Source organism: Monodelphis domestica, chromosome 2 (genome assembly GCF_027887165.1).
Source record: "Monodelphis domestica isolate mMonDom1 chromosome 2, mMonDom1.pri, whole genome shotgun sequence".
NCBI lineage: Eukaryota > Metazoa > Chordata > Mammalia > Didelphimorphia > Didelphidae > Monodelphis > Monodelphis domestica.
In genome coordinates, this window is record NC_077228.1 from 185,373,557 (window position 1) to 185,488,342 (window position 114,786).

The 114,786-nt window shown below is 41.4% G+C and overlaps 1 protein-coding gene across 5 annotated transcripts; it reads right to left on the reverse strand.

The window, feature by feature from the left end:
* Nucleotides 1-21,091: 21,091 nt before the first annotated feature.
* On the reverse strand, nucleotides 21,092-97,718 carry HLF (HLF transcription factor, PAR bZIP family member). 5 transcript variants are annotated; one of them, XM_001363488.4, is made up of 4 exons: nucleotides 97,061-97,718; nucleotides 94,687-95,019; nucleotides 31,934-32,154; nucleotides 21,092-25,744 (listed from the first exon to the last, which is right to left on the reverse strand). In XM_001363488.4, the coding sequence occupies exons 1-4, from the start codon at nucleotides 97,173-97,175 to the stop codon at nucleotides 25,529-25,531; spliced, it is 885 nt and encodes a 294-aa protein (XP_001363525.1). In that variant the 5' UTR covers nucleotides 97,176-97,718; the 3' UTR covers nucleotides 21,092-25,528. The 5 variants fall into 5 exon arrangements, with proteins under 5 accessions (XP_001363525.1, XP_007481909.1, XP_007481910.1 ...); XM_007481847.3 differs by having other exon boundaries at nucleotides 21,092-25,747; XM_007481848.3 differs by lacking the exon at nucleotides 97,061-97,718 and adding an exon at nucleotides 96,698-97,023 and having other exon boundaries at nucleotides 21,092-25,747.
* Nucleotides 97,719-114,786: the final 17,068 nt, after the last annotated feature.

Below are 114,786 nucleotides of genomic sequence, written 5' to 3' on the forward strand. Positions count from 1 at the left end.
AATAGAATATTCTCTGAAACCATCCCCTCCATTATTTCTTATAGCACAACTTTTAGAAAACTTAACCACATTAATATACCATAACTTGTTCATTCTCCAATTTATGGAAACTTCCTCAGATTCTCTGCCAACTCAAAAAGATACATATTTGTACATTTGTATTTAGGACCAATTTTTCTCTTCCCCTTTTCCTTCTACTTCATTGTTAAGTTAAATGTACTTCTGAACCTAATTGCATGTGTCTGTACTCTTCCTTTAAGGTTCAATCAACTCTTCCCCCTTCATTTGTAGAAATATCTGCTTCTCCACTTTAATAAGATAATTTTCCCTAATCTTCCTTTCCCTTTGTTTCCACTTCCTCTTCTTTCCATTCTTCTCTTAAGATTATTAAGACATAACAGAACCACCTCAGATGATAATAGAGTTCAGAGGGGACATTTGTATATCATCTCCCCATATTTGAATGTAGGCAGTTTATTCTTGTTTTGTCCCTTATCTTTCATTCACATTTGTCTTTTTCTCTTCCTTCCTATATTTCAATGCAATCCTCGCCTTCATTGGGAATCCTTGGAAGTTCTCTATTGACATTCAAGGTTCATTTTTTCCCCTCTAAATATTATATTCAGTTTTGCTTAAGTTATTCTTGGCTGTAAGTCCATATGCTTGGGCTAAGTAGTAGTGGCTGCTAAAGTCACATGTAATCTTGACAGGATCATTGGTGTTTGAATTCGTTGTTTCTGGCTGCTTGCATGATAATAACAATTTTTAAGATTTACCAAGGACCTCTTTTCTTATAGGGATACAGAACATTTTAACTTATTGGGTCTCTTAAAAAAGTTTTTGTTTTAAATTTTGTTTTTCTTTTTCCCCTCTTTTTAAATTACCTTTTGATGATTCTCTTGAGTTCTGTGCTTGGACATCAAATTTTCTGTTCAGGTCTGGTCTTTTCTTTACAAATGCTTGAAATTCTTCTATTTTGTTGAATGACCATACTTTCCCCCATAAGAATATAGTCAGTTTTGCTGGGTAGTTGATTCTTGGTTGTAGACCTAGTTCCCTTGCTTTCCAGAATATCATAATCCATGCCTTTCAGGTAGATGCAGCCAGATCCTGTGTTAGCCTCACTGTGGTTCCATAGTATCTGAATGACTTCTTCTTAGCAGGATGTAATATTTTTTCCTTGGTCTGATAGTTCTTGAATTTGGCTATAACATTCCTGGGTGTTGTCAGTTGGGGATTAAGTACAGGAGGTGATCTGTGAATTCTTTCAATCTCCACTTTTTCCCTCTTGTTCTAGAATATTGGGGCAGTTTTCTTGGATAATTTCCTGTAGTATGATGTCCAAGCTTTTTTCTTTTGTCATGGTTTTCCGATAGACCAATGATTCTTAAGTTGTCTTTCCTGGAACGATTTTCTAAATCTTCTGTTTTGTGAATGAGTTGCTTCATATTTTCCTCAATTTTTTCATTCTTTTGATTTTGTTTTATAGTGTCCTGCTGCCTTGTGAGGTCACTTGATTCTAGCTGTTATATTCTTGTTCTTAAAGACTGGATTTCATCCCTGGCTTTTTGGTAATCCTTCTCCTTCTGGTCTGATTTTCTTTGGAGGTCATCTTTCATCCTCTTTCCCTCATCTTTCATCTCCTTTGCCTCATCTTTCATCTTTTTTGTCTTGTCTTTCATCTCCTTTGCCTCATTTTCAATCTGGTTGATTTTGGCTTTCAAGACACTATTTTCTTGTTTTAGTACAAGTGCCTCTGTTGCCAGATGACTTATCTTAATTTTTAAGTTTTTTTTCCAGTTGTCTTCATCCTCTCTTGTTTTTTTTTTTAAATCCTTACCTTTTGTTTTGGAGTCAATACTGTGTATTGGCTCCACGACAGAAGAGTGGTAAGGGCTAAGCAGTGGGGGTCAAGTGACTTGCCCAGGGACACATAGCTGGAAAGTGTCTGAGGTCAGATTTGAACCTAGGGCCTCCCATCTCTAGGCCCAACTCTCAATCCACTGAGCTACCCAGCTGCTCCCCTTAATTGTGTTTTGAATTATATTTTGAGTTCTTCCAGAGACTGTATCCAATTCACTTGATTTTCTGTTTTGTTGCCCCGTTTTCCCTCATCCTTCTCTGTTCTGTTTGCTCTTTGTTCATTGCCTGTATAGAAGCTGTCGATTCTTATTTCTTTTTTCTTTTTCAGTTGTTTTCTCGTATTTACCCCTTCTTTACTCCCTGCAGTTGCCCTAGATCTTGCTCCTCTCTTTTTGTGGTTTTTGGCTTTTATTTCCACTTTCACCCTTGGAGTTTTGTCAGTAAATCTCTCAGTGCAGTCTGTGGGGGAGGGGTTTTGGAGCTTGAGTTTCCCTGACCTCTGAAGGCTTTGATAGGATTAAGTCTGGCTGGGTTGCTGGATGTGCCCTGAGGCCAAAACCTTGGGAAAGGGGGGGGGGCAATATGGAGTATCTGCAGCTGCAACTATGCCTCCCACTCTGAGCTCTGCATTTCTCCTCTATCTGTTTCCCCACTGCCTGTGTTGGACACTCTGAGCCTGGAACAGCTTTGTCCACAAGGTACTCCCTCCAGACCCGCGCCTTTGCCTTCCCAGAGATTCCAGCTGCTGCTGAAGGTTGAGCACTCTAGGCATGGGAGGGGTCCTGGGACCTTCCTTCTTCCTTCCCCTTAAACCTGAATGTTCTTGATTCCTGGCTTTGGGAGGTGTAACTTTTAAGTTGAGTCCAGCAGGAGGGTTCCTTGGCTTTGTCTTGTTGTTAGGTTTGATTTTTAGTCCCCTGGGAGTATTTACTTTGTAATCAATAAGGGTTTTCAGAGGTCTGAACATTTGCTGCCTCTATGCCGCCATCTTGACTCCGCCTCCCACAAGACTATTTTTAAAAATTTATGGCACATAATCTGAACTGGATTCTCACAGGACAATCCTTCTACATCTCTTGTGTAAACTCACTATCCCATTCTCCATAGTGGCTCTCCTAAACCTTTTCATCTCTCCCAAAACCTCTTATGGCTTCCCATACACCCACCCTTTCAGTTAAGAACCTTGCCTCATATTTTATGGAGAAACAATAAAAAAAAAAAAGGAGGCCATTGGGCTATGTATGAGCTTCTTCTCTTCCCCTCTATTTCTACTTCTTCCCCTCTATGTCATCTCATACCACTCAGAGGTATGCCACTAACTCCTCCCACTATTTCTCATCATCTGCCATCATCTCCTCCTTCACTGCTGTCTCACGTGAAAAGATAGCTTTATTCCTTACCGAGGCTAAGCCCTCTACTCACACAAGCAATCCCATTCCATCCCATCTCCTCCAAAGTATCACCTTATGTCATTCTCACTCTGATCTCTTCTTCTTCACTGGTTCCTTCACTGTGACCTGCAAACATGTCCATGCCTTCCCCATCCTCAAAAAAATTCTCTCTTGATCTTTTAATCCTCACAATCACCTTCTATCTTTGTTCTTTCTCGCTAACTGCCTTGAAAAGGCCATCATCTACAACAGGTGACTCCACTTTCTCTCTTCCCATCTATAATACAGCTTCCAATCTTATCATTCCCACAGAAAATACTTTTTCTAAAGTTGCCAGCAATTTCTCAATTGCCAAATCCAATGGCTCTTTCCCTCAATCTTTATTCTCCTCAATCTTTCTGCATCCTTTGACACTGTTGATCATTCTCATCTCCTTGATGTTCTCTTTGCTCTAAGTCTTCAAGACACTACTTGCTCCTGGTTCTCCTCTTCCCTCTCTCTCCAGTCTTTTCCAGTCTCCTTTGCTGGATTGTTATCCAGACCACAACTTCTAGCCATAGGTGATCCACAGAGTTCTTCTAGGCTCTCATCTCTTCTTCCTTTATTTATCACTTCCCTGGGTGTTCTCATCAGCTCCCATGGATTTAATTACCATCTCTATTTTGATGAGATAGGAAAATGTCTCTGCTAACCTCCAATCTCACATCTCCATTTGTCTTTTAGACATCTAGAATTAGAGATGTAGGATTCATCTTAAACTCCATATGTCAAAAACTGGACTCATTATTTTCCCCTAGACCTATCCATGCCAACTTCTCTGTTACTACTGAGAGCAGCACTATCCTTCTAGTCCCTCAGGCTCATAACCTAGATGCCATCTTTCCCCATATCCAATCTGTCAGTGTCGCTTTTTTTTAAATGATTAAAAAATTAGGTATTTAATTGGACATCGTTTTAAAGCAAATGATCATTTGTTTCCCCTTTTAACCTTGGTTGTATTGGTTTTGTTTGCACAAACAATTTTGAATTTACTATATTAAAAATGACCTATGTTATATCTCACAATGTTATCTATTTCTTATTTGGTCATAAATTTTTCCCTTATCAATAATATCTTCTCTCCTCTGACACTACCACTACTCTGGTGAAAACCCTCATCACTTCATGTCTATAACTACTGCAATAATTTGCTGGTGCAAGTCTCTCCTTATTCCAAACCATGCTCTATTCAGCCACCAAAATGGTTTTCCTAAAGCCATGTCACTCCCCAACTCAATAAACTTGAGTAGCTACCTATTGCTTCCAGGATCAAATACAAAATCCTCTATTTGGTACCCAAGATCCCTCTCTACTTCCTACACCTTTTCAGTCTTCTTAAAACTTTATCCTGCCATATGGTCTTCAATTCAGTGACAATTGTCTTCTTGCTGTTCCATGGGCAAGCCACTCTATTTTGTAGCTCTGGGCATTTTTTTTGTTGTGCGCCCCCCCCCTCCCACTCCCTGGAATGCTCTCACTCCTCATCTCTGCCTCCAGGCTTCTCTTTAAGTCTCAACCAAGATCCCCTCTTGTACAGAATGCCTCCCCTAACTGCTCTCAATTCTAGTGCCTTCCCATGGTTATTTCCTATTACCTGGAAATGGCTTGTTCCTGCCTATTTGTTTGCATTTTGTCTCTTTCATTAGATTACAAACTCCTCATGGACAGGACTGGTCTTTTGCCTCTTTTTGTATCCCCAACACTTGGCACAAGTGCCTGGAACATAGTAGGCACTAATCAAATATTTATTAATTGACTGATTGGACAGGCAATGGGGCATCATTGAAAATAGGGCACAGGCTAGAGTCAGGAGACCCAGGTTCTAGTTCAGTCTCTTCCACCAACTAGCTATGTGACTGTGATCAAGTTATTTCACTTCCTTAAGTCTCATTTCCTCCTCTTTAAAATGAGTAGGTTACATTAGAAGATCTCTAAGGTTTTTTTTCTACAATTCTATGGAATTATTTCATTCCAGCTCTATAGAAAGAAGGCTATTTTAATCATTAGTGTTAATGAACTGAGTTGCTTCCAAAAATAATGAGTTTTCCATTACTGGAAGTATTGAAGCAGATGCTGGATTTGTTAGAGATAATTTAAATAATTTGGGGGGGGATGATATAAAATGGATTCCTGCATTAGCTGGAAGGCTGGTTAGAGGAGCTCTAAGATCCCTTTGAATCATAAATTTCTGACCCAATGAGACCAGGTTTTTTGTTGTTGTTGGGTTTTTTAAAGACAGCATTGAGAGCTAATTGTGGAGCTAAGACTTGGGTTCAAGTCCTGCCTTGAATACATCAAGGCTATATGACACTAGGCAAGCCATTTCATGTTTTATTCCTCTAGATAATTCCCTAAGATTACAAGTTATGGAGAAAGTGCCAATTTATACTGAGAAAGGGAGTTTCTTCTTTCAGGAGTTCCCTATGCCAAAGAAATCATAGGTCCAATGCCTATTCCCATCCAATCTTTGAAAATTTTTTTATTCTACTTGTTTATTTTTTTAAACTCTTGCTTTCTGTCTTAGAAGCAATACTAAACATCAGTACCAAGATAGACGAACAGTAAAGGTTAGGTATTTGGGGTTAAGTGACTTGTCCAGTGTCCCACAGCTAGGAAATGTGTGAGGCCAAATTTGAACTTGGGTTCTCTGGTCTCCAGACCTGACTGTCCTACCTAGCTGCGCGCCCATTCCAGCTTTTTATGTGTCTATAGCTGATTCTTGTTACTGCAAAAGAACTTTCCCACCAGTGATGCATCTATTAAAATGAAACAACACAAGGAACATTTTGAAATGATTCACCAAATGATGAAGGAACTCATGGAGGAATGATCTTTAGAGCAGTCCACTGTTCATATCTCTGCTACAAAGGAATGCAAGACGGAGAATTAAGAAGCCACGGTAAGCTATGATAATAGCACTGGTAACTCCCATTTACACAGTGGCTCAACGCTTTCTTTCCAGTTATGAAGTAGATAAAGCAAATATTAATGTCACCATTTTATAGATGAGGAGTGATAGACAATTCTCTATTGTCATGGACAAAAGATATGCTCTCCCTTTCTTGTTCCACACTCAAAATTTTCCTACCTAAAGAGGATCTGAGAAGAGAGGGCCCCCTCTGTGCCACAAAGAAGCATCAGAGAAGGTCTTTGGTGTAGAATGGAAACCAAAACAGCTATTAAAAACGACAAGTAATGTGTGATGTCAGCAAATGGGAATGGATGTGTGGATTTTTTCCTTGATTATTCTTTTTTTTTTGGTTTGTTACATTAAACTTCCCATGTAACACCCTCTTTCCTTTCCCCCTTCCCCTATACTAGAGAAGGCATCATTTGACTAAAAATAGATATATAAATAAAACTATGCCTTGTTTATTTCCATTTATCAATTCTTTCTCTGGAGATGGGCATATATACATGTATACAAGTCATTCTTCAAGCAATATTTCTGTTGTTGTATGTAACTTGGTCTTGCTTGTTTCACTATTCAGAATTTTATGTAGGTTCATCCATGTTTTTATAAATTAACCTACTCACCATTTCTTATGATGCAGTAATATGGACTGATTTTAAATGAAAGAAACAGAATTCAAGACAGTACATACGCAACGATTATAACTGAAAATATACTAGCATTGATCAAGAGAGAACTGGAAGGAACACATATATTGTTCACTTGGTTCTTTTGGGACAATATTTCCCAAAGTCATAATATTTCTTCTCCGAGTCAATCTTTCATTTTTGGATGCAGCTATGAAAATAGTAAGGAGGCGCACTATGATAGAGTGGATAAAGAGTTGGCCTCTGAGTAAGAAAGAACTCAGTTCAAGTCCTGTCCTTGACACACACTGGTCAGATACTTAGCTTATCAGCCTTCTAGGGAATGAATTCCCTAAGAATTAGCAAGTGCCAACCTGCTGCTGTTGGAGGAGAAAATTAAGCCATGTGGGAGTTCTCTTTGCCAATAAAATCAACCTATCAAGACAATGGTCTAAGAAGTTCCAACACATAATTTGAGAACAGAATTGGCAGAACACCATGATTCTTCATATAGTTAAAGTATTCCAAATTCAATTTGGAAACATATGCTTGTGTTTGGGACATACTTTCTGTGCTAATTTGGGCCATCCCTTAAATAGAATTGTGGTCATTACCTAAACGGTGTCTTAAAACCCACCAATAGCTGTAGGTATTTACATAATGAGACTCTGTCTCTTCAAATAAACAACGAATCTACTGTAACACAGAACTCATCAATGCAATATTTACCGACTTTCTATTTTGAGGAAAGAGCTGTGTTAGGCACTCCAAGGGGATATAAGGAGTTAACAGATAATAGTTAATAGTTTGGGGCATTCCATTCCCCTTAAGGAGGGAAATCCTGTACATCTATCCTCCCCCATTCAAAAATAGAAATACAGTGGCTTGAAGGCCACCATGCTTTTGATTCTTTGAAGAATCCTTCTGAGTGGGAAAGAACCCATATAAGAGTACAGATTAAAAGCTGGGAGGGGGCTTTAGAGGCTATCTCATCCAACCCAGGAGGAAACTCAGAGAGTTTCCAGAGAGGTGAAATGACTTGTCCACAGTCATAGAAGTAATAAGTGAAAGAGCTGGAAGTTCAACCCAGGAACCCTGACTTCAAATCCAGTGGACTTTCCATTTGACCCGCACTGCCATCTTCCACCATGGCCATACCCATTCAGTATTTAAGTAAGTGTACATTGTGGGGTAGGCTCTACCCTCATTGATCTATCCTCTACATAGCTACAAAAATAAATTTCCTTAAACCCTTACTTTCTGTGTTAGTAACAACTTTAAGACCGAAGGTCAAGGCAAATGGAAGGTAAGTGACTTGCCCAGGGTCACACAGCTAGTAGGGTCTGAGGCTAGGTTTGAACCCAGGTCCTCCTGACTCCAGGTCTGGGGCTCTTATCCACTGAGCCACATAGCTGCCCCATTTGCCAAAATAAGTTTCCTAATGAATTCAAAAGCCCTGAATGGTTCCTTATCGCCTCTGGGTTAGAAAGCCGGTTTCAGAATCAGAAAACCTGTAAATAGTGAGGACATGAAATTCAGTTGGACAATTTTTCAGATTCATAAATGTTTTCTGAATCGATCTTTCATGAGGAACATAATTAAGAGAATGGGGAGAGATGCTATAGGGAACTGGTCTCAATCAGGTAAAAGGGGGCTTAATATGTCATCTCTGACATATACAGACCCTAGGCAAGTCACTCATCTCAGGTGTGTAGGAAACTTTTTTTAAATTTTATAATATTTAATTTTATCATTTCCAAGTATTATTCGTTAAAGACAAAGATAATTTTGTTTCCCCCCCCCCACCCCCCGTAGCCGACGCATGATTCCACTGGGTATTACATGTGTTCTTGATTCGAACACATTGCTATGTTGTTAATATTTGCATTAGGGTTTCCTTTAGAGTCTCTCCTCTGTCATGTCCCCTCAACCACTGTAGTCAGGCAGTTGCTTTTCCTCGGTGTTTCCACTCCCACAGTTTATCCTCTGCTTATGAATGCTGTTTTTTCTGCTGGATCCCTGCAGATTGTTCAGGGACATTACACCACTACTAATGGAGAAGTCCATTACGTTCGATTATACCACAGTGTATTAGTCTCTGTGCACAATGTTCTCCTGGTTCTGCTCCTTTCGCTCTGCATCAATTCCTGGAGGTTGTTCCAGTCTCCATGGAATTCCTCCACTTTATTATTCCTTTTAGCACAATAGTATTCCATCACCAACATATACCACAATGTGTTCAGCCATTCCCCAATTGATGGGCATCCCCTTGTTTTCCAGTTTTTGGCCACCACAAAGAGCGCAGCTATGAATATTCTTGTACAAGTCTTTTTGTCCATTATCTCTTTGGAGTACAGACCCAGCAGTGCTATAGCTGGATCAAAGGGTAGATATTCTTTTGTCGCCCTTTGGGCATAGTTCCAAATTGCCCTCCAGAATGGTTGGATCAGTTCACAACTCCACCAGCAATGAATTAATGTCCCTACTTTGCCACATCCCCTCCAGCATTCATTACTTTCCTTTGCTATCATGTTAGTCAATCTGCTTGATGTGAGGTGATACCTCAGAGTTGTTTTGATTTGCATCTCTCTGATTATAAGAGATTTAGAACACTTCTTCATGTGCTTGTTAATAGTTTTGATTTCTTTATCTGAGAACTGCCTATCCATATCCCTTGCCCATTTATCAATTGGAGAATGGCTTGATTTTTTGTACAATTGATTAGTTCTTTATAAATTTGAGTAATTAAACCTTTGTCAGAGGTTTTTATGAAGATTGTTTCCCAATTTGTTGCTACCCTTCTGATTTTGGTTACATTGGTTTTGTTTGTACAAAAACTTTTTAATTTGATGTATTCCAGATTATTTATTTTGCATTTTGTGATTCTTTCTATGTCTTGCTTGGTTTTAAAGTCTTTGCCCTCCCAAAGGTCTAACATGTATACTATTCTGTGTTTACCCAATTAACTTATGGTTTCCTTCTTTATGTTTAAGTCATTCACCCATTTTGAATTTATCTTGGTGTAGGGTGTGAGGTGTTGATCCAAACCTAATCTCTCCCACACTGTCTTCCAGTTTTCCCAGGAGTTTTTATCGAATAGTGGATTTTTGTCCCAAAAGCTGGGATCTTTGGGTTTATCTTACACTGTCTTGCTAAGGTCACTTTCCCCCAGTCTATTCCACTGATCTTCCTTTCTGTCTCTTAGCCAGTACCAAATTGTTTTGATGACTGCTGCTTTGTAATATAGTTTAAGGTCTGAGACTGCAAGGCCCCCATCATATCTGTTTTTTTTTCATTATTTCTCTGGATATCCTTGATCTTTTGTTATTCCAGATGAATTTTGTTATGGTTTTTTCTTAATCAGCAAATAAATATTTTGGGAGTTCAATGGGTATGGCACTAAATAGATAAATAAGTTTGGGTAGGATGGTCATTTTTATTATATTGGCTCGTCCTATCCATGAGCAGTTAATGTTTTTCCAATTGTTCAAGTCTACTTTTAGTTATGTGGAGAATGTTTTGTAGTTGTGTTCATATAGTTCCTGTGTTTGTCTCGGGAGATAGATTCCTAAGTATTTTATTTTGTCTAAGGTGGTTTTGAATGGGATTTCTCTTTCTAGTTCTTGCTGCTGAGCTGTGTTGGAGATATATAGAAAAGCTGATGACTTATGTGGATTTATTTTGTATCCTGCAACTTTGCTAAAGTTGTTGATTATTTCAATTAGCTTTTTGGTTGAATCTCTAGGATTCTTTAAGTAGACCATCATGTCATCTGCAAAGAGTGATAACTTGGTCTCCTCCTTGCCTATTCTGATGCCTTCAATTTCTTTTTCTTCTCTAATTGCTACTGCTAGTGTTTCTAGTACAATGTCAAATAGTAGAGGTGATAATGGGCATCCTTGTTTCACTCCTGATCTTATTGGGAATGCATCTAGTTTATCCCCATTGCAGATGATATTACCTGATGGTTTTAGATATATACTGTTTATTATTTTTAGGAATGACCCTTCTATTCCTATGCTTTCTAGTGTTTTTAATAGGAATGAGTGTTGTATTTTATCAAAGGCTTTTTCTGCGTCTATTGAGATAATCATGTGGTTCTTGCTGGTTTGCTTGTTGATGTGGTCAATGTAAACCTTAAAATTTCTTAGACTTATGAATGTTGGAAATTTCACCATTGGGAAATTTCATACTTGGAAAAAAATTCCTACTGATAGTAAGAACTCTATTGGAATGTGAAACCCCTTGGCATGGGAGGATCCTTCTCCTCCCTACTTAAGACTACTTTAGGACAGAAACCTTTTGCTAAACAATGGAAAGGGTTTTGACCTATGCTTAAGCATAGAACAGGAAGTTCTTTGAGTCATGATTGATTTTAGAATTGATACAATAGAGATACTTGGAATGACAGAACCAGGTCTTGGAAAATACAATCTCCACCCTACTTAGAGTAACAGGATTTAGAAAGGGCTGCAGCAAAGATCAAGATTTAATTATTTGAGAATATGACCTTAAACAGACATGTGCAAAGCCACAGACCTCTGGGCGGTCCTGGGTTAAACTAGAGCCACCATTGGCACAGGGGAGACATCGACAGTGATTCGTAGATGTGAGAACTGAGGGGAGGGAACTTAGATGGTTTCCTTAAAGATAGTGGGGTCTGAGGAGAGAGGGGGAGAGTTTTTTTGCTCTGGGAGGTTTTGCTCTGAGCGAGGTGGCTCTGAAGGAGGACTGAGGAGGTTGCTCTGTTGGAGGACCAGGAGAGAAGGCTGGCTCTGAAGGAGGAGAATTCTCTGGAAACATTTCTTGAAAGGAGGCTCTCTTGAAGGTGGAGCCTGAGGTTGGCATGAGAAGCCTTACCTAGAGAGATCTTGGGTGAGTGATAAAACCAACTTACTGATTTATTCATTCTTATTCCTTTCTTACTTTCTCTCTTTTTCTATTGATTAATCAGTGTATTATAAATTAAATTTCTCTATAAAACCCAGTTGACTTGGGCATATTCATAAATTGGGAATATATTCCCTGGCGACCATCTTATATTTATATAAAACCAAGACACAGAAAACATATTTCAGTGGTCATAATTGATATATATATATTTCCCTTGCTCCCAAACATTTTAATTATCACAGTTTATGGCTCCCACTCTCTTATCTACAACTAATTAACACTCAAAACTATTTTAGATCTAACATCAATTATGTGGATGGTTTTCCTAATATTGAACCAGCCCTGCATCCCTGGTATAAATCCTACTTGCGCATGGTGGATGACCCTTCTGATCACTTGCTGGAGTCTTTTTGCTAGTATCCTATTTAAGATTTTTGCATCTATATTCATTAGGGAGATTGGTCTATAGTTTTCTTTCTATGTTTTTGACCTGCCTGGTTTTGGAATCAGTACCATGTTTGTGTCATAAAAGGAGTTTGGTAGAACTCCCTCTTTGCTTATTATGTCAAATAGTTTGTATAGTTTTGGGATTAACTGTTCTCTGAATGTTTGATAGAATTCACTGGTGAATCCATCAGGCCCTGGGGATTTTTTCTTAGGAAGTTCTTTGATGGCTTGTTGGATTTCATTTTCTGATATGGGATTATTTAAGAATTCTATTTCTTCTTGTTAGTCTAGGCAGTTTGTATTTTTGTATATATTCATCCATATCACCTAAATTGGTGTATTTATTGCCATATAATTGGGCAAAGTAATTTTTAATGATTGCCTTAATTTCCTCTTCATCGGAGGTGATGTCCCCCTTTTCATCTTTGATGCTGTTAATTTGCTTTTCTTCCTTCCTTTTTTTAATTAGATTGACCAGTACTTTGTCTATTTTGTTTGTTTTTTCAAAGTACCAGCTTCTTGTCTTATTTATTAAATCAATAGTTCTATACCTTTTGATTTTATTAATTTCTCCCTTAATTTTTAGGATTTCTAGTTTGGTTTTCTGCTGGGGGGTTTTAATTTGATCATTTTTGAGTTTTTTTTATTTGCATTTCCAATTGATTGATCTCTGCTCTCCCTAGTTTGTTGATACTCAGGGATATGAATTTACCTCTGATTACCACTTTGGCTGCATCCCAAAAGGTTTGAAAGGATGTCTCGCCATTGTCGTTTTCCTCGATGAAATTGTTAATTGTTTCTATGATTTCTTCTCTAACTAAACGATTTTGGAGTATCACATTGTTTAATTTCCAATTAGTTTTTGATTTGGTTTTCCATGTACCATTACTGAACATTATTTTTATTGCCTTGTGATCTGAAAAGGCTGCATTTATTATTTCTGCTTTTCTGCACTTGTGTGCCATATTTCTGTGACCTAATGTATGGTCAATCTTTGTGAATGTGCCATGTGGTGCTGAGAAGAAGGTGTGTATTCCTTTTTATCCCTATTTATTTTTCTCCATATGTCTATTAATTCTAATTTTTCTAAGATTTCATTCACTTCTTTTACCTCTTTCGTATTTATTTTTTGATTTGATTTATCTAAATTTGATAATGGTTGGTTCAAGTCTCCCACTAATATGGTTTTACTGTCTATTTCTTCCTTCAATTCTCCTAGTTTCTCCATTAGAAATTTGGGTGCTATATTATTTGGTGCATACATGTTGATTAGTGATATTTCCTCATTATCTAAAGTCCCTTTTAACAAAATATAATTACCTTCCCTATCCCTTTTGATCAGGTCTATTTTTGCTTTGGCTTTATCAGATATCATGATTACCACTCCTGCCTTCTGTCAGTTGAAGCCCAGAAGGTCTTACTCCATCCTTTAATTCTGACTTTGTGGGTATCAACCCGCCTCATATGTGTTTCTTGAAGACAACATATGGTAGGGTTTTGGGTTCTAATCCATTCTGCTATTCATCTATGTTTTATGGGTGAGTTCATCCCATTCACGTTCAAAGTTATGACTGTCATTTGTGGATTCCCTGGCATTATGATATCCTTTCCTAATTCTAACCTTTTCTTCTTCAGCTCTACCTTTTAGTCCAGTGATTTACTTTAAATCAGTCCCCCTTGTCCCCTCCCTTGATATGTTTCCTTTTTTAGTCCCTCCCTTTTTTGTTCCCTCCCCTCCCCCCTCTCTTTCCCTCCCCTTTTGTTTTCCCTCCCCCCTCCCTCCCTTGGTTTTCCCTTCTCCCTACCCTTGTTGGGTAAGATAGAATTCAAGATCCCAATGGATCTGGGTGTTTTTCCTTCTCAGAGTTGATTTCCCTGAGATTAAGGTTTAAGTAAAAACTCTCTTCCTCTCCTTCTTATAGGAGTTTCCTTCCCCTCCCCTTCCCATGTGAATCTTTGTGTGAGAAAGATTATTCTATTTGGTCTTTCTTTTCCCCCTATTTACACATTACATTTTCCCCACATGTTAGTATACATAGATTGATATAAATGTAGTCCTTATAGAAGAGAGTTTGAGTAAAAGAAGAAGATAACATTTTTCTCCTTTTCCCTTTCCTTCATATTTACCTTTTCAGGTATTCCATGCTCTTTGTTTTTTGGTGTCGAACTTTCCACAGAGCTCTGGTCTTTTCTTTGCAAAAACTTGGAAATCTTCTATTTTGTTGAATCCCCATACTTTCCCTTGGAAGTATATAGTCAGTTTTGCTGGATAGCTGATTCTTGGTTGAAGACCCAGCTCTCTTGCCTTTCTGAAGATCATGTTCCATGCCTTAGGATCATTCAGAGTAGAAATTGCAAGGTCTTGTGTGACCCTGATTGGTATTCCTTTATATCTAAATTGTCTTTTTCTGGCTTCTTGTAGGATTTTTGCTTTTGTTTGAGAGCTTTGGAATTTGGCAATTACATTCCTGGGAGTTGTCTTTTGGGGGTTTAGTGTAGAGGGTGTTCTGTGAGCTCTGTCAGTGGCTGTATTGCCCCCTTGTTCTAGAATCTCTGGGCAATTTTCTTTGATTATCTCTTGTATTATGATGTCGAGTTTGCTGTTTATTTCTGGCTTTTCTGGTTTTACTGTCTATTTCTTCCTTCAATTCTCCTAGTTTCTCCATTAGAAATTTGGGTGCTATATTATTTGGTGCATACATGTAATTATTCTTAAATTATCTCTTCTCCCTCTATTTTCCAAATTTGTCACCTTGTCAGTGAGATATTTTATGTTCTCTTCTAATTTCTTGGTCTTTTGGCTTTGCTTTATTAGTTCTTGCTTTAAAGCCTGGTTTTCCTTTTCAGTTTGGTCAAACTGGTTTTGCAGATGCGTGAATTTCTTTTGCATTATTTCCCATTTTTCCTCCCAGAAGGCTTCCATCTTTTTTATCATTTCTGATTCATATTCTTCATGGGTTTGTGGAGAGTTTCCATTTCCTTTGGAAGGTTTTGGAGCATTTGCTTGTGTTTCCTCTTCTATCTCCTCTGTGTTTTGTATTTTTGCTCCATAAAATGTGTCCAAAGTCACCCCCTTCTTCTTGGTTTTTTTTTTTTTTTGAATTTTGGGTTTTTTGTGCTTCTGTGGAGTTTGCCATCTCTATCTGAGTGGGAGGATTAGCTTTTCTTATCTCTGTCTGGCATTCAGAGGTTTTAGCCCTAGGCAGATTGTCCTTTCTATGGCTTGGCCCTTGTTTCTGTGCCTCAGCGGCTTCCTGGAGCTCTGAGGGCTGGTGATAGGATTAACCTCAGACTGAGTATGCCCTCAGGCATGGACCTTCAGTGAGACTCAGATGGAAAGATCTGGTCAGGGGGCTACAGGCTCCTCCTGTCTCTCTCTGTTTCCCTGCTGTCTGGGTGCCCCCTCGACTGGGTCAGGTTGTTTTCAGGATTCGGCCTTCAGCTCCGAGGCCCTTTTGCCAGCCCTGAGGGTTACTGTTGTTTCAGAAGACCCTGCACTCTGAGGGGGGAGGTGCCGTGGCTTCCTGGAGCTCTGAGGGCTGGTGATAGGATTAACCTCAGACTGAGTATGCCCTCAGGCAGCGACCTTCAGTGAGACCCAGATGGAAGGTTCTGGTCAGGGGGCTACAGGCTCCCCCCGTCTCTCTCTGCCTCCCTGATGTCTGGGTGCCCCCACGACTGTCTCAGGTCGTTTTCAGGGGGCGGCCCTCAGAACAGCCGGCTCCCGAGGCCCCCCTGCCTGCCCTGAGGTTCCTGCTGCTGCCTCGGACTCAGCACTCTGGGTTGGGTGAGATGGGTCCTGGGACCTTCCCTTTGCCTTCCCCTTAGATCTGAGTGATCTTGGGCTCCGACTCTTGGGGGGCCATACCTTTTGATCCAGGTCCAGGGGGAGTGTCTCCGGGGTCTATTCTGCTGTTTGTTTTGGATTTCAATGCCCTAGGAGCATTCCGTTTGAGATCGGTAAGGAGGGGTTTCTGGAGCTCTGAACTTTAGCTTTCTCTAAGCTGCCATCTTGACTGGAAGTCGGAAACTCTTTTTAAGAAGATGAGGTGTTGGGGCAGCCAGGTAGCACAACAGATAGAACACCAGGCCTGGAAATGGGGAAGATCTGGGTTCAAATTCCATCCCCCAATATTCCCTCTCCTGCCTCCATAAATTCATGCAAATTGCCTAGAATGAACTCCTTCCCTATCTCAACTTCTTCAACTCTCTCTTCTTTTCTTATGGCACAGCTTGATCTTTTTTTCTTCTTTCTGTATCTCTTGGTTTTTCCTCTCTCTCTCTCTCCCCCTCTCTTCCAACCAAAGTATTACTCCATATCTATCTCCATACATATTGTATTTCCCCACCTCCATCCCCTTGTCCAGCAGAGCAAGGCAACCTGTTGAGCTGCCACTGTGGGTGCTGTAGCTCCTGCCTCTCCAGCAATCATTGCTGACGACCCCGAAGGGAAATTCTCACCATCAAATCCTTGGATTCATCAAGTGGTTTAGCATTAAAAATCAATATAAATTTATCAGAGGAAATATTACAGAATTTGCATTACTCCCTGCCGTACTGCTACACTCTAAGAAATATGGGACTTTTCCATCTGACTTGTAACTAAAAACTGTTCTCCCTTAGAAAGTGAGCTCCTAGAGGGAAATGACTCTTTTCTATTTGTATACGCCACACTTAGCCCAGTGCTTTGCATGGAGAAAATGCTTAATAAATGCTTTATTTATTCTTGTTAAATTATATATATTTATTAAATTCATTAATTTGTTTATTCATTCATTCATTCAAACTTGGAAACTCCAATGAGCAAAGTCCTAGTTATCACATACACTTTGCCCACCTTCCTTGCTTCTTTAGCTTCCAGGGATGGGCATTCATGGTAGGATGCAATGGATGAGATTTAGGCAAAACACCTGGGAAATGGATCTTAGAAAAGTTGAAGTTTTATTTCAAACTCAAATCTCTAGAATCTGGAGTTCTGAGCTCAGAAAGGTGGATTTTTTTCCAGCTCCTCTTCTTTTTATGCATTTTTTCCCTTAGTAGGTGTATTATGCATGTATGTTTAGGTTTCTGTATACACCTAAGCAGGGAGTGAGGGAGAAACAGGGAAAGAAAGAGAAGTGAAGGAGAGGAAAGGAGAGACACAGGGAGACAAAGACAGGGTGAGAGGGAAAGAGGGAAGGAGGAAGGGAGAAAAAGGAAGAGACAAAGACAGACATAAAGAGAGAGGGAGGGGAGGAGGAAGGGAGAGAAAAAGGGAGAGACAGACAGAGACAATGAGAGAGAGAGGGAGGGAAGGAGGGAGAGGGAAGAAGGGAGAGAAAGAGAGAGACAGAGAACAAGACAGAGAGGGAGGGAGGGAAGGAGGGAGGCAGAGAAAGGGGGGAAAAGGGATTGAGACACAGAAAGACAAAGACAGAGAGGGAGAGGGAGGGAGGGAAGAGGCAGGGAGAGAAAGGGAGAGAGAGACAAAGACAGAGGGGAGAAGAGGGAAAGAAAAAAGGAGCGAGAGGAAGGAGAGAGGTGGGAGGCAAGGAGAGAGAAAGAGAAGGAGGGAAGGAAGGAGAGACAGGCAGAGAGACAGGGAGAGGGAGTAAAACAGGGAGGGAGGGAAGTAAGAGAGAGGCGGGAGGAAGCAGGAGACAGAGATAGAGATTGCAAGAAATTATCTATATATTTTATCAAGAGATCATTTTCCAAGCTCAAAGGGATAATTTCCTGACTTCTTCCCTGCAGCCCCTGGCTAAAATTTTAAGGCTTCTCAAAAACAGGAGAGGCTCTTCAGTCACAATGTTTTTCAAGAGATGAAATGAATTTGCTGACAGAAGAGAAGGGAGCTTTCTATATGGTCCTTCAGGGATCTGAGGTTTTCTTTCTTTTCTTTTTTAATGTATAGGACAAAGACATTCAACCCCAGAGAGCAAGTGATAAGGCTACTCACAGTGTGGGAGGTACAGGAAAGCAGACAAGAGGCTCCAGAGAAGACAGTGGTGCCTTGCAGGCAAGAACTCACCAGGGGATAACTAACTCTAGCTTTTTACACAGGCATTTAATAGCTTTCCAAAGAGAAAATGACTTTTTTTCTTTGCCCAACCTCCAGAGAAAGGGATGAGTGCTAGGTTTGAGTTCTGGCTTTGCCATTTACAACCCAGTGTGAATCTTAAAACTGCTCAAACTCTACCTTAAAACATTTGGTTAAGGCTATTCCCATTTAAACAATGGAAATACTTGATCAGGAATGTATTGAGAACTTAAGTACTCCACCCATATTTAGGCATACCTTAAGGGGAAGATAAAGTTGTAAAACTCCTTACTGAACAATGAAAAAGTCCCCAACCCATACTTATAGTGAGGCAAAAGCCCTCATAATCTAGGTCTATTTTTAGATCTAATACAAAAGGGCGCTAAGTGCCTATGAAGGTCAAATTAATCACTAAAAGGGCAAGCTTAGCAAAAGAGATGTGAATTACTCAGAAAGTTTTAGTCTACCCAGAGAAGGTGATAACAAGATGTGAATTAAGAATGGTCAGTCCTTTGGAAAAACGTCTACTGTGACTGGTAGACATGAAAACTTAGGGGAGGTGACATAGGAGAAAATTCTCTTTAAAAGGAGCTGCCTGAACTAGTTCAAGAAGAGAGTTCAGATCAGATGAGCTCAGGAGCTGAACTGGAGGGTCTCTCTGAACACTAGACTAGAGTTTTCCCTAGGTCCTAGCCTTCCTATTATCTCCTCTTACTCTCTCTCCCTTTCCTTAATTCCTTCATTTATATTAATTAAAATCTCCATAAAACCCAGCTGACTTGGTATATTTCATATTTGGGAATTTTTCCCATGGTGACCACTTTTGATATTAAATCAAGACATTAAAAATTATCTTTATGCTTTTGGCAATTCAAAGTCGTGAACCCATATTTTTGCAGTCACAGTTTATGGCAACCACTCTTTTGTCTGTAACACCAGGTGAGGTGAGACAAGTCCCAATCCCTCTCTAGGCCTCAGTGTCTTCATCAATAAAAATTAGGAAGTGGGACTAGATGACCTATATCCAAGATATCTTTCAGCTTTAAAGCCTACGAAAGTTGAGCAAATAATAGGCTCACCTTAATTCAACACTTTCTCCTCCAAACTAGCATTTATTGTTTGGAGCAGTCCAAAGCAGCCTGGGAAGAAGGTTGTTTTCGGGGGGGGGGGGGGGGGGGATCTGGATTCTAATTTCTCAAGTAACCTCAATTTAAAAAAAAAGCCTCAGTCTAAATTGGGAACTACCACCCAAATAGATGCTCAGACACCTTACTTTCTGGAAGGATACCTAGCTTTGGGCCTACAACAGCTATTCCCTGAGGTTAAGCTCACCTCCTTCCAAGAATATCTAGGCAAAACTCTTAAGCTTGGGTGGGAAGGAACAAAAGAGTCACAGAATCATAGACTTGGACCCAGAAAGGAGCTCAGGCTTCATTAAGTTCAATCTCCTCTCATTTTATAGATGAGGCAACTTAAGTAGAGAAATTATTAAATGAGAAGATTGAGAGGTCAGAGAGGCAGGAGATCTGTGAGGTGGACTCATGTTCTCTGAACTTGTAATTAAAAAACACTTTTTTTTAACCCTTCCTTTCTGTCCTAGTAACAACTCTAAGGCAGAAGGGTTAGGCAAATGCAGTTAAGTGACTTGCCCAGAGTCACACAGCTAAGAAGTATTGGAGGCCACATTTGCACCCAGGTCCTTTTGTCTCCAAACCTGACTCTATCCCTAGAGCCACCCAGCTGCTGCTGTCTTCCTATTGAACCAATTTCCTTTTTACCTGAATCCTGTATTAACTGAAAAGTTGTACTAACACCACCCAAAAAGCCAACCACCTTGGAAGGACTGTGTCTTGGGAAAGACTGACAGTAATACAATGACTGGGAATTTTCCCAGTTGGCTCCATGTGGTAGCTGCGATCATTTGTCTCCCTTGTCTTGTTTAAAGACTTATTCTAATATAAATACTCTAGTAGTTATGATTTATTTTTCAGAATGACACCTGTTTCCATCAGAATACCTGAAGGCCAGGGTGAATCAGGCTCTTCACATGAGATTTTGTTCAATAATGTGTGCCTTCTTCATTGGTTTCCCAGTCTGTTAAATGGGAGGCCTCATTCTGTATTTCCTTAAATCCCCTTCCTAATACGGGGTCCAGTTAGCTGCCTTGGCAATAGAACCACTGGGTGAGTTAAGACTGGCTCTTTCTGTAGAAATTCTACTCATTATCATGGAAAGGATGCTGAAAGGCCATTTCATCCATCTCCATCTTTAAGCACCGTCCTACATTCTGCATTTTTCCTACCCTATCCCATCTCCTAAATTCATTCTAAACATCTGTCAGGTCTTAGGGAAAGAATAGGGATCAGAAAAGGGACAAGACCTATAATATCATCAATATAGGGGGTTTCCAAGTGAAGAAATTCTCTCTGCCAACAGAGAATGGCACTTTATTTGAAATTTAGTCTTAGAAAGTTGCCTAGAAGAGGGTGGGTATGTGCTTAGTGGATTGAGAGCCAAGCCTTGAGAAGGAAGGTCCTGGGTTCAAATATGGTCTTACATACTTCCTAGCTGGGTGAACCTGGGCAAGTCACTTAACCCAAGATGCCTAGCCCTTACTGCTCTTCTGCCTTGGAACTGATACACAATATCGATTCCAAGTTGGAAAGTAAGGATTATTATAAAATAATAACAACAATGATAAAAAGGTGTCAGGGAGGAACTAGAACCCATATCTTTCTGGGGCTAAGGCCAGTTTTCCACCTATATTTCACACTGTCTCTCATTTGGTGAAGAAAATGCTTAGAAAAATCTCAACGTTCTCTTTAAGTAGGCGTTATAATTATTATGAAAGGGCACGAAGTGAGTTTTAATCCCTGGCAGACCAAAGTACAGATACATGGAGAAGACAAATGTTCAAAGTTTATTAAACATTAAGAATTAACAGACAAAAGTTTGGGTTGAACAACATATATGATGCAATCCTGTATCATGACGCACAATTTTCAGCAGATCGCCTAGGTGAATGCAAGTTTTTTTTAACAGATACAATCTTGTGGTGTTCCCCAAAATTACAATGGTTGTTCACTGGATAAAGTTTGGTCTGGTGGTCTCAAATGAAAGGTCCCAGTGTCCTTAAGTATCACAAAAGAAGAAATGTAAAAGAACAAAAGGGCACTCATCTTACCAGTCAAATATAAGCCACCAAGCCTACGGCAAGACTTGTTTCTGTTGACTTTCAATTCACTCCCAGTTGCAGAGAGAAGAACTTAGCAGGGACCTCAGGCTTTATGGAAATGTAGGAGTGGAAAAGTCATAGTGGGGAGGTGGCAAGATTCAAGGAAGAGAGTGAGGACCACTTGAGAGCTGGCCACTTAGCCTGGACTCAGTCCTGCCATCACCCAGTTGAAGTCTTAGATCTCTGATGCTGGGTTCTCCCTGTACGGGGGGCAAAATCCCACCTCTTATGGTATTGCCTAATAAGCAATAATGTTATCCCTCTCATAAATAATATTTAAAGTACACTACAGCCTTGAAGGAAGAAGTATTTCCTCCACCAATGCAGATTTTAATCCATCCAAACCCTGGAAGACTGATGAGATCCACAGTAAAAGTTCTTACTTGAGGGAATTCCTATTATTCTGCACTGTTAGCTCCATTCATAGTTGATCTATCTCTATCTGGTCATGGGCCAAAAGAAGCCACAGAAATAGAATGAAGAGTATTTACTTGTTGAAGGAATTTATTGTTATCCATCAACATCCCTTAGTGAGAGAGTGGGCTGCTTAACTTGATCTGGCTGATGATAAACTTTTGAGACTTCTCTGCAAGTCTAGTCAAAAAGAATTGTCAAATGTGGATGCCAGCAAGTTTCTAGTTTATAAACTCCTGTTTCAAGTTTCAACTCAATTCCTATGGAGGTGATGTGATCTTTGAAATCCACTTTTAATGGCAATTAATCCCTGGAAGGTGTTTATAATGATGGATGAAAGTGACAATGTGACTTTTATAATAGAACAATGTTCAATCAACATTATTCTAAGGGTGACTGGACTGAATTTCTCTCTCTTGTTTGTTCCAGATCTCACCAAGTCAAAGCATGAGATTACTTCCACTTCAATGACCAGAACTATTAACCTTCCTGGTATGACTAGCTCAAGTGTGTGGGGGGCAAGCAGGTGAAGGGAAAGGGGGGAGGGGGAAGGGGGGAGCAAGAAGAGAGAGGAGAGACAGAAGAATGAGAAAGAGAGAGGTAAAGAGAGGAAAGAAAAGGGGGGAGAGAGAGAGAGAGGGAGGGAAGGAGAGAGAGGGAGGGAAGGGGAGAGGGGGAGGGAAGGGGGGGGAGAGAGAGAGAGAGAGTGAGAGAGAGAGAGAGAGAGAGAGAGAGAGAGAGAGAGAGAGAGAGAGAGAGAGAGAGAGAGAGCGCAACAGATATAAGGCACCTGTGCAGACTCAGAAGTATTTAACTTGTAAAGACGAGGTAGCTGCTTTAAACCTCTCCTGGCACACAACAGAAAGAATGTGGTGGGTTATTTTTTTTTCCTTTTCCACAGAAAACATCTGTGATGTTCATTCCTTACAAACAAGCCCATTCCAAGAAAGATCAATGTTGTTTGCTCAGCTGCCTTTTTATACTTGATGAGCTAGGATGGTCCAAAATGCAATCCACCAACACTTTTCCACTTGCAAGATATAATTTCTGTCACTGACTTCACAACTGTTAATTATGGCTATTTAAATGTACCCATATCATTAAGAATATGTCAATTACCAATTCCACTGCAATTAACCACTGCCTCCAAAAAATCCAAGTTCATAATCATTTGAGTTTGAACTGATATCCTATCTCATTCCAGTCTACCTTTGGGAAGCCAACTTTTCAATGCTAGCTGACATGGATTTCCACTCTACCCCCTTACCCATCTCCCTCTATGAGTTGTTGTTAGGGGACAGAGTTAATGCCAGTTTATCAGTTTTGCCACATTCACAAAGATGCTACTAACAGACTTTACTAAAGGGCTGATAGTGAGGACTGGGTACTCTGGAGTCAGGAAATTAGAAAATCTCATTGAAGAAAAGAAATATTTAATCTAGAACAAAATGCTCCATCTTTTTTTTTTAGTAACATTGCAGTCTGTTGACATAATATACTCCAGTGAAACAAGGAACAATCTTTGTTAAAGGAGAAACATCTAGCGAATTACGGACCAAACACTTAGCACCAATATTCACCCCACATTTCAACACCGTATTTGAGACTTGTGTCTGCAAAAGGGAGCATGGGGCTGTTCCAAAGACTTGCAGCAGGAAACCCATCCTAGCAATATGTCATTCTAGAGTGAACATGAAAATTTTGTGGCAGATGCTTTTCCTAAAAAATACTGTTATCGTTCAATAAATATTTGACTAAAATCCATTTTGTGCTTCTGGGTGATTTTGACTGACTTACTTTTTAAGTCCTAAAAGAAAATACGAAAGTTCCTTATGTATTTATAAGCATGAAGCATTGTGGCAAGTCTCAGTACTGTCATAAAATTTTCTTTTACAGCAGAAAACATGCTGATGTGTCAGTGATTGGCTTGAAATAGTAAAGATTTCAAAAACCCCAAAGCATTCCTTCTCTGTACAATAATGGTGAATATATATATATATATATATCTTTGCTATATAATTTTAAAACATGGAATAACTTTTTTTCCTTTTCTCTTTGCTATATATAATATATGTCTTTCAAAATACATGGTCAGTATTTGTATTTGAAAAATACTGTACAAAAAAAACCTTCCTATAATTACTCTGTATAAACATTAAACAATTTTTTTTAATAATTTCCCCTTTTGGTCTAGAGTAAACATTCAAATCGATTGGATTAACCACAGTTTATGACAACATCATCCCCTTCTGAGATACACCAGTGTCTTTACATTCATTTTTTTTTTCAGAAGTCCACTTTATAACAGAACTTACATCCAAAAGCAAACAGCAATAAAGCAATAAAGGAAATTCCAGAATCATTATTATTTCACGAATAATTTCAAGACAACACCAGGGTAGAGAAGAAAAAGGGGCAGGGCTTTAAAAAACATCTAATTTACTAACTTAATTAAAATCATTTTTAGAAACAGCAAGAGTTTTCACAAAAAATATATATGTATATATATTTTACAAAAGTGAAAAAAAATCTGAAAGCAGTGAACTATGTTCTGGATATCTGTCATCTTCAACTAGGACAAGGGGAGAAAAATGCCAAATGAAATTTGGGGTGGGGGCAGGGTGCAACACAATTAAACTCCTTTTGGTGTCAAAAGCTGATGAGAGTGAGACTTGTTATTTGGCTCTGGTATCAATGAATAGCCCATCTTCTCATAGACCCAGCATCTTCCTCTGCCTCTCCTATCTGGGGATGTTCTGGGCATGCTCAAAATGCATCACTTTCTTTTTTTTTTCTTTTTTCTTTTTTTAAGACAATGAAACTCTCAGGTAGGGAATGATCCTACGTCCACTAGTAAGACTCAGGCAGCATGCTCTAGCATACAACAAGGTTATTGCTTTAGGTACAGACAGTGCAAAAAACACTCTGTGTTTCCCTAGTAATGGTGCTCTTACATAGCTGGGGCTTGGAGACTTGAAAGGAAACTTAGCAGATAGGATAAGTAAATATGGGGGCCCTAATGAATCTAAACAACACTTGAGATCTGTAGACAAGTATCACCAGAATTTAAAAAGATGAGGAAAGCAATCTCTAAATTAATATTTCTGCAGTGTAGCACTAAGTTATTCTGTGCACCTTATTAGCATGTTAACGTTTGATTAAACATAAACAATAGCTTGTACTCTTAAAAACTGAGATCTACTTTTTTTTTTTTAAACTGGGATCATTCTGTCTAAATCCAAGGAAAAGGGTCAAAAGAGTAATAAAGGACTTAAGCAGCACTGACTGGGGGGCTGAGAGGGTCAGGATGCAGGAGACAAAGGAGAGAGAGAATAGCCACCATCGTTCTCAATAGTCCAAGTAAAAATGTGGCACTTTTTAAAAAAAACTAAATGAAAAGTCAGAGGTGAAAGGAGAGGGGGATAAGGAAGGTGCTTCATAAAAATGGAAAATGCACCTGTACTTATTCTCCCACCTTGGTGCATACAATGTATGTGCCCGTGAGTGCACACAGACACACACACATCACATACATACAAATACACACACGTACACACACGCACACACAAGTCAGTTTTTGTCGATGCTTCTAGTAAAGTGCTGATGACAGCAAGGTTGGTTTGGATGTGATGTTATCAAACAGGAAACTGTCCATCTATTCAAATGCCAACCCATAAAAATGCCATCCTACAGGGGGCCGTGCCTGGCCTCATACTTGGCAAGTATGTTCTTGCATTTACCCAACTCCTTCCGCAAGTCAGCCACCTCCTGACGGAGGGCCGAGTTCTCTTTCTCCAGGAATGATGCCCGTATGGCAATCTGATTCTCCTTCAGCCTCCGGGCGTCTCGGGAGCGCTTGGCAGCCATGTTGTTCTTTCTACGTCTTGCCCAGTATTTGTCGTCCTGCTCATTAGTTGCAGAAAGAAAAGAAACAAGATATTAGATTTCAGCAAAACTCCAGGACACTCAGATACCACACTAAGGACAGCCTGGTCATTCTTCTTAGACTCCCTCCTGTGAACCTGCAGGAATTTTTAGGCCCTCAGGCATTCTCTGGTCCCACCCTTACACTGAGCTCTAAAGAGGAATTTTTGAGCCCCAGACAGTACCACAAACCACACTTGGGAACAAAGGGCCAAAGGGTGCCCTCTGGTGGAAGGGCAAGTAAGGGCTGGGAGGGAGCATTTAGTCCTGTTGGTGCCCTCAGGCAAAACACCAGTGGTGTCACCCTAGTAATGGCTCTGCCCTTACCTTCTGAAGGCTTTCTTCCTCTCTAGTGTTTCCCTCCTAGAAGATTATTGTTCCTCCTTCAGACTCATGGAAAGACTGGGCATTCACCCATCAGGTAAGGGGCACAGTCCAAGCAAGAAAAAGTTCATCACATAGATTTTTTTTTAATATACCAGCCCTGTGATTTCATTGAGGAACTCTCCAGAGAAAAATTTCCTCTACGAATGCAGCAACCTTTCTTTTTATTTTTAATTAATTAAATGTTTTGGGGCTATACATGTGTCATCATGCAAAACATATTTCCATATTATTCATTTTTGTAAGCAAATAATCTTATAAAACCAAAACCCCAAATCATATATCCAGATAAACAAGTGATACATCATATGCTTCCATCTGCATTTCTACTCCAGCAGTTCTTTCTCTGGAGGTGGAGAGCATTCTTTTTCCTAAGTCCCTCAGAATTGTCCTGGATTGCTGATAGTAAGCAAAGTCTATCACATTTATCAGCAACCTTTCTAAAAAACTTTTATAATCTCAGAGGCTTTAAGGGGTTAAAAGACTTACCCACGATCACTAGTATGTCTCACACACACACATACACACACACAAATATAAGTCAGCTTTTATTGATGCTTCTGGTAAAATGCTGATGACATTCTCTATGTATATATGCATGAATGAATATATGTATGCATTATTGGTACGTAGTCCTAATTCTATATATAATTTCTGTCTCTGTCCAAATCTGTGTGTGTATATTTCTAACTATCTACATTCAGTATAGCATTAAATATCATTGACAAATTACAAAAGTGAATTATTTTCTCATGGATAATCAGGAATTGACGACATAATCTCTCCACTAGGGAATTTAGAGACATACACTATTATTGCATGTTTCTGTGAGATACAGGAGGGGCCGGGAATATTTAAGGAATGGGCCAAACCGAGTCCCAAGGAGATGAACTTTCCATATTCTTCACTCAAATTCTTATCCCGAGGTTCCTTTTCCTGTCCCCAACATTTCTCTCTGTCTCTCTCTCTCTTTCACACACACACACACACACACACACACACACACAGGGGGAGAGGGAGGGAGGAAGGGGGAGGAGAGAGAGACAGAGAGAGAAGGGGGAGACAGACAGACAGAGACAGAGACAGAGACAGAGAGGGAGGAAAGGGAGAGAAATAGAGGAGAAAGAGAGAGAGACAGAGAGAAAGATTTCGTATGTTCCTGACAGTCCTTTCTTATAGACCTTATTTAACCTGGTTGATACTTAGATCCTCATTGATGGTTGATAGGAAAGCAATCCTACTTTCCATCAAACAAAAAATAAAAGAAAATCCTCTTAGGAAAAACACCCCCCACCTAGATCTTGCTTTAGAACTCCCCATGTAGGTCCCCCGCTTCTCAAAATCAGCTTTAGGCAATTCATTTATGAAGCCACCTGAGCCCCATCCCTCTTTATTTTAACAAATTGCAGAAACAAATCTCTTAATCCCAGACTGAAAGGGGCAAAGCTGATGTCTGCAGTCACGTGCCATCCAGGAAGCCCTGAGGGACCTAATCTTCTTATTCTTCCCCAGAACCCTAAGGGTCATGGTGGATGCATGTGATTATGTCTGAGGGGCCGGAATTATCTCCTAGGCCTGCTCCCAGTACTTTGAGATCTGTTTTTCATGGCCAAAGCCTTGGAGGGAAATAGAATTATTACTGAGGAGCTGGCATGCTATTAAAAACCACTGCTGTAGTAGCTGGCAGCAGACTAGAGGGCTGGCCTGAAGTCAAGAAGACCTTTACCAGCTGGGGAACTCTGGGCAAGTGAAATTAGCCTCTGTTTGCCTCCGTTTCCTCAACTATAAAATGGGTACAATAACAGCATCCACCTCACAAGGTTGCTGTGGGTGCCCAATGAGAGTATATTTGTAATTAAATCTTAGCACAGTGCCTGGCAAATAGTAGGTGCTTACTAAATGCTTATTCCTTTCATACTGGTCCCTACAGAGACACCCATTCTATGTGGTCCTGGCTCTCACTCCTGCCCATCATCCCAGGTGTCATCACCATGAAGATGCTCACAAAGAAAGGGGGGTTAAAACTTCCCTGAGGTGGTCATGCAGTCCAGGCAGAAGATGAAGAAGAGGGCAGGTCAGGCACATTTGCAGCCTCCATCCCAGGCCCACGACAGAGAGGGACAGCTGTCACAAAGTTCTTTCTTCTCTGCCCACCTCCCTGTCTGAGTTCCTTAATGAATCTGCACATTCTATCCTCCTCCCCCAGCAAATCTCTACGGCTCAGGCGTCCCCCCACCAGCCCTGCCTTCTCCCAAAATGCTGCAACGTTCCAAAATTACCTTCGTGCCTCCCACCCTCAAGTCGAAGTACTCATTCCCTTCTCTGCCTTAGTCTACTTTAATCAGCTTGCTTTCTGAACCAAGAGAACTGACAGAATGCTCTTCAGCTTCTTAACTTTCTCAACAGTCTTTCCTCATTAATCCTCTTAGTTTTCTAATTGGTAGAAATTCAGCAGCCTTAAATTAAACTATCCTGCAGCTGAGTGCCTCTGGATGAATCACTTCCTTTTTCTGGGCCAGTTTCCTTCCATAAAATGGGGATTTTTCGGATTAGATGGTTTCTAGGGTCTCTTCTAAATTTTGAAACAAAGATTCTGATGCATTCCAACCATTCCTAGGCTGTCCCATAGAGAAAGGGGGGGAGGAAGTGGGAGTGGGAATAGAAACATGGCTAGAGGCAGCTAGATGGCTCAGTGGACAGAGCAGCAAGCTTGAAAATGAGAGAAGCTGGGCTCAAATCTGATCTCAGATACTTTGGCGCTCTGGGCAAGTCACTGATCCATCCCCAAGGGTCTAGCCCTCACCCCTCTGCTGGCTTAGAACTGATGTTCAATATTGATTCTAAGGTACAAGGTAGGGTTAGTTCTTTAAAATAAATAAATAATAGAAATACGGCTCTATCTGGGGAGGGGAGGCAAAAGAACAAGGCTGAGGCAACACATCAAAGTTTCTCTGCTCCCTTCCATTTCCATACTTCTTTCCCCTGTCATGTCTCTGAGCTTCCTCCTCTCTCAGGGTTAAGTACTTGTCTTACTGCCCAAAGTTCTCTTAGAGGGCACCCTCTTCCTTCAGGGATCCATCCTCTACAATGCTTGCTACCATCCCCTCCACCCCCACCCGCCATCACAATTCTTGGGATTCAGTTAGTGAACTGCAGTTTTCTCACCTCCAAAAAGCAGAGCATGTTAGATGGTTATCCTCAAGATTCTTCCCCAGCTCTAACATTCCAGTTATGGGATGAAACGGATTCATATGGAAAGAGTCTCCTCTCTGACTACATCCCTGGGATGTTTGCTCATAAACCCAAATGGATTCATAACCAGTAGAACATTGATAGGTACAATAACCATGGAGGAATTATTTTGGGTTTTGGACTCATTAATGAGAAGACAAAATCTTTCTTTCACAATTCCCATCTCAATTTACTCTCTGAAGGGGTTAGAGGGAAACCGGCCCACAAATTCTCCTTCCTGGGGTTCCCCATTTTCATCTTTACTTCTCAACACTCTATTGGTAATGGTCCTAACCTGCCTCAGCAGTGGTTTCTATAGCATGCCCCTCGATGTTAATTCCATTTTCCCCAGGGCTCTGAGCATGAAAAGTAGATTTCAGAGTACTGGGTGCAGGCCTAGGGATAATTTGGGGCCCTCTTACACAACCACATTCATGACCGTTGCGGGTGGAATGGAATCTCCTTGTTTATTACAGAGGGTTAACATATATCTCATCCAAAACCAAGCTTGATCGGGTATCCTAGAGGTTGCTCTATCCTGACTCCTGCAGCCTTGAGGCCCATGGGAAGGAGTAAAATGGTGAGACTTCTTGGCTTCTTTGGTCCTCGTAAGTTAGAAACAAATCTTCAAAAGCTTCACCACTCAAAAATCCATTGTACCATACTATTTCCCCCTCCCCACCATGATTTTAAAAGTGTGGGGTTTTCAGACTTTATAAAAGTACTAATAATTAGTTATTTCTATTAGGTACTTGCCACTTATGCCTAATCCTCACCAATTTAAATTATAATTATGCATCTATTAATTGATTTTATTCTACATTTTATCCAGTTACATTTGCTATTGTTCATATACATTCAGCATTTCATAGTTTTTTGCTAACACTGCTCTACTATTTTCTTTTTCATTTACAAAAATTGTCAGAAGCAATTTGTTTTTGAGGGGGAAGGGATATAATACTATGTGATCAGGAATCATTTTACTACCAAGAGTATTTGGAATCTTTGACTATTACATCCTTTACCTACGGAGACATTTGGGTCTTGGGAACCCTCAGGCTTTTCCCCAGGAGTGAAACAACCCCATTTAGCAGCACTTTGGGAAACTTTCAAATGTCTTGGAAAGCTGTATTAGATGGGCTTCCCAGCTTAAGTGCAATGGATACAGTCCTGAAATATAGGTAGAATTTAGGTAATAAGGAAATAAATCAGGGAAGAGCAACCAATTGGAAGAAAGTATACTACCATCTTGAATATCAGTCCCAAATGGACTGTAAGCTACTTGAGAGCAGGGACTGCATATTATCCTTGCTTCTTACTGCCCAGAACAATGACTTGTACTTTTGACCCTGAGTAACTATTTACTAGGAAAAAAAACCCCATCAATAGATAAATGTATGAATGACTACAAATTTCCAGCCTATGTAACCATCATTTTCCTCAGCTTCTTAAAAGTCAATTTGATCAAGAAGCTGGGGCTTGGGTTATATTTTGCTGTTTTTCTATCCTGTCTTAAGGGTAGCAGATTCTGCTTTCTCTATCCCTTTAAAATCTAGTTTTCAACTTGAGATTTACGATGGAACCAAGACTCAACACGACCTTATAACTGAAGTTGTTGCCAGGAATTTAAATTGGACTGTTACAGGAGTTAATACTGTTATTTCATCCCTACTCCTTACTCCCCCTGAGATCATTCTAGAAACTGAAGGTGGGAAGTATTAGCATAAATCAGTTAAAGAAAGCTCGCATTCCCCCTTATTCCAACAAAAGAGTTTTCTACTTTGTGTACCATATTTGGGATTGGGTGAATAGGAGGGAGGAGGAGGGGGCAGAGAGTTATTTCTACATACATCACTGGATCTGAGATCTCATCGCAATAGTCATTTTCCCCAACAGCACAGTAGATTACATCCCATCCATGCCTTTTCATCCTACGGTACTCTTGTCCATATCCTCCAGAAACCCTCTAAGAGGATATATCCACTCAACATGGTAAGAGCACTCCTCCAGACCTTCTGACCACGAATGGCAGTCAAACCCCAACACTTATCTCTTGCTCTCACTCCATGATCAGCCTACCAGTAAACATTAGCTTAACTATCAGGTGTCTTAGAGTAACCCGAATTGTAAGTAAAATGTCTGATTTCAAACACTAAATAATTGAAAAAGTTCTTTTTATTTGGCTTTATAATATATAATATATATTCCAGGAACAGATGTACATTCCCTATTCTATTTTTATTTGGCAAAGCAGAGATAAGCCAACCTGGGCTTAAGCATTCCTCCAGGATAAACTAAAAAGTGATAACCAGAAGCTATTTTCTGCTAAGGGCTTCAAAACTCTTAAAATGTTACTGATTCTCCTAATTTTTCTGTGAAATACAGAGTCAGGAAGGTGGGAAATTGAGACACAATGAGATGAAGTAATTTTCCCTCTTCCCAAAGGAAGAACAATCAAAAATCCATCTCTCTTAGCCACAAGATGCCATCCCTTTCCTCGGGTAAACCCTTTGAGTTTTCCTCTCTCAAGCCTAGTTACCAGTTCCAATTTACCTTCAGATCTTCAGGGATGAAGACTTTGCGAGCTTTCTTTATCATGGGCTGTGGCTTGAGCTCCTCCTCTGAGAACTTGCGTTTTCGAGGGTCAAACATTTCCTGGCCAGGGATGCTGGACAGAGCCAAGTCAGCTGGGTCCGGTTCATAACCCACGGGGACCTGGATGGTCTCAGGGTCAATGGGACTTGGCGTGTTGCGGTTTGTGGATAATATCTGACCTGTAATGACATAGGAGTTTTGAAACAGAAATACCCAAGGAGTTCCCCAAAGGTAATAGCAGCCCATTTTTCCAGGAGAAAGCAAAACTTAAAACAATCATCTCTTTTATTTCCATGCTCTGACATCTGCTCTTTTACCTGTCCAATATTATTCTTGTTAAAAAAAAAAAAGGGTAGTAGAGTTAAAAAAAAAATCCATACCTTCTATCTTACAATGAATAAATACTGTGAATTGGTTCCAAGGCAGAAAAGTGGTAAGGGCTAGGCAATGGGGATTAAGTGACTTGTCCTGGGTCATGCAGCTTGGAAGTATCTGAGGCTTCATTTGAACCCAAGACCTCCTGTCTCTAGGCCTGGCTTTCAATCCACTGAGCCACCCAGCTGCCTCCAAGGCTAATAAAATTTTGACTATTTTAATGATTTTAAAACCAGAGTCCACAAAAGAAAGGTAACCTGTTAAGCTTCACACAGTAGGTCTAATCATTTTTGTGTGGGGACAGAAATTTAAGATTCATAAACATTGACCAATAATTCCATGAGGCAGCTGGGGGGACAAGAGCATAGAGGGCTAGAACTGGATTCAAGAAGCCCTGAGGTCTGGGGGGACAGCTAGGTAGCTCAGTGAAAAGAGAGTCAGGCCCAGAGATAAGAAGTCTTGGGTTTAAATCTCAACTCAGACACTTCCTAGCTATGTGACCCTGGGCAAGTCACTTAACTCCCATTGCCTAGGCCTTGCTGCTCTTCTGCCTTGGAACCAAATACACAGTAAGGTAAGAGTAGATATTTTCTTTAAGACCTGAGTTCAAATTTGGAATCAGCCCACATAAGTCACTTAATGTATCTGCCTGTTTCCTCATCTGTAAAATGGGGATAAGAGTATCTACCTCCCAGAGTTATTGTGAAGCTCAAATGAGATAATATTTGTAAAGTTACTTGCTTAGTGCCTGCTACTTAACAAATCGTTATTCCCTCCCCCTAAATTAGACAGTGCCTATATTATCTCAATTTTGCAGGAGCGGAAACTGAAATTCAGAGTGTGACTCCATCCAGGCTCAAACTACTAGTAAATGTTAAAGCCAGGCCTGAAAACCAGATGTGTTCTGGCTCTCAGCCCATGATGTACACGGGGTTTGTAACCTCAGGGCCTGTGAGTGTTTTAAAAACATGGTGACAAGTATATATATCAACAGAATGCGTTAATTTTATTTCAGCTTCTTAAAAATGTGATTCTGAGAAGAGATACCTAGGCTTTCCTCAGCTGCCACAGAGGTCCATTACACAAAAAGACCAGACTTGTGTCGTCTCACCAATGCAGTCAATGGATTTCCTGCTAAAAATACACCCCAGACTTCCAGGGCTCTCCCCGACCCTATAGCAAGAATGTCACAGAAGGGCTTGGCGGAAGTTGCTGCTTAGGAACAAAAAGGGGTGTCCGCGGAGCTTTTGGTCCTGGCTTCAGATTTTACAAGCTGCTGCTTTCAAATCCAAAACATCAATGGGGAGGGGCTGGGCGGCTAAAATCACCTCACGCCTACTCCTTGCCGCTGCCAAGGTGTAGGAAAACAGAGATTCATTCCGGTTTCTCCAAAGCGTGTCCCGGACAGAAGCAGAAAGTCCACGGGGTTCAAGCTGGCCCCAGAAACTCTGAGTGGGATGGATCTATGGGGAAATGGAGGGGTGGGGGGTGAGTCTGCAAAGTCAAGGTCTCCAAATGATCTTTCAGAGTCTCCTTAGGTTCTGGATCCTTGTAGACAAAAGGGAGGAACTGGGCCCAGGAGGTCCTGTGGAGCAAAGGGCAGGGCTTCAGGGAGAGAGAAGCTCCCACCTTACCAACTGGAGAACACACACCGGGTAGGATCTTGTGTTTCTTGACTGGAGCAAGTGAAAGGTGTTTGAATGTACTCCCAAACCTAATCTACTCAATGGAAACTGCCTCTCCTTTAGCCTGTGAGGAGGTTCAACAGGTGGCAAGGAAGTGGCTGGACTTATCTGCTCACTGCCTCAGTTTCCTTATCTGTCAAATGAGCCGAAGAAGGAAATGGCAAACCACTTCAGTATCTTTACCAGGAAAATTCCAAATAAGGTCACAAAGAGGCGGGCATGACTGAACAACAACAAAAATACTAGCATTATTACTGTTATGATGATGATTACACTCAACTTTTTATCCTCCTCCAGGAAGTCCTTGATTAGGCAATCAACAAGCATTTATTTATATATATATGTCTAGAATTTAAGAGTATCCCATAGGGCCAAACTTCATCAATTATATGCATTTTTTTCATTCATAAGGCAAAGAAAATAGAGATAGTCGGATGAGAATTTTTATTTCAAAGTAATCTGCTTTTAATTTATACTTAAAATACATTTGCACAGAGAAGAGAAATTATAGTAATTAAAAAAATATATATACATCAATTAACATCTAGTCCTTCTCGGCATCAGGCCCTAACTGGGTGCCCAGCATTGGCCTAAGCTCTAGAATAGAAAAGACCATCCCTACTCATAAGGGAATCACATTCTGGTGGGAGAGACAATGGCAAGAAACTGTCAGTACAAGATGTATATACAGGGCAATCAGAAAAAGATTGCAGGGGGAAGTCATGGTACGGAAGGCAGGATTTTAAAGTGAATCTTGAAGGAAGTCAAGGAAGCCAGGAGTTGAGAGGAGGGCGTTCCAGGTATGGGGTCCAGCTAATAAAAAGTACTGATTCAGGAGATGGCACTTTGGAATATATGGAGGGGAGTCTAATATTACTATCCTAGAAGGATAGAAAAGGCCCTGATTGTGAAGAGCTTTAAAAACTAAACAAAAGGCTTTAAATTTGATCCTGGAGGTACTGGGTCTTCCCTAGCCAGAGAGCTGGGTCTCACTGCCTCAAAGGGGTTAATCCAGGAGTCTGCATGGAGTAGGTGGTCCAGGAGTGCTGGCCACTGCCAATGGCCCTTCGGCCAACAATGTTCTGTAACAGTAGCAGCTGGCACATAGAGAACGCTTTAAGGTTCAACAAGCACTTTGCTCATTTGATCTTAACAGCAACCCTGGGAAATAGGTGCCATTACTATCCCCATTTTACAACTGAGAACACTGAGGCAGACAGAGGTTAAGTGATCTGCCAAGGGTTGTATAACTAGCATGTATGTGAGGTGGGATTTGAACTCCAGCCTAACTCTGTGTCCAGCACTCCATCTACTGTGCTGCCTAGATGCCTTTGCATTTCAGCCCAATGCAGGGGGGAGGGGGTCTAAGAACTCTCTGATTTAATGCCATGCAGTTCTACCACCCCTACAGGCTGACTGGTGATAAGGTGTCTGAACCACAGATTAGACAGTAAGGTGGCCTGCTCAGGACCCCTAGAATCTTGCCCATGCTCTGTGGAAGATGAAATTTGCACTTGCCAAACATCCCACTAAGCCTTCTCTGCAAACACTGAACATTTGCATTATAACTTCCAAGAAGGAGCCCAGCCAAGCAGGCAGATTTTTGCTCTCAGAGATGCAAATGAGGTCTTACCGGCCTCCCTCCTTCTGCATGCCACATTTGCTAATTAATTATGAGGGACTCGCTTTCAAAAAAACATAAAAAAAATAAAAAAACCAAACCAAAACATGTGCTCTGGTGTTTTCTCTGGTTTGAATTAGAATTGGGTTCTGCAGAGAATTAAGATTGAGAGGGGAGATGAGGACAAAAGCCATTCTTTGCCTCTTCTTCTTAAAAGGGTCCTGATGACTGAGACTTCCAGGAAGGGCTGGGGAGGATCTGGGAGGGATAAAAAAGGTGGATCAAAGGGGACCAAAGAAAGCTGGAAAGACATCAGTTCTCCCCAAAGCTGGCTTTCCCTTCTGTCACAGGACTGGACGTGTTAATTTCAAAGAAGAGTGCTGAAAACTGTATGCTTCCTGTTATGCATGAATTTTAAAAGGAATTTTGCAGCTCATATCCCATTAGCTGGTTGACTAATGTTTTATCAATGACCGGCAAGCCAAGTCAATTGTGCCCATGTTGACAGAGACTGATAATTTATTGACTTACAGCTGTAGCAAGGCAATAAATTATACTTTAGTTTACTACTTATTCTCCATAGCTAATTGTTTCCCTGAGCCCCAGCTTGGGACATATCTCTCATTAGTTAAAAAAGCAAAACATTAGTTTGGGACTCAGATCCAATCTAGGCTGCTGATAAAGTGAAAAAGAACATTTGGGGGTCTGGGAGTCAGGAGATCTGAGCTCTCCTAGAGATGGAGCTCTACTCTCTGTACTTGAATTCGGAGCACCTGGCATACAGCACACACTTAATATTTAATGGTTGGTTGATTCTAGTTTGAGCTTTGCTCCTAATTAGTTGTGTGACCTTGACCATGTCACCTAACCTGAGTTTTATTACTTTATCTCCTCTAAAACAAGGGAATTGACCAAAATGACTTTCCAAAATGTCTTCTAGTACTGTCATATTACTAACTTACCTCTATCTTTAATGGTCATTAATCACTACCAAATAATTCAGTTGGAGGCTGACCCAAAGAACTAATAATTAAGGAATAATGCTTATGGCGAGCTGGAGGGCTTCCTTTTAAGCCTTGAAGGGACTCTGAAAATCTCGTCCTTAGAATTATATATTTAGAACTGGAGGAGATCTTGGAGGTTGTAGAGTCCAATTCCCAAATCCTTCATTTTGCAGATGAGTGGATGGAAAATCCCCAAGAGGTGAATGATTTGTCTAAGGTTGCACAATAAGTGATAGAGCAAGGATTCAAACTCAAGTCTTCTGACTCCAAAATCTAATTTCTTTCCACTGTACTATGAGCTGGTCTTACCACCCCTTTCTTCAGTCAGGCTCCTAGGGTACCCCCAAAGGAAGACAGATTCTCAAGTCATGGAAGCTACTTAGATTTAGGCAGTGACCCCATTCAGCTTTGTGTCCAGAAATTTCTTCAGGATTTATACCTTTATCCCAATCTACAGAAATTTCCCAGACATCAAAATCAAAAGCCTCTTATAGTATAGACAGGACCTTGATTTTGTGTAACACTTCAAATTTCAAGAAAAGTCTCCTTTTTAAAAAGCTTTGTAAAATGAACGTCTTTCACAGAATGAGTATCTTTTGCAAAATGAATATCACATCATATTCCCCAAGTTTTGTTTTGGAAAATACGGTTACCCAGTCCATGCTCTTTCATTACCAGCCACCCAAAATAACTGAATTTTAAGTTCACCCCAAGGGTAACAGAGAGGTACATGATGGTTATGAACAGGCAGCAATCTACAAACAAGGAATCGCAAAAGAGAAGTAGAATCAAAGACTTGTTATTGTTTAATTGTTTCAGTTGGTTTCGACTCCGTGATCCTGTTTGAGGTTTTCTTGGCAGAGATGCTTGAAGTCGCTTGCCATTTCCTTTTTCCAGCTCATTTTACAGATGAGGGAACTGAGGCAAACAGGGGGAGGTGACATGCCCATGATCACATGGCTCAAGTGTCTGAGGCCAGATTTGAACTCAGGAAAGATGAGTCTTCCAGGCGCTCTATCCACTGTGCAACCTAACTGCCTCAGAATCAAGGATGTCACCCAAAAATAGAGCAGCGAGAAAGAAACTGGGCTGTTTAATGTGGTTAGAGAGAGGTCCAACTTCTAGAAGGACTACCCATGTGCTCCATCTGATGTCAAGAGAAAATAAGGGCAGATCTCAGTGCTTCAGGCTGAACTCATGAGAAGCCAAGGGCAAGAAGCCTACTCGGGATGGGCAGGCATGGAAGGGCTGTGACCTGCAGCCCTGGAAAGAATGCTCCCATTAAAAAGATCACAAATCCATCTGTGTAATTTCTTATTATGCTGCAGCATTAAAAGCAGGTAGCCGCAACAAGCCGACCAACCAGGCTCCTATTTATTTCTTGCGCATTAACTTGATTAGTGAGTCTCTTTATCTTTGCAGTAGTAATAAGCTCACTTCCCTAGAGACAATCTATTTAGCAGGAAACTCCTTCCCTGACAACCACAGAGCCTTCATTTTTTTTTTCTTTAATTCTCTGGTTTCACAAGAGGACATACAGGGCTGTTGAGAAGATACGTAAATATTTTCCTTTAAATCAGGGGTTTTGACCTGAGGTATGTGAAGTTTCCTTTCAAAAACTATTTTGGTGACTATTTTAATATAATTGGTTTCCTCTATGTAGGTAGACACATAGTGTGTAGATATGTATATAGATACACTGTATATAGATACATATATATAGAAAAATCCCAAGTATCAAATTTTATGCATTTAAACACTTCATTCTGAGGAGAGCTTCAAAGACATCACAAGACTTCTGAAAGTCTCCATGACTCAGTGACATTAAAGAAAGGCTAGGAAATTCTGCAAATTTGAAGCCTCCTTCCTTCCCCTCCTCTACCTGTCTGTCCCCAATTCTCACCAGCTCCTGTATAGTATATTCATTAATTCTTATATATTATATTTTATGGTGAAATGGAAAAAGTGAATTAGGATCAGAGAACCCAAGTTCAAATCTTGCTGTGTCTTTGTGTATCACTCAATTTCTCTATGAGTCTGCTTACATAACTCTCAAAATGGCAGCAAAGGAAGGGGTGTGCTAGATGTATCTAAAGTCCCTTCCATTGTTTTTGACATTCTCCCTCCCTCCCTTCCACCTCTCACAAGGGGCTCATGAACCAGTCCTCCAGGCCTCTCTGGCTCGCCGGGGATGTTCCCCTCCAAGAAAGAGCGTGAGCTGAATTTAGAGAAAGGTTTAGTGGAGGATTAAATTTGGGAACGGCTCCTTCTGGACAACATCTGGGTATCTGGGAGTCGTTCTAACTCATTTCAAGCCTCTGCGGTCCAACACAGTTAGGAAATGTTCTTCAACAAGAAGGGGGAAAGATCTCTGTTCAGGTGTGAGCGGCGTGCAGTCAGTCATCCAATAAGCATTATTCAATCACCTGCTAGGACCCAGGACTGTGCTAAGTACAGTCTGACGGAGGACACGAGAAACAAACGAGCTACCGATGAGACGAATTGGAGATGGTTAACAAGGAGAAGGTACTAGCATTGAAGGAGATCAGGAAAAGTATGCATCGCAGGTGCTCATGAAATCTTCACGGAATGAAAATACAGACGTCCAGTGTAATGGCTACAACACCTACAGATTCTGATCCACATACTGACTAGTAAGACCCTAACCAAGTCACGTAACATGTCGGGGTCTCAGTTTCCTCTTGTAAAATGAAGGGATTGGACTTGGTGACCTTTGAGTTTCCTTCCAACTCAGGGTCCCCGGGGGCAGCTGGGTAGCTCAGTGGATTGAGAGTCAGGCCTAGAGATGGGAGACCCTGGGTTCAAATCTGACCTCAGATACTTCCCAGCTGTGTGACCCTGGTCAAGTCACTTGACCCCCATTGCCTTACCACTCTTCTGCCTTGGAACCAATACACAGTATTGACTCCAAGACGGAAGGTAAGGGTATAAAAAAGAAAAAGAAAGGGTCCCCCAGGAGGTAAGTTGAATAAACAAATCATTAGTTTGTGAAGCAAACGTCCAAACTAGATAGCTGCTATAGTGGAATGAATGCCTGAAGATCTGGGCCACAATGAACTCACTGTGTGCCCTTGAGTAAATCACTTAACCCTTCTGAGGCAGGTTTTAAAGTCAACCCAGACTCTATCAGTTATTTTCCATGCTCCCCTTTGCCTGGGATCAAGTTGCCAGCACAAATACAAGCAAAGGTGTGAGGTTAGAAATTTAGCTCAAGGCGTGAAATGTAAACACTCACTATGAAGCATATGTCTGTCACTATTTGTAATAGGTAACTAGGCTACTCATAGGCACATGGGAACATTCAGTGAAAAAAGAAGAAAAAAACAAACAACTCTCAAATTCAGAGCTTTACTGAATAACGCCAGGGTCCTCAACCCACTGACTGCCAGTAACCAGCCTAGCAAGCCTTCCCTAACACAGGGACAGCTCTAAGGGAATTCATGCAGAAAGGTCCCAGCTTATGCTCCCCTCCCTAAGGGCACCCCACACAGCCCCTGGAGAGCCAGGGAACCACGGAGCAGGGAGGGAGCTCCTATGCCTGCATCTTCATCCTCCTTCGCAGTGAGGGGCAGGAAGAGTCCTCACAGAAGCCAGGAGAGACAGAGGGTAACAAAGAATAAATGTCAGCTCTCTCCATCTTATCTCTCATTCATCCCCCCCACCTTTTTCTTTCTCTCTTTCTCTCCCTCACCCTCTTCTTTTCTTTCTCCCTCTCTCTCCTTATCCTTATCCCTTTCCCCCCCAAATCACCTCATCTCACAAGTGGAAGGTACTTCAGAGATCACATAGCCATCTGGGGAAAAAGCACTGAACAGAGCAAAACATGCCCTCAGAAGAAGTGGGTTCAAGTTCAGCTGGGTCAAAGTACTACTATGATCTTGGGCAAGTCATTAGCACCTCTTAGTTATGTGAGGAAGAAGCACTGAACAGAGCAAAGCATGTCCTCAGACGAAATGGGTTCAATGAATCATGCATCTTTGGAAAACCTATGTGTATATTTGGTATTGGAATAAAATAAAGAAAAACAAAAACAAAATAAACATTAGATGATATTAAAAAAAGAAGAAGAAATAGATTCAAATCCAGCTTGGCCAAGTATTACTATGACCTTGGGTAAGTCATTAATACCTCTTTAGCCATCTGGGACAGAAGCACCCTCAGAAGAAATGGATTCGAATCCAGTTTGCCCAAATACTACTATGATCTTGGGCAAGTACTAATACCTTTTAGTTTCATCTGTAAAAGAGGGAATTGAACTCAATTGCCTTTAAGACATCTCACAGCTCTAGATCTAAATTTCTATGATCTTCATCTCCATCTCTCACTTCCTCAATGATTGCAATAAAACCAAAGTTCATGACTATAATCCTCACTGAGGGTAAATCATATCCTCTTTACTTTTGAATTTCCCACAACACCAAGGACAGTACCCTAAATTATATAGTTATCATGTATATAGTATTTTGAGGTTGGCAAAAGGTTTTTACTTCATTTGATCCTTGCAACAATCCTGGAAGGGGTTTTTATTATAATCCCCCATTTTACAGATGAAGACCCTGAGGCTGAGAGAGGTTTTAGTGACTCGTCTATCCAGTGACATATACTGGTTAATTGTCTGAGGTAGCAATGTGTTCTAACCACTATGTCATCTAGTCAGCTCAGATTTTTAATAAATATCTTCGGAATGAATTCTAATATCCTGGCTGATGGAGGCTTCTAATTAATAGCTAGGCTTCATTGACCTTAAGCATTTAAAAAATAAACATATTGATGGATCAAAAGAAGCTTCTCATCAGGAAAAGGATGCGGGACCCTTCACCAGAGTATTTGACATGCAGCAATAGAAGAATTTAGAAGCTGACTTTACAGGCTGGATGACACAGGATAGAGGTATGTTCTCAAACCCCCAAATTACAGTAATTAAAAGTTAGGCGGAAGAAATGCATTTGGTCCACTGCTGCTTGCTCTGTTCCCAGCAGCTCCTCCTCCTCTCCCTTGTCACGCTCTGCCATCTGTCATTCATCTGCACCTCTCCGTGGCGTCAGACTCCAAGGGGAGGCTCACTGTCCAGGTATGCCCCAGTGGTACCCAGCACGAGACACTGGCCCCGAGATACAACAGCGCTCTGTGTGGCCTGCTACCGGACTGGAGTTAATGGTGTGTGTGTGTGTGTGTGTGTGTGTGCACGCGCGTGTGTGTGTGTGCGCACACTGCTTCTGCCAATGAGCCCAGCCAGAATTCTATCTCTCTGCACTCCAAGGCAGAACTGAGCTACCTTCTATAAAAGAATCAGCCATGGAGTCCGAGGTGAGGAGCTGGGGAAGGAATGGAGGGAAATGAGAACGGCCCAGAAGCTCACTCTATATAAGGAGATGGGACAGTTGCTCAGGCTCCCCAGCTAGCCAGCCTCCTCCTGTGGTCTAAAAGCTGTTGTTCAATCGTTTTCAGTCGTGTCTGACCCTTCATGACCCCCACGAAGGGGTTTTGGGGCTTTCTTGGCAAAGACACTAGGATGGTTTGCCATTTCCTTCTCTGGCTCATTTTACGGATGAGGAAACTGAGGCAAAGAGGTGAAGTGACTTGCCCAGGGTCACATGGGAGTCTGAGAGCGGGTATGATGGCCACAAGGCACTCTGCTTCGGCCATCCCTGATGGCAACAGAGGTCGGCAGGCCTAAGGCATTGCGGGGAGTGAGGCCAGCCAGGGAGGAAAGCCACAGTGCCAGGTGCCAAGGCCAGGAGGAAGTGTATTTCAGAGCTGGTGACACTGGCACATTGGAGTGGGGAAGCAGGAGGATAGCCAGTGAGGAATAACAGGAGCACTGTCTCACGTCGCTCCCCCAGCCACACGTACCCCTCCTCTGCTTCCGCTTCCACCTTGGCTCATTCCTGATGTCCTTTTCTATTCAACTGGACGACAAAGCTAATATCCACCAAGAACAAGCAGCCTACTGTTGGAGACAGCAAGGTGGGAAGAGGTGAGGCCCACTGGAATTAACACTGATCTTAAAGGCAGAAGACTTATCCCAGGCCAGGCTTGTAAAACTAATTGTGCTACCCTGGACAACTCACTTAACCCTCAAGATCTGGGTTTCCTTATCTGTAAAAAATGAGGAAAATCACACTTACAACCACCTACCTCAGAACTGCTATGAACAAAGTGTTTTGTAAATTTAAGGCATTAAAAATTATGAATAATCTCTTCCAGGACTGCCACAAGGACACATGAAAAAATATAGAAATCCATCCCCCAGCACCAAAGGACAACTTCCCTTTTGCATCTTAAGAGGGGGAAGCTGTGTCTAAAGCTTCCAGATATCTTACCAGCTTCATTTTAGGGCCCCTGTCCATGGATGCTCAGAAACCATCTCAGACCAGAAAGGAAGATGGCATTCCTGGAGGGTACACAAACTCTGGAGGGCAGAGGAGGACTCTGCAGGCCCCAAACCAAGCTCTGAGAAGGGCTGCTATTTATATAAATGACATCCTGCATTGAAACCGTGCATTCTTCCTTTTCAAGGTACATTTATTCCTATGATCTCATTTTATTCTCTCATCCAAAATATAGGGTAAGTAGGGCAGATAAAATCACCCTCACTTTACATGGGGAAACTGAGACCTAACAGGTTCTTTTGTTTATTCCCTTAGAAATGAGTTTTTTAAGTACTTGGAATCTATCTTTCACACGTTCTGTGACTTTATTTTACAAGACACATGAGATAAAAATGACTGTGTCCAAGTTAAGGTAATATTTGTAGATAAATGCATATTCCCTCTCTTCCCCACCTCCTCTCTTTCCCCTTCAGGGAGTTTATTAGTGACAGAGAGGGAACTAGAAAAACTCCAGCTCCAAATTCCTTTTTCCATATACCAAATTACCTCCTAAGAGAAGATGGAGAAGAAACAAAGAAACTGAGGCAAGCGGGGGAAGCGATTTGTCCAGGGGTCACACCATTAGTGTCATTTTTAGACTCTTTTGTGGATCAGATTCTGTTCTCCCTTGAAAGACTTCCCAGAAAAATGACACATGACACCTTTTCACTTCCTCTGTGGTCCTACCACCTGGATGACCCTCTCTCTTCCATCTCCACTCCTTTGCAAAGGCTGTCTCCCATTAATGGAACATGTGTGGAAAAGTGAACATTACACTATGATGGGACTACAGCATCAAAGCTGAGATACCCTGACATTGTGAAAACACAAGGTCCACGTTTAGATGTATGTTCATGAAAGGCAGAAGCAAATTCTTTTTTTTTTTTAAACTATATTTACTGCCTAGACTAGCACCATCCAGACACCATGAAAACTATTAATAAAGAGTGTCCTCACCATCATCACGGCTAGAATTTATATAAAAACTTTTAAGTTTTGCAAAGCTCTTCACAAATATATGCCCCTTTGATTCTCATTACCACCCTGGGAGGTAGATGCTATTCTTACTCCCATTTTACAGCTGAGGAAGCTGAAGCAGATGGAGGTTAAGTGACTTGCCTAGGATTCAATAGCTAAGTTAAATGTGTAAGGCTGGATTTAAACTCCTCTTCCTGACTATCCAGCATGCCATCCACTGTGCCACCTACCTTTTATTACAGCTTCAAATTCCTCTAAGACATTTGGACACTGTATTATTCCGTAACTTGTTTGGGGCTTTTTTAAAAAGTGCTTAATTTGCAACTTAAGTCAGTTGTCAAAAGAATTGATTTTACTCATCTCCACCACCCTGGCTGATGCCCCATCTTCTCTCCCCTGAACTATTTATTACCATATATATATATATATATTTTAAAGCATTTTAACTGGTCTCCACAATTAATACTCCACACAGTGCCCAAAATGATATCACTAAAGCTCAATTATGGCCATGCTGTTCCCCTCTTCACAAGGATCCCAAGGGTTCCCTATTGCCTGGAGGATCAAATACAAACCCCTCTGTTTGGCATTTTGCTGTTGCCACTGAGTCATTTTTCAATCATGTCTTACTCTTCGTGACCTCCTTTGGGGTTTTCTTGGGTTTGCTGTTTCCTTCTCTGGCTCATCTTACAAATGAGAAAACTGAGGCAAACAGTTTGCAAACAGACAAACTGAAGGGACCTGCCCAGGGTCGGACAGCTAGGTAATATCGTTTTTAGAGCCTTTCATATCAGGCTCCAGTCTACCTTACTAAACTTCCCAGAAAAATGCCACATTTCTCCCTTTCACACACTGAATAACTTTTACCATACTGATGACCCTTTCTCTATCTTATATCTCCTAGCCTTTGCACAGGCCGTCTCCCATACTTGGAAAATAACCCCTTCCTCACCTATAACTCTTAGAATTTCTTTGCTGTCGCTCACTCATTTCAGTCATGCTTGACTCTCTGTGCCCCATTTGAGGTTTTCTTGGCAAAGACACTGGTTTGCTATTTCCTCCGCCAGCTCACTTCACAGATGAGGAAACTGAGGCAAAGTGACTTTTCCAGGGTCACCCAGCTAGTGTCTGCTATTATTTTATTCAACTATTATTATTATATTCAGTTATTGTATCAGCTATTCATAATTGGTATGTACTTAGCTCTCTAATGTTTGTAAAAGTTTTTATGTGCTCTTAAGGTTTTACATATTCTATTTTTATTTCAACCTCCAATTAATCCTATAAGGGTAGTGCTACAGGTGTTATCATCCCATTTTACAGATGAAAAAACTGAGGCTGAAGGAGGTTAAATGACTTGTGTATAGGTAAAGCAACTAGTGAGTGTCTGTGGCAGAATCTGAACCCAGATGTTCCTTACCCTAACTTCCATGCTCTGTGTGCCTAGAAATACAGCCTCTCATTGATGTTAAATTCCAAACCAGGAACAAACTGTACACATGTTCCTTCCTCAAGCCCCACCCTGCCCCTCACCCATTAATCATAAAAGGGAAACCAGAGTTTCCTTTGATTTCTAGATTGCCCAAACATGAAGCTGAAATATAAGTTTTTCTAAGGTCCCTTAGGGAGGCCAATAAATATTCCCTCTCCTGTGCAAATCTCCCCCAAAGAGGACCTGAGGCTTCCAGCCATTCCTGGTCATTCTTGGATAGCAAACTTCAGCCTCTTGAACTCCTCTGCTATCTGTTCTTGGCTTACCCTCCTCCCACACACACCACTGTATGAAACTGAATTCCTCACCTTTTCCCCCCAAATCAGATACTTTCCTTCAAATTCAAAACCATGGCATCACCCCCTCTCTCTTTTCCCCATCTCTTGTCAGGTTTATGGAAAAAGGAGTTTGGAAGAGGAAATCAGGAAGATTGCTAGTTTCACTCTGCAACAAACTCCATGAAGGGAAAAGAAAGGAAGTGGAGAGGGAGAAAATAAGCATTTATAGAGCACCTACTGTGTGCCAGGTGCTAGCATTTTCTACAAATATTATCTCAGTTGACCTTGTACACAGTCATTTCTAGGGCAGCGAGGCAGCAGTGAATAGAGCCCTAGGTTTAGTCAGGCAGCCTCATCTTCGCGAGTTCAAATCTAGCCTCAGCCACTTAGTAGCTATGTGACTGAAGAGGTCACTTGCCCTTTTGTCTGTTTCCTCATCTGTAAAATGAGCTGGAGAAAGAAATAGCAAACTACTCCAGTAGCTTTGCAAAGAAAACTCCAAATGAGAGCACAGAGAGTTGGACTTGCCTAGAAAATGGCTGAACAGTTTATGCCTCTTGGGGCCTCGTATACCTTATAAAAAGATGATACTGAGGGGCAACTAAATGGCACGGTAGAAAGAGCACCATGCCTGCAGTTAGGAGGACCTGGTTTCAAATCTGGCCTCCACTTCCTAGCTGTATGAGTTATTACTAAGACAGAAAGAGAGGATTTAAAAAAAAAAAGTAAAATCAGAAGATTGGATTGGATCGGGGTTTTATAACCCGGAGGCTGTGAGTTTGTTTTTAAAAATAGTCTGAATGCTATATTTCAACATAATTGAATTTTGGGGTTATCCTTTGACTTTTATTTTATGCATTTAAAAACATGATTCTACAGCTTTGTGACCCTGGGCAAGTCACTTAACCCCCATTGCCTAGCCCTTACTGCTCTGCTGCCTTAAAACCAATACACAATATTGATTCTAAGCCGCAAGGTAAGGGTTTTTTAAAAAATTAATCTGTTAATAAAAATAAATACATTATTCTAAGAAAGATTCCACAGGTTTTACCAGAAATCTTCAGGGGCCCACGACACACCTAAAAAGGTTAAGAACCCTGAGATTAGATCACCCATAAAGTTCCTTCTTGCTCTTAACATTCTATAAGTCATGTGAGCTTTTCTTTCACAATGTTTCTCATGTACTCTCTCCCTTTCTATTCTTGTTGCCACCCTGCTCTAGGCCCCCACCACCAGATGCCTGGACGATTACAATAGCCTTCTGCCTCCCCTGCCTCCAATCCATCTGGCACACAGCTGCCAGATTACTTAAATACACGGCAAATTTGTGATTTTGTTAGAGTGAGGGAACTTCTGGTGTGGGTGTTCCTTCTACCACCAATGTGGACTAATATAACTTTGTAAATAAGTCAAAATTTGGGAGTTAGTTGCCTGAGACATGAGAAGAGATCAAGTGATTTGCCTAGGATCATCTAGTTAAGTGAGGGAGGTAAGGTTTGAACTCTGGTCTTCCTGATGCCAACCCTGGAACTCAATCCACTGCCAGCAACATCAGATTAATTTTTCTAAAATGATAAAGGACCTCTAGAGGTCAGAGATGAAGAATGAAGCTCCTCCTTTTACAGACTAAGATCACAGATTTAGAATGGGAAAGGGCTTTAGGGATCAACAACTCTCCTCTCATTTTATAGATGAAGAAATAAAGATCAGATGACTTTTCCAAGGTCACTCAGATGCTTTCTATATGTCACCCCACAGTTGGAAAACCTTCAGTGGTTCTCTGTAAAGTCTACCTTCCTTAGTCTCACCTTCAAGCCTTCTACCATCTAGGCCATCTTTTCTCCTGGGGGACACCAGCCAAAATACTCTATTGTTTCCCAAATACATCATGTGAGATTGGCCCAGATGGTGGAAAAGGAACATCCCACTTTCTCCCCTGTGACTAGTCTGATAAAGACTAAGTTCCTGGACTTCAATAATCTCTAAATCCTCTCCTATTATTTACCATCAATATTCAAATGACATTTGATCTTGGCAGACAATATTCTCTTACATAGAATGTAAGCTCCTCAAGGGAAAGTTCCTTGTATTATGCCTCTGTATCTTCCAAGATAATGATGATAATAATAACTGATGTTTACAAAGCATCTATTAAGTGCCAGGCACTATACTAAATGCTTTACAAAAAGAATACCATTTTATCCTTACAACAACCCTGGGAAGTAGGTGTTATTATTCTCCCCTTTTTATAGATGAGGAAACTAAGTGCCTCGCCCAGAGGTACTCAGATACTAAGTGTCTGAGGCTGGATTTGAACTCAGATCTTCTTTTCTCTCAGACCTAGTGCTCCCTATCCACTGCCCAGCACAATGCTATTGTGTCTCCCATTCTTTTGGTATCCAGGTTTTATTACATGTCTCAGTTTTGACGCTAATGCACATCTCAGGAAGGCACAAGTTTTTGAGGTTTTTTCCTCCAATAATTGGCTTGGGTTCTATCTAGCACCCACCATTGCCATTAGTTAAGGAAGAGGCTTTGCAATCTGTAAAGCCTATCAATACCAGCCATCAGCAACAGGAGTCATACCCTCTCCTCTAGCCTGCTTCCCAGCTTGTGATTGATGAGAGAGAGGCATTTGGAAGCCGGCCTCCAGCCTAGCCCATGCAGGATAACAGTGTTTCTCTGGAGAAACTAACTAACTGGTCCCTGGTGCATTCGTATCCTTCACCTCAGCCTCTTTAGCACAATGCTCCAACAGAAGGGGTGAGCCCACACCTCCCAACTACCCTCATTCTCACCCTTCCTCCCTGCATGCCAGGGATGCCGCCAACTGAATTTTGATAGGAAGGTTGTTTTTTTTTTCTTTCCAAAAAGGGCAGAATAATACCAAGTTTATTTACTTTAGTCTGCACATATGACCCTTATCACCCTTTATAATAACCTCTTATAAAAGAAAAAGAATGGGAGACATACTCTGCTAAAAACAGCAAACACATACATACACACACAAAAGAAAAGCCCTACCACATCACCAAGGTGGCACTTTGGACAACATTGGTTTGGGGATTTGCAACTTCCCCCAACCCTCACCTTATCTCCCTCCCACCTCCCTTGCTTCATCCCTCCCAAACAAACCTCAGAAAGTTACTTTACAGAGAGTCCAGAAATTGATGGAAAGCATGCCTGGCCAAGCAAAAGATCTTTTTTTCAGTTGGAAAGAGGTCTGTATTATCTGCATTTCTAACTCTCCAAATAAAACTAAGCCTAAGGACTATTTGTATTTCCTCCTCCTCCCTCTATTGTAGCTATAGAAATATAAGTTGTGATCTGATGTGTTTTCTCAGTTTTCTTTCTTGACTTCTTTCCCTTACAATGATTTGAAGAATGAGGCAGAATTCTGGCTCTGCTGTGTGGCGCTGGTCCAGTTAATTATCTTATCCTCTCTGAGTCTCAGTTTCTTCCTTTGTAAAATGAGGGGGCTGGACTAATTGCCTGATAATGTCCCTCTCATCTCTAAATTATGTGTGATCTTCTTGTTTAGTTATTTTAGTCATTTCTGATCTTTTATAACCCCATTTGGGATTTTCTTGGCAGAAATACTGCAGTGGCCTATCATTTCCTTCTCCAGCTCATTTTTACAGATAAGGAAACTGAGGCAAACAGGGTTATAAGACTTGCCCAGGGTGACCTAGCTAGTAAGTGTCTGCAGCTGGATTTCTATTCAAGAAGACAAATGTTCCCGACTCCAGGCCTACTGCACCACTTAGCTGTCCATGTGTGATATAGCAGCAGCTCCAAAAGGAGGAGACAACTGGACATGTAGCCCTTGCCAACTTTTTTTATGAAAAATATGCATATTCCATTTCCCTGGTTTAGCCTAAAGATGCCGTATTTAAACTCTTCAAAGTTCTATCTCTAACTGTAGCAAGCTTATTCTGCCCAACCTCAAAACATCCTCATAGGGTGGATTGAAAGGGGCTGCAGTTCTTTCCAAGGCTATTCTGGAGTTTCATGAGTTTCTCTAAGTTCCTTCAAAGCTAAAATAGTTTTCAAGAATGAGAATTAGTTTTTCTTCAAAGGTCTGGCCTCACTAACCTCAGAGACACTCATTCTTAGAAGGCAGGCCACCAGTGATGCCTCACTTAGTAGCAAAAACACCTCTACTGACCACTTGCTGAGATGGAGAGAAGGGATGATCTGTATCAGTGAAGGGGCTGTGCCCCCTGAGGAAATCTTGGGTAAAATCAACATGAATAACTGCCATTTAAATGGCACTTTAAGTTTTACAATGCCTGCTAGCACCTCACAAAACCCCAATGGGGCAAATATTTTAAGTATTAATGTTCCTATTTTGTTGATAAAAAAAAGAATCTTTAACATACATATATATCTATCCTTATTATTAGCTCATCCAAAACCCACATTCCTCTGATAATTTCCCCATTTGTCCATCTCTACACGCCCATTCTTTTCTGTTCTCTTTTAATGAGGTTCCTCAGCTTCTAGAAAGGGAGATGTTTCTTAGGGCAGGGGGTGTTAACCTCGAGTTCATGAACTTCTGTTTAGTGATGGTGGTTAATATTTTGATCAATATATTTCAATATAACTGGCTTCCTTGGTAATCTCGTGTTATTTTATTTTATGCATTTGTGAACATTATTCTGAGAAGTGGCCTATAGGCCTCACCAGAAACAAACAATCCAGGACTAAATTGTATACATTTTCTTTTGCCCGGGCTTTCATAAAACTTAACAAGAAGGGCAGCTAGGTGGCACAATGGATAGAGTACCAAGCCTGCAGTTGGAAAGACCTGGGTTCAAATTTGGCCTCAGACATTTCCTAGTCATGTAGACCTGGACAAGCCACTTAACCCCACTTGTGTAGCCCTTGCCACTTTTCTGCCTTAGAATTGATACAAAGACAGAAGGCAAAGGGTTTTTAAGAAAAATAAAAGTAAAACTTAAAGAGAAACCAGGGTTTTTCTTGCTCTAATATATAAAATGAAATAGAAGTCTGTCTAAGTTTCTTAGGGAAGCCAAGAAATATTCTCTCTCCTGTGTAAATCTCCCCCAAATAATACCAAAGGCTTTCAGCTTAATATTCCCTATAGTTCTTAGGCAACAAACTTCCCAATGAGCCTGAAACTCCTGTGTCATCTCTCAGCCTGTTGACATCCCAAATTCATCATATTTAATAATGAACGCCTGGTCTGTTTCCCCAAACCAGCTCCCCTCCCTCAAGTTCAAAACAATAATAATATTAGTAAAGCAGTTTGCGAATCCTAAGGCACCAGATAAATGTTATCATTTATTATTATTGTACCTTCAGCTTCCTTATCTCAATGGAATGTGTGTGGGAGATGGAGAGGGAAAAACGAAGGGGGAAAAAGGAGAGTGAGAGAGTAGGAGGAAAACATTCAGTGTGTGTGTGTACATGGCACAGTTTACAATCAGAGATGTAGATATCTTGGAAAAATACAGCATCCTTGCTATCAAAAGATAGTAACAAACAAAGGGGCATTTTTTGTCTCCATTAGTAGTTTTTTACTTTATTTTATTTTATTTGGTATAATTTATTTTTTTAGCAATTATATGTAATAAATTTCTACACATTTTCCTAAGTTATAAGATCGTCCATTAGTAATTTAATGGTAATACTTAAAATGCTGTTGCTAGGCAATTGCAGACACTTAGGGAGCACACACTATTAAGATTATGGAATTCTGTGTGCCCATGCAAAACAGGGACACTCCCCCTCCAGCAAAAGTCAGTTTAGTGCCACAGGGTAACTTATTCCTCAACCAAAAAGGGAAGTAATGGGGACGAACACTTAATAAGCGCCTACTAAGTGCCAGGCATTGTGCCCAGTGCTTTATAATATTGCTATTTGATCATTTGATCGTCATGACCACTGGCAGGTAGATATTTTGTTATGTTGTATTATTATCATTCTCTAACTGAGAAAACTGAGGCAGATAGAGGTAAAGTGATTTGTCTGTGGTCACACAACTATTATGTGTCTGAAGCTAGATTTGAACTCAGGTTTTTCTGATTCCAGGTCCAGGGCTCTATCCACTGAGTTACCTAGCTGCCTCAAACATAAACAAATACACACATATCTACATACACACACACACACACACACACACACACACACACATCAAAGCAAATAGTTGGCAGAGTAAGAAGAAGTAAATACTCCTTTCAAAGTCAGTTTAAATCTAGCCTCAGACACTTGTTAGTTGTCTGACCCTGGGCAAGTCACTTAACATGTTTGCTCATTTTCCACACCTGAAAATGAGGATAATAATACCACCTAGATTGGAGGGTTGTCATGTAGATCAAATGAGGTAACAACTGTAAAATGCTTAGCCAGGTGCCTAACAAATAATAAGTGTGATATAAATGTTAGCCGCCATCATTATTCTTTTCATTATTATTTTAAAAGTTGCCTAACCTCTGGCTCTGTAACCCAGGGTAAGTCCCTTAATATCTTTTAACCTCAGTTTCTTTAACTGTAAAACAAGGGAAAAAATAATAGAACCTCCTTCACGGGGTTATTGCATAAAATGAGAAAACATACGTAAAGTGTTTTGGAAGCCTTGAAGCCAGTAAGAGGTGAGTTCAAGTCCAGCCTCTGACATATATACTGATTGTATAGCTGTGTTACAATTTGCAAGGTATGGAACTTCTTAGTGACCTAAGCAACTTTCTAGAACTATAAGTTTCAACTGTGTCACCAATCTACATTTGTAAAGGGAGATTTCCATACTGATACAATTATACCCTCCCCCAAAATTATGTGTGTATGTGGGTACATTCTATTTAAACACATAATTTTCATTTTAGGCCCTGCATTCTATTCACTATTTTACCTATCAGCTCTATTTATCTGTCATCTATCCATCTAACTAACCATTTGTCTGTCCATCCATTCATCCAGCCATCTGTCGTCCTTCTGTCCATTCATGCATCTATCTATCCACCATTTGTTACACTCATCCTTCCATGTATTTATCATCCAACCATCTATGCATCTATCCATCTATCTATCCAGCTGTCTATCTATCTACCCATCCAGCCTTCCATCCATCTAGTCTTTCTATCTAGCCATCTAACTGTCCATACATCTATCATCTAATTATCCATGCATCTAACACTTATCCATCCATTTATCTATCTATCCATCCATCCATATACCCATCTGTCTATCCACCCATCCATCCTTCCATCCACCCATCCATCCGTCTTTCTATCTATTCCTCCATCTATCTATCTGTCTGCCTATCTGTCCATCCATCTACCTATCCATCTGTCTATCTCATCCATCCACCTATCATTTACCTTACCTAAGAAGAACCTGAGATCCAGGGAGGTTGGTTGACTTGCCCGAGCTTACAGAAGTAATAAAGACCAGGAACTAAGAGGTCCTTAAACTCAAGAAGGCTACAGCTCAAATCCCGCCTTAGATATGTCTTGGGTTGTATGTCCCTGGCAAGCCACATAACTTTTCTCAGCCTCAATTTTCCCATTTGTAAAATGGAGGTTATAACTGCACCTACCTCATTGGGTTGTGAGGATAAAATGAGTTATTATACACAGAGTATCTGCCAGCCTTACAGTCCTACATGCTAGTTGTTGTTATTATTATTATTATTAAATACCTATATAAATACCAGCTATTGTTATTATTGGACAGCTAGTCTGTTAGCATTAACTGCTGCCATAGGGAAAATTCCTACTTGGTGTTGATTCTGGGTAGAAATCTACATAGGGCAAGAAACAGCCTTTGGCTACTTCTCTGGCACAACTAGCAGTCTGTGTGCCTCTTGGGTAAACAGAAACTAGACACTATGTAATTAGCAAACACTTCTGTAGGTTCTTTAACGTTTCTGCATATTTCTTCATTAGCTTTTCAACACCTGTGCTTAAAAACCTGTGAACATGCTGGTATGCTCCCTCCCACCAGGGTACTTCATTGGGAGGAAAATCTTGGCAGGCCGCATAAACTAAGAAAAAATCATTTCATACCTGGGCTTAAAATCCTTGATATCTTCTGTTCAAATAAGCATTTAGAATTTTAAAATTCCAGGAACCTAACTCTTAAATCCTTTAAGAGAAATCTATTTCCAACTCATTCAACTCAACGAACCTCCCTTCAGTGCCTATGGTATGCAGGGCTAGTCCTATGAATTTGAGGCAACCAGAGAAAAATCTTTCTGGCTGGAGAAAATGCAGGCTCTCGCTGCCAAAGGCAAGAAGATGCTCTGCAGAAATGTGATTTCTTTTTTTCCCTCAGCAGCAACAGAGTGGGCAGGGAGGCAGGGGAGGGATAAGGAAGATAAGCTTGCAAAGAAAAGAGAACGAGAACCTTTGGGAAACTTTCAGTAGCAGAATATGAGGGCCAAAAACAAGAGGAATAATTTCTTAGGCTGAGGCCCTCAGAGGGAGAGGAGCTGCTGCTGTCTTTATCCCTTCCCAGATGTTTTTAAGTTGGGCTATCTCAGCAAGGGAAAAAGGCTGAATTTGCAGGTAAACACAACTATGAAGGAAACTCAAAGGGCTTTAATAATGAAAACTAGAGAACTATGTACAAGGGCTGCAACAAGTATCAAAGACTTATGTTTTTGTTTTTTTTTAAGACCATAAAGGGAAAGAAAGGCAAAGGTTGTCCCAATCCCAAGGCCACAGCAGAGATTCAACTCTATATTCAGTAGCAGTACATCCTAACTGTAGGTCAAGTACCTGAGAGAGAGGGACTTGTGACTTTAAATCCTTGAAGTGGGAAGCATGGTGGGGGAAGAGTCAGTCTGGTTTGAGAAAGGTAGGCACGGTTTAGGAAAAGCAGACATGATGATGGAGAGCCAGCCTGGTTTGGGGAAGACAGGCTCAGTAAGGGCAAGGCGGGTCTGAGGAGGAAGAAGCAGTATGATAGGAGAGAAGCAGTTTGGAAGAGCCCACCCCTGAAGACCTGAGTTCAAATCTATACTCTCTTACCATCTAGCCATATGACAAAGGGGCAAGTTACTGAGTCTCGCCTGCTGGAAGGAAATTTCTTCACAAATTACAAAAATGGAAAATAAACATTAACTATTAATACTTCTCCTAATATATTAGACCAGAGGTTCTGATCTTTTTATAGTATCATTGACCTCTGGCAGTCTGGTCAAGTTGACAAGTCCATAAACAGTTATTAAGCACTTACTATATGTGCCAGGCACTGTGCTAAGCTTTGGAGATACAAAGGGGGATACAAAGATAGTCTCTATCTTTAGGAAATTCACCTTCTAATGGGGGTGATAACATGCAAACCACTATGTACCAACAAGATATATACTACAGGGTAAATAGGAGGTAAACACAGAGGGGAGACACCAACATTAAGGAGGACCAGGAAAGACTTCTTGCAGAAGGTGAGATTTTAGCTAAATTATTATTTCCATTTTACAAATGAGGAAATTCAGGCCGACAGAGGTTATTGACTTAACATACACATAATTAAACTCAGTTCAAGTCCTATACTCTATCCACTGGGCACTTGATCTATCTCTCTGTCTGTCCATCCTTCCATCCATCTATCCATGATCTATTTATTTTAACTCTCTCCAGAGACAGCCTGGTATAAATACATAAAATAAAATATATGAGATTTCAAATGAGGAAATTCAGGCAGAGGTCATACAACTTAAGATAAACATAATTAAATTTAAGTCTTTCTTATTTCAAATTCTGCACTCTATCCACTATGCCATCTATCTATCTATCTATCTATCTATCTATCTATCTATCTATCTATCTATCTATCCATCCAGCCATCTGTCATCTATTTTATCTGTCTCCAGAGATAGCATGGCATAAATGTATAAAATAAACTATGTGGAATAACAAATGAAAATCAATGATACTGAAATATAATGATCAATTTTTTTTAAAAAGATCACAAACCCTCAAGTTAAGAACTCTTATTTTATATTATTCCACTTCAGATGGGGAAGCTATGATATTAGTCTTCAGTTAGCTTTGCCCCATCAATTCTAGTCCTAATATAGCATTTTTTTTTATCACTGGAGAGAATTCCATCATAAAGTATGCAGTCTAGGCAGAAGACACTTTAGAGTGGAATTGGACTGGCCTTGGTTTTCCTAGAAACATGCAATAAATCACTTGATCTATTCATATAAAAATTAAGAAAGTTTTTTTTTGAGAGGTGTTAGCAATTTTCACTATGTTCAAATCTCACCCTCTACCCACTCTGTTTCCAGGCATCTGCTTTTGTTTACTCATTTCTTTATCTTAACCAGAAATCTATCCCACAGAGGCAGCTGGCAAACAGCTGGATGAGGAATTAGCCCTTTCTGCTCCCAAACCTTTGGCCGGAAGAACGGGACATTGGGAGAGTACAGGGGCAGAGGGTGGTGATTGCTTATCCCTGAAAAAGAGATGTGGGTTTTTTACCTTATATTCCCGCTACTGCTGATTTTCATCAAGTGGGCGTGTTGCCATGGTAACTGTCACATCACATCAATTATGCCACCTCTAACCTACAAGCCTGTCTTCTTTAACCAAACTACCCTAGAGACATATGCATTGCTTCTCTGGGGATGTTAAATGGGTAGTTTTTCCCCCCTCAATATACAAGTCAAGCCTCAATTATCCACATAGGGTTCTTCCCTTTAATGGATTATCTGTGGCACTGTAACATATCTATTTTCTTTTTAATCGCAGGTTTGTTTCCATCACCCACCCCACTCCCATCCTAACCAGAGCTTACACAGTGCCAGGAACATAGTAAAGTGTTTAATAAATAGATGTTGACTGCACGTCATCATCGCAATCACCATCCCCTGCCAAAAGTTGGGATATGCTCGAGAAATATAACTTCAATTTTAGTATCAGTTCCAGAAAAACCTAATTTGGAAGATAAAGCTGTTGCCCTTAAAAAAATATATCATATTAACACAGACCAAAGATCAAACATAAAATAGCTTCATATTCTCTCACTCTGGATTACTGCCTGCATTATAGTTTCCTCTCATTAAGAAGGATCTATGAAGATTGGGAGATAGAAGGGCTTGGGGTGTTACAGTTCCTGGAGTCACGCAGGGTCAGATATGACTGAACAACAACAGGAATATGAGACGTCTAATTGACTTGCCCAGAGTCAAACAGCTAATAATGATCAGAACTGGGATTTGAACACAGGCCCATGATGTCACGTTGCCCAGTATTCCCAGTTGACCTCCCATTCAATTACTAAATGAGCCATAGTATAAGAGACCAGACATGAACTAAAGTAAGCAGGAGGCCTTCAAGGACTAAGAGATTACGTCAGGAGGGAGAGTCAAGAGTTAATGGGATGTGCCATGTGTCTGACTCAAAAATGTCAAGACCTAGAAAACATGCTCCCAAGGAAATAGACTGGTATGCAGGGTAATAACTCTGATCCTTGCTTTCATTCACTTTATACTTATTTTTACCAACTTTAGGACAGTGTAAGAGTTGGGGAGGGGAAGAGGAGAAGAGGGTAAATCTAGAAAAAAATAAGAGAAATACAGCCTCATGGTAGCAGCAGGAAATTATATATGGGGGAAAGAACTTGATTGGGAGTCATTTGAATATCCTAGGTTCAAGTGCTGCCTTGGTCATTGACTGTCATCCAAATAATTCTCTTTGAACACCTTCTCTCTCTCCCTCCCCCGCCCTTTGTCTCTGTCTCTCTCTCTGTCTGTCTCTCCATCTCTTTCTCTCTGTCTGTCTCTGTCTCTCTCTCGGTATTCTCTGTCTCTCCCCCTCCCTTTCCCTTTCCCTCTCCTATCAGAACCCAAGCTCCCTGAGTAGAAATCACTTCATTCTTTGTATTTCTGTCTCCAGTGCCCAGCCCTGGCCCTGCAGTATGATAGTGGTTGGTAGCTGTTAAATAAATGCTTGCTGACTGGCTGGATGGGATTGGGGCAGAATGATCTTTAGGTTCTTTTCTGGCTCTCTAATCTCTCCCACAAGGGTGAGCTTCCTAAGAGGGAAGGAATTACATTTGTTGCCTTCTGACAAGGCAACCTCACATCTGGTCCCCACTTGGAGAACACAGGCCAGACACATCTCCTCACCCTCACACGCAAATCTATTTTGGCACATCCATTCTGGGATGCCGATCCCCTTCTTCAACAGCTCTCCACGCAGGAGAAAACTCCCTTCTGCGGATGCTATGTGGAGAGAACAATTTGTCCCTCTTCAGGATTGCTGCCATCTCTTTAAAGAGGATACGGGGGAAGGGACAGACTATATTGTTGAGTTTCCCCGGCTTCCTTCAAGACTAGCTCAAATCCCACCTTCTGTAGGACGTCTTTCCTTGTCCTCCAAGCTGCTAATGTCATCAACTTCTTTCAGACTGCCTTCATATATTTCTCTCTCTCTCTCTCTCTCTCTCTCTCTCTCTCTCTCTCTCTCTCTCTCTCTCTCTCTCTCTCTCTCTCTCTCTCTCTCTCTCTCTCTCTCTCTCCTTCCCTCCCTCTCTCTCTCCTCCTTCTCTCTCTCTCTCTCTCTCTCTTTTTTATCTTCTGTCTTAGGAACAGAAAACTGGCAAGAACTAGGCAAATTGATTTAAGTGACTTGACCAGGGACACACAGCTAAGAAGTATCTGAAGTTGCATTTGAATTTAGGTCCTCATGATTCCATGCCTGGCTGTCTATCTACCTTAGCTGCCCCCACCTTCATATATTCAAAGCACAAAATATACATATACATATATTTATATATACACATCCTATATATATGTGTACATATATTTCTCTAACTAACTATATATAAATATATATATATATATATATATAAATTATTTGCAATTTTCTTTCCCATTAGAATATATACTCCTTGAGGATAAGGACTATTTGTGTCTTTCTTTGTATTGCCAGTCAATAACAATTCCTGCTAATGGTTCCAGGCACTATAATGAGGCTACAGAGAAAGGTGGAAGACATCCTTGCTCTCAAGCTAGAACAAATAAGTGCTTAATAAACGCTTGCTGAGGGGGCACCTGGGTAGCTCAGTGGTTTGAGAGCCAGGACTAGAGGTCCAGGGAGGTCCTGGATTCAAATCTAGATCCAGACACTTCCTAGCTGTGTGACCCTGGGCAAGTCCCTTAACCCCCATTGCCTTGCCTTTACCACTCTTCTGTCTTGGAAACAATATACAGTATTGATTCTAAGATAGAAGGTAGAGCTAATAAATAAATAAATAAACAAACAAATAAACAAATAAATGAATGAATGAATAAATAAATAAATAAATAAAATAAAAAATCCTTGCTGACTAGAATGAGGGTAGAGTAGAGGCAAGTGCTAGGTCTCTATCTGGAATATTCATACATTACTGTCCTTTTTTTTTTTCCTGAAGATTCTTTGGTTTTTCCCAAGGATACCTAAAGGAAGAACTCCCTACTGCCAAGGAGAACACTTTACTTCACACATCTCCAGATTGTATTGGGACAGATCAGTGAAGAAGTCAACTTTCTAGGACTTGGCAGAGGCACATCACACAACAGAAAGTTTCCTAGATTTGATTCAGAGGACCCAAGTTCAAATCTTCAATCTGCTACTTACTACCTCTGGCCTTAGGCAAGTGATTTCACTTCTCAAGGACTCAGTACCTTTTCTGTAAAATAAAGTGAGTCAAACTAGATGAGAAATTATTAATCTTGAATCCATCAACCTGTTCTGTTTTTTAATATATTTTGAGAGTGCATTTCAACATAAGAGTTTCCTCTGTAATTCCACACATTTAAATCATTTACATAATAGATGTATATGAAATAGAATACAATAAAATAAAAAACAAAAATATTCCATGATGGCTTCACCAGACTGCCAAAAGAGTTACCAGAGATTCAGATTAAGAACATTTTGCCTACATTTTTTAATAAAACCCTTACCTTCCATCTTGGAATTAATACTGTGTATTGGTTCTAAGGCAGAAGAGTGGCAAGGGCTAGGCAATGGGGGTTAAGTGACTTGCCCAGGGTCACCCAGCTAGGAAGTGTCTGAGGTCACATTTGAATCCAGGACCTCCCGTCTCCAGGTCTGGCTCTCAATTCCCTGAGCCACCCAGCTGTGGCCCCTCCCCCCCAACCCCCAATATCCTTTATGATCCTTCCAGACCTATCCAAAGAGAACAGGATTGCCACTGGCTTTTTTTTTTTCTCTGAGGCTGGACTGGCTTCAAGGAATTAAGTATAAGACCCAATGATACTGACTCTCTACTGCCTCAAATTCAATTTCTCAATTCAACAAGTCTATATTAAGGTCGTTCTGTTGATGTCCCGAGTCTCTTCTGATAACTATGGGTATCCTCCAGTTTCACTTCATTGGCAAGGTCAGAACAGAAGGCCCTCCAAATTCTAAGGACCCAGGAAGGCAGGAAATTAAATTTTAAATTAAGGTCCTAATGCTCACTTTTAAAATGAGCCCTGCACTTTAAATACAACTCTTTTCTCCCTGCTCTTTACAGAACAGATCCCTGAGGCATTCAGTAGAGACACTTTCTGCCAACCGGATCTAGCCCATGGACTCTGGTCTCTGGCTTTTTTTCCCCTTTTCATCACCGCTCTCAGCACTTAATGTCCCTTGTTTGTCTGCTACTAATCTGTGCTTATTGATATGGGACTCGGTAAGTGGTGCTTTAGCTGGGGTGGACGCAATGGTTTTCTCTAACTAACAATATTGCAAATTTCCCAGCGGCAGAGGCCAGACCATCTATTTCTCTGGTATCTGCTCACAGCCCTTACTTAGCGGGGTACTCAGGACACATGGACCATCATGACTCCAGGAAGGGAAGAGTTCTGAAAACGCGCTCTCTTTAGGGCTCACAGATAGATAGCCTTTGGCCCTCAGACCAGACAAGCTGACACAAAATGTTGAGGATACCTCTGGAAGGCTTAATTTAAGCCTGACTCAGTAGTCCTTTGGCAAGCTAACTTCATGCTGAACCAAACCTTGAGGCTGTTATGTCACTTTTTTTTTAGGCTAGGTTTTTTTTTCCTTGAATGCTGGATGGTGAGAAGAGTTTTCCCTCCAGGTTTTCTAAGGAGCATTCCATTCCCATTCCCTAATCACAAGAGACCCATCTCACAAAGCATAACTAAAAAGGAATGCACAGCACCGGTGAACTCAGCTGGTTTTAGCAATTCCTTTTCTTTTAATTTCTTTAAAGAAAAAACGAAGGTCCCCCCACTTCCCATCCCCCCCCCAGTCAATGAGTGGTAGATGGATAATTTCAGTTGGTACAGGAAATTCTAGGTGAGGGAGCCCTCTCTACCAATGTAGAGCCATCTTCTGTGCAAATCAGAATCTTTGAGTCCAGAGAACTATGAGGTTAAGGGGGCTTGCCCAGGGCCACAAGCCAAGGCTGAGTTAGAGGCAAGATTTGAGCCCAAGCCTAGCCCCATGGGGTGGGGAGTGCTGCCTCAGACTCCATCCAGGCACTCAAAGCCAGAACTGATGACCAGCTAGACCCCACCGCTGAGTTCATCCATAAGCCAACAGTCCAGCAGTTCCCAGGGGATTTTTCTTCTTTAAGGATTGAATCTTTGAATTTAAGGATTGAATCTTATCTAAAGATAAGAATCTTTAAGGATTCAAAAGTTTATTTATTTACCCAATATTAACTCATTTACCCAATATTAACTCAAAAAAACTGAGTAGGTAGCTGGCATAATGTGCTGAGCCTGGAGTCAGGAAGACTCATCTTCCTGAGTTCAAATCCAGCCTCAAACAGGTCCTAGCTATGTGACTCTAGACAAGTCCCTTCACCCTGCTGGCTTCAGTTTCCTCATCTCTAAAATGAGACAGAGAAGGAAATGGGAAACCACTTCAGTGTCTCTGCCAAGAAAAAATGGGTCATGACTGAAATGGCTGAAGAGCAAACTTAACAAAAGGTCATTAGGGTTTGCCTCAAGAGTATGCAGACCAAAACCAGAACAGACACTCGGCAGATCTCGATTTCCATCTCCTGCCCCAGAGCCTTCCCCACCACCTGCCAATTCTAAGGCAGGGAACTCCCATGCCCAGCCTTCCCAAGAGGAGCCAGAATACTCTGAGCCTTCTACTCCTTCCTTCCTCCTATGGGATTGGCATCCCGACGTCTCCCCTGGCAGCTCCATTCATATGTGTGTGTGTATGTGCATGCACATCACCTCCCCAACTCCCTGGACTGTATCACCAGAGTGCCCCCATGCAGTAAAGTCTTTCATGTGTGCCTTTTCGTTCATTCCCAGCTCCGAGGACGGCTCTCGATCCATGTACCGCATTGCCTTTCATCATTCCATGGAACAAACATAAAAGTGATGCAAGCCGACAGTGTCACACAATAGCTGGCATTGATACAGCACACTGGAAGGTTCCTAAGAGACCCTGTAGCAGTGGCTACAAAGCCAGGGCCAGAATGATGTTCTGTGGGTTCAAGTCCCACCTCTGCCAAATAGTGGCTGTGAGACCAAGCACATGACTTGACTTCTTGGGGTCTCAGGCAACTCTTTGTAAGAGGAATTGGACTCAACCTGTCAGAAAGAAGAGAGAAGCACTACAAAATCTGCTTCTCTCTTCCTCTTACACCTTAAATGGCAGGAATGGTGCCCAAGTGTCCTTGGACAAGTCACTGTTTTTGCTTTCAGAAAATGAGGAGGTTGGACGAGCTGGCATCTAAGGAACCCCTCGGCTTTAAATTTATGATCCTTTCTCCCCATGTGTCACATTCACATTAGAGAATATTTGCCTTTTAGGAAAACCTGGTAGGACTTACATGAACTGATGCAAAGTGAACCAGGAGATCACTGTACCCAGCAACAGCAATACCGTAAAGATGATGAACTGTGAAAGGCTTAGCTGCTCTGATCAATACAATGATCCAAAGCAATTCCAAAAGACTCTTGATGAAAAATGCTTTCCACCTCTGGAGAGAGAATTGAGGAACTCTAAGGACAGATTGAAGCATACTTTTTCATTATTTATTTATTTTTGTGCTTTCTTTTTCTTGGGGGGTGGAGGTGTTTTGTGCTTTCTTTTGCAACATAGCTAATACGGAAATATGTTTTGCATGGCTTCACACGTATAACTGATATATTGCTTGCCTTCTTAAGGGGTAGGGGAAGAGTGAGAGGGAGAGAATTTGTGAATAAAAATTTTTTTAAATGAAAGTTAAACATTTTTTTAAAAAGAGAGAATACTTCCTAGGCAAAGGATTCCAAAGAGTTCTTCTAACAAGGTGACAAGAAGATAATTGTTTTCCTTAGTGCCATGTTTCACCAACCCCCCTTTAATTAAGTACTTAATAGATCAATTAAAAACCTGTTGGAATACTTTTAAAAATTCTTGCCATTGATCTGGGAACATCTATAGGCTATAACTCCTGCAATCCAATCATGTTACCATCATTGAAAGACAGAAAATTTGACATTAATTGTTTGCTTTATTTTTAAACACCTTCAAAACACTTCAGGAGATATTTCATTCTATTATTAAGGCACCAATCAGAAAATACTAAAAACACATTAGAATGGCTGAAAAACAAAGGGCACAGGAATAATACAGAACAATAGAATGGAAACTGGCTCCTGAGGCAGAGAAACTGGGTTCAGGTTCTATTTCTGACATATACCAACCAGGTCAGCTTGGGCAAGTCACTTTTCTTTCCTGGGCTTCAGTTTCCTCATCTGTAAAACTGAGGCTACTGAAGTCCTTTTCAGATTTAGATTTGTGATTCTATAAACTAAGGAACACATCATAGAGGAATAAAATCATGTGCCTGGATGTCTGTCCACACAGGCTGCTTATACTTCTGGCTCAATTCTGGATGAGGCTAGCATGGAGTCTCAGGTATCCTTTCTTTTACCATTCATCACCTTGTACAAAAAAGATCTGCTCCCAGCATGCACAGAGGTGTCACCTTCAAATGGTACGGGGAGGAAAAGTTGTTGGGGTTTTTTCCCCTCTGTTTTAAGCAAATATCCTTAAATGTTAGGATTCATCCTCCAGTATCAGAACTGGTCAAAATAATGTCCCAGATCCAAAACACTGATATTCAAAGCAGTATAAATATAATTATACAAGCACAGAAAATGTATGGATCTTGTAAAGCACTTAGCATCTGGCACATAGTAGGTATTTAATAAATGTTTGCTTCCTTCCTGCCTTCTTTGAAGGATTTGTGGGATATTCTCAGGGTCAAGTGTCTCCCCCAACACAAAATGAAACCTGCCTATGACTTAGGAAATAAACTTCAGAAAGGCCTGAGGATCAGAAAAGCTAAATATCCTGTCCAAGGTCAAACAGCTAGTAAGTGGCAAAAGCAGTATTGGAACCTAGATCTTCCAGACTCCTAGTCCAGCAATCTGTCCACTACATTATGTGGCCTCTATCAATCCAGCTAAATGTTGGTAATTCATGGGCAGAGTCCCCACAGCAAATTACCCTGTCCTTGGTGGAATTTGCTTACAGAATGCGTTATGTATTGCTTCTGTTAATACTAAAATAAGTTTGCCAGCCTTGAGCACATACCAACTATGGGAAAGGGAGGTATCTCTTGGGTGGCCGGGCAAGCTAGCCTGGGCTTAAATATTTACCCTGGATAATCCAAAGAACAGATTACCTATACACAAGGAACGGACATCTGATTACACATAAAACTAGTCATAAAGTCCAATCCCCTTGGTCTGGGACTCAAAGCTTTATAAAACGTGATGATGACTTTTCTTTCCACGTTCATCTCAAACCACATACTCTACACTCCCAAGCCCAATGAACCATTCCCCAATATGACCCTGTGCTTCCCCTACTACCATGCTATCTCCTGTTCCCAGAATGTATCCCAGCCAGCCATCAATGTCTACTGAATCCTAGCTATTCTTCAAGACTGAGTTCCTCCGGTCTCAAAAACAGAGGAGGGAAAGAAGAGAGAGAAAGAACTGAGAACTCAATTATTTTAAAAGAACAGTAAAAAGATTTTTTATTTATATGTAAAACTACTATTCCATCCCTGCCAATTTTTCTTGTTCCCCCAAGGATAATATGGTCTTTCTATCCTCCTTCTGACTTCAAATGATGCCACTGATTATACCTCTCTCATATACTCCTTAGGATCACAGATTTTGGACTAGAAAGTACCATAGTAGTCCAGTCCGATCCCCACATTTTAGAGTTGAAGAAACTGAAACCTACAGAAAAAATATAGGATGATAGCTTTAGAGAGCATCACCTCCTCATTTTGCTGATGAGAAAACAAGTGAAAACACTTGTCCTGTGTCTGAGATTCTATCCAGGTCCTCCTGCTCCCTCCTAGTCTAGGATTCTACCTATTAGACAACCCCCCTTCTAGGGACTTTGCCCAAGGTCACAGAGGGCTGCAAGGGGCACAGCTGGGACTCCAACCCAAGTGCCGATACCAGATGCAGAGCCAAATGTTCTTTAGTTTCTTTTCTTTAATTTGTTTTTTTTTTCTGTTATACATGTATTGTCACACAAAACATATTTCTTTGTGATTCATTTTTGAGTGAATAATCTTATAAAACCAAAAACCCCAAATCATATACCCAAATAAACAAGTGATAAATCCTGTTTTCATCTGCACCAACTGTTCTCTCTGCAGATATGTTAACGATAGCTTTCTGAGTATACATCTCATATACATTGTGACTAGACTCTGAGTTCTATAAGAGCAGAAAATATGTCTTAGTCATTCTGATACTCCTTTAAGTCATGAGCAGGAGGAGAATCAGCACTGAGTACATGCCTAACTGGGGAGGAGGAGCAGTAGCTAGCTGGCCCCATGGTAGAGTGCCAGGCCTGAAGTCAGAAAGATTCATCTTCCAGAGTTCAAATCTGGCCCCAGATACTTCCTAGATATGTGCCTCTGGGCAAGTCATTTCACCCTGTCTACCTTGGTTTCCTCATCTGTCAAATGAGCCAGAGAAGGAAATTACAAACCACTTCAGTATCTCTGTCAAGAAAACCCCAAATGGGATCATAAAGAGTTGTAAGAGACTGAATGATTAAACAATAACCCTAGAGTGATTGAAAGAGAAAGTATGGCTTTTAAAAATGAAGGAAACAGGGGGCAGCTGGATAGCTCAGTGGATTAAGAGCCAGACCTTGAGACAGGATGTCCTGGGTCCTAATCTGGCCTCAGACACTTCCCAGCTGTGTCACCCTGGACAAGTCACTTAACCCCTATTGTCTAGCCCTTACCACCCTTCTGCCTTGGAACCAATATACAGTATTGATTTCAATACAGAAGGTAAGGGTTTTTCAAAAAATGAAGGAAACAGTAGACTTTATGGGGTAGGAAGTCAGGAGACTTCAAAGAAACTTCAAATTGATGGCATTAAAAAGAAAAAACAGGCCTCTTAATGAGCTTCTGAATCTGAAGCATTTTGCTGTGTTTGTACAGCTGATGCACTGGAAGAGGCTGCTCTCGCTCACCTTATCTAACCTCACCTGGGAGGAGGAAGCTTATTTTAACAATGGTGCTGCCGCCAGCCTTCCTGTCTCCCTGGATCTCTGGCATCCCCCTAAGAAAGAAGCCTCGAATGATTTTTAAATCTCATAATGTCATAATGGGGGAGTACCGCTTCTCACCTGGCTTTGCTTCTGCCTGCTAGGTCAGGGTAACTGGGAGATCCCCAGGGCCTTCCCCCCCCACCCCATGTGGTCCTGAGCACAGATTCCCTGCAAGGAGAACGCTTGCCAGAGGTGGCCTCCAAGTTCTCCTTTCCAAAGAGGCCGGAACCTCTGCCAGAGAGCCTCCTGCCAATCAGAGCTGCTCCCCAACCTCTGGGTGCTGACAGAACAAATGCCGCTTTCCCAGGCTATAGGAAGGAACCCCAGACAAACATGGGGCAGTCTTGTGACTCAGGAAACAATTTAAAAGCAGAGAGGATGTGGCTCTCTGCTCCTGACTACCTGGGCTACCTCAGGCCAATGAGTCCCTTCCCTGCCCTGGGCATCTGTTTCTTCATCTGTGAAAAGGGGAGTAGGAGCCCAGAATAGAGCGTCTCTCTCTATCTGGATCCCTCTTCCAGCTCTGGATTAAAAATGATGTGAAATGCTTCCTTTCTTCTCACCCCCAGCTCTTAGCATAGTACCCAGCAAACAGGAAGCATTTTATAAATGCATCTTTGGGGACAGTGAGGTGGCTCAGTGGATAGAGAGCCAGGCCTGGAGACAAGAACTCAAATCTGGCCTCAAGACACTTCCTGGCTGTGACCCTCACTGCCAAGCTCTTTCCTTTTTTCTACCCTGGAACTGATACTGATTCTAAACAGAAAATAGGGTTTAAAAAAAATAAATGCTTGCTGACTGACTGAAGATGACTGGGATAGGGGGTGGGGGATTTACAATTCAGCATGTTACTGTGCTAAACCAAGTCAAAATTTCATCTCCCAATCATTCAGTTCTTTCCTGAAGAGACTCACCAGCCCAAACCTCTCCCTTCCCCCTTTCCCAAATTGACCCATACATAGGCAGATGCCCCCAGAAATCAAATGAGGGGCCATCCTTCTACCCAGAAGGGCGCTTCTGGATTTCCCCCAACTTCTCTTTTCCAAGATAGATACTTCTCCTTCCAGGAGGAATCAGAGACTCAGCTGAAGCCCTGAGGTCAAGCAGGGATGGATTGGGGGTGTAGGGGGAGCAGAGAGTGACTCAAGTACAACACTTCCTTCTCCACCCCCCCCAAAAAATAACAACAGAAACTGATGAGAAGAACTAAAGAGGTTTTCCCCCCTCCTTTTTCTGGACCCAGACCCAAAAGGAGGGAGAAATCTTTGAGATCTTCAGAAAGTGAAACCAGTTCTTTATTAGAGCCGGGAGAGAGCATGCATGGGGTTCATTCAAGGACCTCAGTCAGAGCTCTGGGCTAGATTCGGAGCTGTCCTGGGCTGAGGACCTACGGAATTTTTACAAATTCAGCCAAGAAAAGAGGGTGAGGAAGGAGAGTTTCAGCCTGAGGAGTGCCCCAATGGGGAGGGGTAGGAAATTTAGAGTGCCAACTGAATGCCAGGCCCTGTGCTAAGCGCTTTACAAATCTTCTTTCCTGGCTACACCAAAGGAGGAAAAGTCCTGCCTGCAGACACCCACAAGAGGGAAACAGCACTCGGGTGCTGCCTCATTCTCCAAATAGACACCACCACAGATGTTCTGCCAAGGAGTTGATGTGAGTGTGTGTTCCCAGGCTGGCTATGAGCCCAGCTTTCGGCTGTTATTTTTTTTTTTTTGCACAGAGCTGCAGTCTGGCAGCAGCAGCGCGGGAACACATTCGACTCCACGTGACGGGAGAGAGCCAGGCAGGGCTAGCTGGTCTCCTTGTGTTGGTTAAATGTGATCTCTGGGAGAATGTGAGAAAGCACCCAGGAAGCTCTGGACATGTGGGGGGAAGGGGAGAGGGGAAGGCTCTCTCTCCAGAGCTCTGGGGTTAGCGCTGCCCCATAAAAGGGCACTGGGAACTGAGAGAAAAGCAAACTGGATGCCTCCTCCAGACTGACAGAACCAAACTTCTAAATAACCAATCCCCTTTCTTTTTTTCCCTTTTTTAAAAACCCTTACCTTCTGTCTTAGGATCAATACTGTATATTGATTCTAAGGTAAAAGAGTGGAAAGGGCTAGGCAATTCAGGGTAAATGACTCAGTCAGGGTCATGCAACTAGAAAGTTTCTGAGGTCACATTAGAACCCAAGACCTCTCATCTCCAGGTCTGGTGCTCTATCGACTGAGCCATGTAGCTTCTCCAAGCTAAAGATTACTGCTCAGAAGACTTTAAGATGCATAAAACCTATAGGATTACAAAGGAAAATATCCTTGCAGAATAAAGATGCCATATTTTCTTTTGCCCAAATTCATCAATCTCCTGAAATCTATTGATGAACTCCACATTGAGAAGGCTTGGACTAGAATGAACTCTAAGGCCCCTTCTGGTTTCTAGCTTTCATGATTTTCAGTTCAGTGGGCTCATCAAAGACAAGCTAGTGCAAATTCTAATCATGTTACTCGGCTAATGCTTAAAGGAGGGAACTGCTCAGGGCTTGGGGTAAAATTTGGGATTCGGTGAATCTCTTGAAGTTCTTGAGACTATCTTGTGGGGAAGGGCTTGTATTCTCTGCTCTTTAGGGGTGGCATGAAAAGCCCGGCTGTTCTCCCAGGCCCACGGGCCCCTTTCTAAGATGCTGAGCCTGAGCACTGAGTGCCTAAGGACATGTGGTCAAGGGGAGACCCCAGTAATCTGTACACTCAAATTCAGCCTTAGATCATAACTGGTCAAATGACCCCGGGCAAATCACTTATCTTCTGTCTGCCTCTATTTCCTCAACCATTATGTGGGGATAATAATGGTATCTACCATCCAGGGTGGTTGTAAAAATCAAATGAGGAAAATTTTCTTTAATTTTTATTTTTTAAAAGCCCTTACCCTCTGTCTTAGAATCAATACTCAGTACTGGTTCCAAGGCAGAAGAATGGTACAGGTTAGGCAATGGGGATGGAGGGACTTGTCCAAGATCACTTGTCCAAGAGTCTGAGGCCACATTTGAACCCAGGACTCCCATGATGCCAATCCTGTCTCTTTGGCCCACTGAGCCACCTCAATGCCCCACAAGAAGCACTTCTTGAAGTGCTTATTATTACTCTGTGCAAGGTCAACTATCATCTCTCTGCAGATGACTCCCCAATCCATAGATCCACCCTAAATTTGTCTCTGGAACTCCAGTCCCTTATCACCAACTGCACTTTGGACATCCTGAAGTGACTGTCCTCTAAGTATCTCAAACTCAACATGCCCCAAAATGGAACTCGTCATCTTTCCCAAGCTGCCCTCCCCTTCCCCAACATTCTTATTTCTGTCGAGGGCAACTGTATTGTGGCCACAAGGCCTACGGACAGGTGGGTGTTAAAGGCTCACCCGTAAACAAGAAGGGGGCTTGAGGGACTTGCCCAGGGCCACACAACTAGGAAGTGTCTGAGGCCATATTTGAACCTAAGACCTCCCATCCCCCAAGACCTGGCTCTCAATCAATCCCCAGAGCCACCTAGGTGCCCCTTCTTCCAATTATTACTTTATATGCTAGCACCAGAAGTCATTAGGATGATCAGAATAGGCTAGATTAGGATTTTTTCTTTGAATCAATATGGTGAAGTAGAACAAAATGTTGGATTTGGAGGCAAGGACCCAAGTTCAATTTCTACTTCAGATACATACTACCTGAGTGATCTAGTACTAGATGACCCCTGAGACATTTGGGTGTGTGCATGTGTAGCAGGCCCTTTCCTATGGCCCAACTGCTCTTCCCCATTTCACTGCAGTAGTCCTGGCACAGCTGAGTCCAATTTTCCTCAGCTGACAAAAATTCTTGGCCTCTTCCCTTCCCTGTTGTTTTTAAACCCCCAGAGACACAAAGTCCCATTAGCTCCTGCCAAATTGCCATGCACTTTCCTGTGGGGATCTATGGCTGAAAAGTTTGGGGCGGGAGGTTAAATCTGGCTATTGGAGACAGGCAGACACTGAGGGCATTAGTAGAGGAAGAAGGCAACGAAGGCTACTCTCCTTGAACCCCTTTAATGGATGAGCCTCAGCTGAATCTGAACCCCAAGTTGACCTCTCAATTGTCCGGCATACTGTTAAACATCATCCAGATGCTGCTGTGGACTTGGGGAACACATAAGAAGTTTTTAATATCCAGGACAAATAGAAGAAAATGAACTTGGTACTCGGAAAAGAAAAGGAAGAAGCAGGGACAGATAAAAGCACAATGAAGCTCACTGTCCTTGCTCCTTGCTTTGGATCCTGTGACATAGGCCTCTCTTGGTTCTCCTTTTCTTGTCTGACTTTTTTCCTCTGTTTTCTTTACTGGATCAGCTGGTATGAGTATCCCCCAAGGCTCTGTCCAGGCCCTTCATCTCTTCTCTCTCTACATTTTCTCCCTTAGTGAAATCATAAGCTCCCTGGTGTTCAATTCTCTTCTCTCTACAGATGACTCCCAAATCTATATACCCATTCCTAATCTCCCTCCTGAACTCCAGTCCTGTCCTGCCATCTGTTTATTTGGCATTTCCATCTGGATGTCCCATAGTCATCTCAAACCCTGAAAGTAAAAGAACAGAATTCATCATATTTCCCCTAAATCCTATTTTTCTGCCAGATTTCCTCAATTCTGTTCACAGTATAGCCATTCTTTCTATCACTCAGGTTCAAAAATTTGGAGTCATCTATGGTTCCTTACCTTTCCCTAAAACCCATCTTCAATCATTTGCCAAATTTTGCCATTCCCAGGGCCCCAAATTATCCCATTCCCTCCTTCTTAAAATGAATTCATTTTCACTTGCTTGCACATACTTCTAACTTCCAATGCAATCTCCTTGAGGGGTAGGGGTTACTCATTTCACTTTTATTCCTACTACTGTCTTGAATACAACAAGTACTTAATAAATGTTTTATAGAATTGGATTAAATTCACAAACCAAAAAGAAATTACTTTTAATTATCAGCCCAGTGCCTTGCATATAGTAGGTACTTAATAAATGTGTAGGGAATTAAACTGAATTCCCCAAACCCAAAACAAGCCTTTTCACTTATCTACAGGGTGGCTTAAACATGGTAGGTGCTTAATTAATATTTATGGATCAAAATCAGGAGCCAAAAATATGTGACTTTAAACATATCTTCATGGTGACTTGCATACAATAGGTGCTTAATCAATATTTATGGTATTGAGTCCATAACCAAAATCAGATGACATTTTTTTTTAACTTCTCTATTCTGCTACTCTATTCTGTTACCCTGGTAAATTGAGAGTTCAGTTGAGTGATAGATGCGGCATATTTCTAATGCCATTTTTAAAACAAATCAGCAATACTATTTATTAAAAGAATCACATAACATATGAGTTCCTGGAGGCCCAACAAGCAAAGCCCTTTCCTGGGCCAAAATTCCCAGTGAATCTTCAGCACTGACTATTGGATCCGACCTAATGGAGACCATATGCTCTTCTGGAGGGTTCATCTGGATTTTTGGATGGCTTTATTGGAGCAGGAAGGCTCACATCTGTGCCTGACTCATGCATTAAAGAAAACTCCAACAGCGACTGAACCACGGTCTTGGTACACCTTTAAAATCCTGCCCCTGTGATCAAGAAGAGAAAAGTAGAGACTTCCTTTATTCCATCCCCTTTAATAATCCAGTCAGGACAAGGGCTCCTTCAGAGGGGGAAAGGATGTGTGCCTTGGGGCCTCAAGGGGGGAGTCTGTACTTTTTCCAGGGTGCAGGGGAATAGCACTGGCCTGAACCCTTGATGTTTTGCCCAGTGGCCTGGCACTGTCAAGATCTACTTGGCCTGCTGCAGGGTGTCCAACCACCCAGAGGTACAGCCAAAAATACAGTTGTCAGCTACTCTTCCAGGAAAGTTGCCATCAAAGGAACCAGTGATTGGCCTTGAGTTTTTTCTCTCCCTCTGAGTTGGAGGGGTAGGAGGAGGCATGTGTGTGTGTGTGTGTCTGTGTCTGTGAGAGTGTCCATCCAAGCATGCATGTTTTCGAAGGGCTAATAATACATGTCTGAGAACTCCAACATTCTTTCTTCAAAATGATTATTCCAACTGGATAACTCTGACCTACAATCAACTTTCACATACTATTATTTTAAAAGTCCTAATGGTTCCCCCATTCAGCATGAACATTAACACTGACAAAGAAGCAAGCTTTAGGATTTAAACTCAATCTGTCCCAGGTGGCAACATGTCAGAAATGTGGAAGCTCCCTTCTTCTAGGCATTATCCTAAGGAATAGCTTAGCTTATCAAGGACTGGCTACTTTAGTTTTATTTGCATAATAATTTGACCACCTGCCATCTGGTGGTAGCCTTCTTGGAACAAAGAATACATAAGAATGACATTAGAAGAGACCTAGAAAGAAGTTCTAGCCAGGCCACCTCATTTGAAGGATGAGGAAACTAAGGTCAGAAAGTAAAATGATTTCTCCAAGTATACATAGTTCCTAGTAGATCCAAGCAAAACAATAATTAAATATTTAAGCATTAACAAGTTCTTTCACAATAACCCTAGAAAGTAGGGATTGTATTTTTTCCACTTTATAGGCTGGGGAAACTGAGTCTTAGAGAGGATTTGCCCAAGATCACACACAGTAAATAACAATGCTAAGATCTGAACCTAGATCTTTCTGGTGTCAAAAAATCTGGTGGTCTATTCCACCATCATATTCCTACTCTTAGTTCTTGGACCTACATTCTTTTTACCTTTATCACCTGTCTAGCTTTAAAACAATCTTTTTTTTTCATTTTTTTTGTTCTTTTCCCAAAGCATTAGGTAAAATGCAATAAAGGTACTACTGAATAATGCTAATATTAATATAAATAATTTTAATAATAGAAATATAATAATGTAATAGAAATAATAAGTATCATATAATGTTAATAATAATTTTTTCAAAGTATTTTCCAACCATTTAATTCTATTCTCCTAAATGGATTCATAAGTGAGGTGGTGGTGGTTGTTCTTCAGTCACTTTCAGTCATGTTCAACTCTCTTGCTCCATAAAGAGTACTGATTCCTTCATTTTTAAAAGACATGCTTTCTCTTTCTACCACTCCACTTGTTTCATCATTCAGTCATATCCAACTTTTGGTGATCCCACTTGGGGTTTTCTTGGCAAAGATACTGAAGTGGTTTGCCATTTTCTTCTCTAGCTCATTTTACCAATAAGAAACTGAGGTCAACAGGTAAAGTGACTTACTCAGGGTCACACAGCTAGAATCTGAGGCCAGATCTGAACTCAGGAAGATAAATCTTCCTGATTCCAAGCCTAGTGCTCTATCCATTGCACCACCTCACTACCCTCATAAATGAGGCAGGACAAATATAATTATTCCCATCTAACAGATAAGAAATCTTTAAATGGGATTGTCTATTCTCAATACTAATAATTTCACCACAAAGCTAGGATTGTACAGTTCTTTGATTCCTATTAAAAGCAGCACTGAAGTGATTCTAGGGGCAGAAGCCCTCAAGTCTGGCTAGAATTGTTATTAAAGAGATGCACTTTGGTGAGTCCTAACAAAATGACTCTCAAGCACCCCAAAATCAGTCTGGTAACTGAACAATGCAAAGGGGGCTGTTTCTGTATTTATGATCTCTCAATCTCCCTGTCAAAGCACATGATCATACTGCCTTCCTTGAAAACACTGACCCTCATGTTTTCTGGCCAGAAGCTCTGGTTCAAGGTTTTTTTAAGCTGCCCTTTGGTCAGAATATAAGAACTGAAGAAGAAAACACCAAACTTGGCTCCCTTTCTTCTTTACAATGTGCTATAATTATGCTCACATGAACAGTCTAAATTTCAGTCATTGACATCGTACTTATATCAGATTTCCTGAATCCTTCTTTTTCAGGATTCCATTAGTGGATTCAATGGATTTAAAGTTAGGACTTCTCGTCTCCTCTTTTATCAAGAGTTTCTTAAACTGGGATTTGATTGGGCATGAGAAACATGCCTGAGGAGCTTTAGCAAGGTATTAAACTCCCCTTGCAAAAGGGGAAAAACCTGCCTAGTGCAGTACTGATGTACTTGGTGATCCCTTAATACGGCTGTATCTTTAAAAGCTTTATTCCGACACACCCATATTTACAGCACACAATGCCCTGTATCAAGTCCTTGCCAAAAACTCCACATTTCTAATCTGGTTGAAAAACAAAGTCATATCAGGTTAATCCAATTCTTAAATCACTTAACTTGTTGTTTTCCCCAACAGTCTAACAAACTTCACTCTGCCCTCACCTTTTCCCAAATAATCAACTCTTGTTTTCAATTACTTTAGGTTTCTAGTGGGTTTCCACAAAAGGGTCTATTTTGTTCTTTTCAGAGTTTGCCCCTCTCCCATTTCTGCACCATGGGCCATATTTAAGTGATTTGCAGTAGGGGAGGAAGTACTTGGCACACATGAAGGTAACCTCTCTATCTCCCCAACTGCCACCTCCCCACCAGCAGCAAGGGCAACTGAAAAGACTGAAAAAGTTAATGACTCAATAAGCATTTATTATGTGCCAGGCATCATGGTAAGTGTTGGGGACACAAAGACAAGCAAAGACAGTCCCTGCCCTCAGGAGCTTACATCCTAATGGAGAAAAACACTACATAAAAGGGATTTAAAAAGGAAGGGAGGAAGGTACATGAAAGAGACATGGTAGCAAAGTCCATGGAGATGAATGAAGGATGGGTGGCCTGGGCCCTTTCTCAAAAATGGAGGTAACAAGAGAAATCAAGCCATCAAAAAGGGAAGAGATCCATAAGAATGGAGGAATAAATGTTCCAAGGCTTGAAGGTCACAGAGATAGGCACTCAACTTTTTTTATAAAACAACCCAATAACATCACACAAAAAGATACTCCAAGCTGAAAATGCTCTCCATCATTGGTAGTATCCAAAAATCAATCCCAAATTTGGCTTCCACCATAGTACCCATATTTTGATGGTTACAAATACATTGCAAGTAACTACTTGTTCATCTACTCTGCCTGTCCATCACCCTTGATCCCTCAATTGCTTTGAAGGCTGAGCCCAATCTAAACACTCGGCAATCTCTGCAACTCTCAATAAAGTCCCATTTATTTAGCAGCTGTTCAGCTTATAATTTGACAATGATGAATTGGGGATACCCTCTCAAATGTCAAACTTGATTATATCATTATAATACGGGTTGGGAAAATGGAATGAGAAAAACAAGGCAACCATCTTTCTCAGATGAATTTCTTCAAGTCCTAAAAGCAATGGTACAATACTAGTGATATCTCACTCCCACTTGGAGAACATAAAAATGCAGTGCTTTTAGGAGTTGTAGCATTGCTTTCCCCACCAATGGAGATCATAGGTCTTTTAGAATTTAGTACATTGTCTCGATAGGTTGGCATGACCAGGAAAAAAAAGTCATTAGTCCTGTCATGAGGTTCTATAACTTAGCAATGCTAGTCCTTAGATGAGAGACTCAAGAGTTCATTGCTGGGATCATACTCAAAGGCTGTTCAGCCTGAGAGACCTGAAAGCTGGTGCTCCAAACTGTGCCTCTAAGAGCCAAAAGTCACCTTCACACCACAATGAGGCACCAGAGTAAGATTTACTTCGACCAATTGTGCAAAAGTCTGAATTACAGACACAGTTGTATTGTTCTCAGTCGCTAAAATATACTTTAATAAACAGATAGGATTAGCCTGTAATTAAAGGCATCCACTCACACACAATATGTGTAGCCTATGAAAACAATTTTGTGCTACCTAGTTAATAAACAAATTCCCTAAAATGTGTTTATCTTATTAATTTATTTGATATCATTTATCTACACAGAGTATTCAAGTTCAAAAGTGAACTTGAGCCCAACCAAAATCAAATTATGATATATTCCAAATTAAAGAGGGTTAACTGTTCTTTGAGCATAAAGAGAAAATACAGTTCACCTGGGTTCAAAGTTGCTTTTGGACTTCTAGTTATGCTGTCGGCCTCTGGCACCCAAATACAACTGATCGTCACCAAAGGAATGGCCCCTTTGAGAGTATCTTATGAAGAACCTCCTCTAGAACAACACTGGACATGTTTTTTTCTGACATAGACATACCAGACTTAACCTGTCCCAGGATCTGCCTATGTTCTAGGAGAGCACGACCATTTGGAAAGGGTTGAAGTTTGCGGCTCCCAGGGTTTAAAAATAAAGTCAGGAAAAGTCATCTTTGAGAGAACAAAGATTTTGGTAATCTCAGGAAAAGTGGGTTCCCCAATGACAGCATTATTGCAATGGGGTACCATGTGCTGTAGTCAAGTACCAGTTCCCAAGGAAAACATCTAATCTAGCAAATTCTAAGCACCCTGATGGCTCCCAGTGCTAGAAGAGAAAGCAAGAATAACTGGACAATTAGTAGAAAGGGAAGCTCCCTGAGGGCAGGAATTGTTTTTCATTTTGTCATCATATCCCCAGCATCTAGCACAATGCTATCCACACAGCTGGCACTGAGTGCCAGTTTGAGGGTGAAATGGAGAGAACATTGGGGTCTGCAGTAGGAAATAATCGGTTCAAATCCAGCCTCTCTATGACCCAGGACATGTCACTTAAGCTCTGCTTGCCTTGGTTTCATCAACTATAAAATGAGGATAATGACAGCACCTACCTGGAAGGGTTCTTGTGAGGTCCAAATGAGATAATATTTGTAAAAAGCACTTAGCATGGGAGAGACAGGTAGGAGGCACAGTGGATAGAGTGCTGGGTATGGAGTCAAGAAGATTCATCTTCCTGGGTTCAAATCTGGCCTCAGACCCTTACTAGCTGTGTGACTCTGGGCAAGTCGCTTCAACCTGTTTGCCTCGGTTTTCTCATCTGTCAAATAAGCTGGAGAAAGAAATGGCAGAACCCTTCTCATTTCAAGGCAAAAGCCCTGGCCTGGGCAGCCCCAGTGTAACTGGTTTACACACTAAGGCTTATGAGATCCTTTCCAAATTAAACTGTAGGCTTTCTCTTAATCCCATTCAATCCATTTTTAGAGACAGTGGCCTGCTACCAATCTCGCATCCCATGGATGCTCAGCGACACTTCGCCACTCACATGGAACTTGGAAGCATGAACCAGAGCCGCGATGAGACGCTCATTCCATCTCGGACCTCCTTGCCTATCCCGAGTCCAACTGCAAAGAGATGGGAGAAGCGTGCGACCCCCGGAATTTACTAGGAATGGGATCGCCTCCGAGACAGTACTGCCCGGCCACTCCCTTGTACACTGCACTGGCTAAGGGAGCATCCTGGTGCGGACAATGCACTGGGGCAGCTCTCCCAGGCATCTGATCGCAGCATGTATGCACACACACATACACACACACTGTTCAATGAACACCCTGACTCACAAGACCCTAAAGCTCTGCCATGTACCAAAGTTCCCACCCATGGACAAGAGTCCTTAAATCCTACTTAAAAAACAAAACAAAAAAAAAACTTTGAGTAATGTGTACTAGATGCTTCATGTGATTTTTCCTCCCAGGAAACTGCATTCACACTAAGAATTAAGCTGTAGGGAAACAAAAGTATGAGACCAGCTAAAAGAAAAGGTAGAGTTTTGGGGGGTTTAAAGAATGCTTTGCACACTATTAACTTAGGGTTGTGAAAAGAACACCATATTTGAAGTTAAAAATCTTGGGTTCCAGGGGCAGCTAGGCGGTCCAGTGGATTGCAAGCCAGGCCTAGAGATGGAAGGTCTTGGGTTCAAATCCAGCTTCATACACTTCCTAGTGACTTTGGACAAGTCATTTAACTCACCACTGCCTAGCTCTTGTCACACCCTTCTACCTTGTGACCAATACACAGTACACAGTATTGATTCTAAGTCTGAAGGTAAAGATTTTAAAAATAGTCTTGGTTTCCAATTCTGGTTACTAATCACTACCCATGAGATGTTGGGCAATTTCTCTTCCCTCACTGACAAGCGGTATGGGGAGGGGTTTGGGGGAGGGGTCCCAGAGTGTAGGACTTCTTAGGGGCTGAGGGTTTCTCAGAACAGTAATAGGTTCAAATCCCCCTCTGACACTTACTAGTTTATATACTCTAGCCCAGCACTGGCAAACCTTTCAAAGACTGCCCACCCAAACTGTACCTTCAAACCACTCGTGAGGGTGGCTGGGTGGGGCATGTGAACATTGTCTCCAGGCTGGTGGGGAGGGGAAAGGGAGGCAGCCCCCTCCCACACCCTGGGGCATGCAGGCCTTCCCCAACATGGCCCTAGAACATGTCTTTTTACCTCTGGTGTCAGCTTCTCCATCTGTAAAGTAAGGGGGACAATAATATCTGTAGGACCTGCTTCACAGAGTTGTAGAGAGGACAAAATAAGATAGTGAGGTAAAGCCCCTTGTAAACTTAACAGTACTACAAAATGAAGATTATAATATTAATAATAGCTAGCATTATTATATTAGCACTTTACAAATATTATCTCATTTTTATGCCCACAACAACCTTGGGACCATTTTTATTCCCATTTTACAGATGAGGAAACTTGGAAAAAATAGTTTAGTGATTCACCCAGGGTCACACAGCTGATAAATGTCTGAAGTTGAGATTTCTTGTCTACAAAATGATGGAGCTATAGTAAATGACTTAGATAGAGGTAGTGAGGCAATGTAAAACAGCAGCCAGGTGACACAGTAGATACAGAGCCAGGCCTCAAGTCAGGAAATCTCATCTCCTTGAGTTTAAGTCTGGCCTCAGATACTTATTAGCAGTATGACCCAGGGCAAGTCATTTAACCTTGCTTGCCTCAGTTTCCTCATCTCTAAAATCGGCTAGAAAATTAATAGCAAACCATTCCAGTATCTTTGCCAAGAAAACCCCAAATGAGGCAATGTAAAGTCTAATATTTGGAATTGGGGGGGACCCAGTTTCAAATTCTGACTGCCATCTGTGTGACTCTGAGTCACTCTGGGAATCAGTTTCCTCATTTGTAAAATGAGAGTTGGACTAGATGAAAATTATCTAGCTCCAAGATTACAAGCTGACCCACAATCTCCAAGGCCTCTTAATTAAAGGGTTAATTAATATGATCAGTTCCTGAATTATTTATGAATTCTTTTAAAACACAAGTTATATGTAAGCTTGGTTATCCCCAACACCTGGCACAGTGCCTAGCATGCAGTAAGTGCTTAATAGAAGCTCATTAACTGATTGACTTTCTCAGTAAACACAGGACAAGATTCTGCCACGGAGCTCTTCAACATCTGTCCTATGTTGATGAAGGTTAATTGACTACATCGTGATTGTTTCTATTTTTTATTTAAGTGAATGGGTTCAGGTTACCGAAGCTATGCCATGTTGGCTTGATACCATGATACAGTCCAAAGCAATGCTAGAGTAATGATACTTTTTTGTCATGAGAGAAATTAGGAACCTGGCCAGAAGTCGGGCCAGGGGTTTTTGTTAGGGCATCTGTCCATTCCTGCTGCTGGTTATCAGATATTAAAAATGATGTATAATCATGAAAACCCATAAAATCAACTCAATTGGCAAGATCCAGTATGCTTTCATAAAATAATTTAAAAAACATTTCAAAGTGATAATATTAATGAATTATATTTATTAAAGTTCCTTAATTCTCTTGAGACAGGCCAATCTCATTAGCTTATAGACTTTAAAAATTCCAGTCTGGGAAAGAATGTTTGAAATTAAGAAATCTCTCAAACTTTTCTTTGCCAAAGTGTTTCATTTGATGACTACAAATGCTGGCTGTTTATATGAGAGTTATTCCCTGAGTTTTTTAATTGCTTACCCTTAAATCATTAGAACATTGTGTTTTATAAGGCTGTTTGATGTCCAAGGAAGAACAATTTATTTTAAAATGCTAATAATCAGAAAGTCCTTGATGGCCAAAGACAATGAATGCCAAGTAGTTGAAAGTATTTCGAGGCCCAACCCTGACATCAGGTAGAGATGTTCACAAATCACACCCCTTGCTCAGATAAAATGCTTTGGCCAAAGGGTTTTTAACTGTTTTGGGGTCATGGGACCCTTTGGCAGTCTGGAGAAACCTCTGGACCTTTGCTCAGAATAATGCTTTTAAGTAACTGAAGGAAATGCTAAAATTTTAAATGAGAGGTTAGTGAACATAAAGATGTTGTTGTTTTCCCATCCAACTGTATCATAGATACTCTGAAATCTATCCATGGAACCCAGCTTACGAACCCCTGCCTTAGCAGGTCATTCAAAGTCCTCCACAACCTGGTCCCTACCTTTCTCTTGAACCTTATTTCCCATTACTCCCCTGGCTGTTCCCTCTGCTCCAACACATTAGTCTATTAAATGTCCTATAATATATAACTGTCTTTATATCTCTGATCATTCATCCACGCTCCCTTTATATCTACTCAATAAACTCAGTGGTTTCCTATTCCAGGATCAAATACAAAATCCTCCTTTTAAAGCCCTTCATAGCCTGGCCCCTTCCTCCTTTGCAGTCTTATACCTTCTATTCCTCCTCCACATACATTTCGATCTTTGACGGTGGCCTCTTTGCTATGGCTTGAACTTGATTTTCTACTTCCCAGCTCCAAGCAGTTTTTTTAGCTGTTCTCCATGCCTGGAATGACCTTCCTCATCATCTCCTTCTTCTTGCTCCCCTAGCTCCCTTCATGTCCTGGCTTAAACCCAAACTTCTATAAGAAATCTTTCCCAATCTCCTATAAATGTTAGTGTCTTCTCTGTTGATTACCTCCAATTTCTCTCATTGATAATATATATGTGTACACACACACACACACACACACACACACACACACACACAGAGCTGTTTGCATATTGTTGTCTTCTGGACTCCATGGGGTGACTTTTGCCTTTTTTGTATCTCATTCAGCACCAGTAAGCACATATTAAATACTTTTTGATTTGTTATGACTATATCCTATCTTTAATTTAATGTTCAAACCAAACTCCTATAAAAAAGCTTTCCCAGATCACCCTAACCCTTGGAAAATCTCCCTCCTTTCAACTCCCACAGCAATTGTTTCCTGTACCAATTCATTGTTATTCATCACTCCTATTCCCAAGAGTTCAATTATCATCTCTTCTCAGATTCCAAGACTATATATTTAGCCTCATCTTTCTTTTGAACTCTGGCTCCCCATCACTAACTGCTTGCTGGACATCTCTACCTAGCCATCCCTGAGGTTGTAAAATCCAACACATCCAGAACTAAAATTCATCTTCTTCACTCCCACCCCCATTTCTCCTCCAAATTTCCTTTTATTTCTATTGAAAGCTCTACAATCCTTCTAATAACCCAGATTCATTACATCAGACTTTCCTTGCCTTGACTCTTCCTCCCTTCTTTCATTCTCCAATGTCCAATGGGTTGCCCAATCCTGTCAATTAGAACTTGGAAGCATCTCGCACATGTGCCCTCATTTTTCTGCTTTCTATTTTTATGAGCCCACCATCACCTACTATAGATCCTCGCCACTATCTGGACTACTGGAGTGCCCTCCTGATGGGTATCCCATACCTGCTTCCTATTCCTCTCTCTCCAATATGCCCTCAACACAGCTGCCAAAATAGTCTTCCTAAAGTACAGGTCTTAATTTGGTTGTGTCTGACTCTTCATGACCTTATTAGGGGTTTTCTTGGCAGAGATACTGGAGTGGTTTGCCATTTCCTTTTTCAACTCATTTTTCAGATGAGGGAACTGAGGCAAAAAAGATTAAGTGACTTGCCCAAGGTCACACAGTAAGTGTCTGAGGCTGGCTTTAACTCCTGCACATGAGTGAGTCTTCCCGATTCCAAGTCCTATGCTCTATTGACTATGCCACCTACCTGTCCTGTTCAAAAATCTTCTGTAGATCCTGATTTCTTTTTCTAGAGGAAAATACAAAGGCTTCAGTCTAGCATTAAAAGTCTTCCAGAACCTGGCTCTAACCTTCACTTCCCTGACAAATTTCACATTATTGCCCTTCATGCATTCTACATTCCTGCCAAACTGGCCTATTACCTGTTCCCTGAATTTGGCACCTGTGTCTCTGCACAGGTTGTCCCCATTCCTGGAATGCACTCCCTCCTCCCAGCCTTTGAGGCTCTCAGCCAACATGCCACCTCTTTTAGGAAGCCTTCCTTGACCCTCTCGCCTTCTTGGTGCTCGTTCCTTCCCCAAACTCCCTGCATTTACTTCTCTGTGTGCATGTTTGTTCCCCTGGAAGAATGGAATTCCTTAAACATAAGGACCGCTTCATTTTTGTATCACCAGCACATTATACAGAGGGAGTACTCAATAAACATTTGCCAAACTGAATGACTCCTTTTATGTCTATGCCAGGATATCCCCAACTAGATTTTAAGCTTCAGGGGGTAAGGTGGGTAAGAACCACAATCTATTTCACCCTCTTTGTGTCCCCATCACCCAAAATACAGAAACTACCTAAAAAATATTTAATGATGATACATCTGGACTGCATTTTTGGTTACATGCTGATCATCACTTTGTCCTTTTCTGGGTTTTAAAGTATAACATGTGACAGTTATAATCTTGAATTGATTACATCCAGTCCTGCCTGGATACAAGGGAGTAAAGACGTTTGATTTTTCTAACTTCTTCCATTTCTTTGGCTGTCTAGGTCAAATTTTTATGGTCCCCATGATACCTTTATATAGAATAAACCTTAATGTTTTTATTCATGGTTATTAGTAGCTTATAATTAAGATACAATAGTGTTGTTCTCTGCTTTTTCTTTGACCAGTTAAGTCACTGTGAGGACCCTAGAGACAATTAACATTTTTGATGTTATAACCTATCAAAACTGAGGCTTCATGTTAATCAATCAATAAACAGTAAGCACCTACTTTGTGCCAAGCACTTTGCGAAGTTCTAGGGTTACAAAAGGAGGCAAAAGACAGACAGTACCTGCCCTCAAGGAACTTACAATCTAATAAGGGAGCCGATGTGCAGAATATATATATATATACATATATATATATATATGTTTTATTTATATATATCAAGCTTTATGTAGATAAATAGGAAATAATTAACAGAGGGAATAAAGTAGAATGAAGAAGGGTTGGGGAAAGGTTCCACTAAAAGATGGGATTTTAGTTAGGATTTAAAGCAAGCCAGTGAGGTCTAAAGTAGTAAGAGCAGAGGAGGGAGAATGTTCAAGGCATGGGGGATAACCAAACAAAATGCCCAGAGCCCAGAGATGGAGTATCTATCTATCTATCTATCTATCTATCTATCTATCTATCTATCTATCTATCTATCTATCTTTCTTTCTTTCTTTCTTTCCTTCTTTCCTTCTTTCTTCCCTTCTTTCTTTCTTCCCTTCCCTTCTTTCTTCCTTCCCTTTCCTTCTTCCCTTCCCTTTCCTTCTTTCCTTTCCTTTCCTTCTTTCCTTTCCTTTCCTTCTTTCCTTTCCTTTCTTTCCTTCCTTTCTTTCCTTTCTTTCCTTCCTTTCTTTTCTTTCCTTTCTTTTCTTTCTTTTCTTTTCTTTCCTTTCTTTTCTTTCTTTCCCCTTATGTTCTATCTTGGAATCAATACTGTGTATTGGCCCCAAGGCAGAATATTGGTAAGGGCTAGGCAATGGGGGTCAAGTGACTTGCCCAGAGTCACACAGCTGGGAAGTGTCTGAGGCCAGATTTGAACCCAGGACCTCCCGTCTATAGGCCTGGCTCTCAATCCACTGAGCTACCCAGCTGCCCCCAGTATCTTCTTTCTAAAATAGCTGGGGAGCAGTATTACTAGATTAAAAAGTAGCAGGGGTCTAGGTTAAAAAAAGGTTTTGAATGCCAACTAATCAATAAAAAAATTCTGGAAAATTTCTCTGCTAAAGGTCTAATTTCCAAGATGTTCAATGAAATGATTCAAATATATATGAATAAGAACCATTACTTAATTGATAAATGGTCAAAGGATATGAATAGGCAATCTCATTGGAAGAAATCCAAGCTATCTAAAATAGTGATATAAAAAATTCTCATCACCAATAATTAGATAATGCAAATAACAATAATGCAAATTAAAGTAAGATTCCACCTCATACTTATCCATCAGACTAACAACCTCAACCAAAAAAGGAAAATGACAAATGTTGGTGGGTAAGGCTATGAGAAAACAGGCAAACAAAAACAACTAAAGCTGTGAATTGGTAAAATTACTCTGTACAATATAGGCAGGTGGTATAGTTAGTCTTCTTGGATCCAGGAAGACTCATGTTTCCAAGTTCAAATCTGGACTCAGAAATTTATTATCTGTGTGACTCTGGGACAAGGCACTTAACACCACTAGCCTTGGTTTCATCATCTCAAAAATGAACTGGCGAAGGAAATGGCAAACCACTCTAGTATCTCTTTTCCAAGAAAACCCCAAAGGGGGTCATAAAGAATCTAAGACAACTGAATAACAAGAATTCTGTATCTTGTCCAAAAATTACTAGACTGTGTATATCTCAACTTACCACTACTAGATCTAGATACCAAAAAGATTGAAGAAAGATGGAAAGACCTATACAGTCAAATATATTTTATATAGTGGAAATTAGGATAGTATCATTAGTTGGAGAACGGTTGAACAAATTATGGTATATGAATATAATGGAATTCTATTGAATTAAGAAATGATTAAATAAATGTTTTCAGAGAAACTTCAGAAAACTCATATGAATTGATGGAAACTGAAATGAACAGAACCAGGTGAAAAATGTATACTATACAGTAACAACATTGTAAAAATAAATCATTTTTAAAGGAGTAAAAATCCGGATCAACATGGGACCAATGATGAAGTGTGCTGCCCATTTCCTATCAAAGAGGTAATAGACTTTATTTTTTCATTGTGGGGGAGGAAATGGAATGGGGGAAAAAATGCTTGATAATTGAAAAAAATAAAATTCAATTTAAAAATCAGAAATGAGTTCCTTTTGGATGAAACTACATTAATATTTTTGTAAACCAAGAAGAATTCTTAACTTGGAGTCCACAGATCGGCTCTGTGAATTTTGTAAGGGGAAAAAAAATCACAACTTTATTTCAACATAATGGGTCTTCTTTGAAATGCTCTGTATTTTATTTTCTACACTTAAAAATACTAAGGGTCCACAGGCTTCACCACGCCAAAGGGGTACATGACTCAAAAGAGTTTAAGAACCTCTATTGCGAACTTTTGTGGCAAAGCACACTAGGAAGAGTCATTGACATCACCTAACCCAGGAGCCACCAGGATCTGGGGACTTCATAAGTCCCCCATGCAACAAAGGCCAGCAGAATACAGGACAGAAGAAAAATAAAAAGATTCAGGGGATACACCTGTACCTCTGCTGTCCCTGAGGCTGTGGGAAGGAAGCCTAGCTCAGATGCTATCTCCCCAAAGAACTTATTTTGTTGTTTGGGATTCAACCAAAAACAACTTCAGAACATTAGGGCTGAAAGCAGGACTCCCCAGGGTAAACGAATTCTAAAGAAAGTCTTCCAGCACAAGTGACTTTGACAAGCCCACAACACTGTGAGCCAAGAGGTCCCACGTTCTCAAGGGAACCCCAAGCCAAGACAGGAGGCACATACTGGGTTAACAGGCTAATGTCTGGGCCTTCTGGAACCGCCCTATGTAACAGAGCAAAATGTGAAGTGGGAGAAAATTTTCACAGAAATTCCCTTATTACAGAAATACCATAAACACAAACTCTCTACTTCCTTCCTCTTCAAAAGACTTGGTGCTAGAGCTGAAAGATTGGCTGGTTTAGAATGAGAAGATCTAGGTTCAAATCCTAGCTCTGTCAATATCAGCCCCAGGAAGGGCCTTATGAAGTACCTACCACTGCCAGGCACTATACTGAGTTTTACATGTACCATCTCATTTGATCATCAGGACGATCATGGGAGGAAGGCATTGTGTGAAAAAGAAATAGTGTCTTCTTCACAGCCCGAGATTGTTATCCCCCCTTTATATCTGAAAAAATGGAGGCAAACAGAGTGAAGAACTTACCCAGGGTCACACTGCGGGGGGAAATGTCTGTAGCTGTAGTTGCATACTCTGCCTCACCTGGATGAAAACACTACTAGGCCAGTTCCCTTTGGCTCTAAAAGGAACTGGCTAGAAGACTCAGGGCCATAACTAGCACACGGTAGCCAGTGCTTTGTCCCAGGGAGGGTGAGGCAGCATTCTCACCTCTCACCGTCTCCTAGTGCTCAGACAGCCAAGACCCAGAGAGCCTCCCCCTCTAGAGGCCAAGGTGCCTGGAGCTGCCTTCGGCCTCCTCCTCCCCTGGGGCCATAGGGAGGCCAGAGTTCATGTGGGCAAGGGTGGGGGTGGGGAGGGCCAAGCACTGAGAGGCCCTCGGGAAAGGAGGAAGAGGACCCTATGCTACTCATTCTTCGATATTTGCGCTATTCAGCTATTCACGCACTTAGTCAGCTGTCCAGGAATCAGTAGTAGAGTCAGGGGAGTGCAAAGGCTGCTTCCTTCCGGTGGGTGTGTCGGAGTCAAGACAGAAGTAGGCGGAGGTGCTTCCGGAATAATCCCCATTGCCACCATCCCCCTGGGCTAGGCCCGCCTCGGTCCAAAGACCACCATAAGCTACGGACCATTCCCTCTCCGGACCAGGTCTCCGCACAGAACACCACCCGGGATCACTCCGCACCTTCAGAAGCTCCCTGGGGCTCCCTGCCGCCTCTGTGACAAGTAGAGGCATTCTTTTCAGATTATGAAGTCCTTCACTGCCAGGATCCGGCCGATCTTCCCAGGATGCCTTATCTGTTACTTCCTGGATCCCCAGCACTCAGCACAGTGCTTGGCACACAGCAGGTACTTAATAAATATCCACTGGATCCTATACTCCCGCCAAACTGGCCCACCTCCAACCCCTATGGATGACACAGCGTCTCTTGTCTCTGGGCCTTTGTCCCAGTCCTCACAGCTTCTTGGAACTCCCATGGGGAGAGTCAGGTCCAATAACGTTCATCTCAAGCCCTCCTGAGCCCCTCCCACCTCTCCCGCCCCCCTCCATACACCAAGTATTTTATTTTGCAGCTGTTTTGTGATTACTTATCTGTGAACACTCTGTGTCTGTCCCAGCAGAATGGAAGTTCCTTGAGGTCAGGCAAATAGCTCACTTTTAAATATGTATCCTTGCTGCCTAGCACTCTGTCTTGCACAAAGACCCCTCATGGGCTGAGGGGCAGCTGGTGGATGGAGGTCCTCAGTTCAAATCAGAACTCAGACACTTCTTAGCTGTGTGACCCTGGGCAAATCGCTTAACCCCACTGCCTAGCCCTTACCACTCTTCTGCCTTGGAATCAATACTTAATATCAATTCTAAGACAGAAAGTAAAGGTTTTAACCGAAAAATAAAATAAATGCTTGTTGACGGATGGTTAACAAACAATTATAAAGTGCTTCAGTTTGCAAAGCATCACCTAAGTATGCCACAACTCAAGGACAGCTATTATTCCTCTCGTTTTACAATGAGTAAATGGAGGCTTGGAGAGATGAAGATGCTTTGGGGCCATCACACAGCCAACAAGTGCTTCCTGAAATAAATTCCAGACAAGGCTGAGAAGTGGCAGCGGTCAGGGTCCGTCTGGTAGGAAAACTCCAATCATTCCACACACGGAACCGAAAGCTCACCAAGCATCCAACAGTCCACCTAAAAGAAAGCCAGTCCCCTTGCTTTTGAAAGTTTCTTGATCCCTATGGATTAGAGAGCTTCACTGCAGTCACTGTCCCTTATAGAGGCTCACTATGCCACCTGAGAAAATTTGAGAACTGTAGACCCTCCAGGGAAGGAAGACCTGGGGTTACAGCAGTCAAAAGCAGGTCCCCTGAAGGCTGGCCTTCTCAGGCCTCCTGAAACAGGCTCTGTCCCCACAGACATCACCACCCCAGAGGGCCTGAACTGTGGCCTGAGGGATCAGTCACCAAGCAACCTGCCTGCCTGCCTTCCCCCCCTCTCTCTATCTCCCTCTCTCAAACACCTGCCTTCTGTCCGAATATCAGTTCTAAGGCAAAGACCCAAGCAAAGCAATGGGGGGCTTCAGGGACATACCCGGAGTCCCACAGCTGGGAAGTGTTTGAGGACAGATTTGAACCTCCTGACTCTAGGCCTGGTTCTTAATCCACTGAGCCACCCAGCTGCCCTGAGTCAACCAGCCTTTTGTCCCTCTTCTCCACCTTTTTACCAAGCTCCTTAAGCTTCCCTAAGATACCCAGATAAGGTATTTTTAAGTACTCTGTGGACTGATATAAGAAAGCAAAATGCCCCTCCCCCACACCCACTCTGAAGTTTAAGGGGTCCGCAAAGGGAGGGGAGGGGACCTGAGAAGTCCCAGGTAAATGTAGTAGTCAGTAAACAAACCTGTAGCAAGTGCTTATTATAGACATTACATAGGCATCTAGGCAGCACAGTGGATAAAGCACCAAGCCTAGAGTTAGGTAGACTCACCTTTCTGAGTTCAAATCCAGCCTCAGATGCTCACTAGCCAAGTAATTTTACTGTGTTTGCCTCAGTTTCCTCATCCGTCAAATGAGCCAGAGAAGGAAATGACAAACCATTCAAGTACCCTTGCCAAGAAAACCCCAAATGGGGTCATGGAGTATTGGATACAACTGAAAAACTACTAAACAACAGCAGCATATATACTAAACACTGAGGCTACAAGCATAAGCCAGCAAAGACAGCCCTGCTCCCCAGGCAGTCCTAGTCTAACGGGGAAAGATGACCAGCAAAGTGATGCTGGAAAGCTAGAAGCATGGAAGACAAGAACTGAGGCATCACACATGAGAAGTTCAGCAGAGGTATCTGACATACTTTATCACTAGATTTACTAAAGTTGGAGCCTAAATTTAACATTTAAAAAATTGTTTTAAACAGACCTAAAACAAACAAATAAAAAAATTGGATTCTGTTCCCACCTCAGCCATTTCTCAGAATCATTGATTTGAGAGTTTGGAAGGCCTAGTTCAATCACACAAAGGAATCCCCAGCATAATGCAGCAGTGACAAAGACATCCAGCCTCTACTCAGACCTCCAGGGAGGAGGAAGCTGCCCCCTCCAGAAGGAGTCCATTTTACCTTTAGATAGCCCTAATCCTAGAAAATTATTATGGGTTTTTTTTGTTTTCTATTTTCCTGACAACAAACTTAAATTGGCTTCTTTGCAAACTCCATCCTTTGCTCTTGGTTCTCTCCTCTGGGACCAAATAAATACAAGTCTAATTTCTTCCTCACTATCTTCTATCCATCTTCTACTCACTAGCTACTTGATCCAGAGAAAGTGGTTCTGGCTCCTTGGGCCTCAGTTTCCTCATCTGTAAAATGATGGTTGGACTACTTGTCCTCCAACGTCCCTCCTAGCTCCAGAGCTAAACTCTTGCTGCCACAGGATTCTGTTCTGATAATGAAACCTCATTCATCCCTAGTGGAACTCAAGCCCACGAAGATCTCTTTGAAAGACAAGCAGGATGTCCCCTGACTTCCCCTCCAGAGCAGGAAGGAGTCCTGATCACAAACAGACAAAAAAAAGCAAAACAAAACAAAACAAAACAAAAACACACCACACCACACCACAAGGAACCAATTTAGGAACTGGCTCGGCTAGTCTGTGACCAACATAATCCTGCCTTTGTATGCTGAGGATGCCTTTCCTCTATGGAACCGCTGTCCTAAACCAACCGCTTTGCACGGCCCCTCTCAGGGCCAGCAGGCCCAGATTCTCCCATTTCTCTCAACACAGCCTCTCCCTTGTCTCTGCCGAAAACGCAGGGAGCTGGGCCTTATGCTCTGCCTCGGGACCCTCTGGGAGAGCAGGAGCCTGTCATCCAGCGGCCTCCAAGAGAGCCAGAGACTCCTCCCGCCCCTCCCCCAAATCAGGGCACTCACTGCCCGATGAGGCCAATCCCACTTGCACCCATAGGTATAGAGGATGGGAAATGAGGGTCAAACGTGGGTGACAGGGCCCTAGCCAGGAAGCTCCTTCTGCTATTCCAAAGCAACACTGGGCATTAAAAAAGACGTCTCTAAGTTGTCAGCTTGGGGCTTCCTTTCTCTTCTCCCAACCAGGCACCATTGGTGACACGATGCTATTAAGCATGGCTTAAAGGATACATGCTGAGCAAATAGCAGAATACAAATGTTTAGTAAAACTGCACTCTAATTATCTCCAGATCAGCCTGACATCTTAGTTTTACCAACATGCTAATAGAGGATAAGTACATTTTTATTAGGATCACATAGCTTCTTGACAACCTACTGATTGTTGGGATTCCTAACAGCTTATGTAGTGTGCAAAGACTAGATCTGTGGTGTTTAACAACCAGCTCTCTGGGGCAACAATGTACACAAAATACATTCCTAAATTTAATCTGTGTTATTTACATTTTCTCCATCGCTTAAAAAAAAAACCCAAAACTTTACTTTCTGCCTTGATATTAGTTCTAAGATAGAAGGGTGACAAGGGCCAGGCAATCGGAGTTAAGTGACTTGACCAGGGTCACCTAGCTAGGAAGTGTTTGAGGCTAGACTTGAACTGAGGTCCTCCCCACTCCAGGCCAGGTGTTCTATTCACACTGCTACTCAACTGTTCTTCCATCACCTTAAGTCTGGACAATCAACCAAGCCCTGATTTCTGAGGCATTAATGTACGTGCTGAAATTTTGCAAACCAGCTCCAGCACACCACAGCCTATAAAGGATTTTCAGGGGTAGAAATATCAGCTCAATGAAGGCTGGCTGGCCCCTTCTGGGCAATATATGGTCTTAGAGAGAGTCATCTAGAATACAGAGAAGCCATGACTTGCCTGAAGTCACACAGTATGTTTCAGAGACAAGACTTGAATTCAGGTCTTTATGCCTCTCTACTCCTAAATCAGAGCTGGCCAATGCTGTGTGAGGGAGGAAGTGCTTCCATTGGGCTGCTGGACAGAGGAGCAGGGCATACAAAAAAATATCCCCAGGAGCTGCCACCGGGGCACATATGCCACGTCTTCACCAACATGGTCCTAAGTCATACCAAAAATGCCTACTCCTGTGATGGGAATTAGTATCTTGTTGGTTATGCTTTATGACATCCCAAACCACACCTGAAGTGTTCTTCCTCCTTGTCTCCCCTTCCTGGCTTCCATTAAATTCCACCTAAAACCCCACCTGCAGGAAGTCTTTCCCAGTACCTCCCTTTCTTTTTTTAACTGAGCATCCCCTATTTCCAATGCCTTCTTCCTGTTATTTATTGTTGTTTAATAGTTTTCAGACTGTCCAACTCTGTGTGAACCCATTTGAGATTATCTTGGCAAAGATATTGGAGTGATTTCCCATGTCCTTTTCCAGCTCATTTTACAGATGAGAAAACTGAAGCAAACAGGGTTAAGTGACTTGCCCAGGGTCACACAGCAAGCAAGTATCTGAGGCCAGATTTGAACTTGGGAGGATAATTTTTCGGGACTCTAGGTCTGGCATTCTATCTATCCACTGTACTACCTAGCTCCTCCTGTTGGTATTATTATCATTATTATTACCCTGAAGATAGCTTGTCTGTACATAGTTAGTCTCATGTCTCTCTCGTTACACTGTTAGCTACTTGAGGGCAAGGACTGCATCCCCAGCCCTTAGCACAGAACCTGGCACTCAGCAGGTCCTTCACAAATGTTCATTGTCTGAAATGACCTCCCACTTGGTTTGAACTCCAACACAATGACACTGAGAGTGCAAAGTAGATTTTCCCTCCAGGGAAACCCCTCACCCCTGCCATTCTGTGCAATGCTCATTCCCACCCACCAAGACATGGTGTCCCCTCAGTGTGCCGGGGGCTTTCCTCCATTTCTCTGGCCATTCTGAAGATATTAATAGAATATAGTATGACTCTTTAACAAAACTAACAGCATTGCCTGAGCAAGGACTGAAATTAATATATTTGGAGAAAATTAAGGTTGGTAAAGTCTTTATAACTAAAATTTATGATTAGCCTTTCCATGTTGAGAAGAAAATGAGTTTCAAGCATATTTTAACCTATAGAAAAAAAGCCTTCCAAGCCTGTTTGGTTGAGCTTTGATTTTTAAGTCAACAGGAATGAAGTGACATACATAAGGTTTCTAATACTATGGGGTGGAACTCTGGGACAGCATGAGGTTAGAAGAAGGTTAGTGACAAAACCACCCAGTGACCCAAGGTCACCAAGAGAACCAGCCAGGTCATCACCAAAGATGTCGGTTTCTTTTTTTTTTTTTTTGCTCTGGGGGGAGGGAGGGTATCATTGTCAATTGATTTTTTTAAACCCTTTCCTTCCGACTTGGAGTCAATACTGTGTACTGGCTCCAAGGCAGAAGAGTGGTAAGTGCTAGGCAATGGAGGTTAAGTGACTTGCCCAGGGTCACACAGCTGGGAAGTGTCTGAGGTCAGATTTAAATCCAAGACCTCCCATCTCTAGACCTGGCTCTGAATCCACTGAGCCACCCAGCTGCCCCCATTGTCTGTTGATTCTTAACAAGAATAAGCACAAGGAGGCAGGGAGCAGTCTTAGATGTCAAATGTTTGGATACATTTTAAGCGAAAGAAAGACAGTTCCCCATGCAAGCTGAACACAGGAGCTGTTTAATAAATACTAACTGACTGATATATTACAAGTCAACTGAGTCAAAAGGGAAAGGGGTCCAGTGCCTATTCACATATTACTGAGACAAGATACCCAAATAAAGAGTTATCCTGCAGAATTTGGCCTGATATTTAATTCTGGGAGTTTCTTTCCCTACCTAATAAATGTGAAACAAGCAATTTCCCAATTCCTCTTAGGCTAGTGTTAAGCCTTTTAAAAGAAAGGTATTTGGGGAGATAAGAGAGGTTACAGGAGATAAAACACAGGAAGTAACTGCAGTGGTAGAGTCTAGTTCAGCTCAGACATTTACTTTTTCTCTAGGTTTTTTGCCTGTTTTCCCAGTTTTACAGAGCTCTTGATTTCTCTGGCCATTCTTACCAACGGATGCCCCTGACCACAGCCTGGTTGGTCCTCTATAGCCCAAGCTCACATCCCAGGAAGAAGAGGGGAGAAGCCACTCAGAGTCAGGATTCCAACTTGGAGAGGGAAGAGTTGAAAAGATCCATCCACACCCCCCCCCCCATACCCAATTCCATTTTAAGAGAACAGTTTTCTCATTCACATGGTTTCCTCCTATTCTCATTGCTCTCCTTATGTCCCAGAAGTTGCTACACAACAGGACAAAGACTGTAGTAAAGGTCTGTAGTACAACCCATCATTGGTACCTTCCCTCTACTCTCCCCTCCAGACTCCAGACCCTGACAGTTTCTCTGGCTGCATCTTCCTTCCCACCTAACTAAATAGGAAACTGTCCTTATTTTTCACCATTTTGCACTGAGCAAGAACTTTGTAGGTGTGCAGATAGATTTTTTTCTGTCTTTTATGTGCAAAAGGGATTTTTAAGCACAAGATGTGTCCCATGGAATTTCAGGCATGGATACAATTGCAATTACCATGAGACCATGGGAATCAGCCATGAAGTTCCCTTAAATACTGAGCACCCACAATGCACCTTAAAATATGCCTCTTTTTTTTTTTTTACCAAACATTGTATTTATAGACAATTTTTTCAAGAACAAAGCAGGGTTAAATGAGAGGTCTGGTTTATGATGAAAACCTAAGATGAGGCATCTGGTGTATAAGGAAATCGGTAAAAGACATGGGGGGGGGGGAGGGAAAGAACCTGGGCCATGCATTCCTAACCTGACTAGTAAAAGGGTCAAATCTGCCTCAATTCAGTAGTCTTTTCTGACACTTAAATTTCTCAGTCAGAACAACAATAATCTGAGACTCAAAGATCCACCTTCTTACCCCCAAATATTCTTTTCTTCTCCTGTCTCTTTTCTTCAGGCTCAATCTATAGAGCCATGAAATGAAGGGCTAGATACCAGGAGACCTGAGGCAATGTAATAAACCTATCAGAATCATTGAGGCAAGAAAATTCAATCAAAAAACATTTATTAAGCACCTACCATGTACAAGTCACTAAGTTAGATCCTAAGAGAAATACTTTCTTCCTGCTATCTAGGCAATTTGGGCATTAAAAAAAAAAGGTTTGTGGGAACTGGCAGGTTTGGATTAGAGATTTAGGGCTGGAAAAGACCCTCCAGGTCATCAAGTCCAACTGCTTTGTTTTATAGATGAGGAAACTGGAAACCCTAACTTGCCTAAGGTCACACAGGTAAAAAATCTCAGAGGGATCTGAGCCCAGGTCCTCTGGACTTCAGAGCCAAGGCAGTGGTCCCCTCTATCAAGCAAGTCTCTGAGGTGGGGTCCCTGGGGAAGCTTCCATCTTCCCCCTCCCCACACTATCTCGGGGCAGCCTTCCAGGAGGTTTACCTGGTCTGATGGGGCTCTGCAGGCAGTTCTGAGAGGAGATGCTGGGGTGCACTGAGGTGGAGGCCCGGCTGCTGAGGTCCATGACAGAGGGAGCCGATGAGGTTGCTGGCTGTAGCCCAGGGGGGTGGGGGCTGTGGTCATGCTGAGAGGGGCTGGGGGGGATGCCATTTTCCGACAAGAATTCTTCCAAGTCCATATATTCCAACTGGAAAGTATCTCCGTCATAGGGTAGGGTTTTGTCCCACAAGGTGGGCCCCAAGAAAGCAGACTGGGGGACCATAGGGCTACTGTTGTCATCATCCAGCTTCTTCTTGTCTTTTTCTTTACCAAATGCTAAAGAAGAAAACAAAAGTTAATTTTTTTAAAAGGAAAAACAATCCTAAGTCTTTCCTACCCCACTAGTCTCTCCTCCCAAAAACACAGGGACATTTCTCATCCCAAATAACACTATCTCCTCCTGAGTTTGTCCTCAGTGGACCTCAGGTAATCCTGAGTTAAAAGTTCAGGCTGGATGCAGAGGTCTATCTGCTTTTCACAATCTCCCTATTTACTTTGGAAAGAGACAAATGCTTTACTGGATGGGCTTCAGCATGAGCTAAGATAAAAGCTCCCATTTTAAGCCTGATCCCCAAGTCCCCACAGTGGAGCAATCAGTTGCACAGTTGAGTTCTGGTAATATAAGAAATTTACATTTACAATAGGGAAGAATCTTTACTGTAATTACTTACAACCACCTTTAAAACTGGCAATATCCATATTTTACACACACATTCACTCACTCTACAGGTATAACTCAATTCTAATCAATAAGGCTCATAAAAAAATCTAGATTTACAAAACAAGTTAATTATTCAGAGGAGTTGTGTATTTGATAAAAGGCTTCTTTCCTCAGAAGAGGCCACCAAGATGATTTCTGGCGTTTTTTTTTAATGTTATTTGTACACAACTTTTCAAGTCACAGCTGTTGCTTAACATCGAGAAAGCACCAGCATGCACACAGTACTAGCACGTGCGCATGTTGCTATCTTGTATAGGCAAACACCTGATATTTCATTCAATCTATAACTGATCATTTGACATCTGTCCATTTCAACACCACCAAGTCCCCTAGGAGAATCTGGCCTCCTAAGTACCTGATTTCAATTCTCTAACCACCACCACATCCAAATTAATGATTAAAATTCCCGAACCCAATCAAGCGAAAATATATCATTTCTTGCAGGTCTCTCCCGCCCCCCCCCCCCCAAATCGAGTCAGGAGAGGGGATAAAGGCATTCTAAAGTACCTTAAATATGTAGCAACAAGTCTAGATTAAGCAAAGAAGGTACAAATCTCCTGAAATCAATTTTAAGAAGGGAGCCATTTATACGACTTTATACTATAAATGACTAGACTTACTGTTGTGATTAGCTGGGAAACAGAACGCAGAAGCCTAAATCGCAAATCTCTCACATTGCCAGCATAATACACTTTGCTGGCTGCAGACCAGAGAGAGAAGTACTCAGTGGAATCTGTCTCAGACTATCTTTCCCCAACACCTTTAACGCCAGAATGTCATGAGACTTGGTCTTATTTTACACGTGAGCATCCTTTTCAAGTCCTCTCCCACCAGGAAAGGTGGAGAGGGAAACTGACAAGAGAAACTGGCACGGGGATCAGCTTTCAACACAAAAGCCAGCCTCTCCCCCACTCCACCCCTTTCAACTTCGGAAAGTAAAAACGCCTCCTAAAAATCCGTCCTTATCCACACCTTCAATTACTTAATAAAAACAAAAACAACCAAGATCCCATTACTATGCTATTACGCTGCTCGTGGACTGTTGCCTGCAAACCTCGCTCCAAGAGTCCCTCAAAACCACGAAAAGTAGAAATTTACACTCTTACCTCTCAAAACTCCCCTCTCCCTCTGGCACCCTTTAACTTTACTCGTGAGAATCGCTAATCTGGGGGGAGGGGGGAACGACTTTTCTCACCCCACCCCACCCCTATTTTAAATTGCATCAGCTCCTACCTGCACAGCAGAACAAACCACAGAGGTTAGGCACTGGCTCCCAGAATTACTTAAAATAAAGCGGAAAGACGATTCGGGGGTGGGCGATGGAGGAGGAGGGGAGAAAGAAGGAAAGCGGGTGAGAGAGCCAATCCTCAATTGCATCCAAGCAGAGGCAGCACCGGGTTTGGCTCTGGGGAGTGCAGGAGAGGGTAGAGAGAAGAGGATGGGGAGGGTAAAGGGGGGGAGGGCGGTGAGGCCGGTTGGAGATACAAGGTGAGTGCTCAGGAAGAAAAGCAAAGTCGGGGAAAGCCCCAGCCCTGGAAGTCTCCTTTCTCCAATCAGGGGAACCCGAGAAAGCCAAGCATCGGCGGCGGCTCTCACCGTCTTCGGGGTGCAGGGGCAGCTTCAGGGGGTTCTCCAGCAGGGACTTGAGCACGCCGTAAGTGGGAGGGATGAACGTGGGGTTCAGGGGGAGCGGGCGGGACATTTTCTCCATCTCGGTGTACTAGGTGTTTTTTTTTCTTTTCTTCTCTTTTCTCTTTGCAAAAAAAAAGAATAAACCTCCCCCTCCCCCCGCCCAATCCCCCAATCCCAGTTTGTTTTTCCTCCCTCTGGTAACGTGTCCTCCTCCCAGGCGGTGGGGAAGCCTGGGGAGTGTAAGGGAAATTATGCTAATATATATTCAAGTGCATAGACAAACACACAAAAATGAAAAATACAGAAGTTTCGGGAAATAGCTGGTCCTCGGCAAGCGGCCGAAGTGCAAGACGGGCTCCTACAAGACCCTCCTCACACCCCCTCCTCTTGCAAAATGTTAGTTAGGTCGAAAATTGCAAAAACAGCGGAGAGGACTGGAAAATTTTAAAAATGCACAGCATAGCCTGGGCGCCCGCGCCCCAAAAGCCCGAGGCCGTGCGTGCTTCCCACCCCCACCCCCCCTCCCCGAGGCTGCTGCTGCTACGGCTCCGGCTCCCAGCTCTTGGTCCGCTGCAGCCCGCTCAGTGCATTCGGCAGCCCATGTGCAGGGACGCAGGCAAAAGTGACGTCAGGGCCCGCACCGCTCCCCCATAGGCGTGCGGGGGCGGGGCCACCACCACTCCCCCTTCCTCCCCCAGATCCCTGCCTCTGCCTCTCCCCTCCCTCCTCCGACCACCGCCGCCAAGATATTGAGTTTGACATCGTCGCCCGCGTCCTTCCCGGGCTTTCAGTTACTAGGACCTTGGGCGCAGGGTGGGTGGGATCCCGAGAGGTTTCCAAACTGTCTTTCCTAGCAAGTCCTTGGTGGGGGTGTGTGAGAAAGGGCAGAGGGTAGCGAGAATGGAGCGAAGAGGACTCTTGGACCTATCCCCTTTGGCAGCCCTACCTCCCGCCTCTTTCCCTGGAAAATCTCCTTAAAATTAAGTTAGGAAGAGGAGGGAAAAGGTGGAGCGTGGAGTGGAGGTAGGATCTGAGCTGGAGGGAGTCATTTTCAGGGCATTTTGGAGGTGTCTTAAGGACTTTATATGATGGACTTAAGTCATATACCCTACTGAACAGAGACCTTCTGGGCTGTGAATGAATGAACGAACGAACAAAGGGGTGCATCTCTTACGCGTTTTTTATGTGCAAAGCATTGTGCAAAGGCCTGGCTATACCCATAGAAAAGTAAGGCAGTCCCAGCTCTCAAGGGAGCTCTCATTCTAATGGGGGAAGCAACACATATGGAAGGTTTCAGCTTCAAATCAGATGGAAAGGTCTCATGGTCCTTAGGGTGCAGGGACAAAGCAGATGGTAATGCCTCCTCTTTAATGCCATTTCCACTGATAAAAACCCTATCCGTTTGTGGGTGATATTACCATGTCAAAGTACCCAAGTTGATCTGGGGATAGGAATAGGGACTTGATCTTTGACTTTATTATGCAAGAAATTCCTTCCATGTTCTTGGCAATTTACCCTCAGAACCTAGAATGTTGTTGTTCAGTGGTGTCTGATTCATCATGACCCCTTGTGGGGTTTTCTTGACAAAGATACTGGAGTAGTTTGTCATTTCCTTCTCTAGCTCATTTTTTACCAGTAAGGAAACTGAGGCAAACAGGAATTGCCCAGGGTTAGTATCTGAAGCCAGATTTCAACTGAAGTCTTCCTGACTCCAGGTTCAGCGCTCTATCCACCGAGTGACCTAGCCCTCACTTTCAAAGTGTTTGAAAGCCATAAAAAGTCCCATTCAAAGGGAATGGGCTTTTTTAGCATCCACTTTCTAAGAATTGTAGCACACTTGATATCTGTCAATCAGATTGTCAACCTATCCATTTGATGTCTGTCAATCAGCCCTTGTCTGTTGCAACCAGGATAGGTCCAAGAGGCTTGGGAGACAGTGCTTCAGTATTCATCCATTGGGATCATGAGAGAACATGAGAAACTGGGATAATATAAGCAAATTTTCTCTCATCTTCTTGCTAAAGCCAGGATTGAGATAGTCTCTTTCACCATGTTTGCAAAATTTGCTTAGTCTTATATGCTGGTGAAGGAACATGATTCTAATCCTGTCTCTGCCTCTGGTTAGCTGTATGATTCTAGAAAGGTCACTTCACTGAACCTCTATTCTCTCCTCCATAAAGGAGTTTCTATACTAGATGATTTCCAACTTGCCTTTTTAGTTTAGGTCAACTGCCTAAATTCCTATGAGACTGTATGGTCTCCAACTGTATCTCCAACATGCCTCAATGGAAACTTGGACTCCGTCCTCCCCCTCCTTCTCCTCATAGGTGAAATTTTTGCCCAATCTTCCTGGGTACCTCATCATGCCTTGGTTTGGGTACTCTCCCTAAAAGGAAAAATCTGATCTCAAACATTTATTAGCTGTGTGACCTTGAGCAAGTCACTTAATCTCTGCTTTAGTTTCTTCAACTGTAAAATGAGGAAAATAATAGCATCTAACTCCCACAGCTGTTGGAGGGATCAAATGAGAGAATTTTTTTTAAGATCTTAGCACAATACTTGGCACAGAGCAGGTACTATATAAGTGCTTATTCCCCTTCTCCTCTTCCTCCCTCTCACCTTCTTTCCAGGACCCCTTTGTATAATGTCCTCCTTTATTAGAGAATATGAGCTTCTTGAGGGAAAGGATTATTTTATTTTCCTGTGTTTGTGTGCTCACAATTTAGTACAGTGCCTGGCATTTTAACTGCTTAAAAATGCCTTCATCTGGCCATCTTTATCTATCTATCCATTTCTTTAGCTAGGAAGTCTAGAATGTCTATCTCTGAAGACCTTTAATAATCTGATCAGGATTACACACATTCAATTGCCTAAGGCAGGGACTAAATAATTATATTGAAATAAAGATGTGATCCTCCACCTTCTGAGTTCACAGGATCCCCAAATCTATGAATGGATAGGGCATTAGAATCAAACTGGATCCCATGGAGCCAAAACTCAGCCTAACTATACAATTGGGAAATCTTTAACAAATTATATTTTGGAAAAAAAAACACATAAACAAGGTTAAATTGTGATTTTCTAAGTCTGTATGTGACCCATAGGGATCCATTTCTATTTGATACCCATCTCAGAGAGTGAGTGAAGGACTTCTTAGTTCTTAGTCAAGTATTACTTTTGTAGAATTTGCTGGTTTGGATTTTGGCAATGAAGAAAGTTGGGGTTGCTCTTGGGGGGCATGGGTAGAACAGAACAGAAGGACTGGAGTGATTTTGGTTGTACATATCAGCATCTGAGCATCTTCTTTACCTGCCCATGTCACCATATAAAAAAGGTAAGATGGGTACTTTAAAAAAATTGATAATTATTTCAATATAATGGGTTCCCTTTTGTAATCGTATACACATACTATTAATATATTTTAAACCATTATTTGAAGGAGGGGTTGGTCAGTTATAACAAAGTGTCAGAGGGGCCCAGAACACACAAAAACTGATTTTGAACCCCAGCCCTAGAATCTTATCTAAACCAATAAGGAAAACTTCCTACAAGGACATATAAACATCAGACTGATCCATACATAGTCACTGGGAGTTGGACCCATTTTGATCATGAACTTTTTTGATAAGCTTTCTTCTGTCACTATATCTAAATCACAGCCCAGGAAACATGGAAATGACATTCATTTATCCTTGAAAATAGACACCCACTTCCCCTAGGGGCCTAAAGTAGCCAATGGGGGATAAATAGATGGTTAAGCAGTGTAGTAGAAACACCCTAGACCAGGGTGAGATGATATAGGTTCAGACCCTTGCTCCAGCACTTACTGGTGTGACCAAGGGAAAGCCCTTTAGTCCCGCTGAACATCATTTCCTCACTTGTAAAATGAAGAGAATACTAATGAAGTATGACACACACGGATGCTTTCCTTCTGAGATGATCTCTAATTTGTCCTGTTTTTTAATTGTACATAGCTGTTAGCATGTAGTGTTGCCCATTAAATTTCTCTCTTGCCCTCCATCCCTCCTTTCCTACCTTCCTTCCTTCCTGCCTTCTCTTCTGATTTTATTAAAACAATTCTAAGACAAAGAAGAACAACAAGGCATAAGCCCTGTTTAGCAAAGACTTGGCACTGGTGCCAGACGGGGCTTCTCCATTCCTCCTCTCCATTGCCCCTGAGGATGTTTTTGTATGACCCACTCCCCAGCCCAACAGTCCAATGCAAGCACTTTCTCCCTCTGCTCTCTGGGGTAGGGCTCACAGGCAGCTTGAATAGGCAGTTTGGGAACATGATCTCTAAAAGGTTTGCCAACACACTATTCTAGGAAATTGAGGTTAAGTGATTTGTTCAGAGTCACACAGCCAGGAAGTATCTTAGGCCAGATTTGAACCTGCAACCCCCCATCTCTAAGCCTGGTGCTTTATCCACTGTGCTATATAACTACCCCTCTCCCATTATATTTCAAGCCCCCTACAGTCAGTGATCGACTTTTGTCTTTCTAGAGAAAGAGTTGATAGGCTTTACTGAACTGCCCAAGGGCTCCATGACACATAAAGAATGGCTAAGAATTCCAGTGCTGGAACCTTATCTAAAACAATAAGGGATCCAGGATCTCTGTGGCCATGGATTTCTAGGGCTAGCACAGTAGTAGGCATATAATAGATGACTAATAAATACCTGTCAGTTTGACATGATGAAGAGTTGCACATCTTTAAAACGCTACAGAAATAAATGATGATTTGGCATTGAATTTTTTCTTACATTTTTAACCCTTATGTAAGAGACTCATGATGTGAAGGGACCACTCTAGAGTATTTCCTTTCCCTCAAAGAGGACTCATCCAACATGCTGTCCCACCTTAATCCCCTTATCTTTCTACCTCTGAGCCCCTCAGGTTTCTCAGTTAGTAGGTATATTATTCATAGAATTGGAACAGCTAGGTGGCCCAGTGGATAGAATGCCAGACTTGGAGCCAGGAAGACGCATCTCTCTGAGTTTAAATGTTGCCTCACACACTTATTAGCTAGGTGACCCCGAGTAAGTCGCTTTACCTGTTGGCCTCAGTTTCTCATTGGTAAAATGAGCTGGAGAAGGAAATGGAAAACTACTCCAGTGTTTTTGCCAAGGAAACCCCAAATGGAGGCATGAAGAGTAAGACAACTGAAACAGATGAACAATTCACAATATTTCAGCAGAAAGTTTTAGTCAAACAAAAATAGATATTCTTGCTTAGATAGTCATCCCCAAATGAGTAGGTAAATCCCTACAGTGGTTTCATGAAGACCTCTTGTTGGGGCCTGTGGCTCCCTGAAGATAGAAGGGAGTAGGATGGTAGTAATAGTGTTTCCTTCTGCCCCTCTCTAGCTTCAGGCCAATATTAATGGTTCAATAATACACAGTTCACTGGTTTATCAGGTGGAGACCTACATCTCTTTAAAGTTCTCTAACCTCTGATTCTGTCTCTTTGGTGCTAAATGAGGGCATCACACAATCTCACTCATCTCCTTCTTTTTTCTCTATTTGCTCACCCCTAGCCTTTCCCCTTCTTGTTGCAGGCAGGCTGAGAATTCACCGGGAGATCAGACTTGGTAGTACTTAAGGCTTTCAAAAGCCTCAGCCACAAAAGACCATCTTTTAAACCTTAATGTTTTCTAGCTGAGCCCCAAAAGATGCAGGCCTTGAAAAACCATATTCACATGAAGCAAAGATCAATGTAATGATGCATGGAGGGATCAAGCAAACTTCAGCATATAATGACTAATGAACTCAAGAGCCATATTGGTACCTAAGGGAGCCAGAGAGAAGGATCGAAATAATACTAGCTTATATTTCTATGGTATTTTAAAGTGTTTTAAAAGACTTTAGACAATGTCTGCCTATTGACTGATCCTTACTGAGGTAAGTGCCATCATTATCACCCAGAGATGAAGAAACCGAGGTTAAGGCTAAATAAAGATAAGTGACTTGCCCAGGCTCCTACATCTAGGCATTATCTGAGGACATGAACCTAGGTCTTCCTGACTCCACGTCCAGCCTTCACTAGGTTACATGAAGTGTGTTATGGGGGTCTTCGGTGAAAGATTTACAGAAAAAAAAATGGAATGAGATGTGAAGGTGTGAAGTGGTTTCAATCTGTACCAGGGGAGAGATTGCCCAGATCTAGTTGATTTTGAATCCAAAGAATGACAGGCATGCCCTGGAGCATGCTAGAAGAGTGCTCCTCATCATTAGCAGGTTAGCCCTCACTAAAGCTTGTCCTTATTTCTTACTATTTCGATCTGTGGCTGCAAATTACAGAGCACTGGTATGATCTCTAAAGAAAAACAAGTTTAAGTGGCCCAAAGGACAACAGAAATATGCACTGTGAGTATCAGGAGAATGAAGTACAAGAAGTGAGGTGAATTGTTCATGAGAAGAGGACTTAAAGGTCCTGGGTACTAATTGTAACTGATACTTTTTACACATAGGAACTTAAGCAAGTCTCTTGGCAGCCTCAGTTTCCCTATCTATACAAGAGAACTGGAGTAGATTGAAGGGTAGGTTCACTTAAAGGGAACTGGGTGGTACAGTGTACCAGATCTGGAGTCAGGGAGATCTGAGTTCAAATCTGACTTCAGGGGAGCAGCAGGGTGGCTTAGTGGATTGAGAGCCAGGCCTAGAGATGGGAGGTCCTAGGTTCAAATCTAGCCTCAGATACTTCCTGGCTGTATGACCCTGAGCAAGTCACTTAACCCCCATTGCCTAGTCCTTACCGCTCTTCTGCTTTGGAACCAGTATTCTCAGTATTGATTCAAAGACAGAAGATAAGGGTTTAAAAAAAAAATCTGGCTTCAGATACTTACTAGTTATGTGACCTTAGTCAGGTCACTTAATTCCTATTTGCCTTAGTACATTTGTAAAATAGGGGCACACTGGCAAACCACTCCAGTATCTTTGTCAAGAAAACCCCATGGACAAAAAAGCCCAAACACATGAGGTCATGTCGAGTTGAACACAACTGAAAAATTCAACAAGTCACTCTTCTCTGATGATCTTCTAATCCAAGACACACTTTAGCAGAAAAGGACATGGGACAGTCATCCGGCAAGAATGGTGGATAACTACTTTGATCCTACGACACACACAGAAATACAGGCACACATATGTATACATACATTTATGTTGGCACACACATAGGCCCCAGGGAAGGCAACAGCTCCTGCACCACCAATCCTGCTTCCAACTTAGCCCTCACAATCATCATTCAGGAAAGAAACTGTCACGAAGAAGGGATCAGCCGTCCCCACCGACTGCCATCCACACGGCAGGTAAGCTAGCCCAGCTGAAGCGGCATGGGACCGTGAAGGAGAGATAGGAGGCAGCAGGGATCAGGAAAGGCAAACCATCATCACTACATTCCGCCTCTCCTTCTCTCCCCTCTCTCCTGGAGACAGCCCAGGACCCTGAACCCTCTCAGAGCCTCAGGAGTGGCAGTGCTTCCAGCCCACTGTCCCCAGCTATCATCCAGGGAAGCAACTCCCATAGAGGTCCAGCCTGGCAAGTGAACCTCCAGGCTATAGCCACGGCTTCTGAAGATGCTGGGAGGAAAGTTCTTGTTACCACAATCCTTGGTTCTCTCAGAGGATTCAACATCAGAAAAGGATATCATTTTATCAGTGGAATAACTTAAGAGAAGAGGCATTGACATCTTCTTTGTCCTGTACCCTAGGGATCAGGGTACTCTTCCATGACTCAAAGCTAAAACCTTCCACATGTTTTTAACCCCGTTAGACCATAAGCTCCTCGAGAAAAGCAATTGTCATGCTTTTCTTTGTGTATCCCCAGTGCTTCACACAATGCTTTGCACATAGTAAGAACTTAAATGATTTCTTCATTCATTTGTACATATATATGTGTGTATGTAAATATATGTATATATAAAATTAGTTTGCAAATTAATGTTTGTATAGATGTGTAGAAATGCATGCACATACATATAGACATGTAACCATATATCTCTAAACATATACATAAATATGTATATCTGTGTGTTTAGCATGAAACAATGACAAACGAATCCATGTATATGAGTATTGATGTGTTTGTGTATCTGCCTTTTTTGCAGAGAAATACTCTCATATGAAAAAGCACAACTATTTAACTCAAAGAACTTAAAGATCAATTTCTATTTGGGTATACATGCCCTTCTCTAGCCTCTCTTCCATACCAGAATGGACATTTACCATTATCTCCCAGCTTGAAAACACAGAAAAGTTTAAAGCCATATGGAAAATTTAAAAAGTTACCTTGCAAATATCATGCCCTGGGATTTAGTAATAATTTATACTTGCCATATGTGATAAGAAAAATCGGTTTCACTTATTTTACTCCCTATAATTTCCTGAAATGAGATATTGGTCAAAAGAAATGTGTGAGCTGGATAAAGTTCTGTAATTATTTGTGAGCCTATAATAGAAGTAGAGTGGCACAGAGGATAGACATTAGAACCATGTTCAAATCTCACGTCTAACCCAAACTGGCTTTATGATCCTGATTGAGTCATTTCACTTGTTTAATTAGTGTTCTAAACTATAAGTCACAGAGAAGGTATCACTGAAATCATGGATCTAGTCCTTAATATCTGACCCCTAAATACAAAGAAACTTACAAAATTAGCCTGACAAATTTTTGTGTTCATATTTTGAGGGCTTTATATTGGCTATTGGCCTAGAGCAGACTTTTGGAAGCGATAGTAAAGTGAAGTTAAAAGGACTGCCTTCCATCACTGCAAGATCGCTTTCCAGTATCTGGGATGCATCTGGTTTCCTTTGTGACCTCATGGGATGGGTGGTCAAGGTTAGGAGGGCAATCAGTGGCCATAGAATAGAGCAAAGCTAATTGACCCATTTGGGAACTAAGCCCAAAGTCACCCTTGGCCTCTTTCTCTAACCAACCAGATAAACTTGGATGCCGATGAACCCGACTGTTCTGAATCTAACTCCTCTTTAGAATCCTGTATTCTCCTCCCTTGCATATATTCATCAAGGTCACCTAAAGATATTAGTAGATCTAGATGCCTGTTATCCCCCCCCCCTTCTTATCATGTTTCATTTGTTTACATACGACGGCCTTTTGGTGAATGAAAAATATCAATTACAGAGTCCAGTGGCTTTGTCCTTCCTCCTTTGCCTGTCGGTTTTTATACCAATCTGAATGTTTGCAGTGTTTGTTATCAATGCTTCCCAGATTCTCCATTACCTCCCCATCTTAGATTTCTGTTTACCTGCTGTGACTTAAAACCCTCACTAGGGCCATTCTCTTCCTTATTAGCTTCTGCACCTACTGAATTGGAAAGAATTCCCACATGTTCTACTACCATGTTGCCAGCCTTATCCCTCCTGGTATGACCGTCCAGTCAGTACTTCCGTAATTGAGAGTCTCCTGTACCTAGCAATTTGGGTATCTTATGCACTAAGGTATGTGTGCAATTGCTTAATAGCCCAGTGCTCTTTTCAGGGTAGATAGCAGATAACATACAGTGTTTCCATTGTTTTTAAAAGCTTGAAATATTGGCCCCCTCAATCCTTAAAGACTAGTATTCTCGCCTTCTCTGGGATGTGCTTTTTCAGAAGCTCGGGTTCTATTAAGGTGTTGAGTTACTGATGGCACTCTGAAACATTTCATACAAGTTGATCTGACCTCCCTTCCCAGACACTGACCCAAGAAAGTACTAAATTAGGCCATTAGGAGATTCACTAAAGGCATGGGAGGGAGCCCTCTTCCTCCCAAAGGCTAGTGCCTTCCCCTTTAGTACTACCTTCCATTTACCCTGTATTCATCTTTTTAAAAAAATTAAATTGTTTTCAATTAACAAGTATCTAACCTCTCTTTCTCTCACCTTTCCACCTTCATTGGAAAAAAAAGAGAAAAGAAAAAAAAAACAATCAAAATTCATGCAACAAATATGCATAATCAAGAAAAACAAGTCCTCATGTTGGCCATGACCAAAAATGTGTCTTGCTCTGTATATCTAGTCCATGACTTCCCTTTCAGGAAGCAGATACTGTTCTTCATCATGAGTCCTTTGGTGGTGGTTCGCTGCATTGGTCATAGTCCTTAAATCTTTCAAAAACATTTTTTTTTATAATTTTGTTATTGTATAAATTGTTCTCCTGGTTCTGTTCACTTCACCTCATATCAATTTCTCCCTTGTTTTTATAGACTTCTATTTATGCTCCATAATTATGTGAATTAATAAGTCCCCCTCATTCTTCCGCTTTTCTTCTCTAGTATATTCTTTTCTCCCTCCCTTTCCCTTCATCTTTTAATATAATCTCACAATATAACAAAATATACTCCCAGACTTCCATGTTGTTGTTTTTTTAATTCCCTTTCTGCCTTCTTCTGACATTATAGTTCTCCTGGGATTCTAGTATCACTCTTCCCCACTACAGTGCAAAAACTTCACCCTTTCTGATTGTTCATGCATGTTACTCCTTTAATGTTTCTCATGTGTCATGTTTTTATATTTCAAAATTTATATTCAGCTATAGTCTTTTCATCAGGAATGCTTGGGCATTTTCTGTTTCATTAAAGTTAATTTTTTTTGTCCTTATAGGGTTATTCTCATCCTTTCTTGGTACATTGTTCTTAGCTGTAAACTTTTACCTTTTGCCTTTTGGAACATAGTATTTCATGATCCCTCCTTCTATATAGTGGTAACTGCTAAATATGGTGTAATCCTCACTGTGGTTTGTTGGTACCTGAACTCTTTCTACTTGTGGTATTTTTTTCTCTAATCTAGAAGCTCTGTGTTTTGGCTGTGATGTTTCTAGGGGTTTTAATTTTGGGGCTTCTTTTAGGATATGACCTGTGTATTTTTTTGTTTTTACTTTGTCCTCTCATTCTAAAAGATCTAGGCAATTTTCTTTGATAATTTCTTGAAATGTGGTTTGTAGGCTCCATTTTTTTGTTACATTTTTTGGCTTTTGAGTAGTCCAATGATTTTTAAAAGTTATCTTTGATCTGCTTTCTAGGTCAAGTTGTTCTTTATTTGAGATTTTTTTCTATACCTTATCCAATCTTTTGGCTTTGCTTCAATATTTCTTGTTGTCTCATGGAATCATCAATTTCTATTAAATCCATTCTAATTTTCAAAATGTCTGTTACTTGGGTAAGGTTTTGTACTTCTTATGTTAAGTTGCTAATCTCTTTTCAAGTTTCTACTCCATAGCTCTCATTTATTTTCCAATTCTTTTCTCTATCACTCTCATTTCAAGTATATTTTAAACTTCTAAAGCCTTTAAGATTTTATTCAATCTATAGTAAATATTGATTTATCAAATTTAATTATATCTTTAAAATTATACTTTTAATTATCCCTTTAACATTTTAAAATTCTTATATCATTTCTTTTAGGAATTCTAGTTGTATTTTTCTTGTCTTGTAGATGTTTTGGAGACATTTTCTTCTTCATGGTTTATATCTTGCTCCTCCCTGGATTCATAATATTTATCATCATCATCATCATCATCATCATTATTATTATTATTATTTCCCATAGATTTGCTGAAGGCAAATCAACATCAGTGGCTTAGCTGAGAGCTCTGAGGGCAGAGGCTGCAATTCAACCCATGGGGCTACCAACATGTGCTGTTCTGTGTGGGAGTCTATGTCTCCAATATGCTTCAGAGTCTTGGAGTTCAGGTTCCGGGAGATCTGAATGCCAGTTTTTTACTTTTGATCCTTCTGGAAAGACCGTTTCTACTGGTTTAAGCTAGAGGCTGAGTCCAAGACCAGCTCTATGCATTCTCATGCTCCTAGGCTAGTTTGGGCCTCTGGTCCTGAGGTACACATTCTCAGGCCTCCTGAGACTCCCCTTGCTCTTGCTGTTGGCTGGAGGCTAATTCCTCAATCACTTCTTGGCCCTCTGGAACTGCTGGTATAGCTCTGGGCATTGAGTCCATGATCCCAGGCCAGCCCAAATACTTATACATTCACTTACCCATAGGTTGAATTTGTGATTATAAGTTTTTAAGATGTTTGTTGTTCAGCCATTTTTAGTATCCAACTCTTCACAATCCCGTTTGGGGTTTTCTTAGCAAAGATACTGGTGTGATTTGCCATTTCCTTCTTCAGTTCATTTTTACAGATGAAGAAACTGAAGCAAATGGGGTTAAGTGACTTGCCCAGGGTCACCCAGCTAGTAATTGTCTGAGGCTGGATTTAAATGCAGGGACATGAACCTTCCTGATTCCAAGTTTATCCTCTGTGCCACCTAGCTGCCCACTATAAAGATGACCCACTGTCGTTTCCCCTTTGGTTTTGAAATCACTACTCTTTACAATTTTCTTTGTAGATCATTGTTGGGGCAGCTGTAGGGGGAGTTGGGTCATACATGTATGCACTGAATATGTGTGTATATATGGATATGTACATATATCCCTTATATATATATATGTGTGTGTATATATATATATATATATGTATGTACATATATACGTGCACATTGTCTTCCTTTTCAGACATAAGGTCCTTGAATACAGGGTCAATTTTTGCCTTTTCTTTGTATTCAGTGGAAAGTGGAAAGAAGCAGATAGCACTTGCACAGTGACTGATGCAAAGTCAGCACTTAATTAATGCTTTTAGGCTGAATTATTGGTCTGTGGTACCTTCTCTAGCAGTCTCTAGTGAATAGAGGAATAATACTAGTTGCAACCAGTTGATTTCCCCCTAATTTACTTTGTGTTTATCTACAGATTCAATTATGTATTGCTCCTTCACTTTGGTCCCATCAAAAGGAGGTGGTAGCCTCTGAAAATCAAGTCCTAGTGACTTGATTTTATATCTTTTCTCCTTGTTGGAATACATTCACTTTTCTCATAAAGCTTTGAAAAGTAACCCCATTCATCCCCACCCCTCAATCCCTGTCCTCTTCTTGTCTTAGCTATTTATCTTATCAACACAATTTCACCGCTGAGGTAAGTCTTCTTTTTGTTCCTGTGGGTTAGCCACCTTCCCCATCCTGTTTCAAACCTCATTTCTAGACTAATACCTTTTCTTTCTTCAAAAATACAAACTTCTTAATCACATGGAGGTAATCTACCTTGTCCCCAAGAGCCTTAGAGTACTGTACTGTAGATCCACTTCCTGGGCCCTTAATCCTTTAGCTATCAATTACAACTCCTGCCCCTACACTAGGAAAGGGATAGGCTCCTCTTTGAAATCATTCCCTTTCCTCCCTCTTGAATTCTCTATCTCACTGCCTTCCACTCAGCTGCCTCTTTGGACCCTATGTACCTCCCCAGAAACCCTCACAGGGCCAAGATAAAGCTTTGGAATCTGGTGCTAACAACTGTCCCTTGGGGGATTAAGGACCCAGGATAGATCACAAAGGCTTCCAAGATTTTTTATGCAAGGGTAAAATTGGGATAAAATTAATTTCCAGAGCAGTTTCTGGGAAGAGAATGGCAGCTGTCCCAAAAGAACATCAGGGTAGTCTGAGGGATGTGTGAAAAAGTAGAGGGGAACAAACCTTAGCTTGCTGATTGTTTGTGAATCCCACAAGTATAGGTCATTTCTAACAAAGCTGTCACTATGGTCGGGGATCTGGTATTTTTCCCAGTACACAACAATTTAGAGGGACCAGTAGTGCTCCTTCCTTTAGCAGGTAGGGGAAAAAAAGCTGAGCACCTTTTTGCAAGATGGATTAGTTAGACTAGGAAGCTACCAAATGGCCTGTTTCCTGTTCCTTCACTCCTTGACTCAAGCCTTTCAAGCTGTAGGTTTGGGTGAGCCTGGTTAGCTGTACCCCTGACCTCCCCATGAATTTGTTTTTAGAACTTGATTTTTAAAGTGTGACTTTCGTGCTATTTACACCCCAGGCATATTTGGTAGTGCCTCCTCCAGGTGCCAGAATTACTAGTTGTTACTCTGATTTCTAGTGTTAGCTAGCAGGCCCCACCTCCTTCTCTCCAAACCTTCTGCCAGTCTGAGTCATTCCAGCTTTTGGAAAGGGGAAGGAATCACCTTATAGTTATGCTCCAGAAGAGGATTGTCACTGGTACTATTTATTGAATGCTCAGCTAGCCAGGGCATTTTTTATTTCTCCACAAAAACGGTCTGATAAAAAGCTTCATAATGCCACTCTAAGAAAATCCCAGCCATTGGCCACCTCCTACACATATTAAGAGAGACATCTCAGGCAAGAGAGAGCAAGTGGAGGCATGTGTTAGCTTTCTTATGACTATGGAAAGAGGCAGCATTTTCTTTAGATCAATAATATTCCTTGGTATGAAGCCTTCAATTCCCCTGGAGAATGATGACACTTTTAATGTGATAAATGTAGCTAGAATCACCTTTGAAACAGATAATGCTGTCCTAAAATGAACCTCTTAAAATTACAGGTATTCACTTTCCTATTTAAGATTTACATCAATGTAATAATCATATTAGGGTTGTCATGCAGGGAAATAGTTCATAGAAGGAGACTGCAAATTTGTCCCCTGGAAATCTTTAATGCTGAATCATTTAAAGCAACATTTATTACATACCTGCCATGGACTTGGAGATACAATGGACAAAAACCAGACTATCTCCCTATGTAGCACCACTTTCCTCTTGGAGGGCTTGGGTGGTTCACCAAAGGACACCCCAGAACCTACATGCTGCTTCTGCAAAAGGAGTCAGGGTTCTAGATTGACTGAGTGACTTCTGAGCACATAACACTGTATGTATGGGAAGAGTGGATATCAGAAGGAAAGAACAAGTTTGCTCTGGCCAGTTAGTGCACACTAATTCTCAGCTCAGCAGCCATTTAAAATGTTTTTCTTCACAGACAGGTAAGAGTCATAAAATATAGCTCTATATGTTTAGAAGTGAAAAGCTTGATCCCTCCATTCATTCATCATCACACACTTCCAGAAAGCACTCACCAAACAGTTGGTCATCTGTGCCTACTCCCAGGAATGGGCCCTCATTCCGGGGAGATGATATGTGTACTAATAACTATTATATAAAATAGAACATGTTAAGTATAGAAGAGAACTGTAATTTCTGTATGTTTCCAACACATCTTAACAGCTAGAGTTAGAAAGAGAAATTCCATTTAAAATCACCCTAGGCAATATAAAATACTTGGGAATCTATCTGCCAAGACAAACATAGGAACTATATGAACACAACTACAAAACACTCTCCACACAATTAAAACTAGATCTAAACAATTGGAAAAACATTGATTGTTCATGGGTAGGATGAGCTAACATAATAAAAATGACAACCTTACCCAAATAATTTACTTATTTAGTACCATACCGATTAAACTACCAAGAAACTTTTTTACTGAATTAGGAAAAATATAACAAAGTTCATTTGGAAGAACAAAAAAATCAAGGATATCCAGGGAAATAATGAAAAAAAAAATGCAAAGGAAGGTGGCCTTGTAGTCCCAGATCTCAAACTATAGTATAAAGTAGCGCCCATCAAAACAATATGGTACCGGCTAAGAGACAGAAGAGAGGATCAGTGGAATAGTCTTGGGGTAAGTGACCTCAGCAAGACAGTCTATGATAAACCCAAAGATTCTAGCTTTGGGAACAAAATTCACTATTTGACAAAAACTGCTGGGAAAATTATTAAACAGTACGGGAGAGGTTAGGTTTAGATCAACATCTCACACCCTACACCAAGATAAATTCAGAATGGGTGAATGACTTGAATATAAAGAAGGAAACTATAAGTAAATTAGGTGAACACAATACTATACTTGTCAGATCTTTGGAAAATTTTTAAGACCAAACAAGAGTTAGAAAAAAATCACAAAATGTAAAATAAATAATTTTGATTACATTAAATTAAAAAGGTTTTGTACAAACAAAACCAATGCAACCAAAAGTAGAAGGGAAGCTAACAAATTGGGGGGGGGGGGAAATCTTCATAACAAAAAACTCTGACAAAGGTCTATTTACTCACATTTATAAAGAGCTAAATCAATTGTACAAAAAATCAAGCCATTCCCCAATTGATAAATGGGCAAGGGACATGAATAGGCAATTTTCAGTGAAAGAAACCAGAACTATTAATAAGCACATGAAAAAGTGTTCTAAATCTCTTATAATCAGAGAAATGCAAATCAAAACAGCTCTGAGGTATCACCTCACACCTAGCAGATTGGCTAAGATGACAGCAAAGGAAAGTAATAAATGTTGGAGGGGATGTGGCAAAATTGAGACATTAATGCATTACTGGTAGAGTTGTGAATTGATCCTGTCATTCTAGAAGGCAATTTGGGACTATGCCCAAAGGGCGCTAAAAGACTGCCTGCCCTGTGATCCAGCCATAGCACTGATGGGTTTGTACCCTAAAGAAATCATAAGGAAAAAGACTTGTACAAAACTATTCATAGCTGCACTCTTTGTGGTGGCAAAAAATTAGAAAATGAGGGGATGCCCTTCAATTGGGGAATGGCTGAACAAATTATGGTATCTATTGGTGATGGAATACGATTGTGCTCAAAGGAATAATGAACTGGAGGAATTCCATGTGAACTGGAATAACCTCCAGAAATTGATGCAGAGTGAAAGGAGCAGAACCAGGAGAACATTGTTCACAGAGATGGATACACTGTGGTACAATTGAATGTAATGGACTTCTCTACAAGCAGCAATGCAATGATCAAGGACAATTCTGAGGGACTTATGAGAAAGAACACTATCCACATGCAGAGGAAGAACTGTAAGAATAGAAACACAGAAGAAAAACAACTGCTTGATCACAAGGGTTGATGGGGATATAATTGGGGATATAGACTCTAAATGATGACCCTAGTGCAATTATCAATAGTATGGAAATGGGTCTTGATCATGACACATGTAAAACCCCAGAGGAATTGAGCATCAGCTACGGGAGGTGGGGTTTGGAAAGGGCAGGGAAAAAATATTAATCTTGTAACCATATAAAAATATTCTAAATTAATTAAATAAATTTTTCAAAAGAGAGAGAGAGAACTGTACACCAAGGCCTGTGATAGGAAGAATAGATTTTTTTTTTAAATCTGGAGCTATTAAAAAAAATCATGGATAAGAATCAGATGGGATTTAAAGAGGCTGAGATAGTGAAGAAAGTTAGGCATACATCCTAATGTGGGGAAAGAAGGAAAAAAGGAAGAAATAAAGGAAAGAAACATTTTAACTTTTTAAAGCTACTATTATTAATCTTTTACATTTTAAAAAACCCTTACCTTCTGTATTAGAATCAATATTAAGTATTGGTTCCAAGGTAAAATAGCCATAAGGGCTAGGCAATTGGGATTAAGTGAGTTACCCAGAGTCACACAGCTAGAAAGTATCTGAGGGCAGATTTGAACCCAAGACCTCCTTCTCTAGGTCTGGCTTTTTACAGTATACCATCACACATTATTCCACCACAATTTATTCAGCCATTCCCCAATTGATGGGAATCCCGTAGTTTCCAATTCTTTCCCACCACAAAAAAAAAAGAGCTGCTAGAAATATTTTGTGTGTAAACAAATCCTTTCCATTTTACTTTGATCTCTTTGGGATACCTAATAGAATATTGCTAGGTTAAAGAGTATGCACAATTTAATAGCCCATTGAGTATAGTTCCAAATTATTCTTCAGAATAGTTGGACCAGTTCACAAGTCTACCAACAGTGCAGTCCTGGACCTATTTTTCCACATCCCTTCCAACA

Coding starts and splice junctions, on each gene's coding strand:
- HLF (XM_007481847.3), bottom strand. CDS start 97,175: ATGGAGAAAATGTCCCGCCCGCTCCCCCTGAACCCCACGTTCATCCCT. Junction 32,155..94,686: donor GCAGAGCCCCATCAGACCAG/GTAAACCTCCTG, acceptor ATGTCATTACAG/GTCAGATATTATCCACAAAC. Junction 25,748..31,933: donor TCATCCCTGAAGATCTGAAG/GTAAATTGGAAC, acceptor GCAACTAATGAG/CAGGACGACAAATACTGGGC.